The 144,179-nt window shown below is 39.4% G+C and overlaps 2 protein-coding genes and 1 pseudogene across 3 annotated transcripts; 2 read left to right on the top strand and 1 right to left on the bottom strand.

The window, feature by feature from the left end:
• The first annotated feature begins 23,605 nt into the window (after positions 1-23,605).
• LOC122732159 lies at positions 23,606-88,298 on the top strand (annotated as a pseudogene).
• A 4,115-nt stretch (positions 88,299-92,413) lies between these two features.
• On the top strand, positions 92,414-117,562 carry TMEM192 (transmembrane protein 192). 2 transcript variants are annotated; one of them, XM_043972905.1, is made up of 6 exons: positions 92,414-92,603; positions 95,060-95,206; positions 97,850-98,114; positions 102,187-102,321; positions 113,057-113,159; positions 115,711-117,562. In XM_043972905.1, exons 1-6 carry the CDS (start codon positions 92,577-92,579, stop codon positions 115,847-115,849), a joined length of 816 nt encoding a protein of 271 aa, XP_043828840.1. In that variant the 5' UTR covers positions 92,414-92,576; the 3' UTR covers positions 115,850-117,562. The 2 variants fall into 2 exon arrangements, with proteins under 2 accessions (XP_043828840.1, XP_043828841.1); XM_043972906.1 differs by lacking the exon at positions 102,187-102,321.
• Positions 117,563-129,695: 12,133 nt separating this feature from the next.
• Positions 129,696-131,302, bottom strand: LOC122732158 (E3 ubiquitin-protein ligase TRIM39-like). The gene has a single exon (XM_043972295.1). It carries the CDS (start codon positions 131,300-131,302, stop codon positions 129,896-129,898), a length of 1,407 nt encoding a protein of 468 aa, XP_043828230.1. The 3' UTR covers positions 129,696-129,895.
• Positions 131,303-144,179: the final 12,877 nt, after the last annotated feature.

Here is a 144,179-nt window from a genome sequence, read left to right as displayed (position 1 = left end):
CATTTCCTCTTTTTCTTTCTCAAGGAGGGGAGGGTGTGGGAAAGAGAGAAAATAAATATTCCTTAATTGAGATAAATATAATCTTTCAACTGATATTTGAAAATAGAAAGCCAATCATAACTTTCTGAGATCTTGTTAAAACTTTTTGGGGTCAAGCAAAGATGACAGAAAAATTACCCTTGCCAGATTTTTATCATACATTACAGAAACACAAATAAACATTTTATTCCTGATTTAAGGGGGGGGGGGAAGAACATAGGGTCATGGACTTAAGGTTAGAAGGGACCTTAGAGATCACTTAATTCAACCCTTTAATTTTACAAATGAAGAAATCAAATCCCAAAGGAAAATGACTTACCCAAGGACATATACATAGATTTGAATCTCAATCTTCTGACTGAAAAGCCAGCATTCAGATATTCAATCCTTCTTGATCCAATTTTTCCTTATTTCAATTTAGGGCCATGAAATCTGACCTATACTTTTTCTGAATTCTTTGAAACTTGCTCTCCTACAGGCTGGAGTCATCAAACTCTTCCCAACTTTCCCTTCCTTTACTACCATAAACTCTGAAATGTCATTCTCTTAATACATGTTGAAATTCAGTTATGTATCAAAATATTAAAAGAAAACAGGCCTTAAGTTAAGAACCCTTTAAGTTCAGTTATTCCAGCCATGTCTGACTCTTTATGAGCCCATTTCCTTCTCCAGCTCATTTTACAGATGAGAAAACCGAGGCAAACAGGGTGAAGTGACTTTCCCAGGGTCACACAGCTAGTAAGTGTCTGAGGCTGGATTTGAAGTCACAAAGAGAAGTCTACCTGACTCTAGTTCAGTTCTGGTACTCCATATATATTACACCATCTATCTGTTTAAGAACCCTTATTCTGATATAATAGTTCTCTTTTGAAGAAAAATGTAAACTAACCAATGGCTCTAAATTAGCTGACATAGCATGGTCCAATTATAAATAGATCAAAGAACAACAACAACAACAACTTGAATCCTAAAGAGCAGATGTTAAGATATGCCTTCCCATTTATGATGACTGAACTACTCAAAGGTTTGTGTGAGTGTAGCCCCAAAGCAAAGACACAATTAGCTTTTCTGACTGATTTTACTAGATTAAAAGGAGGAAGAGGAGGAGGAGGAGAAGGAGGAGGAGAAGAAGAAGAAGAAGAAGAAGAAGAAGAAGAAGAAGAAGAAGAAGAAGAAGAAGAAGAAGAAGAAGAAGAAGAAGAGTAACTTGCAAAGTTGTGATTATCAGCAGCAACATCAGGTCTTTGTCCCTTGGCATCCAAAACCCAAGAAAGTCACTGTCAGAAGCATGTGCTGCTCTGGGAAACTCGATACCTTTCTATGAGTTATATTACATGCATTCCTCTAAGGTCAAATCATCTTATTTGATTCTGGCAAAGTAGGAAAGCCTCCACAGCTAAGAATCTGCTGTCATTAGTAGAAAATAAATGGAATTTTATTTCCTGTTCAGTCCCCTTTCTGGTGCTTTCCTCCCCATTCCTGTAGTTGTTTTTATAGGCACAAGCACATTGACTGATGAAAAGTTTACTTCATCTTCTAGGTTATCATTTCATCTTCCCCCTCCCAATTTATTTTGTTTGTCTCCTTTGTTTGTTGTTGTTTTAATTCCTTCATTAAGACTGAAACCCGGGGCAGCTAGGTAGTGCAGTGGATAGAGCACCAGCCCTGGAGTCAGGAGGACCTGAGTTCAAATCCAGCCTCAGACACTTAACACTTACTAGCTGTGTGACCCTAGGCAAGTCACTTAACTCCAACTGCCTCACCAAAAAAAAACAAAACAAAAACAAGACTGAAACCCTCAAATCCTCCTTAAGTGTTCTGTTGCTCTTTGGATTATGAATGACTCATCAGTCCTGGGTTCCCAGAATATAGTCCTCACCTAGTTTTCCTCCTTCTTCTCTGACTGCTTCTACAGAAGCTGGAACAAATTAGCTCCCACTGAAAAAGTCATAAAAATTAGATGAATTAAAGGTAGAAGAGACCCTTGTGTTCCTATCACCTTTGATTTAAAAAAAAATCCTGCGAGGATTATTCTTACTCTGACTTTTACTTGACCTCAAAAGTTTTAATAGCATTATAAAAATATCATGTCTGGCCAATTTTCAAATGACAGTTGAGAGACTATATATTTTTTTCAATTAAAAAGGCTTTAGTCCAACCCCTCATTTGAACGACGAGGAAACTGAAATACAGATTAGGGAAGTTACTTGCTCTCGGTCACATTGGCAGCAAGAAGCAAAGCTAAATTATCTGATTCCAAATCCAGTGTTTTCCCAAATATGACATCGATGTAATAAATGATTGTGTCTTTGGCTACTTATTCTTTTGATAGCAGGGTCCTAACCACTCCCACTATTCCCATGATCACACACACACACACACACACACACACACACACACACACACACACACACACACACGATTTGTTATTCTTGTAGTCTACTTATCTGGACTTTGGCACTTGGTTCCAGGCCCATATAGCATTTTGTCTAGAAGGAATCTTGGATTGAATGTCCTATCCTCAACTCATACTGAACAACACAGCTGAAGCTCTTAGTCATCTTCCCTTTATGAGTTTTTTCCCAGCCCAACTTCAATATGGAGAGCTATAGTATCATTTCTCCAGCATCTCAAACAAGGGTCTGTATGGTTATCTTTGGAACATATTTGTCCTTTAGTTTTTATTTTCCATTAGTTAACAAGCTACACAATTTTTTAAACAATGTCAATCCTACCAGTCTTGTTTGGTCTCTGCCTCCTATGGGAAAGTACTTTTGGAGTAAGAGCCTGACCTATGCAGAGATATATGCCAATTAACAGGCCTGGAGAGAGAAGTCATGTTTTGGTTTTTTTGTTGTTTTTTAAAATTTATTTTTAATTTTTGGTGAGGCAATTGGGGTTAAGTGACTTGCCCAGGGTCACACAGCTAGTAAGTGTTAAGTGTCTAAGGCCGGATTTGAACTCAGGTCCTCATGACTCCGGGGCCAGTGCTCTATCCACTATGCCACCTAGCCGCCCCCAAGAAGTCATGTTTTAAGGGAATGGCTTAGACAAAGTTATAATTCTGAAAGTCAAAGATCTGAAGGAATAGGGTGGGGAGGTGGGGCTGAGGTAGGGGAGGATGAGAAACTTAGGAAGAAAGGTCAGGAAGACACAGGGTGGAAGAATGGGGATTAACCTGGGCCAGAGTGTGAGCTTTCATCACTGTACTTCCAGCATGGACACTCCTTCTACAATATGTGTCAATAGCTGGTCTGTAACATAAAGTATTGGAGAGTTCCTGATTCACTGAACTGTTAAATGATTTGCCAAAAACCACACACAGTCTGTGATGCACTCAGGACATGAATGCTAGTAATCCTAACTCTGGGACTGGTGCTATACCCAGTATGTCATATGACCTATCTGTTAATATAATATCTCCTCATTAGATTCTCTGCCTCCAGCATTGCTCTGCTCTAGCCAATTCTTATCCTTACTGCTGAATGTGTTTCATTCATCTATTCCTTTGAGTAACTATCCCCCGTGCCTCAAAACCTTAGAGTGGCATCCAATTACACTATAAAACAAATCATAGGTTTTCATCCTGTCCACTGGAATTCTTTACTAGTTTGCCCCCAGACAATACTATTTACCTCATTTCTTCCAGTGGTTCTAGTCGGACCCCCTCTGTTTGTTTATTCCACTTCTACAATCAAGTTGCTCTGAAATAGTCAGTTATTATAGGTTTCTATGTCTAGAGTTGGAAGAGACCTCAGAAACCATCAAGTCCAGTACCTTCATTTTGCAGATAAAGAAATTGATACTCAATTGCTCCAGAAAACATCCAAATAACACCATAGGAAAATGCCCAGAGCAGCAAAACTCACAGAAGAATGTGCTGAAATAATCTTCTAACCAAGAATGGCTTGGAAGGTCAGAGGAGGGAGCTGCTGTGCTGAGACAGGAGTTGAGCCCACAGTCACCCTGACACAGATCCAGTCCCAGGAAGGCCTCACCAAAGAAGCAGACCCCCAGAGCTTCTGAATCAGCTGAAGCACCAGTGTTGTCTGGAACTAAGCTCACAGTCTGGTGAGTGGGCTGAGCCCTGGGCAGGGGAGAGACTACAGGGGTCTATGCTGGTGCTAAGGCAGAACTTGGATTTTACACCCCTGCTGAGAACCAGGAGGTAGGCTCGAGTAGCAGTGGCCCAGGTCGGGGAGGGGCACAGGCTCATCGGAGCCCGACAACCACAACACACAAAGCTGGTTGATTAGCAAGTTGGTCTGGGGTCATCTAAGGACCAGGGAACAGGCCAGGCAAGTGAAGAACCTAATCCTCTTTAAATCATACCACCTGGGACTTCTTAAGCTTGGGATACTACAGCCTGGAAAAGTCAAGTAAAAAAAGGCAAGATGAGCAGACAGAGAAAGGTAAGGACCATAGAAAGTTTCTTCAGTAACAAGGAAGACCAAGGGGCACCCTCAGAGGAAGATGTTAACATCAGGGCCCCTACATCTAAAGTTTCCAAGAAAAATATGAATTGGTCTCACGCCATAGAGGTGCTCAAAAAGGACTTTGAAGATAAAGTTAGAGAGGTAGAGGAAAAAATGGAAAGAGAAATGAGGATGATGCAGGAAAGACATGAGAAAAAAGTCAACAGCTTGAAAAGTCAAATGGGCCAAATGGAAAAGGAGGTACAAAAGCTCTCTGATGAAAATAATTGCCTAAGAATTAGGATTGAACAAATGGAAGCCAGTGACTTTATGAGAAACCAAGACACAATAAAGCAAATCCAAATGAATAAAAAAATAGAGGGCAGGGGCAGCTAGGTGGTGCAGTGGATAAATCACCAGCCCTGGATTCAGGAAGACATGAGTTCAAAATCTGGCCTCAGACACTTGACACTTACTACCTGTGTGACCCTCGGCAAGTCACTTAACCCCAATTGCCTCACCAAAAAAACCCAAAAAAAACAAAACCAAACAAAAAATAGAGGGCAATGTGAAATACCCTCTGGAGAAAACTGCTGACCTGGAAAATAGGTCCAGGAGAGATACTTTGAAAATTATTAGTCTACCAGAAAACCATGATCAAGGAAAGAGCTTAGACACCATCTTCCAAGATATTCTCAGGGAAAATTACCCTGAAATTCTAGAAGAAGCTAAAATAGAAATTGAAAGAATACACCGATCACCTCCAGAAAGAGATCCCAAAAAGAAAACTCCTAGGAATATTATAGCCAAATTCCAGAGCTCTCAGGTCAAGGAGAAAATATTGCAAGCTGCCAAAAATACTGTGGAGCCCCAGTCAGGATGGCACAAGATCTAGCAGCTTCTACATTAAAGGACCGGAGGGCATGGAATATGATATTCCAAAGGGCAAAGGAAATGGGATTACAACCAAGAATCACCTACCCAGCAAAACTCAACATAATCTTTCAGAGGAAAAAATGGGACTTTAATGAAAAAGAAGACTTTAAGATATTTGTGATGAAAAGACCTGAACTGAATGGCAAATTTGATTTTCAAATACAAGACCCTAGAGAACCATAAAAAATTGGAGCTGGGGGACATACCTGGGGTCATACAGTGGGCAACTGTCTTGTGTCTGAGGCTGGGTTTTGGTTGGGATCCCCCTGGGTCCAGGGGTGATGCTTTGTCCACTGTGTCACTTAGCTAGGTGATGACATCTTTAGGGTTAAATTGAGGGGTGAAGGGAATTCACTGTAGGAGGGGGAAGGGCAGAGGTGAAATCCTACATGAAAGAAATAGGAAAAGACTTATGGAGTGGAGGAAAGAGATGGGAGAGGAACAGGGCAGTAAATGAATTTTACACTCATCAGAAAAGTCTCAAAGACCTTAAACTCATCAGAGCTGCCTCAAGGAGGGACTAACAGACACACCCAACTGGGTGGAGTAATCTATTTAATCTGGGCAGTAAATGAACCTAACACTCATAAGAATTGGCTCAAAGACCTCAATCTCATAAGAATTGGCCCGAGGAGGAAATAATGTACACACTCAATTGGGTAGAGTAATCTCTATAACTCTGCAGGAAAATAGGAGCGGAAGGGGATAAGGAGAGAGGGACAAAAGAAGGAAGGGCAGAGTGGGGGAGGGGACAGATAGAAGCAAATCCCTTTTGAAGAGTGATAGGATGAAAGAAGATGGATAACAGAATAAATATCATGGGGAATGGAATAGGATGGAAGGGGGAAAATTGTACAAAAAATATTTATAGCAACTCTTGGTGGAGGCTAAAAATTGAGAATCAAGGGAATGTCCATCAATTGAGGAATGATGGAAAAAGCTGTGCTATATTATTGTAGTGGAATGGTCTTGTGCTACAGGAAATGACAAACAGGAAGATCCCCGAAAAACCTGGAAAGACTAATGAACATCGATGTATAGTGAAGTGAGCAGAACTGGGAGGACATTGTATGTAATGACAGCAGTATTGTTCAAAGAGCAGTGCAATGATCCAAAACAATCCCAAGGAACTTACTATGCACCCCTATAGAAAGAACTGATAAAAAGAACACTTGTGGATTGTACATATATAACCTGGTTGCAATCTTGTGGAGGGGGGAGGAAAGGGAGGGAGGGAGGGAGAAAAATTTGGAACTCTAAATCTTATGAAAATGAATGTTGAAAACTACACTACCCTTACATGTAACTGGAAAATAAAATAAATGTTTGTTGCTAGAAAAAAAAAATTTTTAATTGATACTCAGTGACTTGTTCACTGAGGTCACAAAGGAAAAAGGCAACATTTGAACCCAGGTCCTGTGAATTGAGAGCCAAGGTTTTTTCCACCATAGTATGCTGCCTTCTCTGTACCACACTGATTCCCTGACCCCAAACAGGATAAGGCATTTGTGTACCTTAAATAGAACATGAAATTTGCACCCTCTGTTTTCTATTCTTCACTGGATGCTTTGAACATTCACTGTAATGAATGGGATTTGCCTTACCTACTTGCTATAAAAAGCAGAATTTTCTGGCATTAAAAAATGTATGTTTCTAAAAACTAATATTAAACTAATTAACTGATATTAAAAGTGTTCCTCAAAATGGTACATATATAAAAAGTTATATCAAAAGCAAATCAGGGGGGCAGCTAGGTGGTGCAGTAGATAAAGCACTGGCTCTGGATTTGGGAGGACCTGAGTTCAAATCCAGCCTCAGACACAATATTTACTAGCTGTGTGACCTTGGGCAAGTCACTTAACCCTCATTGCCCCACAAAAAAAAGAAACAAAAAATACTTCAAAAAGAAAAGCAGGGGCGGAGCCAAGATGACGGAGGAGAAGCTGTGACTCCCACAAGCTCCAGATAAACCCGTCCATTCACGCCCAAATAATGCGGTAAAAATCAAAACCCAGAACAGCCGAATGCACATAAGAACAGAGTGAGACTGTTTCTCCGCAAAAAAGGGCAATTCTGATCACCTACTGATCAGGCTGAACAGCTCAGCGCGGGGTCCGGACCCAGCCAGGGACACTGCTTCCAGCACATGTCAGAGTCTTCAGCACCAGCAGCTTCTGAGGCTCCGATCACAGACTGGTGAGGGGGTTCAGCGGTAGGCCGGGGTGAAGTGGAGGCAGTGTCTACTGGAGTTGGGGCAAAGAGCCCTGGGTCTGAACCAGTGGGCTGAATCGAGTAGTGGTGGCCCAGTGGGGGAAGGGTAAAAGCACGCCAAGCTTCCGACCATAGAGAATCAGAGTTCAATCAGACTTCTGTTTCCGGGTCAAAGAGAAAGCGGCTGTGATTACTCACAAGCCAGGCAGGCTGAGAAGAATCCCAATCAGCCCCTGGGCCACGCTGTAGCACGAACGGTGTGTCCTGGAAGCAGCGCTACACTTTAAGGAGTAAAAAGCCAAGAAACAGTAAGCCAGGATGAGTAGGCAGAGAAAGCAGAAGACCATCGAAAACTTCTTTGGGGGAAAGGTAGACCACAATACATCCTCAGAAGAAGAAGATAATAATAGGGTCAAAGCTCCAACATCCAAAGCTTCCAAGAAAAATATGAACTGGTCTCAGGCCATGGAAGCTCTCAAAAGGGGCTTTGAAGAGAAAGTAGGAGAGATAGAACGAAGATGTAGAGAAAGAGAGGAAGGAATGGAAAGAGAAATGAGAGCAATGCAGGAGAGTCATGAGAAAAAAGTCAACAGTTTGAAAAGCCAAATGGAAAAGGAGATTAAAAAACTGTCTGCTGAAAATAATTGCCTAAGAATTAGGATTGAACAAATGGAAGCTAGTGACCTTATGAGGAACCAAGACACAGTAAAGCAAATCCAATTGAATGAAAAAATAGAGGGCAATGTGAAATATCTCCTTGGAAAAACAGCTGACCTAGAAAATAAATCTAGGAGAGATAATTTGAAAATCATTGGACTACCTGAAAACCATGACCAAAGCAAGAGTTTAGACACCATCCTCCAAGAGATTGTGAGGGAAAATTGCCCTGATATTCTAGAAGCAGAAGCTAAAATAGAAATTGAAAGAATCCACCGATCACCTCCTGAAAGAGATCCCAAAAGGAAAACCTCCAGGAATATTATAGCCAAATTCCAGAACTCCCAGGTCAAGGAGAAAATATTGCAAGCAGCTAGAAAAAAGGAATTTAAATACTGTGGAGCTCCAATAAGGATAAAGCAAGATCCAGCAGCTTCTACATTAAAGGACCGGAGGGCATGGAATATGATATTCCAGAGGGCAAAGGAACTGGGACTACAGCCAAAAATCACGTACCCAGCAAAACTAAGCATCATCTTTCAGAGGCAAACATGGAACTTCAAGGAGAAAGAAGACTTTCAGGCATTTGTTATGAAAAGACCTGAACTGAATAGAAAATTTGACTTTCAAATACAAGACCCTGGAGAAGCATAAAAAGATAAACAGGAAAAAGACTTCATGAGGGATATTAAAAGATCAAACTATTTATATTCCTACATGGGAAGATAATACTTCAAACTCATAAGAACTATATCAGTAAGGATTTAATAGAGGACACAGGTCTGAACTGAATACGAAGGGATGTTATGTTTTGTTCTGTGTGGGGTGTCTTATGTCTGGGGCCAGATTTGGGCTTGGGGCCTCCTGGGTCCAGGACTGGTGCATTGTCCACTGTGCCACCTAACTAACCCATAATGACATCCTTAAAATAGGGTTGAGGTGTAGGAGAAATAGACTGGGGGAGGGGGAAGGGGAGAGATGGTCTGGGGAGAGGTTGTTCACATGAAGGAAACAAGAAAAAAGCTTATGGAGGGGAGGGGAAGAGGGGGAAGGAATTGGGGAGTGAGTGAACCTTAATATCATCAGAATTGACTCAAAGAAGGACTAACATACATACTCAAGTAGGTATAGTAATATATTTTTGCCCTGAGGGAGGGGAGGGAGAGGGGGCAGGGGAAGGAGGGAAGGGCAGATTCTGGGAGAGAGTAGTAAAAAGCAAAATACTTCCAAGGAAGGTGAAGATGTTCTGCATAACAGCACAAGTATGATATATTGAATTGCTTGATTTCATAGGGAGGGTTGAGGAGAGAGGGAGGAAGAAAATTTGGAACATAGAATTAGCTCAAAGACCTTAAACTCATCAGAGTTGGCTCATGGAGGGAATAACATTCACACCCAGTTGGGAGGAGTAATCTATTTAACCCTAAAGGAAAGTATGAGGGGAAGAGGATAAGGAAGGAAAGGTGAAAAAAAAGGGAGTGCAGAGTAGGGGAGGGGACAGTCAGAAGTAAAATACTTTTGAGGAGGAATAGTTTAAAAGAAGATAGAAAATAGAGTAAATATCATGGGAAGGGAATAGTATGGAGGGAAATAGTTATGATGACTTTGCTGGGCTAATATGAAGAAAATTCTTTGTCAAGTTTAAGGTACTTTATTCAGGTTATGATGAACAGGATACTATTAGAAAAACCTGGAAAGACCTACATGAACTGAAGCAGAGTGAAATGCACTATATACAAAATATGAGCAATAGTGTAAGATGATCTGCTGGGAAGCATGTGGTTATTTTCAGCAAGGCAATGGTCCAATATAACCCTGAAGGACTTATGAAAATGGCAACCCATCTACAGAGAAAGAAGTGATAGTATCTGAAAATAGATGGAAACACAAAAAAAAAAAAAAAAGAAAGAAAAGAAAAGCAAATCAGGGTAACATGGAAATAATTACTTGTCAGATCCATGAATAAGGGAAAAGTTCATGACCAAACAAGAGATGAAAAGGATCGTGGGAGATAAAATAGATAATTTTGATTTTGTTGTTCAGTTATGTCAGTTGTGTCTAACTCTTTGTGACCCCATTTGGAGTTTTCTTGGCAAAGATACTGAAGTGGTTTTACCATTTCCTTTTCCAACTTATTTTACCGATGAGGAAACTGAGGCAAATGGGATTAAGTGTCTTGATTAGGATCACACAGCTAGTAAGTGTCTGAGACCAGATTTGAACTCAAGAAGGTGAGTCTTCCTGACTTCAAGGCCAGAACTCTATTCAGTGTGCCACCTACTTGTCTTAATTTTGATTACATTAAATTACAAAGGTTTTATACATACATCAACAAAACCAATGCATTCAAAATTGAAAGGATAACAGAAAACTGGGGGAAATGTTTATAGCCATTTTTGCCTCCTTTCTCAAATATATAGAGAACAGAGCCAAATTTATAAAAATAAGAGCATTCCTTAATTGATAAATGGTCAAAGAATATGAACATAGTTTTCAGCAGAAAAAATCAAGCTACCGATAGACATATAAAAAATCCTCTAAATCACTAATAATTAGAGAAATATAAATTAAAACAACATTGAGATACTACCTCACACCCATCAGATTGGCTAACATGACAGAAAAGGAAAATGACTGATGTTGGAGGAGATTTGGGAAAAATAGGAAAATAACTTTTTGGTGAAGCTATGAAGTGGTCCAACCATCTTGGAGAGTAATTTGGAACTATGCCCAAAGGGCTATAAAACCATGTATTATCCTCTGACCCAGCAATACCACTACTAGGTCTGTTTCCCAAAGAGATCAAAGAAAAAGGAAAAGTACCAACAGGTATAAAAATATTTACAGCAGTAATGAATTGGAAGATGAGGAGATGCTCATTAGTTGTGGAATGGCTGAACAAGTTGTGTTACATGATTGTGATAGAATACTACTGTGCTATAAAAAATGATGAAGGAGAGCATTTCAGAAAAACCTGGGAAGACTTATATGAAGTGATGGAAAATGAGCAGAACTAAGAGAACATATACAGTAACAGCAATGTTGGAACAATAATCGACTGTGAGAGACTTAGCTACTCTGATCAGTACAATGATTCACAATTCCAAAGAATTCATGATGAAAAATGCTATCCATCTTCAGAGAGGACTGATGGACTATGAGTACAGATTGAAGCATGTTTTCCTTTTTAAAAGTGTTCCTCGGGGCAGCTAGGTGGTGCAGTGGATAAAGCAATGGCTCTGGATTTGGGAGGACCTGAGTTCAAATCTGGCCTCAGACATGATACATACTAGCTGTGTGACCTTGGGCTAGTCCCTTAACCCTCATTACCTCACCAAAAAAAAAAAAAAAAAGGAGAAACAAAAAATACTTCAAAAAATACAGGGCAGCTAGGTGGCACAGTGAATAAAGCACCGGCCCTGGATTCAGGAGGACCTGAGTTCAAATTCTACCTCAGACACTTAACACTTTCTAGCTGTGTGACCCTGGGCAAGTCACTTAACCCTCATTGCCCTACCATTAAAAAAAAAAAGTGTTCCTCATTCTGTTCCTCTCCATATTCACACACACTAATACCTATCTTGCTTACCCATTGTTCTGGCTCTGAAACAGAATATCCCCTTTCCCCCCAACCCCTTGTCCCCAACTATCAAATGTCCTTTCAACCATCATTTAAACAGCTTTAGAAACCCCACCTCCACAAAACTTCCTCTTCCCTTCCTGAGTTGTACAGGGAACTTGCCTTAATCTTCCCTAAATTATATAATTACATTTGCTTCCCATACCTAATATGTATTTCTTCTTGACCTGTATTTGACGAACATAATTATTATCTATTTATATCTTAGTTGAATGTTTTTATCTGTCTTTCTGTACCTATAAGTCATGTTCATTGGCATCACAGTTTTCCTTCTTAGAATGTAAACTCCTAGAAGTCAGGAGATAAAGCTAGGAAGCCCTTTCTGCAGAGAACTTACCATGTTAGGCCTGGTACTATATGACATTAACAAATGCTTTTGATGACAATAATGATGATGTCTTTTCCTGATGATACATAATATTTATTTTTAAAATTTGATTTAATTTTTATTACATTTTAAGTTTCTGATTGTCTCCTTCCCTCCCCAAACCACACTAGAGAAGGCAGCCATTTGACATAGACAGGTAGTGATATAGATACATATGTAAAACCATACTATGCATACTTCTATTTATCAGCTATTTTTCTGGAGGTGGCTAGCATCTTCCTTCATAGGTCCTTTGTAGTTGACTGAAATATTTATAATACTCAGAATGGCTTAGTCATTCACAGTTACTCTTCAAACAATATTACTATTACTGTATACAACATTCACTTGGTCCTGCTCATTTTACTCTTAATTATTTCCTGCAAGTCTTTTCATATTTTTCTAAAATCAACTGCTCATCATTTCTTATAGCACAGTAGTATTCCATCACAATCATATACCACAATTTGTTTAACTATTCCTCAATTGATGAGTATTCCTTCAATTTCCAGTTCTTTGTTACCACAAAGAGAGCTGCTATAAATATTTTAGAACATACAGGTTCTTTTCCTTTTTCCCTGATCACCTTGGGAAACAGACCTAATAGTGGTATTGATGGGTCAAAGAATATGCACAGTTTTTAACTCTTTGGGCATAATTCCAAATTGCTCTCCAAAATGGTTTGTTCAGTTCACAATTCCACCAACAGTGTACTAGTATTCCAATTTTTCCACATCCCCTCCCCTTCTATCATTTTAGCCAATCTGATAGATGCGAGATGGTATCTCAAAGTTGTTTTAATTTGCACTCCTCTAATCAATAATGATTTAGAGGGGGCAGCTAGGTGGTGCAGTGGATAGAGCACTGGCCCTGGATTCAGGAGGACCTGAGTTCAAACCCGGCCTCAGACACTTGATACTTATTAGCTGTGTGTCCCTGGGTAAGTCACTTAACCCTCATTGCCCTGCCCCCAAAAAAACAAAAACAAAACCTTTCCCTGGAGCCTTGAACTGGTCCAGCCATTCTGGAAAGAAATTTGGAATTTATGTCCCAAAAGCTATTAAACTGTGCATACCCTTTGACCCAAATGATACCATTATCAGATCTATAGCCCATAGATATCAGAGAAAGAGGAAATGACCCATATGTACAAAATGTTTATAGTAGCTCTTTTTCTTTTGGCTGCAAAGAATTAGAAACTGACGTCCATCGATTGGGGAATGGCTTAAAAGTTATGGTTTATGAATGTGATGGAATATTTTTGTGTGTTTCAGAGAACCCCAGGAACACTTATATGAACTGATACAGATTGAAGTGAGCAGATCCAAGAGAACAATTTGTGTAATAACAACAATATTGTAAAGACAAACAGCTTTGAAAAGAGTTGGGGGTTCTGATTAATTCAATGACCAACTATGATTCCAAAGGATTAATAATAAAATGTGCCTACCTCCTGACAAAGTTATGATGGACTCAGAGTACAACTTGGGACATATTGGGGGGGGGGGGACACATGGCCAATGTGGGAATGTTTGCTTTACTATACATGTTTGTAATAGTTTTTCTTTTCTTTCTTTCTCAGTGGTGGTGAAGGTAGGAGAGGGAGAAGACAGGAGAAAGCAATGACACATTTTAATTGATTGAAAAAACTGAATTTAATTTAATATTATTTAAAACGAAACTTCTCCTTAGAAGAGAAGCTGTGTGGTATAATGGATAGGGAATTGGCCTTAAAGCTGGGAAGACCTGGGTTCCAGTCCTGTCTCAGACACTTACAGGCTGTTTTAGGCAACTCTTTAAAACCTGCTGAGAAGGTGTCCATTTACATTGGTAGAGGGAGATTTCTCAAGCTTGAGTTCTCTTACCAATGGAATCAGTGCTACAGTTTCCAATCCTCCCAGAGCCAGAAACTAGCCATTTTTGCCCCCGGAGTAAAAATGAAAATTGCCTTAAAAAGGCATGTGCTCGGGGCAGCTAGATGGCACAGTGGATAAAGCATTGGCCCTGGATTCAGGAGGATCTGAGTTCAAAGCCAACCTCAGACACTTGACACTTACTAGCTGTGTGACCCTGGCAAGTCACTTAAGCCTCATTGCCCCGCAAAAAAAAAAAAAAAAGGCAGGTGCTCTCAATTCAGCTTAAAAAGGAGGAGGCAGCTAGGTGGTGCAGTGGATAAGGTACCTGCCCTGGATTCAGGAGGACCTAAGTTCAAATCTGGCCTCAGACAGCTGACACTTACTACGTGTGTGACTCTGGGCAAGTTGCTTAATCCTCACTGCCTCGAAAAAAAAAACAAAAACAAAACCCCACACACAACTTAAAAAGGAAAAACAAATAATGGTGGGTTAGGACACAAAGTGTGCTTGGGAGTGGGAGGGATGGAGCAGAGAGGCAAGGACCCTTGAACACTGTCCCCAAGAGTAAAAGCAGGGAAGGAGGGGAGCAGTACACCTGGTATATCATCTGGTAATCTCTTAGTTTAATTATTTCCTCTTGGCTAACTAGGTGCTAAATGCAACTGTTCTAAGCACCCTCTAAATTTTAGGCCCTGGGGCAAAGCCTAGTTCACCCACCCTAGTCCTGTCTCTTGATAATCAAACATCTCATGCTCACTATGGTCAGTAAAGACATTCTCCCTCTCACTTCCACTTCTCATGAAGAAAAGGGTGGTGAATAAATGTGGTTTAGTATGAATCAAAACTCTTTGGAATCCTGTTAAGTGTTGAAATGAATGTCCTAGAAACAGCTTAAATTCAACCAGAAGGAACTGCCACCTGGACTGTTTTCCACACAATTTATTCACATGACACAAATACCCTTTCAATATGATTAAAGTAAAGATGAGGCATACAGTAAAATCTCATTAATTCAGCCCCACTAATTGGCCATGTGGGATAATGCTGATGGGGTGGGACTGAAGTTTCTTTTTGTACTATCCAAGAAAGAAAGGGTTGGCTAAAGAAAATCATTAATGTGATTGGATTTCTGAGAGAATTTTTAGCCTACCTAAGAAAACTCTTTTAAAGCATTAAAAAAATTACTTTAGCGACATCTTAGAAAGCAGTTCCATACCTCAGAAGCAAGAGCAATGAACTTGTAGGGCTATAGTCAGAGTCACGGAACACCTGTGTGACTTTGGTCAACTCATTTAATTTCTCTGGAACTCAGTTTTCTCATCTATAAAACGAAAGGGTGGCATTGGATGATCTCTAAAGTTCCTTCCACTTCCCCCTAGCATCCTGTGTTCCCTTTTCATACCTGAGGCAGCAGAGTAGTGAAGAGAGATAATGACAGGAAGACCTGGGTTCTATGGGCAATCAATCAATAAACATACCTTCTACCTCTTAGAATCCCTAGTTTCCTTCAAAGCTGTATAAATGTTATTTTTTACACAATGCCTTTCCTGATCTCCCTCAGATCTGTCAGAGCCCACCCATCACTCCAAAAAGCACATTACTTTATATCTTTTTTGAACATAAGTAACCCCAATCCCAACGCCCACTGGTATGAGCCTCTCTCCTTACTGACGGAGATGAATGGCCTGCCCTGAGTAAGGATCTAGGAGGAGTTGGTAAGAGGGGGAGAGAGGACAGCTCTTCAATTTTCTTCCAATTTGTCAAGATCCAGAGTAGCTTTGGGTTCTGTAGTCACTTCCAGTGCTTTGGGCTTCCAGCCTGGAGAGAGAAGATGGATGGCACCAACCTCATGACAGGTTGCTGAAGGAAAGGACTCTGAGAAGACACAAGAATAGCTGGTGGTTTCCGTCATCTCCCTGTCCCGGCTTGCTACACTAGATACTGTGGGGAGTTTCCCCTTGGATGAGATCTAGGACAATCTCTCTTGGTTGAGTTGAGTTGTCTTGATTCCAGTGGGAAAGCCCCTTCATTCTGTAGCATCTGGTACTTACCTTCTCGGATTTCTGTTTTGCTCCTAATTTGGATAAATTGGTTTTTTTTGGCTAAGTGCTCTGTGTGTTCATTGTGGTATCTGGTGGGAAAGGGGTCAAGCCTTGGACATAAAACTTAAGGTCCTGCTTCCTCCCAATAATTATCAGAAGATATCTGTAATCAGAGATCCTGATCCCCTAGACCAACAATATTTAAGGGATAAGCAAACTATAATTCTAGCCCAGTACCTATTTCTCAGGAAGAAGAGTGGCAGACTCAGGCCCTTGTTCTCCTGACTTCCCCTCCTGGCAGAAAATAGTCTTTTCTGGGAGGGTAGGCAGGAGAAAACGCTAGCCAAATTGTTTCTGTATCCCTCCAAGCCACAAAAAAATACACCCCATACCATGTATGTGGGACAGCCCTCACCATGTTATATGCATACATATTATCTACCCAACAGAGTATAAGTTCCTTGAGGAAAGGGACTGTTTAATTTTTGTCTTTGTATTCCAGTGTACATAGTAGGCACTTATTAGAATTGTTGATAGATTGAAGACATTCATTTATTAAGTTTCTAGTATATGAGTTCTATACACTGTGATAGAAACTGGGGAGCAAGGCCTTTCCTGATTTGCTGTTGTTAGTTACATCATCATCATTGCCATTGTTGTAGTAATAGTAGTAACTAACATTTATGTAGAATTTACTATGTGCCAGGCACTGTGCTAAACACTATTTTCTCACTTGATCCAACAACCCTTGCAAGTAGGTGCTATTATTATCTGCATTTTATAGCAGAGGAAACTGAGGCAAAGAGGTTGGGTGAGTTGCCCAGGGCTGAATTTGAACTCAGGCCTTCCAGACTCCTGGCCTGATACTGTAACCACTGCGCCACCTAGCTGGCCTCATAACTTCATATTTATTTTGTGCGAGTGTGTATGTAAATACACAAATACACACTTTTAAAAAATTTACTTATCTGTGAACATATTGTAGAATCTCACTTGTGTTTTTGTATTCCTGCAAAGGGCATTAATAAATGCCTATTAATTAATTCACTGAGAATACAAATACAAAAGTGAGGCACCCCTGCTCTGACTTAAGTCATTGGAAATTAAATTTGAAACTCAACATTTTTATAAATAAATGTTAAAATTTGTCTTTACATGGAACTGGGGGGAAAATAAAATCTCATTTTTTGGAATTGTCAGAAATTGATATAGAGGCTTGAGTCGCAGCAAGATAAGATTAAGGTTTCACCTTTCAGAGGCAGAGGACAAAAGATTCTAGTGGGATTGGGTGGAGGCAGTATGATCTGGAAATGGCTGAAAATTGTATGTTCAACTTTATGGTAAGTTATTATTTGTAGTTCTAGGTTTTCTTTTTTCTTTTTTTCAGGGCAATGGGGGTTAAGTGGACTTACCCAGGGTCACACAGCTAGTAAGTGTCAAGTGTCTGAGGCTGGACCTGAACTCAGGTCCTCCTGAATCCAAGGCCAGTGCTTTATCCACTGCACCACCTAGCTGCCCTCTAGATTTTATTATAAAATTATAACCTAGAAAATATAATAAAATTTAATTTAAAATAAAAAGTAACAGAAGTGAAAAGTTCTCTTTCAGTCTTGCTCTGGCCCTCTCTCTCATTTTTGCTCTACATTCTCATCTACCTCTTCCCTTCTTTCCCTTCCTCAGCCCCCTGTCCCAGAAACTGAAAATTTTTGGAATTGCCCTTGGCAGTTTCCTTGTATTTATCTGGTTCAGAGCTGATTTGTGCAATGCCAGAGACATCAGCTCAAGTGGGCCCTTAATCATGCTAATCAAGGCACAGATGAAGCCATCCTGATGCAGAGTTTGCTTGGGAGCTGGAGGAGTGTGGGGAAGAGGGGGAGGAGGAAACAGAGATGTATCATAGCAGCAAATGTTTCAACATGGAGTCTTGGATAAGATTCGTGAGCTCTTGGGAGCAAGGACTGTGGTTTTTTCTTTCTTTGTATCCCTACTGCTTAGCACAAGACCTGACATACAGCAGGCACTTAATAAACGCTTTCTTTGTTTTTGTTTGTTTGTTTTATTCAATTTTATTTTATTTTCAGTTCCAAACTCTTTCCTTCCCCCTCTAGTTCCCCCATCTATTGAGAAAGCAATAAAAACAAACCTATTACCAATATGTACAATCATGCAAAACAAATTTCTACACCAGCCGCGTTAATAAATGCTTCCTGATGTAACTGACTTAGATAATGGATTCAAGACACAGGATGAGGCGAATTTTTGGACATGGCCAATATGGGAAATGGCAGCTAGGTGGTGCAATGGATAGAGTGCCAAGCATGGAGTCAGGAAGACATCTTGCTGATTTCAAATATGGCCTCAGATACTTACTAGATGTGTGACCCTAGGCATATCACTTAACCCTGTTTGCCTCAGTTTCCTCATTTGTAAAATGAGCTGGAGAAGGATATGACAAACTGTTCTAGTATCTTTTCCAAGAAAGCCCCAAATGGGGTCACAAAGCCTCAGACATGACTGGAAAATATGGGAATTTGTTTTTCTTGACTATTCATATTTGTTACAAAGGTTTTCTTTTTCCCTTTTTTTTCAATGAGGGGTGAAAGGTGGGAGAGAAAATAATTTCTTAATTTAAAAAAAATCAGAGTCTTGGGTCCTGAGTTCAAATCACAACTTTGCCATTTACTATTCATCTTTAAAATGAGGGGACCAGGCTACATGAAGCCTACACTTTTTAAAAAAATCTCTAAACTTGTGATTCTTTGATCATAGTACATTTGAGTTTTGCTCCAGACAATAACCAGAGATCCATGACAATGCCCGGCCTTCAAATCCTGTTCTAAGAATCTTTGGACAAGTATTATTTTGTTATAAATATGAATCTAGGTTTCTTATCATCCTTTTCAAAAAAAAAAAAAAAAGGTCTACCATCTCAGGTCAGCTTTGACATGAAATCAGCATCTGTTCTTTCCCCAAAACTGAAATGCAAAGGTTGGTGATTGACTAGTGGATAGGCCTGACAAGTATTTGGAGCTATGTGGTCTGTTTCCCTTCTGCTATTTCTTCAGCTTTTCTAAAAGACATTAGGCTTTTAATGCTTCCTTGTAGATAATGGACTTTACAACCATCCTATGAATATGAAATAGAACAAATAAAAACTATTTACATACCTGCTTTTTATTTATAATTCTATATTTTGCCTTGCAGATGAGGATAATACAGTCTGTACAAAGGGCCTCTCTCTCCCCTACCACACCCCCAAGTCAAAGCAAGCTATCAATAATATTTCATTAACCCTTACTGCCACCCTGTGGCAAAGTGTCAATTTTTCTTTTTATATAGAGAGCCCAAAGCCCAGGGACATAAAGCAATTGGTCTAGGTCACACATACATCAAGACTCAGACTGGAAATAGAATCCAGAGCTGAGATCTCGTTTTTCTCCAGCGAAGGTCTTTACCATGTCAGCAGCATATGTATTTGTGATTGGCCATATACAATCCCTGGGAAGCTGTTGTTTGTAAAAAAAAAAAAAAAAAGGTTCATTTTAGAAGCTGCCACATAAAGTATGCCTGAGAGAAAGACGATTGTCTCCTAAAGAAATAGCTGATGTACCCAAAGGCTTCAGGTCAGGAAAAGGAAGGCATTTCCACACCAGATGTATTCCTTTGAGAACAAAATACCCTCTTGAAATGTTCTTGGTCGTTCAATTACCAAGCATGATTTCGATGCCAGAAATATGTTGCTGGCTGGCACTGGTTTCCTGTGTTCTTGGCTGCAACTTGGAGAAGTCTTCTGTTTAAGACTACAAAATATGGCTCTGGGGAGGGGGGATGGCTAGGATGGTAGCTCACCCTGTGGAACCTCTCTAGGGGCGTGTGGTAGCAGTGTCCTTTGCTGTTCCAGGCTATGAAATTAAAAACATGAAGTGCCTGGGCCTTGAAAGGCTACCTATGATGTAGCTAGTCAACAAGCATTTAGTAAGCACTTACTGTGTGTCAGGTACTAAGCACGGTTTGTTAGAATAACGTGAGGCAGCACCATGTAGTGCATAGAGAAAAAAAGCTGAAACCATTTACTTTTTGTTCTGTGCAGTTTTCATTTTTGATTTCTTGAAATATATAAATCTCAAAAAACAGGCTTTTTTAAAAAAAAGCCCATTGTGTTTTAAATGGAGCTGCCTGACTACCCCCTTCAACTCCAAAACATTCTGGCTTTCACTGAATGGCTAACAAGAGGCCCAGTCCAAGCCTCTGTGACTTGTTTTTTTAGATTCTGATGGCTTAAAATGAGTGTAAATGGCAGGTTTTTTTCTGTCCTAACCAGAAACTCTGAGGATCTTCCTCTCCCAGACTGACATCTTTGTGATGGTAAATTGGGCCATCTTTTATCTCAATTCTTACTTAGTCCTTAGGCATTGAATGGGCATGGCCTCAGACAAACTGAGACCTGGGAAAAATAATAATTTATAAAAATCATATTCATAAAGACTAAGGTCACCCACTATATCCTGGGCCATGGCCAGTCATCATGACCTTGGTCTTGCCACTGGACTCCCATGACTCTAGAAGAGAGAGTGAGACTGAAGACTTTGCACTGCTCTGCCTCACTCAAATCCACTTCACTCACAGGTCAAGACAGTGTCCTGGTGATGTCATTGGTCCTCTTTGAGAACAAAAGAGGAACAATAACAACATGCGACTAAGGGCAACTCACTTTTCTAAGGCTTCATCAAATGGGGAAAGTATACTTAGCTCTCTCTGGGGGGTTTTGGGAGGGAACATATACACTTATAAGCGGTGCATAAATGTGAATTGCAAATGGAAAATGGTATGGTTTTAATGGAGATTGTTCTGGACTGGGAGTTGGGAAGACTTTTACCTCTTGGGAGGTCTTTAAGGAAAGAATGGAAGATCACTTATTGGATAAAGTAGGGATTCCTTTTGTTTATGGGTTGGACAAAGTGGCCACTGAAATATGTTCCAACTCTCAAAGTTTGTGATTCTGGTTCAAATACTGACTCTGACACTTATTAAATATGGGAACATGGGCAAGTCATTCAACCTCCAGATACCCCCCCCCCTCCAGGAAGATTTAAAATTGCAAATGAGTTGGCAATCTGCCTCTGGTGAAGGGACTTTGCACACAGAATGCTTACTAAGCTAATGAAATCAAAGGTCTAGACAAATAATAGCTGTAAAACCAGCCCCACAAGGTTACTCAAATGAGATAACGTAACTTTGAAAATTTCAAATTAGTGTATTCAGCATTTATTAAGCACCTCCTGTGTTCCAGGGACAAGTGATGTAAGGACAAAAATTAAATAGTCCCAGTTCTCAAGGATCTTACTCAGGGGAGATAATGCAGATAGATAGATAGATGACAGATAGATAGATCAATTGATGGATGGATGGATAGAGATATGGACATAGATAGAGATATATAGATATATGTATAGGGATGTGGAGATAGAGATAGAGATAGAGATAGAGATAGAGATAGAGATAGAGATGGAGATGGGAATGGAAATGAAGATAGAGATAGAGATTTACACACACATTTATGTGTATATGTATTATGTCTATTAAATAAATATAAGTTAATTTTGGGAGGGGAAGAAGGGCACTGGTAGCTGGGGGTAATAGGAAAGGCTCCATGCAAAAGGTAGCATTTGGGGGCAGCTAGGTGGCACAGTGGATAAAGCACCAGCCCTGGATTCAGGAGTAGCTGAGTGCAAATCCAGCCTCAAACACTTGACACTTACTAGCTGTGTGACCCTGGGCAAGTCACTCAACCCTCATTGCCCAGCAAAAAAAACCAAACAAACAAACAAAAAAAGGTAGCACTTGAGATGACATTTGAAAGGTACTGAGAAATCTGTGTGGAGCTAGTACATTCCAGGTACAAGGAATAGCCTGTTCAAAGTCACCTAAACTGGAGGTAGAGTGTCATGTGTGAGGAATGGCAAGAAAGCCAGTTTGTCTAATTTGCAGAATAGGTGAATGGGAGTAAAGGCTCAAAATGAAGACTAGAGGCAGATTGAGAAGAGCTTTGAATGCCAACAGAGGAGTTTGTATTTGATCCTAGAAGGAGCCACCTGTGCTTTGGGATTATCACTTCAGAATTGAACAGAGGACTGATTGAAGATGGGGAGAACTTAAAGCAGGGAGACCAGTTATAAAGAGATTGCAATGGTCCAGGTCAGCATTAATGAAGCACTGAATTAGGGTCGTGGCTCTGTGAGTAGAGAGAAGGGGAATAATAGGAAAGGTGTGGAGGTAACACTGACAACATTTGGCAAATGCCTGGATGTGTGGGGTGAAAAGCTGAAAAGGACGTCAAGGCAGTGAACGAGTGATTGGAGAGATGGCAGTGCCCCAGACAAAAATGACAAAGTATAGAAGAGGAGTGGGATTTGGGGGAAAGGTAAGTTCTGTTATAGATAAGCTGAATTTGAGATGTCTACGGGATATCAAGTATAAAAGTATGGGGATATCAGTAATTATTATGGTTAGGAAACAACCTCTATCTCCCTCAGAAGGGAGAAAGCCTCAAGAACTCTCCATCTACACTATTATCTCTCTGCCAGGAGAGAACAGAACAGCTGAGAGGACAAAGGAAAGAGAGATGGCTGGAGTCAACCAAGCCCTTTCCAATTGCCTCTACAACTGCAAAAATGGATACCTCGATTTGCTTGACCCACCCCCCCTCCAATTATCCAGGTAACCAGAAGAACTGTGAGGATTGGCTGTTAATGACTGACATACCAACAATCCTTTGCAGTGACCAAGAGTAAACCTAGCTAGTTGAATGTGCAGAAAATCAGCAACTCTGAAGCCACTTAAGCTCATACCAGCTTTGAAGCAGATCCTGAGCCATTTGGTGGTTTATGGACCTTCAAGAGACATCCCTATCTTCAAAGATTTTGGAAAACAACCTTCTCTCCAGAGACTCCCTTTGGTTAGGGGACTCTCAGAATTATCCTGTTTTTGGAGACAACTCCTTATCAAGCCTTGAACTATGAACTGTTTATCACCAAGGACGCCTTCTGATTTGTGTATCAAAGGCCACATCCTTAAGACCTGGAATTTACACCCTCTTCCCCTTGGGGCATGGGGCTCACTGATTCATTCCTTCCTAAGCCCACCTTTCCCCCAAATTCCTTAACTTCCTTTGTTCAAAAGATGTGTAAACTCTCCCCATTATTACTTGGTGGGCTGTCAACATAAGCTTTACTTCCCTGTTTAATAAAAACACCTTTCTTTAATTTCACAGGCATTGTCTTCTTCTGGTTTTCTTCCCATTTGGGAAAATGGGGAATTTAAATCTTGAGAACTTGCCTTTACATCCTCCAGTAATCTCCTTTTGAGGAAAGAGAGAACTAAATTCCCTCAAGAGCTTTGTTGCCTCAGTTTTACATTATCAACCAAAGAGCCTCCCAGTCACCATGGGGTTAGCCGACGAGAACCAGAGAATGTCTACTACGTGTGGGCCAGGGTCTCTTCGAAGCATGTCCAGATTCTCCTGGAGGTATGCTCCTCAGCATCTCCAGCAGCCATTTAGCCTTGTCATCCTATGTATTTTATTTTTTGCTTTTAAAGACATTAATCTGAGCAGGGGTCCATACACTCCACCAGGCTGCCAAAGGGGTCCATTACGCAAAAATCCTTAAAACTTACTATTGTGACAATGAACAAGTCATTGCCTCTATGTGCCAATCTGTAGATGAGTTTCCTTGCAACTTTGAAGACCAAAAAATGGCCCTTCCTGGCCACTAAATCCCTTTGTGTGTTGTCTCCCCTATTGCAACATAAGTTCCCTAAGGGCGCTGACTTTTGTACAAATGCACCCTCTGCAGGAGGTTTGGAACATAGTACAGACAATTCTCATTTTCAGTAAGTGGATCTTCCACAGACCTTTAGTAAAGACGTTTTTACTTAATGGGAATTTGCCCCTACCCATCCACTTTACATAGCCTATACAAAGGAATATACAAAATGATACCTTTACACAAGTCATGAAATGTACTAAAATGGAGATATATTGAGTACTTTACCCTGATAATAAACAGAATTATGAAAGGTAAAGTTAATGATAAAGCATGCATAGTACTATAAAGCAAAGTTAACATAGGTGTGCAGGATGTTACCGCTTCCCCACCCACTGCACCTAGCCTTTATCACTAATGGTTGGCTGCTAGACTTATTTTTCAATGAAACTATGAAGAGATGTTTGGACGGTGGCTTTCTTTTTCCTTCACATATCTGATTATAGCAAGCAATATTATCTTTTTTTCTTTTTTGGTGGGGCAATGAGGATTAAGTGACTTGCCCAGGTCACACAGCTAGTAAGTGTCAAATGTCTGAGGCCGGATTTGAACTCAGGTCCTCCTGAATCCAGGGCCAGTGCTTTATCCACTGCAAAGTAATATTATCTTTAACTAGTCTTTGAACTTGTAAAAATATTGAAGTATTTGGATCTATCTTTTTTTTTAAAGTGAGGCAATTGGGGTTAAGTGACTTGCCCAGGGTCACACAGCTAGTAAGTGTTAAGTGTCTGAGGCCAGATTTGAACTCAGGTACTCCTGACTCCAGGGCCGGTGCTCTATCCACTGTGCCACCTAGCTGCCCCTGGATCTGTCTTTTTAATACAAGAAAAAAAAATTCATTCAAATGATGAAATGCTTTTGCCAACTGTTTTCTTGTGAACATTTTTGTTTAAACCTTGGATTCTGAAGTTTCTCTCTCTTATTCTGCAATTTTTGCTGCTAGTAGCTCAATCGAATCCTCATTCAACAATTCTTCTCCATGAGACTCTATCAAATCCTTCACATCATTCTCATCTGCTTCTAGCTCCAATTCTCATGTTAAAATCTTGTTATGCTCTTCTTTGAACATTTCATCTTTGTCAAATGCATAAAAACTGGGAATGAATTGTGGGCAAGCTTTTCCCCCTGAGCTCTTTTCATACATGTTTCTGTTAAATCTTCCCATGTCTTTCAGAATTCTTTACATAAAGGAAAATTTGTATAATGTGAATTTACGTAAAACAAGAACTGTCTATAAATGCTCAGCAAATTTTTTAAAATTCATTCATTCTGCCCCACCCACTCCCAGCCCAATAATAATGATAATAATAGCTAACATTTCCATAGCGCCTACTATGTGCCAGTCACTAAGCTAAGCACATTACAATTATTATCTTACAACAAATCTGGGAGGTAGATGCTATCACTCTCACCATTTTATAGATGAAGAAGCTGAGGGAAGCAGCCCAAGCACTCCCTTACCGACTACCCTGATGTCTGGCATCCTCAGAGCAGTCCCTGAATTATTGAATCAAATGATAGGACCCTTACATCAAAAACTGACTCATCCTTCTGTTAGTGACATCTTGGTTCTGTTTTCTAACTCAATCAGAAGATGGCCTGGAAGTCTTTTAGGGAAATGCAATCTACTCTCTAATTAATACCTAATTCCCTATTCAGTACAGTGAGTTTAATCAAACCTGATTAATTTGGTAATTACAGTACTGTAGGGTGTAGTAGCGCTCAATTTAGTTCTCACACAAGCTGGGATGCTCCCAGATCCAGGCATGTTCTCACTTGCAGTCATTGTCTATATGGCCATATGCTTCAATGATGGGTGGAGTATAGCAATTATTACAGTAAAATTATGATAGCAAAACATGTATATATCAAAGATATAGATATATGTATAAAATGTTTGTTACCAACTTGTATGAAATGATGCAGTGAAATGAGCAGAACTAAGAGAATAATTTACACAATAACAACACTGCAAATGTAAACAACTTTGGAAGCTCTAAGAATATTGAATAATGCAATACCTAACCATGATTAAAGGACCCATAATGAAACACACTACCTTCCTCCTGACAGAGAAGTGATGGATTTAAGTGCAGAATGTAATATTCATATATATATATATGTATATATATTTATATTTATATTTCAATTTATACATATACTATACAATACACATATTTATATGTGTGCATACATATACACATATATGTGTGTATATATATGATACATATAAATGACACAGCCAAGTTGTTTTGCTTCGCTCTGCATTTTTGTTACAAGGGTTTTATTTTTATTTTTTTTCCCCAATGGTAGCAATCGGTGGGAGGAAAAGATAATAATTTTTTGTTCAGTGGGAAAAAAGTAATTTAATATTAAAATGTGTTGTTTCATTTTTACCATGTAGAAACATACCTCCTCCCACTCCTTTTCAGAAGTGAGGAAGGAGGGTTCCTAGATGTGGAACATTGCATATAATGTCACATTTCTTTTGATGTACTAATTGGTTTTGCTGATTTTTTTTTCCTTTCTCTTTTTCCTTAAAAAAAAAAAATCTTTGTAATGAGAGATGGCTCTCTGGGAAGAGGCACAGAGAAAAAAATTTAGGTGATATTTAAAAAAAAAGATGCCTATAGATGTATTAATTTTTCTTAAATTTAAAAAATGTTTGTCACCTGGTTTTCCTGAGTGTTACAACTTTATTGTTTTCAATACTATAACACACGGGGGAGCTACGTAAGATCCTTACAAAGGAAGAAGGAAAGGGAATAGATTTACTCCCATGTTGGTTTCCTACACTCTTTCAGTCTTGTATTCCCTTTAGTACTTGAAGGTGTGTAATTTAAAATTCTAAATGTGGGTTCTAATCCGTTCCCCCAGTTTTGGGGGAAACTGACTAAAATCACTGATAAAACAAGTTTAGATTTTTAAGGGTTTATTGAAATAAAGAAAGAGAAAGATCGAGAACAGAATTCTTACAACCTCACAGTCCTATCTTTCCTCAGCTCCTCTGTCTTTCCCTGCTGTCACCACCAAGTCAGAAACCAAAAAGATAGTGCTCTTCACACAGGCTCCCCTTTCCTCCTTCCTGTCCCCTCCCAGAATGGGGAGGTTCTTCAAGTTGGTTGGTTGATTGGGCAGGAAGTTCAAAGTTTTTTTAGATTCTGAGAACCATGCTTTCTTAAGTACTCTCAAGTACCAGCCAGATGTGCTTAGAATCTAGTCAACCACTAATCCAGTCAAATCAGCCAGTAATCCACTCAGGTGGGCTCCTGAGTATCTGCCAAATCTCATCTATCACATTCCATTATCTTGACAAAGGTAAACCTAGTGATCCTCAAGGTTTCTCAGAAAAAGCTCTGGCGGGGATCATCTATTTACATATTTTATCCCCACTGTAGAATGTAAGCTTCTTGAAGATGGACTGTTTTGTTTTTGTATTCATGGGGCTTTATGTATTTTTTTGGGGGGGGAATATATCTATGCATGTATATATGGATGTGTATACATTTATATGTGTATATATATACACATATATATGTATATGAGGGGAGAAGGGGAAGATGGGTTGAATGTGTAATTTCATTAGTAGAGAGATACTTCCTCTACCAATGCAAATTACACTTGTTCTGCAATTTATCATATTAGAGAATTGCCTGGGATACTGACCGGTTAAATGTTTTGACACAAGATGGAAATAGTCCATGTTAGAGGGGTTATGGAAAGATAGGCACACTAACATATTCATGGAGTTGCAAAATGTTCCAACCACTCTGGAAATGAAGTTGGAATTATGTGAAGAAAGTGACTAAAATATCCATAACTTTTGACTCAGAGATTCTACTGTTAGGCAGGAGGTTAAAATTTTAAAAAAGGAGATGGGGATAATATACACTAAAATCTCTAAAGCAGCTTTTTATGTGGTAGCAAAGTACTGGAAATAAAATATAAACCCTCAAAAAATGATTGCTATTTCTCTATGAAATCTAAGAGACAAAATCTAAGAGGGAATAACAAAGGGAAATTCCTATCCAAATAACTACAAAATTCATTAAATATCTGGGTACTTGTAAGATTCAGTTACAAAGAGCTTCTTAATTTAGGAACAACTTAAGTCACTGGAGGAATATTCAATGCTCATGATGGAGTTGTGACAACATAAAGTTAAGTTACAGTTTTAATGTTTTACCAATCAAACTATCAAAGGGATATCATAATTAACTCAATAAAAAATTCATTTAAAAAATAAAAAATAATCAAAGAATTAGACTATCAAAGGAAATCATAAATACCAATAAGAATTAAGGATAAAGAATTGGGCAGGTAGGTGGTGCAGTGGATAAAGCACTGACCTTGGAGTCAGGAGGACCTGAGTTCAAATCTCACCTCAGACACTTACTAGCTGTGTGACCCTGGGCAAGTCACTTAACTCCAACTTCCTTATACATATGGTGCCATCTCCAGTCATCCTCATATATATCTTGCCACTGGACCTAGATGGCTCTGGAGGAGAAACTGAGATTGGTGACCTTGCACAGCCCTCCCTCACTTAAATCCATTTCAGTGCAAGTCATGGCATCACCCCATGTCACGGTCCTCTTCAAAAACAGGACAAACAACAACAACAATGGTAAGTAATCGTGTTTCTAAACCTCAAACTATATGATAAAGCAGCATTCATCAAAATTATCTGATATTGGTTAAAAAACAGAGAGATAAATCAATGGAACATACTAGACAAGGGAAAGTAAGAAACAATGAAACCCAGTGTTGATAAACCAGAAAACATAAATTTCTTAGGAAAACTGCAAAGTACTATGGCAGAAATTAGACCAATATGTTACATCATATTCCACAATACATTCTTTTTTTTTTTTCTTTTTTTTTTTTTTAGTGAGGCAATTGGGGTTAAGTGACTTGCCCAGGGTCACACAGCTAGTAAGTGTTAAATGTCTGAGGCCGGATTTGAACTCAGGTACTCCTGACTCCAGGGCCGGTGCTCTATCCACTGCACCACCTAGTTGCCCCCACAATACATTCTAAATAGATATGTGACTTTAATAGTAAAGCTCATGCTATAAAAATATTAGAAGAGAAGTGAATAATATACCTCTTACAGTTATGAATAGGGGATTTATTCTTAACTAAACAAAGGTTAGAGTTGATTAGAGAAAGTAAAGTGTGTAACTTTGATTAAATGAAACTGAAAAGCTTCTGCACAAACAAAATTAATGCACCTAGGATAAGAAGGGAAGCCTTTGAATGAGGAAAATTTTTTCCCCATCAAATTTCTCTAATAAGGGTTTGGTATTCAAATTATATAAACAGTGAGCAGGAATCTATAAGACCAAAAGCCATTGCCCAATAGATATGTGTTCAAATGATATGAACAAACAATCCTTAAAAGAATTGCAAACTATTAACAACTAAATGAAAGAATGCTACAGATCATTAATAATAAGAGTGCAAATTTAAACAACCCTGAGATTTACCTCACACTTTGCAAATTAGAGAAGATGAGAATCTTAGAGGAATTATGGGAAGATAACCCACCCAATGCATGGTTGGTGGAGCTGCGAATCAGTACAACTATTCTGGAAAAGTTATGCAAATAAAGTGACAAAAATGCCCATAACTTTTGAGTTAGAAATCCAAAAAAAGAAAACATTATAAGAAAGACCCCATGTACACCCAAACATTTACAATAACATGTTTTTGTGATAGTAAAGAATTAAAAACAAAGTAGAGACCCATCTATTGGGGAAAGGGTAAAGAAAGTGGGGCATATGAATGTAATAGAATATTACTCTACTATAAGAATTGACAAATATGATGGAGAGAAGCATGGAAAAATCTATATGAATTGATACAGATTGAAGTAATCAGAACCAAGAAAACTACATGAAATGACCGAAACAATATAAACAGAAAGAATTATGGAAAAAAAGTAAATGTTGCAAAATTATATGAAAAAAAAGAAACATCAAGTATGGCTCAAAAGAAGAGCTATAACAAGATACCCCAACCCCATTCCTTTGCAGAGATGAGAGGTCCATGAGTTTTGTACATTGTACATATTTTTGTACTTTTTTGATGTATTGATCAGTTATGCCAATTTTTGTCTAGTTTTTTATTTTAAAAAATGGTATTGGTTATATGAGATATATATGATATCTAAAAGGGAAAGGGAGAAGGACATTTAGGAAAATTATGGTGATATGAAAAAAAGACAAAAATAAAAATGTCTAAAAAAGAAAAGCTGAATGCAATGAATACAGATATTTTAAAAGAAAAGCAAGCTGTACATAATAGTTTACAGTTTCATGTTTAGTCTTTTATATTTAGCTATGCATATTAAAATATTCATTGTATTTAGTATTTAAGTTCAGAATTTTAAAAGTAAATTTAATTTTAACATTAAAAAATATAGAGAAGCATAAAAAAGTCTATATGAACTAATACAAAGTAAAGTAAGTAGAACAATGAAAATAATATATACAATGAAGGGACAGAAGAGGATAAATATTTATGTACTGTCTATTATGGGCCAGGCAATGAACTAAGTGCTGTATAACTATGATCTCATTTGATCCTCTCAACAACCCTGCCAGATCAATATTGTTATTATCCCCATTTTTAAAGTTGAGGGAACTGAGTCTAATACAGGTTAAATGTCTTGCCCAAGGTCAGACAGCCAGAAAATGTCTGAGGCTGCATTTGAACACAGGTCTTCCCATCTTTAGGCTAGCCACTCCATCTATTGTACCACCGAGCCTCTAGGGACAATGACTATAACATCATAAATGGAAAGAACAAAACAATGAGAAATGGTGGGGCAAAATTATGACTAGCTTGGTCTTAAAGAAAAGATAGGAGAAAATGTCTCACCTTGCTTCTTTGAAGAGTTATTGGACTATGGGTGTGGAACACTGCATTATATGTCATACTTTTTGATATATTGGTTAGTTTTGCTGAAATTTCCTTCTTTTAAAAATTAAATAAATTCTATAAAATAAATACATTGAAATAAATAAATCCTTTTTGGGCTGGATTGAGAAGGTCTTTGAGGGAGAATATTAATAGTACCCAGCCCAGCACCTTATACATAGTACAAATGCTTATTGAGGGGCAGCTTGGTGGTACAGTGGATAAAGCACCGGCCCTGGAGTCAGGAGGACCTGAGTTCAAATCCGGCCTCGGACACTTGACACTTACTAGCTGTGTGACCCTGAGCAAGTCACTCAACCCTCACTGCCCTAAAAAAGAAAAATGCTTGTTGAATTAAGGACCAGGTCTTATTGTCTTTTGCCCTTTGGGTTCAAGATCATTGCCATAGCAAAATGTGGTCAAATATCTAAGGGAGGTTCCCTAGTCAATTAATTAAAGCAACAAAAAGGAATGAGGTAGATTTAATCATCTCTTTTCTAGAATCATTAGAATTGTACAACATTTAATGGAGGACTTTCTTCTCCACCCCCCTGCCCATTTCCCTTTCCATTGTTGCGATCACTGTGTATGGGTTCTCTTGGTGTGTGTTGTTTTCCTAGTTCTGCTTACTTCATTCGGTATCGGTTCATTGGAGTCTTCCCATGCTTCACTGAATTCTTCATATTCATCATTTCTTACTGTGCAACCATATTCTATCACATTCATGTCTCAATATCTTTAGACTTTGCCCATACCTTTTTATCTTATATTTTTTTCAGGCTCAAGGTACAGTAATTCTTTAAAATCCCTGAAAGAGCAAGAAGCTAAAAGAATAGTAATCGGGATAGAATCTATACTTTCAAATAATATAAAAAACTCCCAGATGAGAAAGCTCCCTCAACCAATGCAGATAGGCACTTCCTCTGCAAAGTTATTTTCTTATAGAGGTTAAATGACTTGCCTAAGGTCACACAGCTACATGTGTGTCGAAGGTGACACTTCATGGGATCACAGAATCATAGATTTCAAGCTAGAAGAAACTTTATTATTTTGATGTTTTTTGCAGCGATCAAACTTTAGAGGCCAGGGGGTTCAGTGGATGAAGTGCTGGGCCTGGACTCAGAAAGACTCATCTTCCTGAGTTCAAATCTGGTCTCAAACACTTGCTAGCTGTGTGATCCTAGGCAAGGTACTTTAACCCTGTTTGCCTCAGTTTCCTCATCTATAAAATGTTATGGAGAAGGAAATGGCAAATCATTCTAGTATCCCTGCCAAGAAAACTCCAGATGGGGTCACCAAGAGTCAGACACCACTGAGATGACTGAACAACAAAAATCCTTAGAAGATGAGGAAACTGAGAAACGCAGTTTAAGTGACTTAGCCAAAGTCACACTATAGTTACTTTCAACAACACTAATAAGATTAACACTTTGGGGGTAAATTTTCAAAATGTGCTAACTTTTTCTAGGATACTGTGCAGGTCATGGTTTTTAACTATTTTCTTGCTGATCCAAAAAAAAAGTGAACTTCAAGTGTTTTCTACACTGCAATCAATCTTTGCCATGAATATCTAATGTTCTCATTCATGCCAATCAAAAATCATTAAGATGGGAATTGAGAAGTTGAGAATATAATATTTCTGGGGAAGAAATTGCTACCGAACTTCCAGATTTGTTATATAACCAGTTGTTTGTTTTGTGGGCAAATATATTGAAGGATGGGGATCTATTAAATTTAAGTGGCACTGTGACCATGATCCGTGTGAGCTCCACTCACTTCTTCTGATGAATAAAATTGCTAGTATGGAAATGATCTGCAGAAATCATAGTAGAGGGTAATTAGATTTTGCAAACTGCAAGGTTCTGTTAATAACTTTAAACAGCTGCATACTGAAAGACTGAACAAGGAATAGAAGTTTTCCCCATTTGCCTTCATATGTGTGGTCTACCAATGAAAGAAAAGTGAAAAGTGAAAAGGAGAATGCAGAAGACGCCAAAGGAACTCAAACATAAATGTCTCATTCTTTCTTTCACATTTACTCAATCTGTGTAGAATAAACTAGCCTTGGACCCTCAGAAATCCTTCAAAATGGGAGGTATTTGAAATAACAAAATATGACTCAATTCAATCAACCAAATATTTATTGACTACCTGTCAAGTTTAGAGGCATAGACCTAGCACTGAAAGGATCCTTAGAAGTTATCATATCTGTATAGTGAAGTGAACAGAACCAAGAGAATGTTGTGCACAGTGACAGCAATATTGTTTGATAAAGAACTGTGAATGACTTAACTATTCTCAGCAATACAATGATCCAAGACAATCCCCAAATACTAATGATGAAGCATACTATTTACCTCCAAAGAAAGAACTGAAATTGTTTGAACATAGACTGAAGCATGCTATTTTTCACTTTCTTTCATTTTTTGCTTTTACTCAAGTTTTCTTATACAAAATGACTAATATGGCAATGTTTTACATGTATAACACATTTATAGCCCACATCTGATTGCTTGCCACCTTGGGGAAGAGGGAGGAGAGGGAGGGAAAAAGGTATAAAATTTGGAACTCAAAACTATAAATAAAAATGTCTATTATTTTTAAAAAAGAAGTTATCATATCCAACTACATCTTATAACTGAGGAAACAAGCAAACAGAGATTATGTATTTGTCTAAGGTTGCATAGATATTAGTGTCTGAGGTGGGATTTGAACTCAGGTCTTCTGACTTCAGGGCTTCTGCTCTTTCTATTGCCTTTTGTCTTTAATATACTTTCTCAGACATCTTAATTTAAAATCCAATTTCTCAGAATCAGAGAATCTTGGAGTTGAAAGAACACTCAGAGTCTGTCTAAAGTCCCATTTACGTCTACTTAAACCATGAATCTTTTTTTGCAACAACCCTAACCAACAACTTATGATCCAGGTTTTTCTTGAAGACCTCCAGTGACTGGCAGTTTTGAATAGCTTTCAATTTTCCACGAGTTAGTATCCGAATTATGCCCTATAAGTTTACAAAAAATAAGGACACCCCCTCTCTATTTGGCAGCCTGTCAAATATTGGGGGAACAATCTTTGTTGCAAATAAGTGTAGTCAAACAAAATGAATACATATGTATATATAAATATATATGTATGTGTGTGTGTATATATATGTATGTATGTGTATGTGTATATATATATATATATATATAACCTATGTCCCAAAATGTATTTCTCTGTACTTTGTGTCTATCACCTCTCTGTAAAGTACTGAGTAACATGTTTCATCATCAGTCTTCTTGAGATGTGGCTAGTCATTGCATTGTTTAGGGATAAAAAGTCTTTCAAAGTTGTTGGTTTTTTTATAATGTTGCTGTCTTTGCATTAAATTTTCTCAGGACTCTGCTCATTTTACTGTTTCAGTTCAAGCTAGCAAGATTCTCTAAAATCTTTCTTTCATCATTTCTTATAGCTCAGTAATATTTACATATATTATTATATTTATTCATATACCACAATTGGTTCAGGTATTTTCTAACTATCTAAGATGCAATCTAAGTCACCTCCTTAAATTATAGTTCTTTGATTTTCTTCTTTTTCCCCCTTTTAATTCCTTCTTCAGGATAAAAAAAAAATTGATTTGCTTACAAATATTTCCTTCCTCATAACACCCCTACTTCCATCACGCCCTGTACCCACTTATCTCCCTGTTGAGGTGGATGTATTTCTACATCAAACTGTTTAAATGGGTGTGTTCAACCTTCCTTTGTCTATTATGGGAAAAAGTGAGATTCATCTTTTCTTCACTTTTCTCTTTCCTTCATGTTTATATACTTTTTAAAAAAGACATCTTTGGTTACGAGAAACAGCAATTCCATCCTGCTTTTTTCTCCTTTCTATATTTCCTCTTACCCTCCTTTCTGTTTCTCCTCTTCAGACCCTCAGAATAAAACCAATTTCCACTCTCCTACCAAAAATATATATATTTTTTTCTTATTTAACTTCATCAATATCCTTTGAAGACATTACGGTCTTGAAAATGTTAGCACTACATCATCATAAAGCTCCTTTCAATTTCACAAACAAAGTTACCTTTTAGGATTCTCTGGACTCTTGTATTTGTACTTCAAAGTTCCTACTCAGCTCTGGTCTTTTCATCAGATGGGTTTGAAACTTCTCTTTCACTTAAGGTTCATGTTTTTCCCTATAGAATTTATGCTCAGCATTACAGGATAAATTATTCTCAGTTCTATATCCTTGTTTTGTTTTTTTTTACCTTTTGGAATAATGTACTCTTAGATCTTTTTTTCATTTATAGTAGAAACTGCCAGGTTTTATGCGATCCTGACTATGATTCGTGTTCTGGAAATGATTCTTTCTACATGCTTATAGAATTTTATCTTTGATGTGGGAATTTTAAATTTTGACTGTGATTTTCCTGGGCAGTTTCATTTTGGTGTTTCCTTCCGGAGGTGATCTTTCTAGTTCTATTTTGCTCTCTGGTTCTAATAGATCTGGGCAGTTTTCATTTATGCTTTCTTGAAATATGACATACAAGTTTTTTTATTGTAGTTTTCAGGAAATCCAACAATTCTTAAATTCTCTCTCCTTAGGTGGTGTTTTAGGTCAGTTGTTTTTTATATAAGCTATATTATGTTTTATCCTATTTTTTCAATCTTTTGATTTTGTTCTACTTTTTTGCTCTCTCATGAAGTCACTGGTTTCTGTTTGAGCAATAGTAGTTTTCAGGAAGTTCATTTCTTGGGTCAGTTTATCATTTTTTCTTCTAAGCCACTTATTCTTTTTTTTTTTTTTTTAGTGAGGCAATTGGGGTTAAGTGACTTGCCCAGGGTCACACAGCTAGTAAGTGTTAAGTGACTGAGGCCGGATTTGAACTCAGGTACTCCTGACTCCAGGGCTGGTGCTCTATCCCCTGCTCCACCTAGCTGCCCCTAAGCCACTTATTCTTTTTACTTTTTTCTCTCAGAACTTTTCTTTCTTAATTTCTTGTTTCATCTTTTTTGGTATTTTTTATTTAGTTATTTGTTTTTTGTAAATAGTATTTTATGTTTTCCAATTACATGTAAGGACCGTTTTTCGGAAAGTATTTTTATAGGCCTTGTAGAAATTCATTTTTCCTCTCTGAGTCTGCTTGTAATTGTTATAAAATTACTTTCTCCTTCTTTGGAAATATCTTTTAATCTACTGGTTGGTGGGTTTGGGGATTTGGGGTGTTTGTAATTTATTCAGGCAAGAAATCTTTTTCTGAATTCTTAATAGATTCCTACTTACTTATAGTGATTACCTCATTATTTTTGAATGCTCACAAACTATTCCTTTGATAATCTACCTGATTTTTTCAAGGATTAATCTCTGTCTCAACAGCTACTTCAGTATGGTCAATACTACTTAAGGTGTTGGAATCGACCCAAGGAAAATGCCACTACACTTAACCACTAACAGGTCAAATCTGACTGTTCTTTAGGCAAAAAATTTCTAGACAGGAATATGTGTACATGTTATCTCCCTGAAAGAATATAAATTACTTGGGGGTGAAGACTGCTCTGCAGTGTCTAGCACAGTGCCTGACATATAGTAGGTAGATAATAACTACTTGTTGATTGAATCATTTAATACATCAGCCACAGTCACCTCTAGACCACAGAATGCCTGAACTCAGATACATAACAACCCAGGTGTTATTAGCACATTCACCAACTCAGGGAAAAGGCTGGATTAGGACTCTGAGCGAGCTATCCAAAGCAAATGACTGACTGAGGGTACAGGATTTTTATAAATTTCAAGTAGCGTAAGTCAAAATAAATTCTCTACTGGTCGGTCCAAAGCTCCAAAGAATGGCCCAATGGAGATCAAATACGTGTGGAATGGCCAATAATGAGTAAACATTAAGTCTTAGCCAACCATGACAAGGGAATTCAGTACTATCTAGTTAAGACTGAATAGAGAACATCTGAGTTGAGGAAATATTTCTAGGGATACAAGGAGGGACAAACCACAAAAGACAGACAAGTTAGAGAAAATAAGCTACACAAACCTCAACATTCAGTGGGTGCCTGCTGGCTCACTGGCCTGCTACACTGATTGGAAGTATTTAATATCTTCCCATTTTTAAAAATTGGCATATCTGCCCATCTCTAGTCCTGGTTATTGAATAACCCCCAAAAGCTTTACAGATTCAATAATCACTCAAAAATGTAAAATACTTAATGTCAGTTTTTACTGAATTATGGACTCCATTCCTTTTAGATATTAAGAAAGTCAAACAGGTTTGACTAGCTATTTTCCCTCTGGTATTGATTCCTTCCTTATTATCATTGAAACTGTGCCTGAAACAGAAGGGCATTGATAACACTGCAAATAATAATCATAATAATAACATAAGTTGGGGCAGCTAGGTGGCACAGTGGATAAAGCACCGGCCCTGGATTTGGGAGGACCTGAGTTCAAATATGGCCTCAGACACTTAATACTTACTAGCTGTGTGACCCTGGGCAAGTCACTTAACCCCAACTGCCTCACCAAAAAAAAAAAAATAATAACATAAGTTATATTTCACCTGAGGAACACAACTCACAAGGAGCAGGTCCTCAAGATACAAGATACTCTGTAGGCCTAAAACCGTAGCTCAAAACTTTCCACCAGTATGGTTACCTGTAAAATAGTCAACCAAATGGAACAGTTAGTTCAAAGCAACAGCATTTAATTAAATATATCACAAGAAAAATAGCAAGCAAGTGCCTGAAAAACATTTCCCCCATAAACCTGAGACACATGCACAAATACATTCAACATCACTGAGACGAACAGACACACAAATGGAGGATACAAATGGAGAAGCATATGTGGAGGGCTCACAGTGAGAAAGGCAACTCAGGCCTCTGAAGCTGTAGGGTCGCTGATGTCTTGTAGGAAGAGCCAACGACAGTTTCTAGTGATACCATCTCATTGCTCCCACTGGACCTCTTCCCCGCCTCCACTGGTTTTGTACTCTCTGTTCTGCTCTAATCTGCCAGATGCCAGAGCATCAGATACTGCTTTGCTAAACATTGTTTCACTGTGCCTTCTACCAGACACCGCTCAGTTCCAGTGCCCATTGCCTCTATCTTCTGTCTCAGCCGAAATCCTTGGCAATCTCTAATTCTGAGAACAAGGTGCTGCCATACTTAATAACCAATAAGCATTTATTACATGCCTACTCTGTGCCAGATTGATCATATGCTTCATCTGTAAAATGAACTGAAGAAGGAAATGGCAAACCATGCCAGCATTTTTGCCAAGAAAACTCCAAATGGGGTTACAGAGAGTCAGACATGACTGAACAACAAACAACTCTATGCCAGGCACTGTGTTAAGTGGTAGGGATGTAAAGAAAGGCAAAACACAATCCCTTCCTCAAGTAGCTATCAATCTAATGAGGGAGACACCATGCAAACAAGTATGTATATGCAAAATATAGACATGCAAGATAAATTGGAGATAATCAACAGAGTGAAAATTTAAAAAGCAGAAAGTTCCCCAAGAACCTGCACAATACCTCCCCACCCCCCACCCCCACTCCGGATTTTCCTGTTTTAGCAACTGAGGACCTCAACATCCTCAACAAGACTTTTATCATCCCCATATACCAAGCTCTTTAGAGTGAAGAGCAGGGTCCTTCCAGATAATGCTATTGAAATAGTTTCAAAATATATTTAAACATTTTTACAGATATGAAGTTAAGAACCCTTCAAACAAAACACAGCTGTGTATAGAGTGTAGGTCAGTGATACAAATGCACGTTGGAGACCACTACCATCAACTCTTGTCCTAAAGGAAAAGGAAAATGCCAATGAAAGCATTCTCCCCGCTGTATGCTGATACCCTGGTCCATATGCTGCACACCTCTATAGTAGCTACATAACTGCTGACAAATCAGATTGAGTTGTTTGCTCACGGAAGAAAATTGTCTTTAGCCAGAAAAGAAACAAAATCAATGAGGAACTAGCCCAAGAGAAAACCAAAAGAAATTATAGTAACTTAGAAAATTGCAATGTTTTGCATGATTGCACATGTATAAACTATATCAAATTGCTTACTTTCTCAGAGAGGAGGGAGGGCGGAAGAGAATTTGGAACTCAAAATTTTAAAAAAATGAAATGTCAAAAATTGTTTCTACGTGTAATCAGGAAAAAATATAATTCTCAATTTAAAAAAAAAGAAAATTACATAGCTCCAAGTGGCCTTTCCTTGAGGTTCTCTTCAAACTCCAGGGGACTTTAATTTCCCTCTTGCACCATCCCATCATCTATAACAGAACCAACTGAAGGTTATCATTTGCAATGGGTCATTTCCCCCTCTCTCCCTTACCCTATCATCAGTGTCCTTTATGTCCTGAACCCTTTCAACAGAACACTGTAGATTTTTAGAGTTAGCAAGGATCTTAAGAGCCATGTAATCCAGATCTCTCATTTACCAGAGGAGGAGCTTAGGCCCAGAGTGGTTAGTGACTTATCTAGCTGTCTCACCCTCTCACCATTTTTGAAAAGGTAGCCCAAAACCAATTGGGTACTCACTGACTGGAGAATGGCTGAACAAACTGTGGCATATGAAAGAAATGAAGACTAAGATTTCAGAGAAACTTGGAAAGACCTATATGAACTGATGCATAACAAAGTAAGCAGAACCAGTAGAACAATTTACAGAATGACCAAAATAATGCTAAGGAAAACAACACTGAGCCATCCAAACCCTGACTGGAGAGTTAATATATTCTAGTATTGAGATGTTGAGATGGAGTCTAAAAGACCTGGGTTTGAATCATACCTCAGACTCTTTGAATTAACCTCTCATAGAAGGAGATAATACCTAATATGCAGGATTATTGTGGGGATTAAATGAGTAATACACTTTATAGCAAAATGATGAGAATCAAACAGTGATCAATCATCACTTCAAAGGAATGATGGTGAAGCATGGCTCCTTCCTCTGGACAGAGAGGTGGGTGACTACTGGTATAGAATGAGGCATACATTTGCAGTGCATAGTTTTGTTTTGCTTACTGTACTTGTTTGTTAGAAAGTATGGTTCTGTTGGTGGAGGAAAATAATTGGGAAGTGTCAGTCATTCTTAAAAGAAAGCAACAACAAAATAAAATAAAAACATTCCAATTTAGATGCAAACTCTTCATATTTTGAGACTCTAGTTCAGTATTCAGTGGAAAATAAATATTCTGTCTGGCTGCAAATGCAGTCAAATTGTACAGTACATGTTTCATATGGTGAATGTGGGATGCTATGAAATTCTCAGTGGTAGATGTTATTCTAGCCCTAACAGTATTATGTATAGTCTATTAAATATTTAGCTTCTGCTGTGCTACACTTTATCTTGATGCAGGTAAAAGAAGTGCTTTACAGACTGAACATGAAGAAACTACCGTGTTCCTGAGAATACAAAGAAAGGAACAAGGAAGTCATAGGATTACAAACCAGTAGATTTGGGTACAAATCAAAATTTGAAGCTGGTCAGTAGTGGGTAAATTTAGGAGGGTGTACCCTTGTCTCTATCAAAGCCCCAAATGAGTGTTTTCTCCCTTCAATTATTTTGGGGGAATGGGGGGAATTCTATGATTTATTTGACATAAAGTGTAGGGAATTTATAGTGTGGAAAATCTTACCAGTCATGTGGATTGGCAACAGCTAGTCTTAAAGAGTTTCCTGGGGCACTAAAAATCTAAGTTGCTCACTAGAAAGTGAGCACAAGCCAGATTGCTTTCTACTTTGCCCAGCTGCTTCTCTAGCTCCTGTAATAACACCTGAAATATCACAATGCTGTGTGATTATTAATGATCCTCCTCAATGTCCCTGTGGCAGCTGATTATGGAATCACACAGCTGAGAACTCATCTAGTTCCTCCTTTTGCCATCAATCCCTATTTAAACCAACATTTATCACCAACAGAATTCTACACAAGTGCGGGAAAGGTAAGCGACAGTTACTGAGCCAGCGTTCAGGAACAGAATAGAATTTAAGGAGCTCCTGGCTGTGTCTGTCTGCAGGAGATGAGTAATCCCAACAACACAGCCGATTAGGCTCTCTGGTCATGAGTAAAGACTGTGGGTATTGCTAGAATGAACACATCCAGTTCATCCTAAGCTACTGCTTCCATGTTTTCAAACCTAGTTTCTAACTCTCTGGCTTTTCCTTACACCTAGACACTGAACCTCCCTAGTTCTTGACAAGATAGCATGCAGAGTCAAAGTAATATATTATTAAAGCATATCAGATTTGCACTGGTATAAGAGAAAACTAGATGGCACAGTGGATAGATTGTTGTGCCTGGAATCAGGAAGAACTAAGTTCAAATCCGACCTCAAACATTTATTCACTGTGTGACCCTGAAGTCACTTAATCTCCGACTCGGTTTCCTTGGCTGTCAAATGGGGATCAGAATCGCACCTGCCTCTACCTTGGGGTTGTTGTGAGGATCAAATGAGAGAAAATTCATAAAAGCACTTGGCACATAGTAAAGACTCTATAAATGCTTATTCCCTTCCTCTACTTATATCTGCCATTCTTATTTTCTGGGACTTGAAACACAAGTGTGTTATCAATACTATTCTCAGAAATCATATAACAGCAGTAGGGTTTGTTCATCACACAATGGGAAAGAATAGTCCTTTAATGGATTAGTAATTTCAGTGAGATGTTTATTCTAATAATACTAATTCTGCTACCTATTACCTGTGTGACTTTGAGAATAATTTACCTCTCCACCTTATTTTTTCTAATCTATAAATGAAAAGTCTGTTCTAGCTCTAAGTCTGAGTCCATAGGACTCTGAGTTCAGGTCACGACTTATCCCCAATGTCTCTGCCTGTGGGATTTTTGTCCATTTCCTTCTTTAGCCCCCGATTAGAGGATCTACCCCATACCATACACCTTTCCCTAGGTCTTGCAATATTTTGTAGATGCCACTCAGTACATCATTGAGACTGGCCATATGATTTTCTTTGTTCTTGTTTTATAACCAGCCCACCTCCTCTTATGGTCATTCCTACTCTTAACGATCCCAAATATTTTTATATGGTGCTTTACTTTACCAATATTATCTCATTTGATATTCACAACAACCCTGGGAGATGGGTGCTATCCTCCATTTTACAGACAAGGAAACAGGTGAGGCAGAGAGAGGTTAATCCTAGAGGTTTTCCTCTGTTAATTTTTTTTTAATCCTGTATATAGTTTGCTATGGATATGCTTTATTGCATGTTGTCTCCCCCATTAGACTGTAAGCTCCTTGGGGACAGGTAAAGTCTTTTGCCTCTTTTTGTATCTCTAGTGCTTAGCATAGTTCCTGGCACATAGAAGGCACTTAATAAACATTGATTGATTAACTTGCCCAAAGTCACACAGGGGGTAACTGAGGTTATGATTGAACTCACGTCTTCTTGACTCCAGACTCAGCACTCTATTCACGATACCACCTAGCTGGTGGTATAATGATGCTACCTGGTTGTCCCAACTATATTCCTTTCCATTGCTCTGTGGATCACTTACAATTGTGATTCTTTCCGGATTATTGTGTTCCATGATTCTCAACTATATAGCATCACTAGTATTGGTGTTGAAAAGGGAAGCTTTGGTGTCAGGGAATAACTTAAGATCATGAAAAAAAACCAAGCAGTTTCCCAAAGGCAAATCAGTTGTTATCCTGTATCTACTCGATTCTGTACCCAGGTCAAAGCTCTTATAGCCTGGAAGAATTTTCTAGAGCCGATGCCCTTCTGGCTTAGACTTTCAGAGTCTTTAGGTCAGCTCTAAGTCACAGAGACTCAAGTGAGTTGATTTTTTGTGATGGGCCAAAGACTATTAGGTGAGAGGGCAGGTGAAAGATACTAATGAGGGCATAAAGAAAGCTGATACAACAGTTGTCTTAATGTCACTAACACAATATTGGACATATGTATGAATAGATGGTGTGTATGTACAAATGTGTTTATATATGTGTGAATATATGTGTAGGCATGTATTGTATAGATATAGACATAGACATAATGATATAGATAGATATGAAGGCAGCTGAATGGCATAGTGGTTAGAACAAGGAAGACCTGTGTTCATATCCAACCTTGGGGGTTTATTACCTGGGTAAACCCAAGTAATTCACTTAACCTCTCACGGACTTAGTTTTTTTAATCTGTAAAATGTGATGATAATAACACCTACCTCAAAGCAGTGAATATCAAATGAGACAACATATGCAAAATGCTTTGCAAACCTTAAAGGTATAAATAAATGCTAGCTGTTTGTTGTTATTATTATTATACATTTCTTGTAAGCAAGAGCACCTATGGAGTGGAGCAAAGAGAGCCCAACCAATATTGCTGAGCCTTTGGGAGCAACAACAAAGCTCTGAGTGCTCCATTAAGGTGTCTCTTTTTGTAGGGTTACCACAATACAGATCCACTCATTATGTCCAAGTGATTAATTTCCTTCTGTTATTATTGCTAGTATTATTTTAAAAGCATGAAACCTAAGCAGAGGCCCATGAATCAAAGCTATTATGTATGGTTTCCTTTCCTTTTAATCTGAACAAATCATACTAATTGCATGTGGTTTCACCCTTTACCTGACATTACTTTATATCTCCCCATTTTCATAAACTGCCAATACAGGCAGAATGGAGACTCAAGTCCATTATTCAGATGAACCAAGCTAAAAAAAAAACCCCAAAAAACAAAAAACAAAAACCTACCCTACCTAAACCTGAGCAAAAAAATACACTTTCCATAAAGGGCAGAAATACAAAATTACACAGCTTGGATTTCTATATAGATCATATTCACCTGATAATTGCTCATCCCTTTACTTCTTTTTGTCAGACAAATGACATTTACCAAGCGTTTGGTGTCTCCGTGACACTATTCCAGGCCTTTGAAGACAAAAACCATAGCTAGAAATACATGAGTAAGACTGAATCAGGCTGAAATGGAAAGATTTAGTCTTACTCATTAGGATTCATCCTAACAGCATTTGAGCAATGGAATCTAGCATTTCCTTCTACCTGCCTATCAAGTAAATATTATGGTTGGATATAAAAAAAATTGCAGCAAGACAAATATTTTCATTTTGATCGATTTGTCCCAGTTTTACAGATCCAAGTCTTGGGCCCATGGAATTAATGGGGGAACTGGAATGAAGCTGTAGAGAAAGTCAGCCTTAGCTAAAAACCTAAGAGCATAGGAGTAAGGCTTTGGAAAACTAGAAGAGGGAAAAAAAATCAAGACAACATTCTGAATTAAAAATTAATAATGGGGGGGCAGCTAGATGGCGCAGTGGTTAAAGCACCGGCCCTGGATTCGGGAGTACCTGAGTTCAAATCCGGCCTCAGATACTTGACACTTACTAGCTGTGTGACCCTGGGCAAGTCACTTAACCCCAATTGCCTCACTAAAAAAAAAAAAAAAAAATTAATAATGGGGCAGCTAGGTGGCACAATGGATAAAACACTGGCCCTGGATTCAGGAGAACCTGAATTCAAATCCGGCCTCAGAACACTTGACACTTACTAGCTGTGTGACCCTGGGCAAGTCACTTAACCCTCATTGCCCCCCCCAAAAAAATTAATACTAAGACAAAAAGGGACTAAAGTCTGGGGTGGCATGGGGTTGGGAGATGGGACAAAAGACTACCCCAGAGTCCAAGGGTTCTTTACCTTCTCACAATAATACTTTTAAATGCATAAAATAAAATACATAGAATTACAAAGGAAACCAATTATATTAAAATAAAGTTATAAAAAAATTAAGTTCAGGATTGCAGGTTAAGAAAACCTGATAGTATCCTCTCTAGATGAAAGAAGGAATTCCAATGAAAAAGTTAAAATGCTATTAATTAAAACAGATCATTACATAAATTATAAAGATTGTTTGGTCAGGAAAGAAGCCTTATGGGACTTTCTTATAGCTACATCCCAGAGTCTGGAAAGCTTTTTAGCACCCGAGAAGAAATTGTCTTAAGCCAAAAAGGATTTTTAAATCCTTAGAGACATGGGTTTGCTTGCCAGTTCTGGAAGAACCAAGATCTTCATGTCACGATGTACTGAAATACTGAGCCAAGAACAAGTTCACAAGAAAAAGAAAGAGATGGATTGCTTTAAGCCAGGCCTTTACACTACAGCCTACTCGTGATTTCTGGCCTGTCCTCATAGACTTGATGAGATGAAAGAGAAAAGCCCAAAAGTTCTTTTGATTAGCCAGCTGTCCATCTTACTGACATCCTTGAAGCCTTTTCCCAGGCAGAAATATAGAATTTTCAGCTATAATTGGTAAAATAATAAGTGAATATACCAAGTAAGGATTATCAACAAGTGGACTTGGCTTCCGTGGAGGGCTCTTGCTGGGGAATCATAAGAAATAAGGATGGAGGATAATGAAAGGGGAGTCTTTACTAGGCAGGCTTGCATCCTAGGGTTTTTGGTTTTTTGTGTTTTTTTATGATGGGCAATAAAGCCACCAAAGGAGCTTGAACAAGAAAGTAACACAAATACAATAATTGCTGACATGTAAATATCATATTAAGGTTTACATACATTTCCACATTTCATCTTCACAAAAATCCCATGTGGAAACTGAGGCTTAAAGAGTTAAGGGATTTGACCATGGTCACACAGATTGTAAGTGTTAATGGTAGGATTTGAAAACAGATCCCTCTTGAATAAAGTAAATACTCTTGCTACTATTATCATTCTGCCTTTACAATGAAAACTGTTGGAGAAAGATTATTCCAGGAATGAAACAGAGGACCAATTAGAATAGGGAGAGGCTAGCAACAGGGAGAACAACTATAATCATTGCGTTGAACTGGGTATGATGATAAAGATCTAGATGAAAGTAATGGCTATGGAAATGTCTAATAAATGAAGAATTCAAAAGGCTTCCAGGGAGGAGTAATCATAGATCTGGTGAACAATTGAATACTGGAGAATCAATTCAATTCATCAAAAAATGTTATTATGGGGGGCAGCTAGGTGGCAGAATGGATAAAGCACTGGCCCTGGATTCAGGAGGATCTGAGTTCAAATCCAGCCTCAGACACTTGACACTTACTAGCTGTGTGACCCTGGGCAAGTCACTTAACCCTCATTGCCCCGCAAAAAAAAAAAAAGTTATTATGACCCGTATAGTATACTTGTTGCTTCCTGCCCTCATGGAGCTTACAATCCAGTAAGGGAATGTAATATACAGATAACTATAATACACAATTATACATATGAGCTTATGTTTAATGTACTTAATTGCAAAAGATAGTACATAAACTAAACTATTTAAATTATGTCTGTAACCCAATAAGTCTACTCCTGGACATATGACTCCAAGAGGGAGTATGTGTATAACATGATATTCATGGGAGTTCTTTTCAGCAAAAACAAAAACAAAAACAAACCCCAGAATCAAAATGGGCATTGCTGACTTCTTTTTAAAAATGTATTCTTTTATTTTCTTGCAGGGCAATGAGGGTTAAGTGACTTGCCCAGGGTTGCGCAGCTAGCAAGTGTCAACTGCCTGAGGCTGAATTTGAACTCAGATCCTCCTGAATCCAGGGCCAGTGATTTATCCACTGCACCACCTAGCTGCCCCTTAAAATTTATTCTTATTTCAAACTCAACAAAAAACAAATTAAATAAGCATCTCCTAATAAAAGACTTAAACAGAAAAAAAGGATTGTACATAAAACTGTAGATCACTATTATGTACAACTTGCTTTAATCAATTCAACCCCTAGCTTGTCTGTGATTCTTTCTAACTTTAATTCTACTATATTCTCTTCATTTTTAAAAGAGATGCTTCTATTTTGCAGCATTTCTCTGATAAAAGTCTCATTTCCAAGATATATAAAGAAGTGATTCTAATTTATAATAATAAAAGCCATTTCCCAATTGATAAATGACCTAAGGATATGAACAGGCAGTTTTTAGGGGAAGAAACCCAAACAAAAACTATATTTTAAATGCTTGAAATAACTAATAATTAGAGAAATAAAAATCAAAGCAACTCTGAGGTTCTACCTCAAACCCATCAGACTGGTAAAGCTGATAAAGAAAGAAAGAAAAAGAAAGAAAGAAAGAAAGAAAGAAAGAAAGAAAGAAAGAAAGAAAGAAAGAAGAGAGAGAGAGAGAGAGAGAGAGAGAGAGAGAGAGAGAGAGAGAGAGAGAGAGAGAGAGAGAATGGCAAATGTTAGAGGGGCTCTGAGAAAATAGGTCCTTTGATGAACTGTTAGTGCATCTGTGAACTGGTCCAGTCAATCTGGAAAGCAATTTGGAATTATGTCCAAAAACGTTACTGAACTGTGCATAGCCTTTGACCTAACAATAATATTATTAGACTGATACCTTAAGGAGATCAAGCAAGGGGAGAAGGTTTTATAAATAGAAAAATATTTTAATAGCTCTTTTTGTAATAACAAAGAACAGAAAATTAAGTAGATGCCCATCAATTGGAGAATGGCTGAACAAATTATGGTATATAAATGTAACAGAATATTACTGTGCTATGAGAAATAAGGGAAGAAATATTTCAGAGAAAACTGGGAAGACATATAAACTAATTTAGAGTGAAATGAGGAGAATCAGGGGAATAGCATCAATATGGCAAAAATGATTCCGAAAGAATTAAGAATTCTGATCAATGAAGTAACTAACCATGATTCCAGAGGACTAATAAAAAAAATGTTGGCCATGTCATGATAGAGAGATGATGGACTAATAATATGCAGAATGTGAAATGCATTTTTGGACTTGGCCATTGTGGGAATTTGTTTTGCTTGATTAAACTTACACAACACAATCATTTCTTTTATCTTCTTTTTCTTTCTTTCTTCCTTTCTTTTTCTTTTCCTTTCTTTTTTTCATTTCATCCTTTTTTTTCTTTTTTCTTTTTATCCTTCTTTCTTTCATCACTGAAAAAAATTAATGTATCTTTTTTTTCCAGGACAATGAGAATTAAGTGACTTGCTCAGGGCCACACAGCTGGTAAGTGTCAAGTATCTGAAGCCAGATTTGAAGTCAGGTCCTCCTGAATCCAGGGCTGGTGCTTTATCCACCGCACCACCTAGCTGCCCACTGTATCTTTAAAATAAAAAGAGAGAGAGAGGCCTCAATGAAGAAACCTACTCTGTTGCAGAGTTTGGGAGTGCATGGGTATGGAATATTGCATATAATTTATTTTTTAATCTATTGATTGGATTTTCTTAAATTTTTTTCTCCTTTCTCTTTAAGTTCTTTGTTATAAGGGATGACTTTCTTGGAAATAGGAGAGAGAGATCTGGGGAAATTGTAGGGTTGTAAAACCAAAAGGTAACATTAAAAATTATTTTTAAAAAGACACTTTGGTGAATCAATGGAATAGAGTAGGTATATAATACATAATAGTAAATTACTATAGTAAGCTTGTGTTTTATAAGCGCAGAGATATGTAAGCTTTTGGTATAAGAACTCACTATTTGGTAAAAATTGCTGGGAAAGGGGCAGCTAGGTGGTGCAGTGGATAGAGCACCGGCCCTGGAGTCAGGAGGACCTGAGTTCAAATCCAGCCTCAGACACTTAACAGTTACTAGCTGTGTGACCCTGGGCAAGTCACTTAACTCCAATTGTCTCACTAAAAAAAAAAAAATTAAAATTGCTGGGAAAACTGAAATGCAGTCTGGGCAAACTAGGTATAAACCAATATCTTAAGTCAAAATGGATACATGACCTAGACACAAAGGGAGATATCATAAGTCAATTAGAATAATATAGAACATATTACCTATGGATAAGAGAATAATTTATGAATAAACAAGAAATAACATTGTAGGTCATAAAATGGATAATTCTGATTATATTAAAAAGGGGTTGTAAAAATAAAATCAAAGCCAAGATTAGAGGAAAAGCAGAAAATGGGTGGATTTCTCAGATAAAGACCTCATATCTCAAATATGTAGAGAATTGAATTAAATTTATAAGAATATGAGTCATTCCCCAATTGGTAAATGGTCAAAGGATAAGAACAGGCAGTTTTTGAAGGAAGAAATCAAATCTATCTATAGTCATATGAAAAAGTGCTCTAAATCACTTTTGATTAGAGAAGTGCAAATTAAAACAACTTTGAGGTACCATCTCACATCTATCAGATTGGCCAAAATAATAAAAGGGGGAATTACAAATGCTGGAGTATATGTAGTGTAACGATTGGAATGATGCCACCGGTGCTGGAGACTTACTGTAGAAAAGCTCCACCATGAAAGGAAGGTCTTTGAGGACAAGACCATGGGTCTTTTCTTTGGTGTCAGGAAGTGATGTTTGCTGGTGGGAGGAGGAAGGGGGAGCCGGGCACTCTGTCTCTCTCTCTTTTCCTGAGGACACTGGTGGAGAAGGGAGCTAGAAATGCACTCTCCCTTTAATAGATAGGAATCTAGGCCTTTCTCTCTTTACCAAATTCTTATTCTCCTTAATAAATGCTTAAAAGCCTAACTCTTGCTAAAGCTTATAATTTATTGGCGACCACTCATTAGATATTTTAGACAGACTAGCTAGAACTTTAGCCTTTAACAGATGGCTGACCACGAAGAGGAAAGCTGAACCTCACTCTTCTGATCTTCTGGTTGGGTAAGAAATTTCCCCTACCCTGTCCCTTTAAATCTGAAGTACTGCTGAATTGCCAGGTGTTTTCCCTTTAAATTTTATTAAATGGACCTTTTAAACTCCCTAATTACCCTATTTTTGAGTTTAGTTTGTTTAACCAGACAAATGGGAGATAATATCATGTTAATGCTTTGTTTTTGTGGATTTTCTATTTTTATTTTTGTTAGAAGAGCCAGCAAGGTGCTCACACAAGGGTGCTCCCCCTCTCCCAGCCATGCTTTTTCAGAGAAAACTCTGATTTCTGCAGCTTTTCCAAGTTCTAACACTAATTGTTGCTCTAATTTTGCATGTCTAGAGGCAAGAACCCAACCTCTGGAAGCTTTTATCCCCCAGTGCCTGGAGGCAAAGTGGGAGAAGAGGAAACCAGGCCTGAATTCAAAATCAAGTCTAATTCAAATTGCCCTGGTCCCTCCCCCTCCTCTCCAGACCCCACCTTCTACAACTCCCACGGCCAAGCCCGTGGATTCCCAGCCTGGGAAGTCCAGAGATTTAATGCGCATGCGCAGCTTTCTCTAACTACATTTGCAGCTTCAGGCTCAGCCCTTCCCCAGCCTGGCTGTGCTTCTGAGGCAACCTTAGAAAACCCTTTAAATTCCAGATATGCTTGTTTTGTTCATAATTTTGCTAATCTGCTTTTGTCTTTAATTAGTAACCTTATAAAGCATTTGTATTATGAAAGGACCGACAGACAATATAGAGGGGTTAAAGAAGACAAACTTAAGCTGAATAAAAGTGACAATCTTCATCATATTTCAAGACTCCACTTCTTTTGCCATGGAAGGGTACATATTTTATAGAAATGTAGAAGTAAGCAGCAAGGTATTGATATGAGTATTGGGGATTTTAGATATCGGAATCAAAAGTGTTCTAAATTCACTCAGAGTAATAGTATTAGTTCAGAGGTTACATAGGATTTCTATGCTATTACATCTACATTTTGAAATTAATGGTATGGGTTTATTTTCATAGAGATTTTCATGCTTCTGAGATTGTGTTTTATACTTAGTTTCTTTTAAAAAAAGAGAAAATATTTGTGAAAGCTTTTTATAGTCATGTGATCAAGTTTATGTTTTATAATACTCTTATTAATATTAAATTCATATTCATTTAGATTTCCTTAGTTTGAATTTCATTGTCTTTTATTGTTCCATGTGTATTTTCTTCTATTCATTCATCTATCTAATTTTGAAACATTGCAAGATGGTTTTGATTTCATAATACAATGTTAATTCTGGGAGTATTGTGCTCCCATATTCTGAGTTGTTTGTTTTTGTTATTTTTTTCTCTCAACTGATTATTTGATCAAACTCTTCAAAGAATTTCCCTGGCAAATTGGTTGCCATGGCAAGTGTAAATTGATTCTAGAAGTATTATTTTTGATAAGCATATTCCAAAAAACAAAAAAAGAGGGGAACATTTGTAAAAGTTTTCTTTTTTCAAAAAAAATAAGTTTTCTTTGAGATTGTGTTGTGCTTTAACTTGTATTTAAATATGTTCTGATTTTTCACAAAAGTAATTGTATACTTAGTAAAAAAAAGGTATTATTTTAAATTGTTACATAATTGTATATTATATTCTGAGTCAAGGTACATTCACATTTTTTGCAATCATTTATTATCTTCAATTTTTAAATCCATATGAGGCTTGGATTATGGGAACTTATAATTTAAGACGTTAATTGCTCTTATTCTGTTATCAGATGCCAGTTGGCCAAGATGCCATCCAATCACAGGAGGAATACATGTAAGAGCAGACATTGAACTGTCACATGAGGGGAGACATGCATGAAGTCAAGGTATGGCCGAGTGAACGGCTTTTGACAAATGTTGAGGTTGGATTCTCTTTGTTTAATATTTTATTTTTCCCCACAATACTGTAGAGATGGCTGGAAGTATTGATCCCACCCATCTCACTTCTACACCTGGCTTCTATGCTCCCTCCTATATGCCTGATGCCATGGACATCTCAATCCCATGCATCTGATTAAGTCTGACTCAGTTTCCTCCAATATGTTTGGTGACATGGACATATATTCCATCCACCTATTTTAAGCCTGGCATACTATATGGGCAGTACATATTGCTCAAGTGTGGGAATGCTCATATCCCATCATTTCTCTGTTTTTTTATGGTAACCCCCATAATTATCTCAGGTGTCATGATAATTAACAGTGTTGAATTTGGCCTTGACATCTGTTACCAATTATATTAGATTTTTTAAATTTCTCATAATGGTATGAGGATAATTAGGCAGATGATGCAAAAAGTGATGAAACAAAGATAAAAATTATTTTTAAAAATTAATATCGCAATTGTCTTCTCAATTTACCCTCCACGTGGGGGGACTATAGTAATATTAATTTTAAAGAATGTTTCAATTTCTGTTTTATTATATGTTTCATGTGTAACAACTAAGATTCTGAATTCCCTTATTCATGTTTTTGAGAACTTTCGTTATTTGATTTGATTATTGACAACGCTATTTTAAAGTTGTGTTAAGCTCAATTTTGTAGGAAATGTTCCTGGCTGATTACCAGCATCCACACATCAACCCCTGAAAAGACTTCCATTCCATGACTACACCTAGAGGACATCTGAGAAAAGACTTGCAGAGACTTTAAATGAACAGTTTTGTTTTGTTGTTGTTGTTGTTTTTTCTTTTTCTCTTTCTGTTATAATATATACCATCTGTAACATGTACTCTCTGCAGAGTCCCTCCCTTTGCAAGACCAATGTCAAAGCGCCGGTTCATGAGGACAAAAAACTGCCCCTCTGGACAAAACTTTCCTCTCTCCCTTTTCTATATTGTTATTAACATATTGTTAGTTAGCATAGGCTATTATATTCTGTTATTTTTGACTGTTTCATCAAGGAAACTCCGTGTTTTTTAAAGAAACAAAGTGGGGACTGTAATGATTGGAATGACGCCACCTGCTGGAGACTTACTGTAGAAAAGCTCCACCATGAAAGGAAGGTCTTTGAGGGCAAGACCATGCACCTTTTCTTTGGCGTCAGGAAGTAACATTTGCTGGTGGGAGGAGGAAGGGGGAGCCGGGCGCTCTGTCTCTCTCTCTTTTCCTGAGGATGCTGGTGGAGAAGGGAGCTAGAAATGTACTCTCCCTTTAATAGATAGGAATCTAGGCCTTTTCTTCTCTCTTTACCAAATTCTTATTCTCCTTAATAAATGCTTTAAAAGCCTAACTCTTGCTAAAGCTTATAATTTGTTGGTGACCACTCATTAGATATTTTAGACAGACTAGCTAGAATTTTAGCCTTTAACAGTAGGAAAATCAGGGTACTGATACACTGGTGATGGAACTGCGAACTGATCAATCATTTTGGAGAGCAATTTGGAAATATGCCCAAGGAGTTATAAAACTGTGTATATCCTGTGACTCAGCAATACCACTATTACGTCTGTTTCCTAAGGTGATTAGGGAAAAAGGAAAAGAACCTATATATTCTGAAATATTTAACTCAGCTCTCCTTGGAACTGGAAATTGAGAGGATGCCCATCAATTGGGGAATGGCTGAACAAGTTGTGGTACATGACTGTGATGGAATGCCACTGTCCTATAAGAAATGAAGAGCTCAGTGATTTTAGAAAAACATGGAAAGACTTGTATGAAATAATTAAGAGTGAAATGAGCAGAACCAAGAGAACATTCTGTACAGTAACAGCAATACTGTTTGAAGAGTAACTGTGAATGACTAAGCTATTCTGAGTAATAGGATCATTCCAATAAACTCCAAAGGACCTATGAAGGAAAATGCTATCCAGCTCCAGAAAAAGAACTGAAATATGAAAGTATGTATTGCACGGTTCCACATAAATATCTATATCAAATGTCTATCTTCTCTAATTCAGGGTTGGGAGAGAAGGAGGAAAGGAGACAACTTGGAATTCAAAATGTAACAAAACAAATTTTAAATAAAAAGACACTTTGATGACTCCTTTTTCTTTTCCTTTTTTTAAAACCACTTTCTCCTCGCTTGTCCTCCCAACCCCACCATTAGAAAAAGGGAAAGGAAAACAAAACCCTTGCAAAAAATAGTCATAGTTGACTGACTTCTCAACAGGGGATTCAGGCTTCCAGTCTTTCATTCCAACTCCACCTCAGTTCTTGAGGGGAAAAAAAATCATCACTGGCTCTGCTCTGGGGTCTGTTTCTCACCCCCAAAGCAGGGAAGTAAAGGAAGTACTCCATACAAACATGAATGGAGCATAGAATAAGCCCTTTTATTCCCACACAGAAACAATGATATCCATAGAGCTCACAGCACACATTACGGATGATTAGAACCTAATTCTGTAAACTAACTTATCCCTGCTAGTACAGTTAGCTGGGAGGCCATTACTTAAGCCTTTTTCTAACACAGTGTTTGGAAGGCAGCTAATTAATTCTTTTACATTTTGCTTCTGCATAGGCATTATCTAATCAGAGTGCCAAGCATGATCTCCTAGTGGTCTCTCCCTACTGGCAATTCTTTCCTTTGTGACCTATCTTCTTTTGCTGCTGTGATGCTACAACTGCCCAGTAGCTACCACCCCTGGCACCAGCTAATTCTTGTTGTTGCCAGATGGTTGGGTGCTCTGGAAGGGGAGGCAGACAGTAACTGCCTTTCAAGACCTTACAAGGCCCTCTTCAAAGGGGAAAAGAATGGGGAGGACTCCATCTCAGGCAGGACATGAGCTCATCTAATTAGAGGCAGATGGGGAATGAGAGGGAATTGCCCTCCCCTAAGAGATTCTCCAGTCATCCCAGACCTATGGAAATGATAATCCAGATGATAAACACAGAGGATTGTTGTGGTTGTTTGTCCTTCATTCATGACTTGCACTGAATTGGGTTGAAGTGAGGGAAGGCTATGCAAAGTCACCAACCTCACTCTCCTCCAGAGCCATCTGGATCCAGTGGCAAGATATATATCAGGACCACTGAAGATGGCCCTGGATGTTTAAGGCAATTGAGGTTAAGTGACTTGCCCAGGGTCACACAACTAGTAAGTGTCTGAGGTCATATTTGAACTCAGGTCCTCCCAACTTTAGGACCAGTGTGCCATCTAGCTGTCCTGATCACAAAGGAAGGAGAGCCATGGATGACAGACGCTGAGCTTCATCAGAAGTGGGAGGCCACCATTTGCAAAACTGTGGATCCAGGTTATCTTAGCATCAAAATGAGAAACTGACCATTTTCTTCTAAGATAAAGATCTCAGAATAGGAAGGAAAAAACCACACACAACCATGCCCTAAAGGGAATGGATGAGTATGCAATCAAAGTAGATCTGGAGAAGGGAGAAGATTAGATTTAGAGCACAGGGAATGGGTTTGCTTGAGGCTGAAGAACCTTTAAGACTGAAGGAAAGTGGGGCGGCTAAGTGGCGAAGTGGATAAAGCACAGGCCCTGGATTCAGGAGTTCCTGAGTTCAAATCCGACCTCAGACACTTGACACTTACTGGCTGTGTGACCCTGGGCAAGTCACTTAAACCTCATTGCCCTGCAAAAAAAAAAAAAAAAAAAAGACTGAAGGAAAGGAAGAAAGTTGCTTACAGGGGGCAGCTAGGTGGTGCAGTTGATAAAAGCACCCCCTAGATTCAGGAAGTACTGAGCTCAAATCTGACCTCACACACTTGGCACTTACTAGCTGTGTGACCCTGTGAAAGAAGGAAAGGAAGGAAGGAAGGAAGTCACTTACAGAGGTTGGGTGATGTAGAAGGGGAAATCCAGTTCAGATTTTGATATCAATGAAATAAGATGCAAAATTTGTCAACTGTATGGGAGGGAGAGGAGGGACAACAAGCTTTAGGATCAAGGAAAAAGTTCCAAAGAGCCATGAGCAAGAGGGTTGGAGGGAAGGAGAAAATTTGTAACCAAATATGAAAATTTAAAAACTAAAAAAAAAAAAAAAAAGGTATTTAATTTTAGAATCAATGAGTCTAGTAGCAGTTAGATCAAAGAAGTAGCTGAAAAAAAATAAATGTGTATATATGTCATTTTACAGCCAATACTTCTATGAACCAAGTTCTCTTTACTCATACAATTCAGTTGATTGAATCCATCCCTGCTGCTTCCTTTGAACTATGGAGATGCGGCAGAGAAAATCTTTGTTGTGACCTTGAAGCAAGAGAAAGCTACTAGATGAGAGTGATGGCTCATTAATGAGGTATATGCAATTTTGGGTTTTGACAGTAGCAAAAGCATTTAATTAAGGTATGAAACAGCATAAATAACAAGGAAGGGAAATAAATAGTAGAAACATCCTCTGTGCCCATAAGCAAATATGTATGATTTTCCTCTAGGGGAATTATAACCTATTTAAGTATATTTTTGCCAAACATTCTGCATGCAAACCTACGGCACAGGGCTTTATTTCTGGACATTAGAACATGTCCAATATGTGTCATCATAGCTCCCTTTTAAATGTTCTCTTCAAAGTCAGAAACAAAATATTGTCAGGATTAGAAACTAAATAATTCAGATCATTTCTGCTAGGCTAGTGTTTAGAAACCAAGTATTGAGGAAAGGCATAACAAAGTAATTTGTAAAGCTGTTCTTTTTGCTTGCGCACACAGAAATCAGGTTCATTTCTAAGATGTGCAGCAAATGTATGCCTTAATAACTGAGGGGAAAAAATTGTAGTCCTTAAAGTTAGATTTAGCTATAAGGGGCATGAGATAGAGATATCCACGCCAAAAAAATTGTCAGTTCAAAGCAAAAAAAAAACAACCCATTTCTTGTTGGAATTATCTGAATGATTACCACAATTATCTCTTTGATGTATTTTCCCCTTTTAACTCACATATACTCTTTCAATTTGCCTTGAAACTAAATCGCATAGACACACAAAGATGAGGTCATAGAATCATGGGATTTAGAACTTGTTGGGACACTGAGAATCATTTAGGCTTAACCCATCATTTTATAGATAAGGAAACTGAGGCCTCAGGGTTTAAATGACTTGTGGCAGGTTATACAACTGCTACATAGTAGAGTCAGGATTTAATTCCAAATTAGCTGATGCCAAACCAAAGACTCTATTCACTTCATACTCTTAGTGATCTTCATTGGGAAAAGGGATGAAAAGGTCACCCAACCTGCCTACCATCTAGGAGGAATACTTGTTGAAGATATTTTTATAACCTTTCTAATTTTCGGAGTCATTCAGGGATTTTGGTGGTGGTGGTGGTCCTTTGTACTCAGAGGACCAATGACATCACAATTTTGGGATTGAGGTCCAGTGCATTTGACTGTGTGATCAGACCAATGCAACTTCAGGAGGTCAGGCACAAATAATCCATTTGAACATTTGGGATGGTGATGTCTCTAGATTTGCACATCTCCTGTTTCCTTTGTGCTACTGCAATTCTGCTTTGCTCATAGACCACAGAGCCTTCTTTGATGAGGGCACACCATGCTGGCTGGTCCCCTGACAGTGCCTCCCACGTTTCACAATTGATACTAAAGTTCTTCAGAGCGACTTTGAGAGTGTCCTCATATGGTTTCTTTTGACCTTCATGTGAGTACTTGCTTTGTATGAGTTCTACATAAAATAGTCTTTCAGGCAAACAAACATTTGGCATTCTAACAACATGGCTAGCCCATCGGAGTTGTGCTCTCTGCAGCAGAGGTTGAAAGCTTAGCAGTTTAGCTTGAGAAAGGACCTCAATGTCTGATATCTTACCAGGTGATCCTCAGAATCTTCCTAAGATAACTCAAATAGAAGCAGTTCGATTTTCTGGCATGGCAGTGGTATACTGTCCAGGTTTCATGGGCATACAATGAAATTGGCACAACATCTCTATAGACCTTCAGTTTGGTAGACAGTCTAATACCTCCTCTCTCCAACACTTTCTTTTGGAGTCTCCTAAACACTGAGCTACTTCTGGCGATGCATGTGTCAACTTCATCATCTATGAGGACATTCTTAGAAAGTATATTGTCAAAGTGAACTTATTCACAGCATTCAAAATCTCTTCATTTGCTGTAACTGATTATTCCACATATGGATAGTATAGTGGGGGCTAGAGGAGAACCTCTGTTACTTGGTGTTGATTGTCAGGCCAAAATGTGCACAAGTGGCAGAGAATCAATCCATACTTTACTGCATCTCAACCTCAGAGGCTGCATTGAATGCACGATCATCTGTAAACAAAAAGTCACACATCGACTCTCCCTCCACTTTAGTCTTGGTTGGTTGCCTTTTCAAATTAAGTAGTTGACCATCAGTGTGGCAACTGACCTTGATACCATTTTCATCCTTGTTGAAGGCATCTGACAACATCACAGAAAACATCATTTTAGAGTTTGTTTTTGTTTTTGTATTTTGTAGGGCAATGAGGGTTAAGTGACTTGTCCAAGGTCACACAGCTAGTAAGTGTCAAGTGTCTGAGGCTGGATTTGAACTCAGGTCCTCCTGAATCCAAGGCCAGTGCTCTATCCACTGCGCCACCTAGCTGCCCCGGAAAACATCATTTTAAAAAGCACGAGGGGAGGAAGCATGGGAACAAGAACATGGCCCTGCTTCACTCCATTGGTGACTGGGAAAGATGGAAAGCATCATCCTTTATCCAGATCCCATGAAAGCATGCCATCATGAAAGTGACATATAATATCAACAAACTTCTCGGGGCAACCAAACTTCATTACGATCTTCCACAAGTCCTCATGACTAACAGTATCAAAGGTCTTGGTGAGGTGGATAGATGTTGTGCACAGATTTCTATTCTGCTCCTGGCATTTGGAATTGTTGGGCAACAAACACTGTGACAGCCATTCCTTGGGCCTTTCTGAAGCCACACCGGCTCTTGGGTAGATGACCATCTTTGAGGTGAAGGATCAGCCCATTAAAGAGGACTCTAGGAAGAGTTTCGCTGGCAATGACTAAAAGATTCCCCTGTGATTATCACAGGACAACCTGTTTTCTTTTCCTTTACGGAGCTGGATAGTGCAGGCATTCTTGATCTCCTGGGAGATAACCTCCCCTTGCCATATATTCCAGAAGATTTCGGTTAGCATCTGTATGAGCAGTGGACCCCCTTGCCTTGAAGATCTCTGCTAGGATGGAATCAGGTGCTTTGCCACAGGAGAGGAGCCTAATGGCATTCATAGCTTCTTCTTTAGTTGGAAGTTTGGCTGGAGAGGGATTAACTGAGGAAGAATACTTGTTAAAAACACTTTCATAAGCCTTCTAATTTTCTGTCTCATTCAGGACTTACATAAGTCAGGTAACAGAAGCATCTGGCTTCCCTCTTAACAGTGCTGCATTATTGAAAAGATGCGGATGGAAAACCCCAGCAAAGACACTGATGCATTTCAGTAACAGAATCTTTTGTTATCTTCATAGCACTGTTACCTCATCAGTACTCACCAGGAGTTCACCTAAGGGCTACCTCCTATGCTTTATATCAGTCTCCTACAGTTTGGGATAAAGCATTAATGCTCCCTCCCTATCTCTCTTCTAAAAACGTGAAAGAGGAAATAGGGAAGCATTCTTAGTGTTTATGAAGTGGGTTAATTTCCAAACAAAGCAATGAGAACAGTTCTATATCATCTGCTGGGAGTAAGGTTTGAGAATGTAGGAATTTAAACCAGGAATTCTCTTCAGTAGAGAAATGATGCTTTAATAGTCACCAAAAATTTGGGGGGGTTGCTTATTTGTTTTTTTACTCTGAATATCATCCTGCCAAGAAATTAGAAAGGACAGCTACCACATTCTGAACTGATGGGGAAATGGCTGGGGCTTCTCTTTTCTACCCTAGACCCTCCATCAGATACATTGTCCTATACTGAGCTGAGCTAAGAGACCTTGCAAATTATTTTCTTACTGATCTTCACTGTGTTCCTGTGACTTAACACTAGGCTTTTTAACTATTTAGTAGTATGTATGACCTTGGATAAGCCATTTTACTCAGAGGAGCTCTGGAGCTAGCTCTAACCATTTAGAGGTGAAATCAATAAACTCCACAAATTAGGGTTTGATTAATTTTTTTAATTGTTTAGACTTCAAAAAGTGTTAATAATGCAGGGAGTTTTGGGGAGGGAGGTAATTGGGGTTAAGTGACTTGCCCAAGGTCATACAGCTAGTAGGTGTCTGAGGCTGAATTTGAACTCGGGTCCTCCTGACTCCAGGGGTGGTGCTCTATCCACTGTGTCACTTAGCGGCAACCTAATGATGTAGATTAAACTTAAAAATGTGGCCCTATATTTCCCTCTCCCCAGCCTGCTTTAAAGATTTACTAGCACACCCTTGTAATGCTCTATAAACATTGCTTAAGCTTGGTTGGGGGCAGTAGAAGGCTCAGAGAAAGAGAACATCACTAGACAGGAGGCATGGTGGAAGTAAACTACTAATCATTATATTAACTGGCATTTGTATAGAGGTTTTGTGTGTGTGTGTGTGTGTGTGTGAGAGAGAGAGAGAGAGAGAGAGAGAGAGAGAGAGAGAGAGAGAGAGAGAGAGAGGCAATTGGGGTTAAGTGACTTGCCCAGGGTCACACAGCTAGTAAGTGTTAAGCATCTGAGGCCGAATTTGAACTCAGGTCCTCCTGAATCCAGGGCCAGTGCTCTATCCACTATGCCACCTAGCTGCCCCTGTATAGCGTTTTAAGATTTTTTTTTTTTTTTGCGGGGCAATGGGGGTTAAGTGACTTGCCCAGGGTCACACAACTAGCAAGTGTCAAGTGCCTGAGGTCAAATTCTGCACTCTATCCACTACATCACCCAGCTGCCCTTTGATAAAAGTTGGCCTATTATTAAACAAAAGGATTCTACATTTTCTTAGGAATGGCCCAACAAGTTCCTCCCATCTAGTTTGGTGCCCCTTTATTTTACTAATGAGGACATTTAAGAACAGAAAAGTGATAAGACTTTCCCAAGGACACCCAGGCAAACTATTAGGACAGTTCTTATTTGAACCCAGGTCCTCTGACTCAGAATCTCACTTCAAATTCCGTGTTCTTTCTATTGTACCATACTGATTAGATTCAGTCCCTTAATGGGGCTCTGAGGGAATAAAGCCTAGGAAAGACTGATTTAATTGGGGATAGGATGAGCAGGTGGGGCATTTAAATGGACAGAAATGAGGAAGAACAGCCGAAAATGTGAATTCCTGTATGGGGCAATAATCCCTATATGGAGTGGCCTTTGCTGGGATCTGAGCAGTTGGAGAATACTAATAGGTGTGGGGGTGACTGGAGGGAGTGGAGGTAAGCACCAAAATGTGGAAGGGGAGCTGGAAGGGAGAGTGAGAGGGCATCAAAGAGAAACTTCGCTTCCTTTGCAATTGCCCCACTGCCCTCATTGGCCATAACCCTTCATCCTAGAATCTGGATCCGGTCCTTTCTACCCATGAAAAGCAATGACAAAGCTTAGTAAACTGCTGAATTATTTATGGTCCCGAAAACAAAATGGACCTTCAGTCTCTCTGACAACGGACTAATTCTATTCAGCTCGTTAACTGCTTACATTTCACTGTGTTCTCTGAGGGATGGTGAGAAAGAACCTTCTGAATTTTTACCTCCTTACAGAATGGAAGGACCTTGTTTCTGAAATAGAGGCAAGAGAGATTTCTCTTTATTATGGACGTGACCTAACTCTAAAGTTTTCATGGAATCTACCCCTATTCTTCTTAACCCTCCTCTCCACAAAGGAGGATGTTAGTGATTATTTCTAATAGCCTGAGGCCCGGATTTAGGAAGGCCCGAGTTCAAATCCGACCTCCCAAACTTAATAGCTGACCTCACAAATTTAAATCACTAGGGCAGCTAGGTGGCACAGTGGATAGAGCACCAGGCCTGGATTCAGGAGGACCTGAGTGCAAATCCGGCCTCAGACACTTGACACTTACTAGCTGTGTGACCCTGGGCAAGTTATTTAACCATCATTTCCCTGCAAAAACAAAACAAACAAAAATAAATTTAAATCACTAACCCTCTCTGTGCCTCAGTTTCTTTACCTGTAAAAGGAGAGATGTGGAAATAATAGTGCCTACCTCCCAGGGCTGTTGTGAGGATAAAATGAGAAATATTTGTGAAGCTTTTTGCAAACCCTGAAGCACTATATAAATGTTAACTATTAGTATTCAAAATGAGAATGAGTCTACTCTCTCTGGCAAAGTAAAATAGAGGACCGAACAATGACATAAAATCAGATTAAAAATCTGGTTAATTTGGATGGAAAATCTTATTTTCTCAATTCAATTCAACAATTATTTATTAGTGCCTAATAGATGTCAGGCAATATGCTAGGTGCTAGAGAGATAGAGACAAAAATGAAAGCAATTCCTACCCCTGAGGCCCTAAGTAAATACAAAATAGACACTCAATCTACAAGTATTTATTAAGAGCCTAATACAGAGCAAATGATGTGACTGATAATGGACATTCTATTGAGGAGACAAAATAAAATGCAACACCATTTTGTAGCATTGGGGTGGGGAATGAGACCCAAACGAATTGGGGTGAGTTTGGGAGGGGGACTAATCACATCGGGAGAGGCCTCCGGTTAAAAAGTGACACAAGCTGCATGTTGAAGGAAAAGAGGGATTCTTAAAAGCAGAGGTTTGGAGGAAGTACTTTTTAGACAGGGACAACAGCCTGTGCACAGACAGTGGAAGGAGCACTATGCAGTAGGAACGGCAAGGCCAGTTTGTCTGAACTGTAGATTGCTGGAAAGGGATATGATAAGGTTGGAAAGATAAAAAGGTTTTAAATGCTAAACATTTGGAGTCTGGATTTAACCCCAGTGGTAATCAATAAAAGAGTATTTATTAAATCCTTATGTAATGGGGGGAAATGGGGTATGGGATTGGGGTTCTTAGGAATTCGTCTTTAAAGAATTATACCGGGGCAGCTAGATGGCACAGTGGATAGAGCACCGGCCCTGGAGTCAGGAGTACCCGAGTTCAAATCCGGCCTCAGACACTTAACACTTACTAGCTGTGTGACCCTGGGCAAGTCACTTAACCCCAACTGACTCACTAAAAAAAAAAAAAAAGAATTAGCACACAAAAGTAGTTAGAATAAGGTGGTAGTTTATTTAGGAGCAAGGGAAGAGAAGGGTAGGGGGAAGGGAAACCATGACAGAAATCCTTGGACTTCTCATGGGGAGATAGGCACAAAGAACATGGCTCAGACGTACCTATTTCCTCCAACAGGAGACTGGAAGGTACTTTTATAGTGGACTGATGGGGGTGGACCATCCCCCACTGGTGGTAGCTGGGGGAATTGGGTGAGGAGTTGAGGACCATCCCCCACTGGCAGTGGCTAGAGGAATTGGGTGAGGAGTGGCTACAGATCTCTCTTCAGGACACAAAGGCCACAGCCACACCCAAACTCATCTCCCCAGGGTAAGGGAGACTGGAATGAAGGGTGGGAATCCGAAGCTAGCTCAGTTAGATTTGGTTCTGCTTATCTCTCTAGGTGTTATCTGTCCTCTGGTTTAGTTTCTCGAGGAGAAGGTTCCTTGATGTGCCCCAGAGAACTTCTGGGGTGCTCTGCACCCCATGAAACTCAAGATGGGGGCAGCTAGGTGGCGCAGTGGATAGAGCACTGGCCCTGGAGTCAGGAGTACCTGAGTTCAAATCCGGTCTCAGACACTTAACACTTACTAGCTGTGTGACCCTAGGCAAGTCACTTAACCCCAGCTGCCTCACTAAAAAAAAAAAAAAAAATCCTTATGATGGGCTGGGGCAGCTTAGTGTCGAGGTGCATAGAGTGCTGGGCCTGGAGTGAGGAAAGGCATCTTCCTGAGTTCAAAAATGGTCTCAAACACTTACTAGCTGTGTGGCCCTGGGCAAGTCACTTAACACTTGTTGCCTCAGTTTCTTCATCTGTAAAATGAGTTGGAGAAGGAAATGGCAAACCACTCCAGTATCTTTGTGAAGAAAACCCCCAGTGGGGTTATAAAGAGAGTGACACAATTGAATGACAACAACAATCATGTGCTATGCACTGTGGGAACAAAGACAGAAGTGACATAATTCCTGCCCTCAAGAAGCTTACATTCTAACAGAGGATACATGTCTCCATACAAATTAATATAATTAATATGATATGATAGACCTATTTATATATTTAAAAATTTTAAAAATATAAAATATCTAATAAATACACAAAGGGGACCACAGGAGCTGTAGTAGAAGGTCACATGGTCAGACCGATGCTTTAGGGAGATCACTTTGACAACTCAGTGCAGTATGAACTGGAACGGGAAACTATTTGAGATAGGGAGACCAATCAGAAGGCTAATGTGATGGTCCAGGTGATGAGGGCCCACATCAGGATGGTGGCAGTGTTGGAAGAAAGGGGCATATATGAGAGATGTTACAAAGATAGAATTACCAGGACTTGGCAAAAGGTTGGGTATGAGGGGAAGAGGAAGAGAATCTATAGTATTTACTATGTCCCAAGTACTGTCCTAAACACTGTACAAATATCATCTCACAGGGGCAGCTAGGTGGTGCAGTGGATAGAGCACCGGACCTGGAGTCAGAAGTACCTGAGTTCAAATCTAGCCTCAGACACTTAGCACTTACTAGCTGTGTGACCCTGGGCAAGTCACTTAACCCCAATTGCCTCACCAAAATAGAGTAAAATTAAAACAAAACAAAACAAAAAAACCCACAAATATCATCTCACTTGATTATCACAAGGACCCTGAAAGGTAAGTGTTATTATTATCCTTTATTTTACAGTTGAGGAAATGGAGGCAAACAGAGGTTAAATAAATTGTTCAAGGTCACACAGTTAGGATGTGTGTGAAGCTAGGTTTGAACTCAGGTGTTCCTGACTCTAGGCAAGGAATTGCAGATGACACTTGGATTGTGAACCTGAATGAATGGGAGGATTATGATGTCCTTGATGGTAATAAGGAATTTAAGAAGAAGGGAGGGTTTGGGGAGAAAAATAATAATTTCAGTTTTAGACATCATGAGTTTAAGCTACCTATGAGATATCTTGTTCAAGGAGTCTATTGGCAGTTGGAAATAGGAGACTGGACATTAGGAATACTAGAAAAACTAGAAAAGATACTGGCAGAAAGTAGGTTTAAACCATCACTTATATCACATCACAAAAAGCGCTAATGGATTTATCTTAAATACAAAAAATCATGCCATTTAAAAAAAAAACAGATGAAAGAGGAAGAAGGTACCTTATACAACTATGGCTAGCCTGAATGAGAGAAAAGACCATATTTGGACTCTTCTCAGAGCAATGAGAATAGAAATTAAGTTTAGTTTCAAATCCCGACTTAAGTTTCTTTCTTGAAAGTTATGTAATGTATGCTAACAGAGCATTGTGATAAGGAGGAGAGACACTCTTTATTTTGTGCAATGTGATTGGTCGATACTGTATGTAAATAGAGGGATGATACATACTGGAATGTGATTAGTTGGGAAGAGACCCTTTTGTGTATAAATGGCTGTGTGGGTCTTCACTTTGGTGCACTCTCCACCACATTCAGGAGAGTGCCCACCTTCACGAAGATGCATTAAAGAAGCTTTCAACCACACTCTGCTGCCTACTTGGACTATTTGAGCTGCAACACTTGAGCTGTAACACTTATTTGAGCTGTTAGCTACGTGTCTAACACTTAGTGACTGGGAAGATGATGGTACCCTTGAAAATTATAGGAAAGCCAGTTTCACCACGGCCTTGCACAGCAATAGTCCAAATATTCAGGGTCTCAATGAAGAGGAGTAAAGAAGGCAGCATCAAAGGAATGGAGGAATCCAGGAGTGGAAAAGTACTTAGTACTTCTCCTTCCCTACAGTAAAAGAGAAAACTTTGCCTCATTCTGTGGTTACTGGTGAAGAGCTTCAGAGAAAGTAGAAACAACTATGAAATTGTAGTCGCAGATGATGGAAGTCCAGATGGACCAGCACAGGAAGTTGCTGACCAGTTGTAAAAGATTAATTTATGTAGCACAGATGAAATTCTTCTAAAGCCAAGAGGTAAAAAGCTAGGACTGAACCAGCAAATATATTCATAGAATGCAATATGTTATACAAAACTTTATTATTATTATGGATGCCAATTTCTCACACTATCCAAAATTTATTCCAGAGTTTATTAGTAAGCAAAAAGCAGGTAATTTTGACATTATTTCTGGATCTCACTACAAAGGAAACAGGTTTCTATAGCTAGGATTCAAGGAGAAAAATTAACAGCAAAAGAACCAATTTCCTAACAAATTTTTCTGAGGTCAGGAATATCAGACTTAACAGGATGTTTTAGGTTATATATATATAAAAGTTCTACCCAAAAAATGGGAAAATGTGTTTCTAAAGGATATGACTTCTGGATGGAGATCTAGGCAACTTAACTATACCACTATAGAGGTTTCTATCTCAAATGTGATTGTGTTTATGGAGAATCCAAGTTGGGAGTGAAAGAAATGCTAGGTGGCACAGTGGATAGAGCACCAGGCCTGGATTCAGTAGGACCTGAGTTCAAATCTGGCCTCAGACACTTGACACTTACTAGCTGTGTGACCCTGAGCAAGTCACTTAACCCCAATTACCTCACCAAAAAAAAAAAAGAGAAAAATAAGAAAAGGAAATGGTGTAGTATCCTTTTTGAAAGGGCTGTTGACTCTGCTACTACATAAGATGTTAATATGCATTTCATATGTTCATTTATTTTTAAACGTAAGACAAAAAATCTGGTTGCTGATTTTTAAATTATACTCTTAAACTATGAACAGTAAAATATATAATCATATAAATCTTAATATTTTCCTGAAGGTCTATGTATCCTAAAGTAGATTTCACATCCATGTAAAGAAACAAGGGATATTCTTTATATTTGTTTATAGTTGTAATAAGATGTATAAATAACTTTTATGAGACCTTTGGTTTAGAGAAAGCATTGTTGTTTATACTAAATTGAATTTTCTTGTGTGAGAAGTTTAGAAATAATATTTGTTAGTAAAGGCAAATTTTCTAGCCTTGGGTACCTATGGAATATGTACTTAAGAAAAAATATGTATGCACATAATTGAGATATATTCCTTAATGAGTTGAAATTATTCACAACCTACCCTTTGGTTTTAAAAAATCTTCTCTTAAATCAATAAAGTAAGCAACAAACCTATTTAAATGAACATTTTAGGTTCTTTGGGTCATTGAAGCTTGTAGGAGTATATCTAAATGCTGAATTTGTAAAATACTGCATTCTAATATGAAAAATCATAGTAACAGTTAAACCAATTTACAAATGAAATTATCAAATGTATGTTTTGAATGTGGATGAAAGTTGTATAGAGATAAATTATGCAGATATATTAAACAGTTGAGAGCTCAATAAAAAAATCCAGTTATATACTTGAACCAATTAACAACTTTAGCAAAGTTGCAGAATATAAAATAAACCCACATAAACCATCAGCATTTCTATATATGACCAACTAAGCTCAGCAGCAAGAGATAGAAAGAGAAATTCCATTTAAAGTAACTGTAGACAATATAAAATACTTGGGAGTCTATCTGTCAAGACAAACTCAGGAACTCTATGAACACAATTATAAAATACTTTTCGCACAAATAAAATCAGATCTAAATAATTGGAAAAATATCAATTGCTCATGGACAGGCCAATATAATATAATAAAAATGACAATTCTACTTAATTTACTTATTCAGTGCCATACCAAGCAGACTACCTAAAAATTGTTTTATAGAGCTAGAAAAAATAATAACAAAATTCATCTGGAAAAACAAAAGGTCAAGAATATCAAGGGAACTAATGAAAAAAATGCACAGAAAGGTGGGCTAGCCATGCCAAATCTGAAGCTATATACTATAAAACAGCAGTCATCATAACTATTTGGTACTGGCTAAGAAATACAGTGGTGGATCAATGGGATAGGATAGGCACAGGAGACACAATAGTAAATTACTACAGTAATATACTGTTTGATAAACCCAAAGACTCTAGCTTCTGGGATAGCAACTCAGTATTTGACAAAAACTTCTAGGAAAACTGGAAGATGGTATGGAAGAAACTAGGCATAGACCAACATCTTACACCATATACCAAAATAAGGTCAAAATGGGTATATGATTTAGACATAAAGGGTGATACCATAGGTAAATTAGGAGAGGAAGGAGTAGTTTGCCTCTCAGATCTATGGAGAAGAAAACAATTTATGTCCAAACAAGAGATAGAGAATATCATGAAATACAAAATGGATGATTTTGATTACATTAAATTAAAAAGGTTTTGTACAAACAGAAGCAATGCGGCCAAAATTAGAAGAGAGGCAGAAAGCTGGGAAACAATTTTTACAGTCACTCTTCAACTTGCCATGCACCCTCTCCTCTCTGTCTTGACCAAATATGCTGGGAAGGGGGCAGAGATGGTGGAGGAAAGGCTGTGACTCTTGGAGCTCCCAACAGATCTGTCCACATGCCTCCAAAAAAATGCCATAAGACAAATCCTGGAGCAGCAGAACCCACAAAAGAACAGACTGAGATTGTTTTCCAGTCAAAGATGGATTAGAAGTTTGGCAGGAGGGATCTGTTATACCAGGGTGAGAGAGGAGTTCAGCATGGGGTGCAGATCCACTCCAGGCAGGGCATGCTTCCAGAGCATCTCAATCTTCAGCGTCAGTGGCTTCTTCTGAATATTGGCTTATAGACCAGTGAGGTGGGGAAGGGGCACAGGCACGCCAAGCTTGCAGACCACAGAGAATCAGATCTCAATCAGATTTCTGCTTCTGAGTTAAAGAGCAAGCAGACCCATGGTTACTTACAGTCCAGGTAGGCTGAGAATGAGCTTCTCCTTAAATCATACTATCTGGGACCCCCTGGAACAGTGCATCCTAGAAGTGCTCAACAATTTTTACAGTGTTTCTGATAAAAGCCTCATTTCTAAAATATATAGAGAACTAAATCAAATTTACAAGAATACAAGTCATTCCCCAATTGAAAAATGGTCAAAGGATATGAACAGGCAGTTTTCAGATGAAGAAATCAAAGCAATCTATTGCCATATGAAAAAATGCTCTAAATCACTATTGATTAGAGAAATGCAAATTAAAACAACTCTGAGGTACCACTTCTCACCTATCAGATTGGCTAATATGACAAAAAAGGAAAATAATAAATGTTGGAGAACTTGTGGAAAAAATGGAACACTAATGCATTGTTGGTGGAGCTGTGAACTGATCCAGCCATTCTGGAGAGCAATTTGGAATTATGCCCAAAGGGCTATAAAGCTGTGCATACCCTTTGACCCAGCAATACCACTTTTGGGTCTTTTTTCCCAAAGAGATCATGGAAAAGGTAAAAGGACCCACATGTACAAAAAATATTTATAGCAGCTCTCTTTGTGGTGGCAAAGAATTAGAAATCAAGGGAATGCCCATCAATTGGGGAATGAATGGTTAAACAAGTTGTGGTATATGATTGTAATGTAATACTATTGTGCTGTAAGAAACAATGAGTAAGAGCATTTCAGAGAAACCTGGAAGGACTTACATGAACTGATGCTAAGTGAGATGAGCAGAACCAGGAGAACACTGTACACAGTAACAGCAACATTGTTTGATGATCAACTGTGATAGATTTGGCTCTTCTCAGCAGTGCAATGATCCAAAACAATTTCAAAGAACTCATGATGGAAAATGTTCTCCACATCCAGAAAAAAAGAACTGCAGATTCTGAATACAAATTGAACTATACTGTTTCTACTTTTTGAATTTTTTTTCTTTTTTGAGGTTTTTCTCTTCTGTTCTGATTCTTTCACAATATGACTAATGCAGAAATATGTTTAATGTGATTGTACATATACAACTTATGTCAGATTACTTTCTGTCTTGGGGAGAGGGGAGGGAAGGAAGGGTGGGAGAAAAATTTGTAACTAAAAATCCTATGAAAACAAATGTTGAAAACTATCTTTATATGTAACTGAAAAATAATAAAATACTTTAATGGTAAAAAATATAGTTATAGGGGATTCAAACTGTTATTGTAGATATTTTTAAATGATTTACTTAATCCCTTTTTTGAAGTTTTTTTTTAAAGAAAACAGATGCTTTAATAATTAATTTACATTTGTGCATTATTCCATTGTGCTCAAAAGTACATTAGAGGCACATTATGGCTAGTTATGTGGAAGTTATTTATCCATAATTCATAAATATAGAATAAAATTCTGTAATTTCATAAAAATGGAAAAAGTAATGTGTGTTGGAACCAAAAGGTTAGTTTAAGTTACTTGACAGAAGTAATGTGGCTGTTCTACATTTATCTTTCTTGTGTGTGTGAAGAAGTTTGATATTTTATAAAAGGCAGGTAAATTCCATATGTGGGACACTTTACTAAGAGTTTAGGTTGGGGCAGCTAGGTGGCGCAGTGAATAGAGCATTGGCCCTGGAGTCAGGAGGACCTGAGTTCAAATCTGGCCTCAGACACTTAACACAACTAGCTGTGTGGGCAAGTCACTTAACCCCAATTGCCTCACAAAAAAAAAAAAATTAAATAAATAAAAAAGAGTTTAGGTTGTGTCATTATGTATTTAGCCAAAAGTTATTTAAAATAATGATATTATAAAAAGTTTAAAAACAAAGCTACACACAAATTTCTAAGTAGTATTATTTTTTTTCCTCAAAAAAAAAATAGAGTTTTATATGATTCTCTATGAAAGTAAAAATGTTGTGGTTTTTTTTTTTTTTGTTTGGTGTATCTCTATGATTCCATCTTAGGCAGTTCTTAGTGAGGAAACTCTTTCTACCAAATGCCCATTAACCACAACAGTTTCACAACTTAGGTATCCTAAAATTGCTCAAGGTACTAAGAAGTTAATGACTTGCTCAGGAGCACACAGCCAGCTCTTAACTTGAGCATGAACCTTTTTTGAATAGGAAGCTGACTATCCACTACATCATTGTGCTTCTCAATTTCTGCATTCATGATTCTGTATAAGAATAGAAATGAACATTACTAAATAAAGACCCAATAAGCTGCACAGAGAATTAAATGTTACTCATATAGACACAGTAATGAAATGAAAAAAGCAATAAATCTTTTAAGTTTAAAAACTTGCACATAGCAAACTCATAGAAGTTGAGAACCTTGAAAGACTTTAAATGCACTCTAAATTTTTTCAAACATCTATGTATATTCATTTTTATTTTTGTTTTCAATATATGTAGTCAATAAATTAAGGTTAATTAAAGAATATTCTAAGACTAAGTTTAAATAAGATTCACTTTTAAAAATTCTTTTGTTGGTCAATTAAAATTTTTTAAAAAGTTGCTTGCAGTTTATTCAGTTTACCTAAATATGTTACCCTTAGTACTAAAATATTTCCCCTTTAGAACTTAACTAGTGAAAAACTTCAAAGTAATGATATTTCACATTGCCATTGCTTCTTAAACAAGTCAGATTAGAAATATATGCCAAATTTAATTTTAAAGAAAAGAACATGATTGAGGAAATTCAGAAAAGAGGAAGATTTGGGGGGAAAGATAATGAGTTATTTTGGACATATGAGTTTGAGATATCTAAAAGACATCCAGTTCAACATGGCCATAAGACAGTGATATGAGGTTAAGATTAGATAATTATATGAGAATCATCTATATATAAATTGATAACTGAACCCAGAGGAGGTGGTGAGATCACAAAGTGCACTAGTACATAGAGATAAGGGGCCCAGGATATAGTCTTGGCGGTAGGGGGGAGATACCTATCATTATCCAGCATGACCTGGAGAAAGATCCAGGAAAGAAGACTGAGAAGGTATGGTTGGGCAAGCAGGAAGAGAACCAGAAGAGAGCAGTGCTAGAGAAGAGAGGTATCTAAGAGAAGAAAGTGGTTGCAGAGATATCAAGGAGGATAATCATTGAGAAAAGGTCAATCAAGAGATAACTGGTAACTGGTTTTTTTTTGTTTTTTTTTTTTAGTGAGGCAATTGGGGTTAAGTGACTTGCCCAGGGTCACACAGCTAGTAAGTGTTAAGTGTCTGAGGCTGGATTTGAACTCAGGTACTCCTGAATCCAGGGCTGGTGCTCTATCCACTGCACCATCTAGCTGCCCTGATAATTGGTAACTTTGGAAAGTGATGTTTCCATTGAATGATGAGGTTGGAAGCCAAACTCTATTGCATTTAGAAGAGAGTAAAAAGGAAAGTGGAGACACTTATTGTAAACAACTTTGTCAAGGAATTTCATCATGAAAGGGAGGAGAGATACAGGATGATAGCTAGTAAAGATGGTAGGATCAAATGAGGATTTTTTTAAGGGTGGAGGAAACATGGGCATGTTTGTAGGAAGCAGAGAAGCAGCCAGTAAATAGAGATCGAAGATTAGTGAGAGGAGACAATAGAGAAGACAGTTTGCTGTAGAAGGGAAGATGGAATGGTTTCAAGGATGCATGTTAGAGGTATTTTTCTTGGTAAAGAAGTCACTTTCTTTCTTTTCTTTTCTTTTTCTTTCTTTTTTTTTTGGTGAGACAATTGGGGTTAAGTGACTCGCCCAGGGTCACACAGCTAGTGTCAAGTGTCTGAGGTTGGATTTGAACTCAGGTCCTCCTGACTCCAGGGCCAGTGCTCTATCTACTGTGTCACCTAGCTGCCCAAGAGGTCACTTTATATGATGCAATTTATGTAATGGGGGAAGGTGTCTAGGTGATGTGAGATAAGGAAGGGAGGAAGCTCTTTGTGAACTGCTTCGATTTTTTAAATGACTATGAGACAAAGGCTCTCAGCTGAGTCTCAGGGTGGAGGGAGGATACCATAGGATGTTAAAGGAGGGATGAAAAGGTTTAGAATAGCCACACTACAGTGGTGAGTGAAATAGTGACTTGATTAGAGAGATGTAAAAGGGTTGTCTTTCTGCAGTGAGGAAATAGTGGAGATTTTGTAATATAAATTTGTAGTGGATCAGGTCATCATGACTTCATGTTTTTTCTCTAACTCCCTTTAGCAACACATGGCCAGAAGCAAAGCCTGTGAGTGGATGGTGGGAGTCATCCAAGACTGGACAGTGGCAAGGCATGGTCAGTGATAGGATAAAGAACAAAGAGGCTCCAACATCGAGGGGAGTGTAGAACTGGACTGGCATACCAAGGGTGCAAGATAGTGAAGGAAAGAAAATATAGCTAGTGCAGGAGTAATATCCTGGGAAAGAACTGAGGGGTAGAAGAATCAGAGATCACCATGAAAACAAAGAACTTAATTAGGGGTAGTAAGGCAAAGAGAAGAATAAAAGATTGTGACCAGATAAAGGAATTTTGGAGTTCAGGAAGTGAAAAATTTGTGGATGATGGCAAGATCAAAGGAATGATCGTGATTAGGAGTCATATATGTATAGATAAGCATGTATGCATACACATTATATAGGTATACCTGCAAACAAATTTATATATGTGTATATGTGTATGTTATATTTATATATACACATAAAATATATGCACATATATTTTATGTAGCCATTGAAGGAATTTGTTTTGCCTGACTACACATACATATTTGTTATAAAAATTTTAGCTTTCTTTTCTTTGAAAAACAATAGGGTGAGGGTACGAGGAAGAAAAAGTACATTTCTGCTCATTTAAAAAATAGAGAGGTGATGGTGCTATATATGTGGAATTCTGTAAGTACTTTCAGATGAGATCATTGTACTAGTTTTATTTAACTGTTTTACTTTACTACAAGAGAGCTTGCAAGAAGTGGGAGTAATCAATAAATATTTGTAATGCAAAACCAAAATTTCAATAAAAGTTTAAAAAAATAAAAGCAATAACTTCAATGCAAAAAAAAATCCCAACTCTGGTACTTATTATCTATGTGATCATAAGCAAGTGTGTTTACAATGCTCTGTATGCTTATCAATAAAATGGGCACCCACTTTGTTTTCAGTTCTTTGCTGACCACAATGCTTGCCCTACCTCACTTGGTGGTTGTGAGAAACACCCTTATAATCCTAAAAGGAAGTCATGACCAAGTGTATATACACACATATGTATGTATGTATAGACTTAGAGAGTTATATAGAGAAACTAATACATATATTGTATGTATAGACACATGTAAGTCTAATGTGTGTCTCTCATTTCGAATTCTAAATCCATCACCTCTATTTAATGGATTGCAGTTTTCATCACTGGTCCTCTGGAATCCTGGATAATCATTGCATTGTTCATAGTTCATAATGATGTCAAAGATATTTGTTTTTACATTATTGTGATTGTAAGCCGTCTGACTCCAAGTGTAAGGCTCTTTTCACTATGTCATGGTACCTCTCAGTGTTGTAGAAATTCTCTACAGAAAGGCGATACCGAGCCCACACTTTAATCACAGCAACTACAGGCTAACTGCTGCCTCCTGGAGGTGCAGTACTAGACAGAGGAGAAAGATGCATGTGAAAAGCCGGCTAAGAAATTACAGTGGCTCCATCCATTTCTTCTCAGTATCTAGGAAAGAGTTTGGTAATTGCCCTCTTATAGGTAAAGGCAAAAATGGAGCCCACTAAACAATAGCATTTGGGAAAATACAATATTTGCTGAACTTAATTTTTTTAATGAAAGCATGGATATTAGAGTTCTATTTTTCGATTTATAAAAAGCATCCGTTATCTGCAGTTTCATTAAGATTTATCTACATACTGTGCCAAAACACAAATGCTTTATTTATTTTGCTAAGCGATAGATACCCATCTCCCCAAATTCAGCATCAAACAAAATATTTGGCTACTTCACAAAAGAATAATTTTCTAAGCATCCTATTGGTGGAGAATGATACCTAGCCAGGTATGTCCTTGAAATAGAGAAGCAGCACAACCTAGTGGACAAAAAGAAAACTGCAGCACTGAAATTGAAAAGCTGTTCTGTGGCTACCATTTACATAGACTCTTGGGTGAGTAGGTCCCTTTAGGCGTCCGGGTCTAATTTCTATTCCAGAGTAGCGTTCTGAAGAATAATTAACATATGAAAATAAATTATTTTCTAAAAATAAGCCATGCTAAATCAGAATGCAGTGAGTGATGGATTGTTAATGACAAAGTAATTGAGCAAGAGTTCTAGGGTGAGAAAAGACACTTAAATTCTACCAAAACAAAGTCAAAGAAAACTATTGCATCATAGACTTAGAGCTGGAAGGACCTCAGAGAGTTATCTCAGCCAACTCCTTCATTTTTCAGATAAAGAAACTGAGTCCCAGAGAGATTAAGTGGCCTGATGAATGTCTCACAGGCAATCAGTTGCAGACCTTTTATCACGTTAAATTCAAAAAGTTTTAATTACATACTTATGTTCTGAACGACCATGCTATGTGCTAGAAATGACAAATTCAGAGAAAACTGGAAAGATTTCTATGAAATGGTGAAGAGTGAAGTGAGCAGAACCAGATTTTATACAAGGACAATAACATTGTTTATTTTATTGGGTTTTTTTTTTCCGGGACAATGAGGGTTAAGTGACTTGTCTAGGGTCACACTGCTAGTAAGTGTCAAGTGTCTGAGGCCGGATTTGAACTCAGGTCCTCCTGAATCCAGGACCAGTACTCTATCCACTGCGCCACCTAGCTGCCCCTGGACAATAACAATTTAAAAACAAATAACTTTGAAAGACTTAAAGACTGATCAATACACTGACTAACCACAGTGCCAGAGGATGGATGATGAAGCACGCTAGCCATCTCCTAAGAGAGAGCTGACAGACTTAGAGTGCAAAATGAGACATCTACTCTTTGGAACTGGCCCATATGGGAATTTGTTTTGCTTGACTATGCATGTTTATTGTAAAGGTTTTGTTTTCTGCCCTTTTTTCCCAATGGGAAAAGATGAGAGAAAAAAATAGATTTTGTCAATTTTTAAATGTAATTTAAAATTTGTTTGATTAAGTATTCATTCCAACTATTCATGAAGATTTAAGTAACTAGGGATCTGGTCAATGGAATTTAATTTTAAAAACTAAAGTAAATGAAGGGGAGTAATGAGAAGTAAGGCTAGAAAGAAAGGTCAGAGACAGAATATGGAGGGCCTTAGATCCAAGACTTGTATTTTACCCTAGAACCAAAAGAAAGCTGCTTCGGTTTTTTTGAACAAGGGTGTGATGTGTTCATTCATGGGCCTCAGAAAGATTATTTGGCAGCAATACAGAAAACATATGAGAGAAGGAAGAGACTGGAATCAGGGAGACCAATTAGAAGGCAATTATACTTTTCCAGGCAGGTAGCAAAAGTGGTAGCAGTATTACTTTATTTTATTTATTGGGGGGGGTGAGGCAATTGGGGTTAAGAGACTTGCCCACAGCTAGTGTCAAGTGTCTGAGACTGAATTTGAACTTAGGTCCTCCTGACTCCTGAGCTAGTGCTCTATCCACTTCGCCACCTAGCTGTTCCCAGCAGTATTACTTTAGAGAAGGAATTGATTTGACATAGTCTAACAGTAGAATCAATAGAACTGGGCAAGTGATTTGATGTGGGGGTTAAGGAAAAGGCAAGAGTCAAAGACAAGAGTTTGTTTAAAGCCTGGGAACATAGGGGAGTTCTCTATAAGAATATAGAAATTTTTCGGGGCAGCTAGGTGGCACAGTGGATAGAGCACTGGCCCTGGATTCAGGAGGACCTGAGTTCAAATCCAGCCTCAGACACTTGACATTTACTAGCTGTGTGACCCTGGGCAAGTCACTTAACCCCAATTGCCTCACCCAAAAAAGAAAAAAGAATATAGAAATTTGGAAGAAAGGGATGATTTAGGAGAGATGATGAGTTCAGTTTTGAACATATTAAAAGTAAGAAAAAACATTAGGAATTGAACTAGGAAGTTTTGATCCCTTTAATCTTAGAATTTAGACTTTTGCTGCTAAAAATTCTAAATGCTAAAAAAGCATTCAGTATATACTGAAATATTAACATTTCAGTTATTGGTATTAATCAATTTATTAAGTAAATAAATTTCAACATTAATAATAGTTTCCTTATGCTGTATCTGTTTGTATATATATATATATATATATATATATATATATACATATACATATACACACCTATATATGCTGTAAATTGCTAGAGGCCAGGGACCAGGTATAATAATAATATTATGATAGCTAACATTTGCAAAGCACTTTAAGATGTGCTAAATGTTTTTTACATAAATTATCTTATTTGGTCCTTACCACAACCCTAAGAGTTATGGGTTCTTGCTATCATTCCCAATTTACAGATAAAGAAACTGAGTCTCAGAATGATTACCCACACAATGTTAGAGGAAGACATCCAACTGAGATCCCCCTGACTCCAGTTCTTTCCATCACACTCTGCTTCCTCTAACCAGGTAAGCATCATTCTCGATGCCTGGTATGTAGAACACAATCACATGCAATTAGCTTCTGAATAAACGCATTTAGATTGAGATCAATGACCACCACGACATCAGGAGAAACCACTGTTGCTAAATATCCCTGGTTAGATACTTTTCCTTGGAAGGAGATCAAATGGCACTAACTGTTGGCAACTGCATAAGCTTTCATTTTTTTCTCCTCTGCAAGGTGGGATAATAGTCCTTGACACCTGTCTCACAGCTATCCTACCATCCTATAAAACGGTCATTCCGCTAGAATTCGGGGGCTCGCTGCTTGAGTCCTTCATATGTTTACCCAGTTATTGATACAAAAAGGTTGAGAAGGTGGGTATAGGCCAGAGACTGCAAGGATAGTCTAAGAAGAGGAGACTGGAGAGAATTTCTTGTTAAAGCTCTGGCTACCATTTTTCTTTCTCTTCTGACTATAGTTACCACCACCACCACAGCAGCAGTTCCCAACAATGGGAGTATTCTTTTTTTTTTTTTGCACAGGGCAATGAGGAGGTTAAGTGACTTGCCCAAGGTCACACAGCTAGTAAGTGTCAAGTGTCTGAGGCTGGGTTTGAACTCAGGTCCTCCTGAATCCAGGGCCAGTGCTTTATTCACTGTGCCACCTAGCTGCCCCAATGGGAGTATTCTTGAATGTCAATTAATAATTCCTTCTGCAAGTCAACTGTAAGAAGTCCTGCTCTGAATCTTGGAAAGGAAGTATTTTAGCAATGCTGGGATCACTCAGGATGATGGAGTGGCCCACTGCCATCAGCAGTACCATCTGCACTGGTAGTTGTATTATTCTGACCTGATTGACAGGGTCCTCCAAAGTCTAGAGAAACACTGTAGGTGGACTTATAGAACAATGACAAGAAACATAGCAAGCTGAGAGAAGATGCTGTTGTCTAGAGATTGGTTGGCTATGCCCACTCAAAGTTTCTCTATTAGATTACTTTTCAGAGCAACATTCCATTCGCCTTTAGCATGAAGGTGTTCAGCTACAAGCCTGCATTTAGATAAAATGGTGAAGTAGATACCTGCCCTGCCCCACCACCATAGAGAATAAAAAGCCATCCTTTTTTTTAGTTAAAATTAATACCACAATTTAAAAAATTAATACTAAAAATTTGTATCACGTAGAATATTAAGTTTACACTACTAAAACCTGAAATTTATACAGACCAATTATAAAGATGTCAGAGAAAGTGAGTGAGCAAAATTGCCAGGGAAAGCAAGCACAAATGAAATGTGTACGCTGCCTTTACTCTAGACCCCAACCCCATTCATGATAATAGGTCTTCCCTTGATGATATTGTGAGCTTGTTTATGCAGAGATTTCACTGAACTACTGTTAAAAGGGACACACCTCAGCATGAAGTATTGTACCTGTAACCATTCCTTTGATAACTTGGACTTAGAAATGAGTCTTGTTTCTGCATTGTAGGTTTATGATAAAAGTTTTGTTAAAGGGGTAGCTAGGTGGTGTAGTGGATAAAACACCAGCCCTGGATTTAGGAGAACCTGAGTTCAAATCCGACCTCAGAAACTTGACACTAGCTATGTGACCCTGGGCAAGTCACTTAACCCTCTCTGCTCCCCCCCAAAAAGAGGGGGTTGTTAAAAAGAAAATAAAATTAGGGTTAATGGTATCCTTTATATAGTACATATTTATAAAATAATGAAAATTAAACACTTTTTTCATTTTTATATATTTTCATTTTTATAATTTCTATAGTTTATTTATATCTATGTAACTCTGCTGCCCAAACGACCCAAATTCTGTGTTTGATCCAAGAGCATTCTCAAAATTTACTCTGTGGCTTTAGTGGTCTTCTCAGTTTCTCCTATAAATATAGATGTTATGGTGGATGCAAAAGAAGCACATGATGAAATTTTTGTCCTGAAGGGTCATAAGCTCTAAGTGAGGACATGACACGGACATATCACCAGTAGGCTGGCCTCTTAAATTTTATCAGAGAAAACATTGTGCAAGTCATTGCAACTGCTTCTGCATCTGAAAAAATGGGAATAATAGATGTCCTTCCTACTGTAATTCACAGGATTGCAGTGTACATCAAATGAAGAAATGAATATTAAAGCGCTTTGTAAACTCCCTACGTGTAAGGTATTATTATCATGACTAAACACAAGGGCCAGTACTAGACCTGATTTCACTGATGTGGGAATTCCCTGGTAAGCAAATTCCTTCTATTATTGAAGTTCAGCACTCTCTCTGCAATTAGCCCCCTCCTATCTTTCCAGTCTTCTTACTCCCCAACTTGAACTCTTCCGTTCAGTGACACTGGACTCTTGGCTGTTTCACAAATAAGAAGTCTCATCACTCAGCCTGGGGCATTCTCTCTGGCTCTCCTCCATGCCTGAAATGTTCTCTCCTCTACTTCCCCCATCCTGGCATCCTTCATATCCAACTAAAATCCTACCTTCTACAGGAAGCCTTCCCAACCCCCCTTAATTTCAGTGCTTTCCCTCTGTTATTTCCTATTTGTTCTATATAGAGCTTGCTTTGTATGTTTGTTTGCATGTTGTCTCTGTAATTAGATTGTAAGCTCCTTTAAGGCAAGGAGTGTCTTTTGCTTCTTTTTGTATCCTCAGTGTCTAGCATCTTGCCCCTTCCCCCCATCCCCCACAGCACTTAATAAATGCTTATTGAATTGAACTTAGAGTTGCCCAGCCCCTTCCTACCATCATTAGCCCATTGCTGCCCAGTTCCTCTAGAGTCTTCCTCTTTCCATCTCTCTAGGTTCAGGGTATAGCTCCTATACCAGGCTGAGCATCCAAAATCCTATACCCAATCAATCAAGGATTCCCTTCCCACTCCTTTCTCCCACTGGGTCAGAAAGGCAGCATCACGGTGGGCCAGGAAACTGTCGAGAGTAGTACACTGTGTGTTTAGCACCTCAAGCTACTATATTTAAAGTATCTTTCAAATCCTAAGGACAACATGACTACATATTTAGCCAAAGAGATTCAGTCTTGGGCAGAATAATAATTCTGCAGGGCTTCTCTGAGAGTCTTCTCTGAAAATTATTTCATAAGTATTCAGAACTGTTGACTACTTAAATACAGGAAGGGACAAAAGTCACAAATATTTAACAACTCCTTTAGTTTTTGTTTTCAATTTACAATACCAAGGCATCACATACAGTATATATAGGAAATTAATTTACATTACATGTGAAAAATCAAATCTTGTAAATGGAAAAAAATAAGAAAAAAAATGTTCAAAAAGTTATTAAAACATCAGACCCCTTTATGACTTTTGGCCCACCCCGTATATGTTCTGAGAAGCAGCTTAGCATAGTGGATTGAGAGCTGCCTTTAGTGTTAGGAAGACCTGTATTCAAATCCCACTTCTGATACACACTGGCTGTGTGACCTCAGGCAAGTCACTTCACCTGCCTCCAAGAAGCTTTTCAAGACTGGAAATAAGTTCCTTCTCTCCTACCTCCCATATCCCATCTATCTAGTAAGCCATACACCTTGGCCATCTCTCCATGTCCACATTTTCCTATCACTCACCTCAATAAAATTCCCTGGGTGTGTTGTAGTCCCCTATTAAATGTAAGCCCCTCAGTAGCAGAGTTGTTTCTTTGTCAAAAGATTTGTATCCCTAGTACTTAGCACAATATGTGGTACATATTAAGTGCTTAATAAATTTGTGTTCACTAATGCATTGTTGGTAGAGTTGTGAACTGATCCAACCATTCTGGAGAGCAGTTTGAAACTATGCCCAAGGGCTATAGGACTGTACATACCCTTTGACCCAGTAATACCACTATTAGGTCTATATCCCAAAGAGATCATAAAAAAGGACAAAGGATCCACATGTACAGAAATATTTATAGCAGCTCTCTTTGTGGTGGCAAAGAATTAGAAATCAAGGGAATGTCCATCAATTGGGGAATGGCTGAACAAGTTGTGGTATATGAATGTAATGGAATACTATTGTGCTGTAAGAAATGATGAGCAAGGGGGCAGCTAGGTGGTGCAGTGGATAGAGCACCAGCCCTGGAGTCAGGAGGACCTGAGTTCAAATCCGGCCTCAGACACTTAACACTTACTAGCTGTGTGACCTTGGGCAAGTCACTTAACCCCAAATGCCTCACCAGAAAGAAAGAAAGAAAGGAAGGAAGGAAGGAAGGAAGGAAGGAAGGAAGGAAGGAAGGAAGGAAGGAAGGAAGGAAGGAAGGAAGGAAGGAAGGAAGGAAGGAAGGAAGGAAGGAAGGAAGGAAGAAATGAATGATGACCAGGCAGATTTCAGAAAAACCTGGAAAGACTTAAGTGGACTGATGCTGAGTGAAGTGAATAGAACCAGGAGAATATTGTACACATTAAGAGCAACATTGTGTGATGATCAACTGTGATAGATTTAGCTCATCTCAGCAATACAATGATGCAAGACAATTCCAAAGAACTCATGATGAAAAATGTTCTCCACATCCAGAAAAAAAAAAGAACTGTGGATTCTGAATGCATATTGAACCATACTGTTTCTATTTTTGTTTTTGTTTTTTGAGGTTTTTCCCTTTTGTTCTGATTCTTCTTTCACAACAGACTAATGCAGAAATATGTTTAATGTGATTGTACATATATAACCTATATCAGATTGCTTTCTGTCTTGGGGAGGGGGAGGAAAGGGAGGGAGGGAGAAAAATTTGAAACTAAAAATCTTATGAAAACAAATGTTGAAAACTATCTTTATATGTAACTGAAAAATAAAAAAATACTTTTATGATTTAAAAATAAAATAAATTTTTGTTCATTTATTAAACAGAAGAAATCAAATCTGTCTTCCAGGTGATATTCTCCTCAAGACTGGAAGATAGGGGGCAGCTAGGTGGCACAGTGGATAAAGCACCGGCCCTGGATATAGGAGTACCTGAGGTCAAATCCGGCCTCAGACACGTGACACTTACTAGCTGTGTGACCCTGGGCAAGTCACTTAACCCTCATTGCCCTGCCCAGCAAAAAAAAAAAAAAAAAGACTGGAAAATAGTTACTGTTCTCCATTTGTGAAGGATGTTTCCTCAGATTTCTGGTTCACAATGAAATAATAGGCCCAATTTTTTAAAAAAGTATTTCTAATTTTTTTTTCATTCAAGATGATCAGAGTTAAGAAATTTTCCATTAATTCTTCACTTTTCAGTGGAAACTGAAGGAAACCTCTCAGCTTCCATTCTGTGAAGGTGATTAAACTACATCCTTTGAGTTCTTTGATTATTTTCTGAGGTAAGCTTTCAGTAAACTAAATGAACCTTCCTCCTCTCCAAATAATTCATGAAAGTTTTATTTATTTATATGTTATGTTCTGTTTCTATGAAGCATGGGGGGGGGGTTATATAGCCTATGGGAAGAAGCATGTATCTGAAGACAGATGGCCCTTTTCACCACAAGGCATAAGTGCCTCTACTCTTGCTCCATTGTACAGAAAGGATTCTGTGCTCTCTATTTAAAATGACTGTAATATATACCCCAGCATCCTGCCTCCTGATGCTTCAGAGTATTTCCACCAATTCATTCAGCAAAAAGTTTAAGATATAGAGTTCCTCTTTATGATCAAGACTGTACTTGAATCATTACTGGGCATATCTGCCCAAGGAGACCACTGTCAACAAGAAAGGCTTATCAAGGTACACCCTCAGAAGAGGATAACAGGGGCAGCTAGGTGGTGTAGTGGATAAAGCACCGGCCCTGGATTGAGGAGGAGGAGGGGGAGGAGGAAGAGGAGGAGGAGGAGAAGGGGGAGGAGGAGGAGGAGGAGGAAGAGGAGGAGGAGGAGAAGGAGGAGGAGGAGGAGGAGGAGGAGGAGGAGGAGGAGGAGAAGGAGGAGGAGGAGGAGGAGAAGGAGGAAGAGGAGGAGGAGGAGGAGGAGGAGAAGGAGGAGGAGGAGGAGGAGAAGGAGGAAGAGGAGGAGGAGGAGGAGGAGGAGAAGGAGGAGGAGGAGGAGGAGAAGGGGGAGGAGGAGGAGGAGAAGGAGGAGGAGGAGGAGGGGGAGGAGGAGGGGGAGGAGAAGGGGGAGGAGAAGGGGGAGGAGGAGGAGGAGGAGGAGGAGGAGGAGGAGGAGGAGGAGAAGGGGGAGGAGGAGGGGGAGGAGGAGGAGGAGGAAGAGGAGGAGGAGGAGGAGAAGGGGGAGGAGGAGGGGGAGGAGGAGGAGGAGGAGGAGAAGGGGGAGGAGGAGGGGGAGGAGGAGGAGGAGGAGGAGGAGGAGGAAGAGGAGGAGGAGGAGGAGGAGGAGGAGGAAGAGGAGGAGGAGGAGGAGGAGGAGGAGGAGGAGAAGGGGGAGGAGGAGGAGGAGAAGGGGGAGGAGGAGGAGGAGGAGAAGGAGGAGAAGAAGAAGAAGAAGAAGAAGAAGAAGAAGAAGAAGAAGAAGAAGAAGAAGAAGGAGAAGGAGAAGAAGAAGAAGAAGAAGAAGAAGAAGAAGAAGAAGAAGAAGGAGAAGGAGAAGAAGAAGAAGAAGAAGAAGAAGAAGAAGAAGAAGAAGAAGAAGGAGAAGGAGAAGAAGAAGAAGAAGAAGAAGAAGAAGAAGGAGAAGGAGAAGGAGAAGAAGAAGAAGAAGAAGAAGAAGAAGAAGAAGAAGAAGAAGAAGAAGAAGAAGAAGAAGAAAGGCTTCATTGACAGCAAAATATTTGTAGCAGTTTTCTGTGGTAGCAAAACTAGAAACCTACCTAGTGGGTGTCCATCAACTGGGGAATGACCAAGCAAATTGTAGCAACTACATGTAATAGAATAATGCTCCACTATAATGGGAAAAAACCATCATTACTAAAGAAATACATGGAAAGACTTGTATGTTCCAGGGTAAAGTGAAGTAAACAGAGTTCCTGAAGAATATATACAATTCTAATAATGTAAATGGAAAGAACAACCACTACAGAACTGAAAGTCAATCTCCCTCTTTAAATTTCTTTATACACACTCTGCATTTATATTCTTTGTGTATGTATTTTATCACCATACCTTCCTTCAGTAGACTATAAATCTCTTGAGGGGTAGAGAAGGTTCCAGTTTTATGTTTGTTTCCTCAGTGTCTAACCCTGTACTTTGTACATAATAGGTGCTTAATATTTGGTGAAGTGAAATGAAATAAAGATAGATGAATCAATAAATCAACAATAAGGACCAACCATAATCACAGAGGACTTGTCATTAAACATACTACCCACCCAAGGAGTGCCACTGAAATGATCAAGTGGTATATTGGCTAGAGTTGGCTCTGAGATAGAAAGGAGATTGCGCCTTCCTCCCTTTTTTGCAAAAATGGAGTACTACAGATGTAGCATATTGCATGCATTGTTGGCTTGATTGATGCCAGTTAATTTTGATGAACTACTTTTTTTTCCTCTGTTATTCTTTTGGGGTTTTTTTTGTTTTTTGTTTTTTTTTTTTAGTGAGGCATTTGGGGTTAAGTGACTTGCCCAGGGTCACACGGCTAGTAAGTGTTAAGTGTCTGAGGCTGGATTTGAACTCAGGTACTCCTGACTCCAGGGCCGATGCTGTATCCACTATCCACTGTGCCACCTAGCCGCCCCTCCTCTGTTATTCTTAATTATAAAGGGATAGACCCTCAAGCAGGGAAGGGGGGAGGCCATATTGGGAAATAAATGATTTAGAAGCAAAATATGCCAATAAATATTTTTAAAAAATAAAAAAGATCCACTTTTTGGAGTCTTTTTATGTGATATATTTGTTACATTGTTAGCTACCAGGCATTAGGACCTTTGGAGCTATTCTATGATGCTCTGTGGCTGCTCTGGGACCTGGAGGACACTTTGAAAGTTTCAAGATTTCCTATCTCCTGACAGAGAGGTGATAGACTCAGGGGGCAGAATAAGACACACTTTTTGGTCATGGATAAGGGGGGAATTTGTTTTGCTCAACTAGATCAATGTTTATTAGGAGGGTTTTGTTTTTCTTTTCTTTTTTTCCCCCAATTTGGAAGAGGGAAGAAATGAGAGAAAAATATATTTTTGTTAGCTGAAAAAAAACAATTAAATTTTAGAAGATACTTTTCAAGAAATTGTTTGGGGGCAGCTAGGTGGCGCAGTGGATAGAGCACCGGCCCTGGAGTCAGTAGTACCTGAGTTCAAATCTGGCCTCAGACACTTAACAGTTACTAGCTGTGTGACCCTGGGCAAGTCACTTAACCCCAATTGCCTCACTAAAAAAAAGAAAAAAAGAAAAAAAAGAAATTGTATGTTATGCTTACTAGCTGTGTAGTCCTAGGCAAATCATTTAACCTGTGTTTGCTTCAGTTTCCTCAACTATAAAAGCGGGTGATAAGAGCATCTTCCTAGAAGGATTGTGGTGAGAATTAATAAAACGTTATTTGTAAAAAGTGCTTAGCGCAGTGCCCTGCACATAGTAGACATTATACAAATGCTCATTCTCTCCCCTTAGGACAATAGGATAAGCTTTGGGGGAAATTCCCAGATGACTGGTTGGGGAAGGGAGAGGAGAGAAACCAGCTGAGGAGCTAGAGAAGTAGGAAGAAATAAGGGAACTTGAAGAAGGAATGGTAGCAGAAGATAAGGGATTAAGGAAATTTCAAAACAGGAAGAAAACAGACCTTCGAATCTGATTAGAAAGAGCCCAATGGCAGGCAACCTTAGACACATATGTTGGTGGGGAATGTGGGGAGCAGAAGTTCTTTGGCTGGGGTGTCAAAGGCTGAGTGGGTGGTGAGACTATGAAAGCATTAGTCTACTTGTCTGAGACTCAAGTTGTTTGATCATGATAAGGACAAACAATTTTGAAAGGCTTGAGAACTCTGATGAAGCAAACCAGCCACAATTCTGAAGGACTGATCAATAAGAATGTCACTTACCTCCTGAAAAGGAGGTGACGGACTACAAATATTTTGGTATATTTGTTGACTTATCAGTGGCCTACTTGGTAATATGGATAAAAAGGTATGAACATTTTAGTCACTTTATTTACATAATTCCAAACTGTTTTCCAAAATGATTGTGCTGATTTAAAATATTTTTTTCCAATGGGGAGGAGAGAAAATTGTTTTTTGTTCATTTAAAAAAATTTTTTTAAGGCAGAAAAGTGTTGTTTGGAAGGGAAGTTGGAGCCAGGATAGTAATTGTAAAGGAGCAGCAGGGTCACATGAAGAATTTTTCTATATACTTAAGCAAGGAGGGGATAACTAGGGAATCCAAATAAATCAGGTGTGGAGAAACACAGAGCATCTCAGAAGAGAAGGGGAGATGACTCTGAAAATCACATATAATCTACAAAACTCAGCCAACTTTCTTATGAAGAAGCTGAACTTCCCCATGACAATTACTTTACCTCCTCTCGCAGACACTTGGACTCATCCATTCAGTCTTCCTGACTCCAAGCCCAGCATTCTTCAATCCATGGAAGAACAAGGGAATTAACTAGGGGGTCTTAAACTGCTTAAACTCTCTATGACACTGGTGAGTCCATCTTCATTGTATGTGTGTGTGTGTGTGTGTGTGTGTGTGTGTATACACACATAGTATATACATTAAGGCAACACCTGAATCATGGCAGCCCAGGTTTTGTACAGGGAGGAGTGGGGCCCTTGTCAGAGAGGTCTCAATGGTTTCCCACTTCTGAGGTCACAAGTAGGGAAGTTTCAATCGGCTAAGAAACGAAAAGTTTCTAGCCCAGAAGCATCCCAGCATAGGAGATTCCAGATGTGAGGAGTTCCTGAAAAGAAGCAAAGTGGAAAACAGGCTTGTGATAGAAAGACTAGATGCCCCAAGTTGTTTTTTTTTCCTCAACTACAAGACTCCCCCCTCCCCTTCTTCCTGATTGCTATTCTGCAGCTGAATCGGTGGATGAGAAGTGTGCTGAGAGCCACAAAGAGCATGTGATGGTGGAGAAATTAAGTATTTTATTAATCTACAATATGTAAATTGCTCTGTGACTCCACTGTATCTTACCTGTACTGACCAAACATAAAGTGGTGTTTTTTTTAATCTACACTATGTAGGTGTTCCAAAAATATTTGTGCAGTTGTAGGCTATTAAGACTTAAAGTTGCACTAAGACTTTTGGGACTGCCTGTATAGTTTGGGTTAAGGAATACAAATAGGGAAATAGGGAAGTGTTCTGCCTCCACAGAGAGAGGTGGGGAACAAAAGGTGTTGCATTCTCAAACATGGCCAAAGTGTTGAGTGGTTTTGTTAGACTATTTGTCATCAGGGGTGTAGGTTATATTCGGGGAAGATCTGTACTTCTGGTATGAGGGTTGCCAAGGCTTTTTCAAGGCTGCTTTCTACCTTTGGTGCCCTGATTCATCCAACTCTCACCAGTGGCTCCAAGAAGCTGTAGTTCACAAAATGGCCACATCCCAGTAAACCAGGTTGAGAGTAACCAAGGTCTCAAACTGTGGTAAAAAGTTTTAACAGTCGGTTAGATAATGGAGAGACGCCAGTTTTTTTTTTAGGACCACCCTTTTGGGGAGGAGACCAACAGCATGAGCTACACACACCAGTCTGCCTGTGACGCATGCCAGATTGCCTGCTGAGCACTCGACTTCCAGGGTGCGAGCTTAAAAGGCAAGGAGAGAACAGAAGTGGGGCTTTTTTCCTGCTCCGCTGGTCTCCTGGCTGCGCTGCACAGACAGACGCGGACTGGAGTTTGACTCGGCCTGGCTCTTGGTTAACAGCACACGCTTGACTCGGTCTCTCTCCCCAAAAGTGGCCTTGGGTTTTGGTGAGTTTTATACAGAATATAGACTAAGCCTAGACTTAAGACGATTTGTATTGTATTTCTACTTTCCTATCCTTCTAATCAACATCACCTTGTGACTACCATACAATAAAGGCTCTATCTAGAAAACCAGAAGCTTCTTCCATTTACTAGTCTGGGAGATAAGTTAAGGGAAAGGTTAAGTAGGGGAGATTTATGATCTAATATTCAATTTTAATCTCACAAACCCCTTCTGTGAGTTAGGCGGGTGTCTACCCCAAGCACGGGGAATAAGAACAATCCATCACAATAGTTGACACAAGCACTTATGAGCACTTAGAGCTTGGTCAGACATCCAAGCCACCAAGGTCATCCACTGCATACCAAGCTATCGCCGGTCACCTTGACTTTGTCTACCACTGGTCTTTAATGATCGCGCGAGAGAGAGGCCTAACAAGTTTAACTCTGCCTCACTTAAATCCAATTTATGCTTGAATCAAAAGACATCCCCCATTCCATTTTACCATTTTTACCTACCTCAAAGTCCTGCAAGTGACGAAGCAGCAGGTGTGGATGTACGCTGGGAGGTATAGGCACACTGACAGCTCAGGCGAAAGGGTTCTTCTCACCTGGCTGAAGCAGCAGTGGGATTCAGCAGCCCCCTGGTGTCTGAACCAAATGTTCACATATGCTATTTGTGTCCAACTTTTGGTCGAGACTTCTGAGTTTATATTGGTCTGACCAGCCTCTGTTGGACACAGTACTAGACTTCAACATGGTGATGTCATTTTGGTACTCTTTGAGAATGAAGAACCACCACCACCATCCAGGTGCTTAAGGAAGGGTTTCTACTGGAGTAGGGAGCAAAAATCACTATAAAGTAGCAAGAACAGCTAGATTTTTAAAAATCAAAGAATCAATAAAACCCTTGTCAAAGTACTATCAGACACCCTATATTCCAGAGCTAAGGCCCAACAAGCAAGCTGTGCCCTGAGCTTGGGATAACAACAATCCTTTGCACTCACCCCACTGGATGAACACTGCTGCAACCAAATCACAGAACTGTTGGTCCCCAAGCTTGGGCAAGAACCAACAGGCCCAGAAATGAAGCCCTGCTATGAATGGACTTTTTGTCACTAGACAACCTTGCCTTACTGTTACTATTGTGCCTCATTGTTGCTGATGTGTCTCACCACTGTTGCTATACTACACTGTTTGATTCTTTGTCTAGCCACAAGTATACAAATCAAGGTTTGTCCACTAATGGGGCTCCCCCCCCCCCATTAGGGGTAGGGCCCTGGCATATGTGACCTCTTTGTTTGCAAGCCCTTTCCTTCACTTTGAAATTAAACTTCTGTTTAATTCCTGACTCTGCTGTTTCTAGCTTGCTCTGTTCTACTTGGCCATCCACAGGTTAGAGGTCAGTTCTGTTCTGTTGACACTCTTTTTAAAAAAAAAGGAAATAGGGTGGGGACTACAGTAGAAAGCCAATAACAATTTTTTGTAGGACTAAAAACCATATGCCATCTTGTTTCGAAGAAAACACGGCCTGTCTCTTTGTTTTTCCCCTTTAATACCAATGCATTGACAAAACATATTACCCACTTCCTGATGGGGTGATAGACTCTGGGTAGAGACAGACAAACATTTTTTGGATATGGCCAGTGCTGGAATTTGTTTTACTTATCTATACATGGTTTTGTTTTCTTTTTCATTTAGAGATGGTTGTCACTGGGTGGTGGGAGGGAGGGAGAGAGAGAAATTTTTGTTAATTGAGAAAAGTAAAATTAAATCTATTTTACATCACTTTTACATTGTTATGAGTTAAAATTTCCCTCATATTAATCATCATTATATTTCCACATCTTCATAACTATCCTTTCATTCTAATCAGCATGGATATTTAATTCCTTAGACCAAGGCCATTGATTTCTATTTACATTGGTCATTCAATATGTCCGACTCTTTGCAACCCCATTTAGAGTCTTCTTGGCATAGATACTGGAGTAGTTTACCATCTCCTTTTCCTGCTCATTTTACAGATGAGGAACTAAGGCAAATTGGGGTTAAAGTCATTCACCCAGGATGACATAGTTAGTGTCTGAGGTCAGATTGGAACTCAGGTCTTCCTGACTCCAAGCTCAATGCTCAATCCACTGAGCCACCTACCTGCCTTCTATTTACTTATTTACCTTTAAGCCTTATTACTTAAATATTACCTTCGACTGGCATATAAGGTAATCAACTTAAGATAAAATTGTTCAGAAAAGTTTCTTGTCACTGTCCTGGAGCACCCCCTTCATTTTTACTTTTCAGAGAACTGCTTGGTCCCACCTAGTTTTCTTATACTGTACCTTGAATATCAGACTCCCTCCAAGGTCACCCCCTGCCCAGGCTGAATAGCCTCCTATATTCTGGATGTCATTACTATTAATCACATGCTCTTTATAATCAAACCTAATTCCTCAGAGCTCTGCTCTCTTCTAGGTGATACTGGGTAATGATGGCTTCATCACAGAGAAACTGATCATTCTGTTACCAGTCAGCTAATCCAATCACCACAACCTTGACCCAAGGGCTGGACTTGGAATCAGGACAACCTGAGTGCAAATCCTGTTTTAGAGAATCACTCACTTGGGCATGTGACTATATCTCTCAGCTTCCCTTTCTTTATCTGTAAAATGGGGATAATAATGGTGCCCACTCTACATAGTCATTGATCAAATGAGATAATATGTGTAAAGAGTTACATAAATGTTATTCTTAATGTTATAAGCCAGTTAAAAAGCACATTTCTCCACAAGTTTATTAAGAAATCCCAGCTGAGGGGCAGCTAGGTGGCACAGTGGATAAAGTATTGGCCCTGGATTCAGGAGGACCTGAGTTCAAATCCAGCCTGACACTTGACACATTAGCTGTGTGACTCTGGGCAAGTCACTTAACCCTCATTGCCCTGCAAAAAAACCCCAAAACACCCCCCCAAAAAAAGAAATTCCAGCTGAGGGAATTTCTAGGACAATGGCTGGCCTCTGGAATCCCAACAGGTAAGATTTCATCTACTTATGAAGGCTAGAAAGTGTGATCTCTTGAAAAGAGTTTGTGGCTGTAGTGTCACTATGAGTGTCATTTTCTCTCACTAGTCATGAGAAAAGTGAGACTAATAATACCTGGAGAAGACTTCTTAGGACTGATGGTCAGAAAACACTTAGTAAACCTTTTATTTACTGTTAGGTTGCTCAGGACTGGCCCTACATTCAGGTATTAAGTGCTTTGTTCTGTAACCTGTGAGAGGGAGATTTGCAAAATCACCAACCTCACTCTCTCCTCCAGAACCATCTGGGTCCAGTGGCAAGATACATATCAGCATGACTGGAGATGGTCCTGGGTGTTTAAGGCAATTGGGGTTAAGTGACTTGCCTAGGGTCACACACCTAGTAAATGTCTGAGGTAAGATTTAAACTCAGGTCCTCTCAACTTCAGGGACAGTACTCTAGCCACCTAGCTGACCTTATATAGGCCTTTAATATATTATCTCATTTGATCCTCACAACAACACTGTAAAGTAAGTATTATTATCACCCCTATTTTCCAGATGAGGAAGATGAGATTGAGGTGACTTTCCCAAGGTCACATGGATAGTAAAATATCTGAAGCAAAATTAGAATTGTTTTTCTGGACTCTAAGTTCCACATTCAATCTACTTTGCTTCACATTTTCCCTATAACTGAACCAGATGTTCTGAGGTCCTTTCCAATTCCTGATCTATCATCCTATGATTGTGTGTAGAATGGTTATTTATTATTATCCTTATTTAAAAGGTGATGAAACAGGCTCAGAGATTAGTGGGATAGTTATTGCAGTTGTTATCTTTTTTTAACAGGTGATAAAACTGAAGCTCAGTGATTAAGCTCAGAGCTTGTCCAACTTTTCATAGCTGAGTACTAGTGTTTGAACTCAGATTTCCTGACTCGGAGTGTACCCACACTTCATCTTCTAGAAGGGACATTTGGGGGTTCTTAACTTTTTTGTGTCTTGCACCTCTTGGCAGTCTGATGAAGCCTATATGCCCCTTCTCGGAATAATGTAATGTTTTTCGATGCTTAAAACAAAACACCTGGGATTACAAAGGAAATCAATTATATTGAAATGGTTACCAAAACACTAAAAAATTGATTAATGGAACGCCAGGTTAACAACCTCTAATCTAGACTAAACCACTCATGTTACCCATGACAGCACCGAGGCCCCGAAATATTTATGTAATTAAATAAAAATCACCCAGGTGGACCTTGTCAGGTGCAGTGTAAACATCTGAAATCAATGAAGCTAGGTCCAAACTCCAGGTCTGATGCTTCCGCCGGTCCGACCTTGGGCGATTCCCTTAACCTCCCTGGGCCTCGGTTTCCACATATGTAAAATGAGAGGGCTGGGAGAGCTGACCCCCGATGCTCAGCTCTCTATCTGGCATCCTCAAGCTCTCCCAGCTAGGATGCACACAGCCAGGGCTTGGAGACACAGGAAATCACGCCCAAACAGAACATCTCCGAAAAACACATAAATAACAGGTGTGACGGCTTGGACGTCAGGCCACCGAAGGCTTGGGAATGCAGCCTACGATGCCTTAGCCTTTCGGGGTCCTGAACCTTAGAAAGGAGAAAGCAGGGTGCCAAAGCAATGGGTCAAGGTAGGAGAGAAGGGAGACCCGCAGCAGCTCCGCTGCGAACGTCCCCCCCCTCCCTCCGGGGGCCGGCAGCGTCGGGGGGAAGCCTCTCGGGCTCCACCAATGAGGGCCTTGGAGGAGGAGCCAAAAGCCTCCCACGGAGGCGGGGCCTGCGCTCACGTGGGCGTGCCCAAAGGCAGGCTGAGCTTGCTCCGGAAGGCGGGCAGGGGGCGGGGCACAAAAGGGTTTTTTTTTTTTTTCCTCCTCCCCTCCCCCCCACCTTCCTGGAGCTGCCGCGGAGACGCGCAGGTGGAGACAGCGCTCCCCGGAGGGGGGCTTCGGCCTCGGGGGCCCAGGAGATGGCTGCGGGGACCCGCCTGGAGGACGTGAGTGCGCGCGGGGCGGGCGCGGCCGGGGGATCCCGGCGAAGTGGGGCGGGGCCTGGAGTAGCAGAGCTGCCTTCCTCCCCACCCCCCCACCGCCTCCGAGCGCCCCACCTTGCGCGGGTACCCCGGAATGGGGAAGGACTGCGAGCTGCAGACTGAAGGGGGAGAGGAACCTCCTCAGGGAAGGCCCACCTGCAGAGTCCGCTGGAGGGCTGCACCCTGGCAAGGCGGCATGGGGGGAAGGGGATGCGCCCGGGGAGGACACACCTGCTGGGGCTTTGCGCCCTCGGAAGGGCACACCTGCAGGGGCTGTGCGCCCTGCACTGGGAGCCGCTGGAAGAGCTGTGCGCGCCGGGGAGGGGACGCCGCGGGGCTGTGCGGGCTGGGGAGGAGACGCCGCGGGGCCCGGCGCCGGCGCGTGCGCCGCCCCAGGTGCGCAGCTGGCCCCAGTTCCTCGTTTTTGCTGGGGAAGCCGCTTTGCTGCGAGTCCCGGAACTCGGCTTCTTCACGTGACTGCGCGCCTGGCCTGCCTTGCGCCGCCGGCCTCCGGCTCCGGCTCCGGATCGCCCGGAGCCCGGACTGGGGCGCGAGGAACGGAACTGGGGGGTTGGAGCGCAGCCCCTGCTGGTGGGGGGCCTCGGCCCAGCCCTCCAGCTGTGGCCCGAGCCGCGGCAATGACGGGCGCCCAAGCGCGTGAAGCCTGGTCATTGTCAGCACCGGGAAGCGCAGTTTCCAAAATGGACCGGCGGTGCCCCTGTCTTTGCAGCAATAAGCAGCGTTGAGAGGGAAGTGAGGAGAATAACACCGGCCAGGGTCCGACCAGATGCCTGCAGAACTCAGAGGCTGAGTTGCTTTATATGGGATGACCCCAAAGTCATAGTACAACAGAAATAGTAAAGTTTAAAACTGCAGCAAGACTGGGGGGGGGGGCATGCTGTATATGGTCAGTTAGTCAAGAAACATTTATTAAATGATCACTGTCAGTAATAGAGAGCTAAACCGAAGGCTTTCACATCCGTTATCTCTGTTGAGCTTCATATCAACCCTTTGAGATAAGTATTATCGGAGTCACGTGGAAATCGAGCAACAGAAGTTGAGTGCTCATACTAATAAGCGTCAGGGTGGAATTTGAACCCTGGTTTTCCTGATTATACACCTAGCCCTCTGTCCAGCCCACCCTTTCAGTTTATAGCTATAAGGTTGGGAGGGTATTGGGTTGTTTTTTTTTTTTTGGTTTGGTTTTTGGGTTTTTTTTGCAATGTATAAAGAATCTCAGAGGGATAATACTGTTTTTGCCTGTTTTACTTGAAAAATTGTCTTTGTCATTTAACATTTTCAAAAATAACATTTCATTTCCCCCGATTACATGTAAAACAATTTCAAACGATTTTTTATATAGTTTTGAGTTCCAAATTCTATCCCATTTGTAGGGAATGTCTAGATCTGTGATTTCATCACCACTGGGAACTAGCTTCTATCCTTCTTACACAGATTCAAATAAGCACATCATCTGTAACTTAGAGTCTTAGAAAGTTGCCTTGGGCCCTGAGAAATAAAGGAACTTTGCTCATGGGGGCAGCTAGGTGGTGCAGTGGATAGAGCACCGGCCCTGGAGTCAGGAGGACCTGATTTCAAATCTGTCCTCAAACACTTGACACTAGCTGTGTGACCCTGGGCAAGTCACTTAACCCCAATTGCCTAAAAAAAAAAAATTTTTTTTTAAAGTTAGACTTGAACCCAGTTTTTACTGAGTCCATGGCCTGCCTTTCCTTAAACCACACTACTTCTGTATTGAATTCTTAACCATTCTTGAACTTTTCATTTGCTTATCCCTTGCCTGACAGTTAGATGGTAAGCCCTTTGAGGGTAGGAGAAAATTCTATCTATTTCTTAATATGCATCCAGTAGTTGAAACTAAATGGTTTCTCAGAAAAAAAAATGCTCTTAGAGTGGAGTAAGGCCTCTCAATGTATGAAACACCTTTTCAGAATTCATGTTATGTAACCATTTTTGCGAATATTGTCCAAGATTGTACTCATTTTCTTTTAAAATAATTTTTAAATTTAAAAAATAATTTATTTTAATAATTTTTATTTAAAGTTTTGAGTTCCAAATTCTATCCCTCCTTCCCTCCCTCTCCTCTCCCCCCTCCCTGAAGTAGTAAGCAGTCAGATTTAGGTTATACATGTGCAATTTTGTAAAACATTACCATATTAGTCATTTTGTATAAGAAAATTTGAATAAAAAATGAAAGTAAAAAAGAGCATGTTTCAGTCTGTGTTCAATCAATATCAGCTCCTTCTTTGGAGGTGGGTAGTATGCTTCATCATTAGACCTTTAGGATTGTCTTAGATCGTTGTATTGTTAAGAATAGTCATCATGTACAGTTCTTCATCAAACAATATTGCTGTCACTGTGAAAAATGTACTTATTTTCGATTTCCCCCCCTCCTTTAGGGTTCATTGGATCTCACCCAGAGTATAGAAGATGAACCCCTTCTAGATGCTCAACTTCTGCCACAACATCCATTGCATGTTCATTTCAGACCTAGATTCCACGCCCTTCCTACTGTCATCATAGCAAATCTCCTCTTGTTAATACATGTAAGTTTGTGGGGACTTTTTTTATTTTCGGGGTTTGACAGGGGAAAGAGGGTGCCAGGCTCACCAAGGAGCGTGTCAGAGACAAAGCAGTAACTTTTCTTGCTTCAGCTTGCATATATATTATTTCTGCTGCAAAGTAGAAGTACTATAGAAAGAAACATAGCCTAGTGGATAGAGAGGCGCTTTAGAGACAAGACCTTGGTTTGAGTGCCACCTTTGATGACTATTGACTGTGATCCTAGGCAAGTCTGAGGACCTCAGGAAACTGCTGAAGAATAGGCAGAAAGGTACCTCCCTGGAAGTTATCTATAGCAGTGAAATCACAAGTCTGGAAAAATCGTACACTCATGCATATACACATGTGAATATGCATATGTGTGTGTGTGTGTGTGTGCACGCGCGCATACGCACATAGCCCCTTAAAAGTTATGTCCAGTAGATAGAGCACCGGCCCTGGATTCAGGAGGACCTGAGTTCAAATCTGGCCTCAGACTCTTGATACTTACTAGCTGTGTGACCCTGGACAAGTCACTTAACCCCAATTGCCTCACCAAAAAAAAAAAAGTTATGTCCTTCTCCAGATGGGGTAACCTTTGCCTGGGCCATAGGGTCTGAATGAAAGCACTGAATGGTAACACTTGCCACAGTAGAGCCAAAAATTATCATACTTCTGTGGTGCTTGTTGCAATGATAGTGGTCAGAAGAGTAACAGTGGCCTACCTGGACTGTTGGCTATTTCAAGTGTATTCCAAGGAGGGATCCGATTACATTGATTTTTCAAAATGTTATTTTCTTGTATAGACTAGATTAGGGAATCTTATCCTTTTGTCTGTGTGTCATGGACCCCATTGGCAGTCTGAAACCCTTCTCGGGATCATGTTTTTAAAATAAAATGCAGGGGCAACTAGGTGGCGAAGAGAATAAATCACTGGCCCTGAATTCAGGAGGACCCGAGTTCAAATTCAGCCTGAGACGCTTGACACTTACTAGCTGTGTGACCATGGGCAAGTCACTTAACCCTCATTGCCCCACAAAAATAAAAATAAAATAAAATACAAAGGATTACAAAAGGAAGTCAGTTATGCTGAACAACATCATCATCAGACTATTTTAAAATAGGTTAAGAAGCCTGGGACTAGGTGATGAGAGTATTAGTCTAGTTGCTACTAGAGAAGCAGGTATGTGGGTGGCAGAATTATGAAACTGGGAAGAATCTTGAACATCATATGGTCCAAATTTCTCCTTTTAAGCTTTTGAGTTAAACTACTCAACCATAATCACACTCAGGGAGGGAGTTGCAGAGCCATGCAGTAACTCTCTCAAACTGTGCAGCTTCTCAAGTAGGATGATTTTTTTCCCCTTTTATGAATTTAATCTCTATGAGCCTCAGTTTCCTCAACTGTAAAATGAAGGGTTTGGATTAGATGGCCTCTAAAGGGCCTTCCACTTATAAATTTGTGATCCTATAAATTCATGAAGGAAAGCACTTTATAATGTACCTCTTAATTTAAAAAAGTTAAAATTTTAAGCCCATCTGTATTAACATTATTTCTTGAGAATTGATCATTTGAACTCGATGTCTTACAGATGTTTTTAGGGGGCCTGAATAGCTAGTATTTTCACTTAAATATTCCTGTAGATCTTTGATCTCATCAAAGTGGGCATTCCTTCCAGTGCTGTATTTCCCCAACTCATCCTGTATAACCACAGTCCCTGCCCTCTCATAGATTCACCCCTGCAGGCTCATCCAGCGTGCCGAGGGCCTTCCTTGATGAATTCTGTTAATAGTGGAGGGTTAAAAAAAGTTAATTAATTAAATTTTAAAAAAAATAGTGGAGGGTTGTATGGCTCATCTCTGGCTCTCAGTACCGATCTTCCTTTTTCTTTTTCTTTTTCTTGCCAGACATTTTTCTGATGGCATCTTTTAATACCACCTTTCTTGCCCAAGTCCTTATTTGTAGTGTGTTACAGCTTCTTCATGACCACTGTGTATCCTCTCCATTGCCCTTTCTTTGGGTGATCATAGATTTAGAGCTAAACCCCTAGGGTCCCTTTTAGCTCTAAATCTGTGCTCATCCCCCTTATTTTACAAATATGAAAACGAATGGCCCCCATATGATAGAGTCTGAGACAAGATTTGAACCCTGGTCTTCCTCAGTTTGAGTTCTTTGGAGACCACTGACTTTATTGTAGAGTATAAAGTTATTTTAATCATCACCATTTGGGAATAAGCTTTCCTACCTAGATGACTTAGAGTGCTCCCACCTCTTAAGTGCATAGCAGCAAGCCACTACAGTTCTAGAATGATAGTGCATTTATTTAATAGTCCTGTGACCAAAATCGTATGAATATGGGAATGTACAATTCAGTTCAATCCTACATCTCCTATTCTGGCTTTATAAAAATTGAAGAATAAAGCCCTGGATTCAGGAGTACCCGAGTTTAAATCCGGCCTCAGACACTTGACACTTGCTAGCTGTGTGACCCTGGGCAAGTCACTTAACCCCCATTGCCCTGCAAAAAAAAACCAAACAAACAAACAAAAAATTGAAAACAACAATTAAATGTAGGACAAGAAAAATGATGTGTGTTTAACCTCAAAATGCTAAAATCTAATCTTGGTCTTTTTTTTCCCCCTTCTAGGTTATATTTGTTGTTTTAGCATTTTTAACAGGTTTGCTTTGTTCTTATCCTAATCCAAATGAGGACAAATGCCCAGGAAACTACATCAACCCATTTAAAGTTCAGACTGTGGTCATCCTTGGAAAAGTGATTTTATGGGTCCTTCATGTGTTTCTTGAACGTTACATCCAGTATCACCATAGCCAAGTGAGAAACCGAGGCTACATCATCATCTACAGATCCACAAGACATCTGAAAAGATTGTCATTAATGATACACTCTACTGGTGAGCCCACCTGCCTGCCTCTCTCAGCTTTGTGTATTTTTTAAAAAATATAGTTTTGATGCCTTAGGATTTTTAATGCGCTATTCTTTCCCAGTATATTCTCCTTTGTCCTTTGTTAGTGAAAAAGAAAAAAGAACTACAAGATTTGCAATGTTTTGCATCTGGAATGTCTCAGTTCTCTTCTGGCAAATGTTTCAGCACCTGTCCTTTGGAGCCAAGGTTATTTTTTTTAATCTGAGTTCACTCACTTTTTCATATTCTTTTTACTTCTGTTATAATCACTCTGTCTTAGTTCTGGGTTGTTTTTTTTTTCCTGCTCAGCATTAGTTCATGCAAATCCTCCTATGTCTCTGCATTTTCATATCCATCATCCCCTTAGGGTGTAGTAGTGTTCCACTATAGTCAAAACAGTTTTTTCATTATATCTTACTTTGGGTTTTTGTTTTGTTTGTTTTGTTTTTGCTATCTTTTCAAAAGTCCACCTCCTAACTTGGGTAGGATGGATGTGAGGATCTCAAGCTTGAAATTAGGTTTGTTTATTCAAACCCTACCAGAATCTAACGTCTTCGCCTCAGTGAATGCTGGAAATGTCAGATAATTGTGAAAGACAGAACAACAGAGGGCAACAAACCCTTTTGTTTCTGTAAAGTTCTGGTAGAACCTGGAAAAATTACATCAGATTACTGGAATGCTTTACCCAATAACTAATAACCTTAAGCGCATTCGAATACCTCCAGAGCCATGTATGTATTCCTATCATTCAGTATTCATTCATTCATTTCATTCACCTTATATAAGGTGCCTACTATATATCAGGCATAGTGCTAATTTTTGGAGGTTGGACAATCCCACTCTACAAAAGTGGAGCTTGGAAAATCTGTCCCTGAATAAGCAGCAAAACCTAATAAATGCTTTTTCTAGTCAGTGCTGTGCCTTCCATTGAAGAAGAGATGCGAGTTGGAGGAAATAAAGTACTGCTTTTTGACTATTCCTTGAGAGTGAAAAAAGCTTTTTTTTTTTTTTTTTAAACAATCTGCTTCAGGAAGCAACTGCCTCGAGGCAAATCTGATCAGCTATTCCTGTGCAGTGAAGGCTAGAATAGACTCTCAGGAAGTGAGAATGGGGGAGAATAGGTGGTGATCAACCTTTTTTGTATCCTGGATCCCTTTGGCAATCTAATGAAGCTTTTGAACTTACTGTTTTAAAACAAAGGAAGAAAATAGCTACATTTCCATTAGAAGTTAGTGAAAAAGAAGGTAATATGTTTTTTTTTTCTCTCTACAAGTTTACAAACTCTGAAAGGTTTATTCTAAATCCTTCTAAAGGGAGGTGGTTGAAGCTGTCCCTATGCACTCCTTCCTTATATCCAATACTTAGAATTCCTACTTTCTATGAAAACTCAGCTCAAAAACTACCCCATACACCAAGCCTTTCCTGATTTCTTATCCCCTCCCTTCCGAATTTGTCTTGAAGTGTGTGTGTGTGTGTGTGTGCGCGTGCCTACGCACATGCACACACCCACATGGGTGCCTGTGATCACTTCTGATAAATTATGAGCTCTTTGAAGCCAGGGACTATTTTTCTTCCTTTTTTGTTTGTTTATTTGTTTTTGTGGGGCAATGAGGATTAAGTGACTTGCCCAGGGTCACACAGCTAGTAAATGTCAAGTGTCTGTGCCAGATTTGAACACATGTGCTCCTGAATCCAGGCTGGTGCTTTATCCACTGCGCCACCTAGGTGCCCCCGTGGTTGGTTCTTAATAGATGCTTGTTTATTGACATTTCTTTGGGCCTATATTTTGGATCTCAGGATCTTAACAGAGAGAGGGTTTCATGTGGATGAGAGCCAGCCTTTCTTCAGTGAACTACATTGATGAGTTTTGGGGGTTCCTAGTTGCTGGGTGTAGAAGGTAGTAATTTTGGCTTAATACCTGGATGCCTACCATGAAATGATCCTGTAAGGTTTGTTGTTATTGTTTTTTTAAGTACCCCCCCTTTTTTTAAAGTATGTTTTCATCTCTTAAGCAACATTTCAGTTAGTCAAATGGAATAAAACCATACACTTCTATGAATTAGCTGGAGAGCTTATGGAAATGGCCACTAGGTAGAGCTGTGTGATCTTATGTCATTTTGAAATACATTGCATCTTCTATCCAGGTCTCTTTGGTCTGGAGTCATACTATATAGGCTTGTGCAGTAAAATTGAATTTGTTATAGAATATCTTTTATTCTTTTTCACATCTTGTTCTTTTTTTAAAAATCCCCTTAATTTGTAAATAAATCTCTCCCCACTAACTTACCCAATGAGCTAACCTTTCTAACAGATTTTGAAAAGAGGAAAAAGGTAGGTTAGCAAAGCCCATTCAATATATTCACCACATCTAATAGTATATGTAATATTCTACAATCACAGTTATCCATCTCTTCAGAGGAGAGAGAGGGGTGCATTTTCTCAACTCTATTCTGAGGCTAAGCCTGGTCATTATAATGACACAATGTTTTTTGTACTTTCTATTGTTCTAGTCATTGTATATATTGCTTTATAGGTCATGCTTATTGTACTCTTCATCAGTTCACAGAAATCTTCCTTGCTTCTCTAAATTCTTTCAATTCATTGTTTCTTCCATTCTTCCAATATTCCATTACACTCATGTACCATAATTGCTTAGTATTTCCCCAATTGATGACCACCATCTTTGTTACCGTAAAAAGGGCTTCTGTTATAGAACATCTTAAAAAATTAAAATTCCTTTGAAAATCACATGTGGTCTAGCATCTGTAATAGTATTGCCACATTGTCTATGCAGAACAGCTTCTCTCATTTTTTAAAGCTTTCTTCCCCTAAATTTTATAGGTATAATTGTTTTGAGACCAAGTGCCAATTAGGTCTCCCCAAAGCTGATTTACTAGCAGCATGACTGCATGCTAATATGATTTTGGGGGGGAGTGAGACTTGTTAGAACAGAACTAAAGTGCAAAGTGACTTTCATATGTAATTTAAACTTGGCTCACTGGTTCATCGTCATTCTGCATGCATCAACAAGTAGGAGATCCCTTCTCTTCCTTGGACGAAGCAAACATTTTTTCAGACCTAGAAAAACATTAGTGAAAAAATACTAAGAAAAGAAGGGACTTGGAAATCATTTCCTCTTTGTGTGCTTCCTGCGTTTGCCAAATTAGCAACGCAAAAATTAAGTTTAAAAAAAAAAACAGTGAGAAATAATGCCCCAGGCTTACTGGGAGAGTGTCACCATAGAGAGATGATTAAGTAGGAAATGGCATCCACCTGAAGGAGCTGAATGAGCCATTACCATCCTGGATATGTCTGCCTTGTACAAACATAGCTCTCTTTGTGAAATGGGTACTGCTAAAAAATTAATTGAAATCGTTTTAAATGTATAAAGGGATCTTACTGTTTATGGAAATCCCATTTTGAGACCTTTTTTAAAACAATCACTCTAACTTCTTTTATGTTTAAATTTATACAAATTGGATTTCCTTCCATTATGATACATTGTACAGAGCAGTATGAGGGGTTTTTTTGTCTTTAATTAATATCTTTAAACTTCTAGTAATAATAGCTGACCTTTATATGGCTATCATTTAAAGGTTATAAAGCACTTTCTCTCCATTATCTTATGTGGTTCTCACCACCACGTTGTGAGGTAAGGTGGTGTTGCCTTCATTCAGGTGTCTTGCCTGGGGTCACACAGCTAGCATCCCAGCGGGAGATTGAACTAGGTTACTCCTGACCCCACATCCAGCATTCCCTGCCTCTCCTATTTTAGGTTTTCTCAGAATGTCACTGGCCTTGATCAGATGGCCTAAGCAAGTGCACTTACACAATTTTGCTTGTGGCTATAACTTGTAACTACAATGCTGAAATGTCTCTGGGGCTTTCATCAAATGTTAAGAAACTTGTTCTGCCTTTTACCCCAAATGGTTGGTGTGACTCGCTTTGGTTTTTTCCTTCAGTTTCCTTCTATGCTGCCATTTTGACTAGGCTGTTGCTTCCTCTTTTGAAAGCAAGTATAATGCTTTGGCTAACTGTGGGCTTGTGTTCCTTTTGTCAGGCAATGCAGCCCTACTCCTCATCCTGTGTATCCAGCACTCCTTCCCTGATCATGGTCCCCTCTATCTCTACTTCATCCTGGCAGTTCTGGCCTTGGAGCTGATTTGTTCCCTGATATGTCTAGTCATTTACACAGGTGAGAATTACCCATTTTATTTTGTGCCTCAGTCAGTGGCCTGTAGGTACTGTGTTTCCCCAGCTCGGGATGTAAAGCCCATTGCTTTTCCATTATAGTAAAATCTTAAACCTTATTATATGCCAGAGAATTCATACTAGAAAGAAGCTGAAAAAATGTAAAGAATGTCAGCAAGCATTCCTTCATAACTTAGACCTTCAACATCAGAAGATTCATATTAGAAAGAGACCCTATAGATGAAACACATGTGATACTGTTCAAACAACACTGAATCCTTGTTAAACATCTGAGAATTCATATTGGAGGGAATTCAGAGAAATGGAATAAGTATGAGAAATATTTTCATGCATGGTACCAATCTCACCGAATATCTGAAAATGCATACTAAAGGAAAAATAGCTATATATAGTTTGCTGTAGCTATTACTTATTGAATTAAATGTATTACTTAAAATATTGTAATCATTTTTGTTTTGTTTATCCCTCCTATAATTTTTTTTTGTTTAACAGGGGAATTCAGACCATTCAAACTAATTGTTATAAGTAATAAATTTAATTCATGTTCTGAAAAAAATTACAACATACAAACAGCAAAAAAAAAATACAACCTACAACAAGTAATTATTTCTCTGCAGCTGTGACCTTGAATTGGTTCTTAGTGCTAGCTTCTTTGGTGTTCTCATTTTGAAATCAATAGGAAAGGGGCAGCTGGGTGGCACAGTGGATAGAGCACCAGCCCAGGAGTCAGGAGTACCTGAGTTCAAATGTGGCCTCAGACACTTAACACTTACTAGCTGTGTGACCCTGGGCAAGTCACTTAACCCCAATTTCCTCACTTAAAAAAAAAAGAAAAAGAAATCAACAGGAAAGTGTTACATGACCATTGGCCATGTTTTTGAACTAACTGTAAACATAGGCTTTTGTTGACTTAAAGAAACTTTTCATGAAATCGGATATGTTTACCAGATGTTTAAGTAAAAAAAAGATAAAGTGAAATGGTTTCACATACAAATTTGTGTTTAATATGAATTTACTATTGGGTGAGATATTTGGCAATTTGCTGTTAATTAAATTTTGGGTTTTGTCTTCTTCTTGAATCAGTCTGGAAAAAGGAAGTTTTGTATATTTACACTACTTGTGTAGTAGGTGGTATTAATTTACAGATAAAGAAACTGAGACACAGGTTAAGGACTTGCCCAGGGTCACATAACATGACTGAGGCAGGATTTGATCTGTCAAGTCTTGCTGACTCCAAACCTGACACTGTATCCAGTATGCCACCTAGCTTCCCCTAAAAAGTCCTTTTTTTCCCATATAAATATTTTATTATTTTCCAGTTTCATTTAGAGATAGTTTTCAACATTTGGTGTTTTTTGTTTGTTTGGTTGGTTTTTGGGGTTTTTTTGGTCAGGCAATTGGGGCTAAGTGACTTGCCCCAGGGTCACACAGCTAGTAAGTGTCAAGGGTCTGAGGCTGGATTTGAACTCAGGTCCTCCTGACTCCAGGGCCAGTGCTCTATCCACTGTGCCACCTAGCTGCCCCTCAACATTTGTTTCTATAAGATTTCTAGTTTCATATTTTTCTCCCTTCCTCTCCTCCCTCCCCCCTCCCCAAGACAGCAAGTAATCTGATATAGGTTATATATGTACAATCACATTAAACCTATTTCTGCATTAGTTGTAATAAGTCCTTTATGATGTAGATGATGATAATGTAAGGAAAAATATACCACATATGTTCTGACGATTATTAAATTTTAAAAATATGCTATGAAGGGGTAGCTAGGTGGCTCAGTGAATAGGGCACTGGCCCTGGATTCAGGAGGACCTGAGTTCAAATCCGGCCTCAGATACTTAACACTTACTAGCTGTGTGACCCTGGGCAAGTCACTTAACCCCCATTGCCCCCACAAAATTAAATAAATAAATAACAAAAAATCCCCACTTACTAGCTGTGTGACCCTAGGCAAGTCACTTAACCCCAATTGCCTCACCAAAAAAAAAAATGGTATGAAGAACTTCAGTTTTGAGTTTAAAATTAATTGGACACTGGCTTACATGGGTAAGAATAGCAATTATTTTTGTACTTTGCTTTTATAAAACAACTAAGTGCAGTCTTCTTATAAATCACAAATTCCTATGTGCAAATGAAATTTTATTTGAAAAATATTCTCTTTACATAAACCTTCAGCATTATGCCTGTGGTGTATATCACAGTGTACCTTTAAATTGATCTAATTTCCAAAAGGAGAGTTATGAGTGAGAGGGACATTCAGCAGATCTGCAGACATTCCTACTCTGTGGTGATGACTCTGCTGAACACTGGGGAGTGGACAGAGGAGTAAAAATATTATCTGTCCTCATAGAGTGTATAATCTAGTTGGGGAGGACATGTTACAGACAAATGACCTGTATGCAAAATAAATCGAGGGAAGATGTAGTGAAAGGACAGAATTCTACCTGAACTCCAAGAGAGATCACTTCCAATTAAAGGGGAAAAGGGAAGTGTCTTGTTAGTTTCTTGCTGTGGTTTGTGGTAATTTGGCAATCAGTGTGGAATCCCTGTTAGAATCCGTTTATAATGCAGTGTACTGCTCTTGGAGTATAGTCTTTGATTTCATAATAATAGAGCGCTTTCAATTCTGCAGAGCATTTTACTTACATTCATCACAATCCTGTTAGGTTCCACAGGTATCAGTCCCATTTTACAGACGAGGAAGCTGAGGTTCAGAGAAGTTCAGTGATTTGTCCATGGTTGCGTAGCTAGTAAGCAGCAGAGGAGTCAGACTTTAGATAGAAGTTTTCCTGACCCCCAATTCCAGCATTCTATCCATTATGCTACACTGCCACTCTCAGTGATGTAAGTTCCTTTTTGTGGAATATTATCCAGTTAGGATGGCCCAATACTAATGAAAGTAATAGATGATAGTCTTAATTTATACTCATAAAAGGCACTAGTTACTATGTACTAAAAAAAACCCAAAAAATATGTATATAATGCCAAATTTATATCTTATTGGCTCTTGGGAAAAAGTTAGGAAGGGAAAACTGGACTATCCTGGGGGCAGCAAGGTGGAGCAATGGATAGAGCCACTGGGCCTGGAGTTTGACCTGAGTTTATAGCTTGCCTCAGAGACTTACTAGCTGTGTGATCCTGGGCAAGTCACTTAGCCTCTGTCTGACTCAGTTTTCTCATATGTAAAATGGGGATAATGATAGCATTTCCCTCCCTCCCAGGGTTATCGTGAGCACCATATGAGATAATAATAATGCTTAGCACAGTGTCTGGCATGGAGTAAGTGCATAATAAGTATAATTTATTAATCCATCATTCAAATTACCAAGTCTCCTTAGTGAAGTGATCCAGATCTCTGGGGTAGATACTTAATTCACTTCTTGCTTGGATCACTTCTCTTCCATATCTTCCCTGTTACCTGAAGTGACTGAAGGTTATGGTCTGAGCTTGTCTACAGAGTCATTTAGTTGGGCATCTGGCACTTTTAGTTGGCTCTTGGGTACTTTTCATCTCTACATAGGTGAGTGTCCACAGTTATACTGAGAAACAGGGGGGAAGATTTAAGCCCAAGCAGAACATTTTAATTTTACATCAGCTTTCTGAGCAGCCTTCTTCATTGGTGAAGTCAGTAACAGCTTTCCCGGTTTATCACTTCCTAATTAGGAAAGTCATTTTGGAATAGTCACGTTTTAACTACAGTTGGGTCTACCCAGCTTAACTCTTGGTGGTGGATGGGAGATTAAGGAGGTTCTGTCCAGATTTCAGTGCCTCTGCCGCTATTAGGATCACTACCATGAATGAGACTGTTTAAACTACGAGATGTTTCCCTCATCATACCCAATTTGATCAGTGCCCCGTGAGGTCTTAAAATCAAATCTCCCTAGTTTCTGCATCCAGTAAAATTGCTTTGTAGTCATCATAGTTCTCTAATGAAATGGAAGATTTACATGGCATGGAAGGCCACCCAACTCTTCAGAGGGCTAATGCTTTTGAACACACTCCTTTTGGCTAATGATCTGAAAGAATAGTGGGAAACACATTGTGGGTGGTCTAATTTGACACGAGTATCGTTGTAATTACACAGTGTCTTTGAATTACAAAACTCTGAATCCATATGAGATTTGTATTAGAAACTCTAGTGCAGGTGTGTCTTAACCTTTTTTGTGTGTGTAATGGCAGTCTGGGAAAGCCCTTGGACCCCTTTTCAGAATAATGCTTTCAAGTGTGTGAAGGAAATTTCAATTAGAGGTTAAAAAAACTAAAGGTGTTATTCTCCACCCCACTCCCAATCCAAGTTCATGGACCCTCTGAAATCTTAAGCCCAGGTTAACAACTTTTGAAGGTAGTTGAAGGTAGGTCATTTGCACAGGGCAAGCTTGACTACCTAAGGAAGTATCTTTTTTTTTTTTTTAACTGACACGAATCAGATTGTTGCTGCTCACAGAAGGATTTTGTACTATATTAAAATGTTGCTGTCCTAAAATGTAGCACTCTTACAGGAGAGACTCCAGGGATAAACATCCTTCTGCCTGGTTATCATTTTGCTTTTTTTTTCCTCAAACTCTTCAGCTGGGAGTCTAATTTAGAAATCAGTTCTTTCTCCACTTAGAAAACATATATGAGTCACTTAACCCTCATTGTCCCACAAAAATAAAATAAAATAAAATAAAACAGGGGCAGCTAGGTGGCGCAGTGAATAAAGCACCAGCCCTGGATTCAGGAGGACCTGAGATCAAATCTGGCCTCAGACACTTGACACTTACTAGCTGTGTGACCCTGGGCAAGTCACTTAACCCTCATTGCCCTGCAAAAAAAAATTTAAAAAAAAAATAGAAAACATATATGCCCTGTTGTTTGTCTCCTAAAGATAAGTTTGAGCTTTGTTGAAACAACTTTAATAAGCCCTCCAGAATCAGCAAATTGAGAACCTGCTTGTAGTTCTTAGTTACCTTGTACCCTATATTTCACTTAGGAATATTTAAAATGAATAGCGAGTACATCAAGTTCCTTTTTTGTTTGGCCTCTTAATTTTAGCTGGGCTAACAGCCAATGGAAAGTCATGTTGTCTTTGAAGCTGAGATTCATCCTCTCCATTCGGCTGACTAAATGCAAGTTTTCCATTCTTTAATTGCAAAACTATACACCTGTTCAGAGCAGGAACACTTTGTAAGGTACCTTACAAATCCATCAGGTTTAGGTTTGGACCCACTGACCAACTGGTCAAAAAGATAAAGAAAAGTCTTAGAAATCAAATTCAGGAACACAGTGGGGTGCCTTTTCTAAAGCATTATGCAAATTTGGAGGCCAAACTAAATAACTCATGGGCAATCAGAAGCAACAATGCTGATTTCCCACAAATCTAAGGCATAAAAAAAAAAAACTGGGTTGTGGCAGACTGAGCTGTCTCAAAGAACAGCTTTCTTCTTCTAAATGCAGGCTTGCTGTCAGCACATCAGACCTTAACATCGTCCTGGTCTCTTTCTGGACCCCTCTCTCAGTCCACCCTATTTCTGCTCATCTTCCATCTTAACTTTTTTGTTTTTGTTTTTGTTTTTTGTTTTTTGTTTCTTTGCGGGGCAATGGGGGTTAAGTGACTTGCCCAGGGTCACACAGCTAGTAAGTGTCAAGTGTCTGAGGCCGGATTTGAACTCAGGTCCTCCTGAATCCAGGGCCAGTGCTTTATCCACTGTGCTATCTAGCTGCCCCCATCTTAACTTTTTATAGATGAGATTGCTATGCTTTAGGAATATAAAAATGAAATGGGGGGACAGCTAGGTGGTGCAGTGGATAGAGCACCTGCCCTGAATTCAGGAGGATCTGAGTTCAAATCTGACCTCAGACACTTAACACTTACTAGCTGTGTGACCCTGGGCAAGTCATTTAACCCCAGTTGCCTCACCAAAAAAAAAAGAAAGAAAGAAATGGGGGGCAGCTAGGTGGCACAATGGATAAAGCATTGACCCTGGATTCAGGAGGACCTGAGTTCAAATCTGGCCTCCGACGCTTGACACTTACTAGCTGTGTGACCCTGGGCAAGTCACTTAACCCTCAATGCCCTGCCCCCTCCCCCAAAAAAGTATCATTATATAAGTGAAAAATGAAATGGGCATTTATTGCTGCATATATTCTCAGATTGCTTTAAAACTTTCTATAAAGACAAAAGAAGAGAACTTCTGAGGAGTTTTCTTTGGAGAATTATTTGGAACACATCCCTCTCATCCTTTTACATTATTCCTGTCTTTTTTATTTAAACGGTAACTTAGTAAACAGTTACTTTTCACATAGCAGGAACGTAATCTAATATTGCCCTTCTAAAGTAGTTTTCCTAAGTACTAGACTTCCAACTAAATGACAGAAGAGGCGTTTTAATACAAAATTCTGGATTTTTTTTTGAGGCAGTTGGAGTGTCTGAGGCTGAATTTGAACTCAGATCCCCCTGACTCTAGGGCCAGTGCTCTATCCACTGTACCACTTAATTGCCCCTAAAAAACCCAAAACTGGATTTTTTTTTAAACTTAGTGTTACCTATGATCCCTGTACCCCAGACCAACAACATGATTGAATAAGAGAGAACAGTCCTAAAGAGGTTTTGATCTCTCGTTTGGTATCTTAGAAGTTTACTCTTTGTTTTTCCTCATCTTTGGTCCCCCAGTGACAAAGACCCAGGGCCTCCTAACTCCCCTTCTCTTCTTGCTCTTGCCATAGGAATATCTAGAAACCTGATTCTTAGACTGAAGTCTAGGAAGCCAGTTAGGGTTCTGTGCTTCAGAATGTTCCATACATCTCTCTTCAGAAGGAACAGTTGTGATGGATTCTGCCTAGAAAATGCCCTGATTTTACTGCAAACACTGAACATTCTCAGTTCTATCTTTTAATTTCTTCAGGGATTCCATTGGCCCTAACATGCCTATTTATTCTAGTCACAGACTGCTAAAAGTCGGGGCTGTTTATCATAATGAAGAATGAAAACAGCCCTTCTGGCAGGTTTGCCGCTCTTCCTGGGGAGATGAGGCCTAATTGATCCTCTTGTCTTTGGCTGTCTAAAACTTACTGCCGGCATGGAGTATGCAAACTCTCAAAGGTGGAAATACACTTGTTAGTTGTCAGGTGTGAAAGCTGTATCTATCTTTACCCTTCTCTTTGTTTTTCTGTCAGTCACTGTTGGCAAGAAATACAGTAGGGTTTTTTTCTCCCTCTATGCCTCCAGGACAAACACTAGTTACTGTCTTTTCTGGTCTTTCTAGGTTCTTACTCTGCAGTGCATTGGGTCTGTAGATAGATTTTTTTAAGTTACTTTGGCATTCAACAACTTTGTAATCACTTCTGTGTCTTATATTCCACCACCTAGGGCCCTGAGAGCTTGTGACTTGCACAGGGTCACACATAGCCAGCATGTAACAGAGGCAGGATTTGAACCCAGGATATCCTTACTGAGACTGGCCCTCCATCTACTTAACATTCAGTTGAATAATTCACAGTAATTTAGTTTGCAAGAGCTGGTGATGAAGGATAATTACATATTCATTTCTAATAGTCACATGTATTTAAAATAAGTATGACAGTCTTTTGGTTTGTTTTCCCCAAAATACAATAATATAAAGGGTGGTTGTTGAAGCTTTATGCTATTTTTTAGAAAATGATACTATTGGGGGGGCAGCTAGATGGCAAAGTGGATAAAGCACCAGCCCTGGATTCAGGAGGACCTGAGTTCAAATCTGGCCTCAGACACTTAACACTTAATAGCTGTGTGACCCTGGGCAAGTCACTTAACCCCAATTGCCTCACCAAAAAAAAAAAAAAAAGAAAATGATACTATCAGGACAGCTAGGTGGTGCAGTGGATAAAGCACTGGCTCTGGATTCAGGAGGACCTGAGTTCAAATTCGGCCTTAGACACTTGACACGTGCTAGCTGTGTGACCCTGGGCAAGTCACTTAACCCCCATTGCCCTGCAAGAAAAAAAAGAAAGAAAGAAAGAAAATAATACAATCTAGTGACATTATAAAAATATCTTAGAAGTATGGCACCAGAAGAAACTATCAGCATCCTTTTAATCATATACTTCTGCTTCTGCCTGATTTCAGACTTCCATAGCATTGTAAAGGTTACAGAATGCTTCGATGCAGTACAAATATGATTGTTCCCATTTTACAGATGAAGAAAATAAAGTCGAAAGTGGTTAAATGATTTGCTCCATCACAACACACTAGGACCTGAGACCAGAACTCAGGCTTTTCGACTCCTAGCCAATCCTTTGCTATTTCACTTGGATTTGCTTCCTAACACCACACTTTCCCGACCATGACTCATTCTTCATACTTTGAAGGCATAAATCATGACCTCAGGTTGTTAAATGCATAGTGGTGTTAGCACTTCTTCTGTGTAATGTGTCTTGGTTGGAGGGACAGTGCAGACAGTCCTGTATGATCTTATTTTTCAAATGTTCAGAAGAAGAAAGCCTAGCGTTTCCTTGGAAATTAACCAAAATAGAGAACCATTTACTAGAAGGGAGAGCTCTGCCTCGATTCAGAACCCCACAGCAAACGAAGGCAAGCAGCCTCCACTTTGAGCAGGATCATTGATGACTGCCTGGCAGAAGGCATCATATTCGTACCATGAGCTCTGAAAAGATGTAAGAGTAGTTAATTTCCACAGAATAACAGCAAGTCGGCGTGACCATCACCACCTGCTTAAAACATCCAAGCTCCTGAGCTTAACATTCAAAACTTTTCTGCCAAGGTCAGAAGAGAGCCCAGAGGCCATGTAGCTAATCAAGCATCCTCAATTTTTGGTTAAGGATACTGAGACCTCGGGAGATTGACTTTTCCAGTGGGGTCACAAAGGTAGCAAGTATCAGGATCTGAACCGAGGTCCTCTAGGCTAAGATTCAGGCCTCCTTCCATTGTACTACACTGCCTCCATTCTGACCCCAACCTCATTTTCTCTTTTGCTTAAGAGAGTGGGTGTCCCTATCTTGCCCAAGCTAGAGGGGCCAGAAGTATTCACAGGCTCAAACCCAGTTCTGAATGGCACAGGATCCTTGACTTGCTCTGTTTACAAGCCATTGCCCCTCCTTAGACAACCTGGTCTTTCTCCCAGTTCTCCTAACTCATTACATCTCAGAACTCTGGTGTTCAGGAGACCTGCCAACCTCTGCCTCCCTGGTAGCTGGGATGACTGGCATTCTCCTCCAGTCCTACTGCCCTCAACTTAATTTTTCAACCTAATCTCTGGGCCGGGGGGGCCCCAAGAATCTCTTTTTCAGCCATCTCAGCTTTCTCATGATCGATGTGGCCCATGTGATTTCCCACCTCTGCTTTTTCTGCCTATGTGAAATGCCCTCCTTTGTTTCTGCCCATCCAAATCCTTTGCTTCACAGTTCTCTGTGAAGCTTTTCCTTCCCTGATTTTACCCAATTATCCAAGCCAGAAACTCTTGTTCCTCCTCTTCCTCCTTCTCCTCCTTTGCTGACTTTTGTATGTAATGTTTTTCCTACAACACACATTCTAAACCATTTCTATATTCCTCTTCCTCCTTATAATAGTTAACATTTACATAGTGCTTTAAGGTTTGCAACATGCTTTACAAATATATCACTGAACCAAAAAAAACCCAAAAAACAAAAGAAAACCAAATATATCATTGGATCCCCTCGACAATCCTGGGAGGTAGGTGCTGTTACCACCCCCATTTTATGGATGAGGAAACTCAGGCATACAGAGATTAAGTGACTTACCTAGGACCACACAGCTAGTAAGTGTCTGAGCCTGGATATGAATTCAGTTCTAACTGATTTCAGGTGCAGCATTATCTACTGTGTTGCCTAGCTACCTATAACCCTGTTCTCAACCCTTTTAGTCTTGGCTAATGACTTTCTTCCTATATTTTGATTTGATTTTTAAATTTTTATTTATTTTATTCAGAACTTAAGAAATAAAACAAGGATTTCCATAACATAGTAGAATAGAAAAAAGATGATTGCACAGGAAACTGCAAATCTATTATGTAAAACTTGCCATTCCTTTAAAATATATAATAAAGTTATCTTTATAGTAAAGTTAAATTTACTTTTTTCCTTCCCTCTTCCCCCTCCTACCCCCTACCCCATCCTAGAGATGGCTACCATTAGACACAAATATGTATATAGATGTGTGTATGCATATAGACATATACATGCACATATATGTGTGTGTGTGTATAAATGTAAAATAATTCTGTACATATTTCTATTTATCAATTCTTTCTCTGAATGTAGATAGTATTATGTATCTCATTTCCCCATTAGACTATAAACTTCTTCGGGACGGGCTGAGTTGTCTTACTTATCTTTGTACCTAGAGCTGTTAAAATTTTCTGTAAGAGGCACTCAAATGATTTTTTGTTTGTTTCTTTGTGAGGCCATTGGGGTTAAGTGACTTGCCCAGGGTCACACAGCTTGTGTCAAGTGTCTGAGGCCGGGTTTGAACTTGGGTCCTTCTGAATCCAGGGCCAGTGCTTTATCCACTGTGCCACCTAGCTGTCCCCAGATGACTTTTTTTAATCAAAAGGTCATGTGTTCTGTATCTTTTAAATTTTAAAAAAGGCAAATTGCTTGGTTATAAGAAGGGAGAGGAGGAAGGATATAGAAATGATAAAAAAGAAAGATAGTGATAAATGGATGTTTAAAAAATGCACATTCTTCTCATATAGACAATAATAACTATGATTACTTTGTCGTTTTAGTGAAAGTAAGAAGATTTAATAAAGCCAAACCAAGACCTGATATAATTGAAGAAGAGAAGATGTATTCATATGCCAACAATAGTACCTCAGAGACTGGATTCAGGTAATAATGAAGGGGAAAACAGGAGAAAATGGCGTGAGTATTCAGGAGGGGAAGACGTATTTTCTTTAGGAGTTAGAACTCTTCTTAAAAGCGAAGAAAAAACACTTGAACACTTAAGTATTATGAATGTTTGCATAGCTGTATTTCTGAGATCTGGTCTAACACCATCATTTTACAGAGGAGAAAAATCATTTCCCCAACAATCATAGATTTAGAACTGGAAGAGAGCACCGGCCCTGGAATCAGGAGTACCCGAGTTCAAATCTGGCTTCAGACACTTAACACTTACTAGCTGTGTGACCTTGGGCAAGTCACAACCCCAATTGCCTCACTTGAAAAAAAAAAAGAACTGGAAGAGAGATCCAGTTTCCAAGATTCTAATCCAGCCTCCTCAACCTGATCTAATACAACCTCCTTGTTTTGTAGAGGAAACTAAGGGACTTTTAAGTGGTCAAGGCAGGAGACAGAGGCAGGATAACGAGTTGGGTTCAGAATAGATTTAAAGCATGGCATTCTACCAGTAATTCTTTGACAGATTGGGAGCCAGAACAACCCTTGACTGAAGTTCTATGTGTGCTTGCAGACATTCCTTTGGGATGATGCTTTGACAACGCATTGGACAGACTTTATTGTGTTTGGTCTCAGGGGAATCAGGTATTTAGATGAAGCCAAGCTATAGGATGGGTAGAGGAGTTTGCAAACTTATTCTTGGACTTCTTACTTTCAAATTTCCTTCTCTGTTACCCAGTTCAAAAACAGAACACATCCCTTCATATAAAGTAGTCTTTAACGAATCCTTTGTGTCATTGCATTTCTTCAAAGGTAATTCCTACATGATGCATCTCTTTGGGTTACATGGTTTCTCAATTGAGACTAGAGGGAGAAACTTAATGTGACAAGGCTAGTTCCATGTTGAAGGAGATGGTCCGAGCTTGTGCCGTTTCATTGAGATGGATGTGAATATGTAATAAATTCTGTAGAAAGAGAAATTCATTGTAATGTTTGATGTGTTATTGTATATTTAGTAACCCAATGACTACTTTTAGTCTAATGTTTATGTCCCATATTATTTAACTTAGTAAAACTTGGCATGTTCAAATGATTGCATTAGTGATGATTTTAGGGGATTTTGTGTGTGTGTACATTGTGGTTTGGGGTGCTGGAATGTGGTTAGAACTAAGCCATAGACAAACTGTTAAGGATTTATAGCTTATTCTCAATTATTGTATCACAACTTTGGCATGGTGTGTTTTATAGAGAAAAATGAACTCTTTAGTCCTTTTTAATACCCTCTTGATACCTGGTACTTATGAAATTTACAGCCATTTGGCATCTTTCCCTTCAGTCTTAGAACATTGTTTTTCATTACAATGTTTTTGTTTTCTTGTGTGTGAATTGTACTCCAGGTTCTGCTCACTTCACTCTGCATCAGTTCATGTCAGTCTTCCTAGGTTTCCCTGAAACTGACTCCTTTCCACCATTTCTTACGCACAATAATATTCCATTACATTAGTATACCAAACTTTGCTTAGCCATTCCCCAGATGATGGGAACCCCTTAATTTCCAGTTCTTTGCCAGTACAGAAAGAACTATTACAAAAATGCTGCAAATAACTAATTAGAAAAATGAGAATTAAAGCAAATGTTCCGTTTCTCCTCACACCTTACAGATGGACAAAGTTAACCTTCCCCCCCCCCCAAAAAAAAAGAAAGAAAGAAGAAAAGAAAATAACAGCAGTAGGGAAAAAGGCATGTTAAAGTACTGTTGGTAGTAGAGTTATGAATTGATCCAGCCATACTGGAAAGCAATTTATAACTGTGCCCCAAAAGTTACTGAACTTTGCATACCATTTGACACAGTGATACAACTAGTTCCTATACCCCAAAGACATCATACTGCTATAATTGCTAAATAAGACCAGAATCTTCATTTGTATTTTTAGACGATCTTTCTAAGAGTTTAAGCTACCTTTTTGTTATTTTATTCATAATTAACCCCAGGTATCCTTTATCTGTAGGGTATTCTGATAGTACCATTTAAGTGAAGCAATAGCAGACTTTATTTCAAAGGATTACAGGATTTTTGTTCATTTTATTTCTAAGTTAATACAATGAGCTCACATTAATTGGGAGAGTGGGGGCAGCTATGTGGCACAGTGAATAAAGCACTGGCCCTGGAGTCAGGAGGACCTGAGTTCAAATATGACCTCAGACACTTACTAGCTGTGTGATCCTGGGAAAGTCACTTAACCCCAATTGCCTCACCAAAAAGAAGAAGAAGAAAAGACATTACATTAAATGGGAGAGTGCATGATTTAGAGCTTCTGAAATGGGCTTCTTAACAAGCCTATGTACTTCTGGAAATTATCACCTAGAGAACTTCTAGTTCTTAACCATATAGAGCTTAGTAGATTAAGAGAAACTTATTCCAGGGGAGAAAAAAGTATTCTGCCCAATGGAGACTGCTGAGAGGTTGTTAGTAAGCACCTTGTTGTCAGGTGGGCTTTCCTTCTGTGTGCTTTATAACCTGTTATGCCTTATTTATTTACAGGACTAGTTCCAGTCTAGAAGAAGTAGTTGAAAAGCAAGGAGATATAATAGAATACCTGAAACGACACAATGCTCTGTTAAGTAGGCGACTACTGGCCTTCACATCCCCTGATTCAGCTTCTCAGCCAAGTAGAGAGTGAAGGCTCTCAAATCTGCAGCATTTCTAGAATAATCCAAAATAAAACCGTTCATATTGGACCTCCGGACAAGCTGCTAGAATTCAATTAGAGCTTTTGCTGGCTAGCTTTTTAAAAAATAATTTATATTGGAAACTTGAATTTTGTTTTTAGGTATGCTGGACTTTTCTTCTGTTGCTACAGATATAAGACTTCTTCTGTATCTGAAAAAAACATTTCTATGATCAGTACTTAAATGTATAGGCTTATGGGGCAGCTAGGTGGTGCAGTGGATAAAGCACCGACCCTGGATTCAGGAGGACCTGAGTTCAAATTGGGCCTCAGACACTTAACACTTACTAGCTGTGTGACCCTAGGCAAGTCACTTAACCCCAGTTGCCTCACCAAAAAAAAAAAGAGAAAAAAATGTATAGGCTTACAGATACCCATTTAACTATTTTGTTTCCTTAAAGGTGTAGTTTCAACTGCTCCCCTGTTAACACATCCATATTAACTTAAAGCTTCTGTTTCTTTTCTCTTTATAGAGGTGTAGTTAATCATTCCAGAGAAGTTTTTAAATAGAAGAACTCAATCTAAGTTTCTTAAGGTTACCAAAGCCACCATGATTGTGTAAGACAAAAAAAAATCCCCTCAGATCATTTCTATATGCTTGCCTTGTGGTGCTGGGCAGAAACTCAGTTCACTCACACTAAGGCTGGCATTAGAAAGTTTACATTGTTGAATTGATTTTTATGAAAGGAACCTTGTCCAGTTGACAAAAAGTAAACTGAATTTGTTTCTCCATTCTCATCTTAATTGTAAATTTAGAGATAAGGCCAAATTGGCAACCTGACATATTCAGTTAACCATATATCTTTAATGGTTCAAATAATCTCTGAAAGATGGTGATTAGTCAAATACATTATTTCCCCTCTGCCAGATTTCATTTTAGTCCACACATTTGCATTAAATTCTTCTTTAGGAAAATCTGGTTTGTTTAGGTTGTTTTTTTTGAAACAGAGGTTAGTCCTGTGGGTAGGAAGAATGGGTTTCTTCAGTGTGTCAATATATTTATAGAAACTTGTGTATATAATATATTATGTATACATTTATATTTATCTTTGAAGACTCAATAGTTTAATTATACATCACTTGCAAGATGTGCAGTATTAAGCTTATCACTTTTATTACTACTTCTTAATTAGTGAATGAAGTGATGTATCCTTTTAAGGTGATTGTGGCACCTGCAAACAAACAGTTCTCTGTGTGTGTGTGTGTGTGTGTGTGTGTGTGTGTGTGTGTGTTAGGATGGAAAAATATGCTCTATGTAGCTTCTGACTTGTGTGAGTATGTCTGGGTCCTTTTTTAAACTCTAGATTTTATCTGGGTTTCCTACTTTGTATTTGTTGATTTGTATCTTAATGCCATGCCATTCCTAAGGAAGCCTCTTTCTCTTGCATTCTAACAAAAGTTATTATGCTCTGCCATCAACTTTCCCACCATTCTTTAAGGTGTGGAGGAGGAGAGATTATTTGGCAACTCCATTTGGTGTCTATAATTCCATTTTAGTCATTTTGTAAGAATTATGGAATGTGTTTTGGTTTAAATGACAGGTATGTTGTGGAGATTTTTTTTAGGATACTCAGGTTTTGACATGTGTGTGTATGGCCCATCTGTACTTAGTTTCTAAACTGAATAATAAATACTTTGAATTGTTCAAACAATAAATACTGCTGAAAAAAAAGTTGACAGCCTTTGTTTTTATTACAAATTGGTTGTGTTGTAATGTTTGTAATTCAGTATTTTTTAAAGGATGGTGCCCGAGTAATAGACAGGTGTAACAAGATGTCCTGTAAGGACTCAGAAGGAAGCATTGAATTACTGTTCAGTTAGAATGTGAGTAATGAAACCTTCAGCACAAAATATCTCTAATACTGTCAAATTTATCTTTCCCACCTCTATGCTAATCCCAACCATCTACAACCCACCTGAGTCCTCACATAAGCCATTCTTCCCACCTCTGACATCCTCTATATTTTTCTACCTCTTCTATGCTTAAGTACCTCCCTCTAATTTTTATGATCCTTAAAATGAACCTCTTTCCTGACCATTGCCACCTGGTTCTGACAATCTCTTAGCGCTACCACATCTGTAACATTAATAATCTTTGAGAGGGCTTTTGTATCTGTTTCACTTTATCCCAACAATCCTGGGAGTATCTAATTTTACAGGTCAGTAAATCGAGGCACAAAGGAGTTACATGACATTTTGAAGGTTATACAGCTCATTAGTGACATACCCATCATTAAACACTGAGCTAGGTGCTGGACCATATAATTTGCAGTGCATGAAGTGGAGTGAAAGCTGTTCCTTAATTAAGAAGTCCTGATGAGGCAGAGTAGTTCAGTGGAAAAACTAGATTTGGGATCCTAGCACTCTGGCTCTGTTAGCTACTACCTGAAAGTGGTAGTAACTTAACCTTTCTCGGGCTCAGTTTCCTCATCTGAAAAATGAGGGGATTAGAGTAGATGACCCAAAAAAGTCATTCAACTCTGTACCCTTTGACCCAGCAGCACCACCACTGGGCCTAGATCCCAAAAAGATCAAGGAAAGAGGAAAGGAGCCTCATGTTTGGGGGAAAAAATTAATTAAATAAACAAATAAATAAATAAATACACACACACATATATGTGTGTGTGTGTACATATATATACACACATGCATACATATATATAAAATACAACAGTTTTTTGTATACATAGTATATACATATGTGTATATATATTTACAAATACATGTGCATATATGTATATAAGCAAATTCTGGTATGTGAATAATGTGTTCAAAGACATGAAAGGGACAGTTGTAGGGCAATGTGGGAAGACTTATATGAATTGACAAATGATAGAAAAAGGACAATTTAGACATAACTCTAATTGCTGCAGTGGTCAAGTATGGCTCCAGAGGACTGATGATGTCATCATCTGGCGGAAAGTCAGATGTCTAGAAGCTGTAGAATGAGACATTTTGGGATGTAGTCAGGGGGAAATTAGTTTTGCTTGTCTTATGCATATTTCATTAGGGTTTTGTCTTTTTTTTTTTTTTTTTGCCCAGGGTCACACAGCTAGTAAGTGTCAAGTGTCTGAGGCCGGATTAGAACTCAGGTCCTCCTGAATCCAAGGCTGGTGCTCTATCCACTTCGCCACCTAGCTGCCCCATGCATATTTGTTACAAGTTTTTTTTTCCCCCTTTCATTTGAGAGAAGGGAAAATGAAAAAGAAAATAAATGCTTGAATTAAAAAATAAAAACAACCTCTTAAGATTTCTTCAGCTCCCACTTTTAGAGACATTTCTGTAATACTGTTCCTTGGACAGAACCAATTTCAGCCCTCCTGATGCTATGCTTACCTGCCTTACTGTAGGACTTTTTTTCTAGGATCTACTCTCTCCAGATTTCAGTTAGTTACAGTATACACTGACACTAATGTCCTCTGACTCCACTGTCTGATCCCGCATTGTCCTGGGCTTTGCTAGTACAGGCTTACTGCTGTTGAATGGCTGTCATCCTGGCTAAAGCTAGAGATGCTATAGGGTGATAAGTTGAATTGTTTTTATCTTGTTTTGCCTCAACAAGATAGGAAGCATCTATTAAGGCACGGGAAAGCCTCCTTGGTATGCTCTTTGCCCTTAACTCTTCCCCCCCCCCCCCCAGGCAGTGAGGGTTAAGTGACTTGAGTTTTGCTGGGTAGGTTATTCTTGGTTGTAATCCCATTTCCTTTGCCCTCTGGAATATCATATTCCATGCCCTCCGGTCCTTTAATGTAGAAGCTGCTAGATCTTGTGTTATCCTGACTGGGGTTCCACAGTACTTGAATTATTTCTTTTTGGCAGCTTGCAATATTTTCTCCTTGATCTGAGAGCTCTGGAATTTGGCTATAATATTCCTAGGAGTTTTCCTTTTGGGATCTCTTTGTAGGGGTGATCAGTAGATTCTTTCAATTTATATTTTAGCTTCTTCTTCTAGAATTTCAGGGTAATTTTCCCTGAGAATATCTTGGAAGATGATGTCTAAGCTCTTTTCTTGATCATGGTTTTCAGGTAGACCAATAATTTTCAAATTATCTCTCCTGGACCTATTTTACAGGTCAGCAGTTTTTCCCAGAAGATATTTCACATTGCCCTCCATTTTTTTGGATTTGTTTTATTGTGTCTTAGTTTCTCATAAAGTCACTGGCTTCCATTTGTTCAATCCTCATTCTTAGGCAATTATTTTCATCAGAGAGCTTTTGTAACTCCTTTTCCATTTGGCCAATTTAACTTTTCAAGCTGTTGACTTTTTTCCTCAGGTCTTTCCTGCATCACCCTCATTTCTCTTTCCATTTTTTCCTCTACCTCTCTAACTTTATCTTCAAAGTCTTTTTTGAGTACCTCTATGGCCTGAGACCAATTCATATTTTTCTTGGAAGCTTTAGACATAGGGGCCCTGATGTTGGCCAGTCATTATTTTCATCACTACCCCAAGTCTTATGGCACTTCTTAGCCAACAAACCTCTCATACTCTGACAAATAGAATTTAATCTACAATCAAAATAAAAGCATTCATTTAGGCTGTAATATTTAGCCATACAAGGGTCTTATCTGTGGCTTGTCAAGAAACAACAGAACCCTTTGACAAACTCTGCACTGAATAGAAATGCCTCCTTTCATCCCATTCTTGGTCCCGTTATCTATGCAGATAATGTTTTTACATGTCATGTAGGTAATGGACTTCTGTCTGTCCTCCACAAAAGTCCTACTTTGATCCCTCATTATGGCACTGTGGTAACTCTGGGTTCTTAAAGGCTATACCAGTAAATCAGACACTGTGTCAGGTTCTACTACGATAGAAAGTCTCTATATGAGGACTAGTCCCGAGTTAAGTACAGACAAGCTCACCACCATAAGCAGGTCACTTTGACAATGGCAACTAAGGAAACAAAAAATATGTAAAATGGTTGGTTCTTAGTTTCCACCTCTAGTAATCATGGCAAATGGTGAAAAGAAGTTGGAGGGCAATAAGAATGACTTTTTTATTGGTTTATTGGTCCTCCCTGTGAAATACCTATGACTGAGGGAAAAAATCCTATTGAAGAAATAATCATATTGGACATTTTCATTATAAATGAAATGGAAGATAGAAATTACAGGTAAACAGATAGCTCAGAGCAGGGATTATTAACTTTTTTTTTGTTATCGGTCCTTTGGAAGTCTAGTGAGGCTTTTGGACCCCTTTTTAGAAATTTTTTTTATAACCATAATAGAAGGAAATGCTAAATTTCAGTTAGAAGATAATGATAATAAACACCTAATTTTTCCCATCCAAGTTCACAGATCCCTTGAAATCTAAGAACCCCTTGTTTGGAGGCTCTCCTTGGAGAGGAGAACAAAGGAATTGGCGGTTGGTATCATGTTGTGCCCAAGAGAAACCAAAATATTTTTTTTCTGAAGTTTCAATGCCATATTTTTTGTTATATCACTGTCATTTCCCAGTAACACAATCTTCCTTCCCCTCCCACAAGACTATAACAAAGAGAGTTGAGCAAAACAAATAATTCACCCTTGTGTCTGTCCTCTTTTGAGGGAGCTTAGATGTCAAAGCCATGAGTGCTGGGCCTGGAGTCCTGAAGACTGAAAGTTCAAATTCAGCCTCAGACATTTACTAGCCATGTGACCCTGATCATGTCACTTCACTTCTGTCTACCTCAATTTCCCCATCTGTAAGATGAGCCAGAGAAGGAAATGGCAAACCACTCCAGTATCTTTGCCCGAATGGGGTCACAAAGAGTTGGACATGACTGAAACAACTGAAGGACAAAAAAATGCGGATAATAATCGTACCTACCTCTGAGGGCTTTCTAAACCCTAAATTATTATATAAATGCCAGCTATTAGCTTTGATTATTATGAAGAGACAAATATGGAAGAAACAGTATTTTGTGGGATATTTAATCATCCCATTTTTGTTCATGATAAGCATAAGCAAAAAAGATGATCAGGAACAAAGTTGCTGCCCATGAGCCAATATCTATTGCAGAGGATGATGAAATAGAGTTCGATAAAGAATTTCATAAGGTAATCCAAATTAAATTAATATATACTTTAATACTGACTAGTGTTATGGTTGTGAGAGTTGAATTATTTGTTTTTGTTTTTGTTTTTTGGTGAGGCAATTGGAGTTAAGTGACTTGCCCAGGGTCACACAGCTAGTCAGTGTTAAGTGTCTGAGGCCGGACTCTAACTCAGGTCCTCCTGACTCCAGGGCCGGTGCTCTATCCACTGCGCCACCTAGCTGCCCCGAGAGTTGAATTGGGGTCCTGAAGAAGGCTTTTGAGAGTCCCCTGGACAGCAAGGAGATCAAATCAGTCAATACTTAAAGAAATTTATTCAGGCTATTCACTGCAGGGTCAAATACTGAAGCTTAAATACTTTGGCCACATAATGAGAAGACAAGACTCATTAGAAAACACCCTGATGTTGGGAAAGATTGAAGGAAAAAGGAGAAGGGGACAGCAGAAGATGAGATGTATAGATAGTGTCATAGAAGCCAAGAATATGAGCTTGGATGGACTCCAAGAGATAACAGAGGATGGAAGGGCTTGGGGGTGCTTTGGTCCACAGGGTCACAAAGAATCAGACATGACTAACTTGACTGAACAACAACAAAACTTTAAAGCAAAGGGAAGAACAGTGATAAATGTTGGAAAACAAGACTCAAAGTCAGTAAGCGAAGGGGGCTTCGTTGTCCTGTAGTTTAATCAGAATCACCTATATATTCTTTTTTATTTTATTATTTTTTTTTTAGTGAGGCAATTGGGGTTAAGTGACTTGCCCAGGGTCACTCAGCTAGTAAGTGTCAAGAGTCTGAGGCTGGATTTGAACTCAGGTCCTCCTGAATCCAGGGCCGGTGCTCTATCCAATGTGCCACCTAGCTGCCCCTCTATATATTCTTTATGTTTTGTGTAAAATGAGAGCCAGGAGGAGAACAGCATGTAAAAAATGGAATCAACTAAATCTTAGACCAGGACATAATTGATGGAGATGCTACACATTAAGGTTCCACAGTACTTTACAGATGTCTCATTGGAGCTTCATCACAACCTCATGGGGCGGATATCATAGGTAGTGTTATCTCTATTTTACAGGTAAGGAATTTGAAGCCTTGGAAGATTGTGAGTCATCCATGGTCACATAGCCAAGTAAGCTGGAGATGGGTTGGGAACCCAGGCCTTCCCTGTCCAGCATTCTTTGCACTGCGCACAACTGGACCTTTCCCCACCTCTAAACATTGCAAATACCATTTTTTTACTTTGAAATATCAATCCTGTTCATTTTCTTCAAAACTAACCTCATTCATAAATTATCTGCAGATTTGCTTCACCTAGGCCAAATACCTCCTTTAGGTACTCCCATGGGCATTTCAGGGCAGCTAGGTGGTGCAGTGGATAAAGCACTGAGTCCAAATATTAACTCGGACACTAGCTGTATGACCCTGGGCAAGTAAGTCACTTAATCCCAATTGCCTTAAAAGACCAGAGGCTGGGGCAGCTAGGTAGTGCAGTAGATAGAGCACTGGCCCTGGAGTCAGAAGAACCTGACACTTGACACTTTCTAGCTGTGTGACCATGAGCAATTCACTTAACCCCAATTGCCTCACAAAAAAAAAAAAAAAGTGTCTGAGGTCACATTTGAATTCAGGTCCTCCTAAATCCAGGGCTAGTGCTTTATCCATTGCGCCACCTAGCTGCCTCCCTGATACTTGACCACTGGACTCAGATGGCTCTGGAGGAAAAAGTGACTTTACACAGCCCTTCCTCACTTAAATCCAATTCACTGTGAGTCACGACATCACCCCGATGTCATGGTCCTCTTCGAGAATGAAAGACAACAAACAACAGCAGGCGTCTGAAACTCAACAGTTAAAAACTGAATTATCTCCCCTCATACCCAACTTACCTTCCTCAGAATTTCCCTATTGCTAGAGAGGGAACCACCATCAATCCAGTGATGCTGGTTGACAACCTCATGCCATTTTTGACTCCTCCCCTTCTTGCACACCCAATATAAACCATCAATCACCAAATCTTATATCTTTCTTCCTTTATACCAGGGGTGTCAAACTCAAATAGAAACAAATCCCTCCTTTGCATATCGACCTAGAAAACTACAATTAACATTATCTTATATTGCATTTTTATTTTGTAAAATATTTTAAATATTTCCCAATTATTATTTTTTTTTAGTGAGGCAATTGGGGTTAAGTGACTTGCTCAGGGTCACACAGCTAGTAAGTGTCAACGGTCTGAGGCCGGATTTGAACTCAGGGACTCCTGACTCCAGGGCAGGTGCTCTATCCACTTCGCCACCTAGCTGACCCTCCCAATTACATTTTAATCTAGTTCAGGCTGCATCCGGGAGTATTATAGGCTGCAAGTTTGACGCCTCCGCTTTCCACTTCTCAAATATGCCTCCTTCTTTCCACTTATAAAACTACCATCCTAGTTAAAAGCCTCATTGCCTCTTCTGTAGATCACTATAATAGCCTTCTAATTGAACTCTGCCTCAAGTATCTCCCCACTCTAATTAATCCTACATCGGCCAATCTTCACAATCAGACCAAATCTTCTCCCTTGCTCATTAAAGGCCAATGACTTCCTGCTACCTCTAAGATCAAAAATAGACATGTTTGGCATTTAAAACTTGTAAAAACCTGACCTCTTTCTATCTTTCCTGTCTTTTAACATATCACTCCCTTCTAACCACTGAACAGTCCAACCAGCTCATGTGCTGTTCCTCACACAAGGCTCCTTTGACAATACTTTTGTCTTTGGTTGTCCATTATCCCTGGAAAGCTTTCCCTCATTAACCCTCTGCCTCTTAGAATTTCTGACTTCAGAAAATGAGGGTCATTGAGGCATCTGGGGTCGGGGCAGGGCAATGAGGGTTAAGTGACTTACCCAAGGTCACACAGCTAGTAAGTGGCTGCGGCCGAATTTGAACTCAGATACTCCTGACTCTGGGGTTGGTGCTCTATCCACTGCGCCACCTAGCTGCCCTGGCATTTCTTTTTTAAATGAAGAGAACAGGGGCAGCTAGGTGGCGCAGTGGATAGAGCACCAGCCATGGAGTCAGGAGTACCTGAGTTCAAATCTGGCCTCAGACACTTAACACTTACTAGCTGTGTGACCCTGGGCAAGTCACTTAACCCCAATTGCCTCACTAAAAAAAAAAAAAAATAAATGAAGAGAACAGGATGGCCAGAAAGCAGTGCAGGCAAGCAGGAAAGCTTTGAAACCTACAAGCTAAACCTAATACATTTTTTTTCCCCCAAAAAAAGCACGACATGTTTTCAGTTTCACTTACAATCACTCCCATATCCCATCAGTTATATAGGTTTGGGATTTCTTTTGATCTCTCCATCATGCCTTCCTTCACCAAGAAATTCTTTATTGGGAAATCTTGTTTCCATTCTTCTAGACAGAACGTCTGATCCTCATATCTTATTGGTACCATTTGCCCCTTCTGACTGGACCCTCTACATGGAGGGGAGGGCCACGGGCTCCAGGGCATCAGCAGTTTTTCCTCTACATTTTTCACCAGCTGTTGACACTGCTTTTTGGAACTCTCCATCGTCCCATGACATTTCCTTCCCCCTTTCTTCTCTCCTCCCTCCCTCCCTTTTCATGTAAGCTCCTTGAGAGCTTAAACAGGGTGACTAGCATAATAGGCACTCAATGTTTATTGACTGACAATCCAATCCCTCGTGTCCTGTACATATAGAAATGCCCACTTTATTTTATATTTCAGTTCAAAACCATTTCTCTCACCTCCTAAGACTCAACTTCAGTACCACCTCCCAGAGAGCTTCTGCTACTACTGCCTTCCCATCTAAACCCACTTTCTATCTACTCCGTATTCATCTTTATCATGTATTCATCTGCTTCATGTTTATTACTTGCTCTCTTCCCCTACAGAAGGGTCCATACTATCACTAGTAAACAAGTCTACCATAACTGAACGTCAATTAAAAGTCGGTATGCTTCCCGTCCTCTGCTTCCCTAAATCAATGCTATTGAAATTGTGAGACCCCTAAAAGCTGGGACTGTTTTGCTTCCTTTTTTATTCCCATTGTTTAACAGAGTACCTGGCACATAGTAGATGCCTAATGTTCATTTGGCTGAAATTCCTATTAAGTCAATATACTATAAGTAAATTTATAGTGAGTCCAGTAGAAACCATGCGTTTGGGATGTCATTTTATTATCTACATTAGTCAGTGGAAATCAAATGAAATGACCTTTTTCTTCTCACGTCCTCATCATTTCACTAATCTTAAAAAGAGGAAAAAACACTTTAAATACATTCTGAAGTTTTAACTCAAAAGGAAAAAGTGACTTTTAAACCTTTTTTTTACCTTATTCTCAGACAATTGCTTTAAAATATTTTTAATTTAGATAAAATTCTTAAAGTTGAAATTAATACCATTTTTTTTACCATGGCATTTACTTCTGTTAAGGAATAACAACTGACAAAAATCATATTATATATATATATATAATATAAATATATTTATATATACACACAAGACCAATAAATATATGTAAAAGGCATGTATATATATGCCACACATATATTAATATACTACCTCTATATAAAAAGAGCCCAGTACCAAGAACTAAGTCCTAGTAATAATGAGCAATTTGTTCTTTTAAACCAATTGATTTAGATTTCTAGGAAACGCTAAATATTTGCAGCAGTCCTTATGTACTGCATTGATGGAAGCTAAATACAAACACTTCAAACTCTAGTGTTAAATTGTATTCCAAAGTTACAACCATATCTAAAATATGACCTTATGTATTACAACTCTCGATATACTATATTGATATACTTCAATCCAAGGAGTTTTAATCAACTGGACTTGTCATAGCTTTTCCCTTTTGTAGGTTTTCAATCTGCCCCTCTCCCAGACTTGCTTACAGAAATAAAGTAGTGAAAGAAGAGTTGGTCTGGGGTGCAGACCTCCTAGCCGCACTTACTATCGAGAGAGTCCTGGGCAGCTGGGTGGTGTCATAGTGAATAGGTGCTGGGCCTGGAGTCAGAAGACTCATCTTCCTGAATTCAAATGCAGCCTAGGACACTTACTAGCTGGCTAAGTCACTTAACTTTATTTGCCTCAGTTTCCTCATATGCAAAATGGCAAACCACTCCTGTATCTCTGCTAAGAAAACCCCAAATAGGGTCATGAAGAGTCAGACACTTAAAAAAACCAACTGAACAAAATAATCCTGAGGGTCCTGTGGCAATTAATCCTCCCTTCTCAGGAGTCCATTTATCTACTTGTAAAATAAAAGTTGGACTAAACCCTTCCAGTTTTAAATCTGTGATCCCATAACAAGTTGTGATTAGTAATTATAGTTTAGAAAAAGTTTATCATCTACCAAACTTTTCATTTTAGGGATATTTAAACTACCATAATAATTAATACACATATATTTAAATAATTAATGCACATGTATCTACAGATCTTTAAATTTTACATAGCACTTTCTTCACAGCTCAGTGAGGTAGGTAGGATATTATCATTTTACAAGCACTTGCCTAACGTCACACACACAGCTAGTGTCAGAATGAAGTCAAATGCTCTCTACTGACACTATCCTGTGCTGCACATCACCTTTATTGTTTGTTGTTCCTGACCCCAGCTGGGGTTTTCTTGGCCAAGATATTGGAATGGTTTGTCTTTCCTCGGCCAGCTCATTTTACAGATGGGGAAACGGAGGCAAACATAGTTAATTGATTTGCCCAGAGTGGCACAGCTGGTGTCTTTGAGGCTGGATTTGAACTCAGGAAGTCTGACTCTAGGCCTGGCACTCCAACCACAGAACCGCCTAACCCTCTACCATTCTAATTCAGTTCATATACTGAATAGCCAACACAATTCCAATTCCTTTAGTCTAGAACTAAGAAGTAATTCCCAAATCATCATCTCTGCATGGTACTTTGATATTATGAATACATACAGTAGAAAAGGCTTTTTTACAATTCAGTATAATAAAACAGCAAAATAAGAAACAATGGAAAAAATGGATCAATATCACTGGTGAGTTTACTATCCAAATTCACATAGAAGAAATGACATGCAGATCTCAAAATGTTAGACATGAGAAAAGAGTAAATAAGATGGAAGAATGAAGCTCCATGGTAACAATGAAAAGAAATATTCATGAATGAAAACTAAGGCACAATTACTCAGCTATTAGAATGAGCAATGATAAAGACCCAATGTTAGTATGAGGCAGGAGGGGGAACGCTGCGAGTGGAACTATAACTTGGTCCCATCTTTTTTAGAGAGCAAATCGAGCTAGAACTGTACCCTCTAATCCATGGCTTCTTAAACTTTTCTACTCTCAACCCCTTTTTGCCTTGGAAATTTTCCATGTGACCCCAGGTATATAAGATGTATACATAAACTGTTACTGTTGCCAAATTTTTCACAACCCCCCACATTCAGTTACACGACCCCATATAGAGTCTTGACCCACAGTTTAAGAAACTTTGCTCTAATTCACTTCTGGGAATGCACCCTATCACACAGAAAAAAAAAGAAAAAAATTAATAACAAAACAGATGAAATGAAAGACTTGGAAGTAACTTTAATGCTTAACAGGATGACTAACCAAATGATAGTATCAAGATAGAATAGTGCACAGGCATTAAAAATTATGATAGTTGTTTATACAGAAAAATATTTATATGAAGAAAAAATCAGAATATGTGCAGATCACAACTAAAACATAAAGAATATAAATGATGTTAATAATTTGTTATTTTTGTGTCATATTGCTTTAGTTCCTAGTTTTAAAGTAAGAGAATACCCTTACAACTTTGTGAGGTAGGTAAGTATCCTTTTCATAGATAAGGAAAACAAGCTCCAAGTTAACTAGCCTACATCCATTCAACTGAGTGTCAAGAACTATCTATATGCTTATAACCTAGGTCACTCAGGATCTTCTGTCAAAGCTTTTTCCCCAACATGAAAATTCATTTTAATCTGCCTCATATCTTCTTACAATTATTTAAAGTATTGCATTTCAAAGCTGAGAAGTGAGACCAAGGATAACATTTTGATTTCTGCTGACAATGCTTCTATTAAAAAATTTCAACAGTTTAGACATGAGATCAGACCAAAGAATGCACAGGCGTGCTAGCAATTAAATATATGGAAAATAAAACTTTATGGTATAATCATACAGTTACAAACAGCAGCGATAAATGTATTAAGCTGTAGTTCCTATTGCCAGTTTTAAAAATTGTGTGTATGTTGCAAGGAGTGGGAGGGAGCTCTAAGGGAAGGTTCCAAGAGTAAAATTCCTCCCAGAAAGAGACACTTGGCTCTGAACCACAAAATTTTATAATTTTCTCTCTGACTGTCAAGAGAAGGGATGGGGAAAACACCATTACTAATTTTTAGTGACAAAACGTATTGAAACAATGTATAAGCCGATAAACTGTGTGACATCGGTCACAAACCTTAAGAGTTCAGAATTTTGCAGGGAAATGGGAAGGAAAGAGAAGGTTGTTGCTAATCTATAAATGAAGAGCACAAGCCAAACGAGCTTCCTTTTCAGAACCATGACAATTATTACCGAGAGATAAGGTAGCATGCTGGAATGCCAACTTTAAAAACCCAGTTCTGATGTTTCTTAGTGTGTGGTAAAAACAAATCACATCTAGTTTCTCAGTTTCTCAAACTGTAAATTAGGGATATTTTCCCCACCTACCTGGAAAAAAGCATTTAGGTGTTTTCTATCAAAGCCTCTCTCTCTCTCCTCTCCAAACCTGTTTTCAAAAGCATCCAGGTAGGTAGGCAGATGATGACTACTGAAAATGGAGAGGGAGAAATGACTTGGTTGGTAGTAAAACTATGAAAAGAACCCCGAAATGCTGGCATTAGATCTTGTCAATTCTAAAAACTAAAAGGAGAAAAAAGAAAACGAAACGCAGAAATCATAAGTTTTCCAGGTTCCGTTCATCACTCCCAGTCTGTCGCTGGCCGTATGAGAAGAGGTGATGAATGGGTCCCGGGGTAGAAAAAAGGCCGAAGTTTTTCTGTAAAAGTCTCAGTGAAGGTATAAATGTGAGACCTGTCATTCAGATTGTAAAAGGAGACCTCCCCCAGATCATAGTCCAGGAAAATCCCAATTCTCTTGGGTTTTATTTTGAGGAGGAGGGGAATCGGGGTCCTGGTCAGAGCGGTATACTCATTCTTATACCACCTCAGTCTCCAGTAGCCGTCCTGGGGTGACACCTGAATCTTGCCCTTCCTGGTAACGGTGTCTTTGCACACCCCCAGAGTCCACTGAGTCTTGTCCCCGACCTCCACCTCCCAATAATGCCTGCCCGACGAAAAGCCCTGCGAGCCCAGGACGAAAGGGTAAAAGGTGAATCTCTCCGGGACGTCCGGGAGGTCTTGCTTGGTCTCCACGAACCTGACGCTTTTCCGGTCGTCCGAGACGACCAGGTTGGGGTGGGCCGTCGCGGGGTCCAGCGTGATGTCCACCTTGAACTTCTTGATCATCTTCTTGAGCGCAAAGTGCTGCAGCGGGAAGCTGCAGGTGTCCTTCTTGAGCTCCAGGGAGACGGCGGCCGGGATCTTGGCGTTTTCGCACCTGCTGATGATGTGCTTGATGCCCCGGAGGGCCTCCACGGCGGGCCGCTGGCAGCGCTCCTGGATCTCGCTGATGAGCTTGTGCAGCGTGCTGCCGTGGTCCGAGAGCTTGGCCACGTTCTCGCTCAGCTTCTGCAGGATCTCCTTCTCCTCGTCCTCCAGCCGCCGCAGCACGCCCTGGTGCTCCTCGTCCAGGAACTGGTGCAGTTTCTCGAACTCCGCGTGGAGCTTCTGCCGCCGGCTCTCCACCTTCTCCCGCAGCTCGCCGGGTTTCCTCTGCTCGCCGGCCACCAAGTGGCGCAGGTCCTCCAACTGCCGCCTCAGCGGGCCCAGGTAGGAGCGCAGCTTCTCCTTGTGCGAGGCGGCCGCCCGCTCGACGGGGCCCACGCGGTGGTCGCGGTGCTCGCACGAGATGCAGCACACCAGGCACACCACCTCGCGCTCCTTCTCGCAGAAGAGGCTCAGCACCTGCTGATGCTTCTCGCACACCGCCTCTTCGTGCCGTCGGCGCTTGCTGCGCTTGGGGCTCAGCTTCCGCGCGATCTCCGCCACGTTGCCCAGCTGCCGGTTGGTGCGGAAGGTGCGCAGCGGGAAGTGGCGGCGGCACACCGGACAAGGGAAGCGCTCCTCCAGCTCCTCCCAGCAGCGCAGGATGCACGTACGGCAGAAGTTGTGGCCGCAGTCGATGGTCACCGGGTCGTTCAGGTAATCCAGGCAGATGGAACAGCTCGCTTCCACCTGGAGGCTCTCCAGGGCGCTGGCCTTGGCCATGACCTTGAGGGAGGCAGGAGTAGCTTGGAGAGGAGAGGCCGGCCTGACCCCAGAGCCCCTTCCCAAGTTCAGTAACAGCCGCCGCAGCAGCCGCCGCCTCCTTCCTCCCGGGACGCCGACCTTAACTCCTCGTTCAAGTGCACGGCGTTGGCGCGAGCCCGCACCGTTCGGCCAATCACAAAGCACTGGGGCACCGGGGCTCCCCGCCGCTTCTTCGCGGACCACAGAGCTGGAAGCAGCAGAACCTCCGACGGGCGCACGAGCATGCCTCTCCCGGGCAGCCCAGCGACCAGCCAATCGTTAACGAACACCCCCCACAGCCAATCACCGCGCAGACGTCCCTAGTATGCCTAGGCTAAATTCCTAGGACGCCGCCGCAACCGCTCCTCCGACGTTAGAGGGCGGGGCAGGCTCCAGTCCTCGCTGGGTGGGGGAGGGGGGCGAGGGGCGCTGGGAGACGGCTGCAGCCTAATGCTTTTTAGTGGAGCGGGTCGAGGGCGGGGCTCCTTCGCGGAGAATCCCTGGGAGCGTTGGGATTGGCGGTTCTGCTCTGGGAACTCCGCTCCCTCCCCCTCTCCCACGCTTTCTGCCGGTGGGTGGGGAGGGGGTTGGTTGTTTGGGTAACTCTTGGTGCAACTGACTAACTGCTCCCCGCTCTAGGGCTTGCTCCCGGTGACAGAGGGGCAGCAAATGATACCAAGAGTAGTAGTAAGAATAACAACTGGCATTTAAATAGTGTTTTAAGCGCTTTGCTTTTCGTTAGTAGTCGCTCCACGCCGACCCAGGGCATTTTTACTGCCCTCACCCCCCCCCCCGCTCCCCCCCCCCCAGCAATCTTTCCCGCCGGTCTCATCTTCACCTTCTAGTTTCCTTCGGCTAAAAAGTCCCACCATCTACAGGAACCCTTTCCCAATTCCCCTGATAATGGTAGTGCCTTCCTTCTCTTGATTATATGTAATTGATCCTTGTTTGTACTCATACATTTATTTTATCCGACTCTTCATTTCAGGTTTTCTTGACAAAGATGCTGGTTTGCCATTTCCTTCTCCAGCTCATTTGACCGAGGCAAACAAGGTGAAGTGACTCGCCCAGGGTCACAAAGCTAGTAAGTAGTGTCTGAGGCCATATTTGAATTCGGGTCTTCCTGAGTCCAGGCGAGGTGCTCCAGCCCCTCTGCCCACACGTAGTTTATTTGTACATAATTGTTAAAATGTCTTCTCCCTAGTTAGACTTGTGAGCAGGCCCTGTTGTTTGCCTTTCTTTGTATCCTTGGGACTTAGCATACTGCCTGGCACATAGTAGGTGCTTCAAGCTTGACTAAGTTTATGGGAGCATTTATACCTGCTCCACTCAAATGACCAAAATAGTATGGTAGATTTAGGGCTGGGAAGGACCTTTCAAGGTCATCTAGCTCAACCCCTACATTTTACCAGTAAGGAAATTGAATTCTGGAATGGTCCTGCCTCAATGTCAAACAGGTAGAGTGGGATTCAAACCTACATCCTCATATTTCAGATCCAAAAGGATCTCTATCTAGTCCAAAGCTTAAACTGTGGTTCCCGACTGAATGTGGGGCTCCTGAAAAAGTTTATGTATATCTGTTTATATATCTATATACCCAGGTCAAGGAAAAATTTCTTTGACGAAAAAGGGTGGAGAATGGGAAAAGTTTGAGACACTGCCCTAGTCCAGCCCTCTCGTTTAACATGTGGAAAAACTGAGGCCCAGAGGAGTCACACAGTGAGGACTTGCAGAGCCTTTTCTGGAAGCTACTATAGGGCCCTCCAAGGCACGTAGAGAGGGCTGAGCATGGACCCAAAGTTTGTTCTACGGACCCAAAAGGCTTTATTTCTCTTTATCATTTGTGCCCCCAAACCTAAAGTTTGTAGGACCTGGTAGTGAAGGGTGGGAAGAATTTGAAACAAAAAACACCACTCGGGTCTCACCCCTCCCCCCCACCCCCAGTTCTGAGAGGCCCAGATCTCTAGAAGTGCCTGCAGGCAGTACCACCTGGGGAGGACTGATGCCCTTAAGGCATCTTCTTAACTTTGTGTGTGGGGTGGGTGGGGCTCTGCTAAGGATCAAAGCACTAGCCTAAGGTGATGTGTGAAGGCAGCTCGGGTTGAAGTGGATAGAATGCTGAGCCTGCAGTTACGAAGAGTCCTCTTTTTCTTTTTTTCTTTTTTCTTTTTTGCAGGGCAATGAGGGTTAAGCGACTTGCCCAGGGTCACACAGCTAGTTAAGTGTCAAGTGTCTGAGGCTGAATTTGAACTCAGGTACTCCTAAATCCAGGGCTGGTGCTTTATCCAGTGTACCAACTAGCTGCCCCAGAACTCTTTCTGAGTTCAAATCTAGCCTCAGATACTTGCTTAGTAACTCTGGGCCTCAGTTTGCCTCAGTTTCCTCATCTGTACAATGAACTGGAAAGGGAAATGGCAAATGACTTCAATATCTTTGCCAAGAATACCTCAAAAGGGGTCACAAAGAGTCAGGCACAACTGAACAGCAACAACAACAGAGGTCATGTGTCCTTGGAACCTCTGCTCTTCTTGAGAGCAGAACTCTCTGGTAAAGGGAAGCTTCATGTCTTCTGGTCTCCAGAGGAACCGGTTATGGGCTTCTGACCTCTCTTAAGTTACAAACACAGCAAGTGTACTGTGGACCAAGCACAGTAGGAGGCACTGGAGGAAGTACAAACTTTTGAAAACACAGGCCCTTAGCTTAAACAGGCTTCCTTACTGTCTGGCGGGAGGTTGACAACAACACCCAGACAGCTATGATACACACCATTACCTGATAAGAAGTTCATTAGAGAGGTACAAAACACAGGGCCATGGAAGGCCTGAGGGGGAGATGGTTAGCAGGCTCTGAATTAGGGAAATTGTTTGGAGGAGATGGCGTTTGAGGTGGGTTCTAAAGGGTGGGTAGAAATTCCACAATTATTAGGTGGTGAGGACATCCCAGGCAGAAGGAACTGTCCAAAAAAACCGCAAACCAAAAAACCTGGAGACTAATAGGGTCATGCTGTGAGCTCTCAGGGGTCTAAATTGGAGGGAATGTAGTTTGTAGAAAGGGATCCAAGGGGTTCCAAGAGCCAGAGGTAAGGAAAGAGCATTCCAGGTATGCGGACAACATATCCCAGCCAACAGCCTAGAAACAAAGACTGAAGCTGGATTAGGAAGGACTCTAAATGCCAGAGATTATATTTTAACCTAAAAGCAAGGGGGAGCCACTGAGCCTTTTTGTTGTTGTTTTTGGTTTTTGGAGAGGCAATTGGGGTTAAGTGACTTGTCCAGGGTCACACAGCTAGTAAGTGTCAAGTGTCTGAGGCCAGATTTGAACTCAGGTCCTCCTGACTCCAGGGCTGGTGCTATATCCACTGCACCACCTAGCTGCCCCCCAGAAATGGCTTTTAAAGCTCTTGGTAACATGGGCCCTTCCACATACTCTGCAATCCAGTGACACCTTGCTGTTCCTCTCATAAGATACTCCATCCTGACTCCATGTATTTTGACTGACTGTCCCAAATCAAGGCAACAGACATTCATTCATTAAATAATTACTGAGCGCTGGCACAGGAGGTACAAATGTAAAAGATCTTGGTTATCAGAGAGCTTACATTATAATAGGGGAAGATGAGCTAAAAAGGGATTGGGGGGGAGGGCACAGCTAGGTGGCACTGTGGATAAAGCACCAGCCCTGTATTCAGGAGGACCTGAATTCAAATTCGGCCTCAGACACTTGACACTACCTGTGTGACCTTGGGCAAGTCACTTAACCCTCATTGCCCCACAAAAAACAAAGGGGTTTTTTTGTTTTGTTTTTTTAGTGAGGCAATGGGGGTTAAGTGACTTGCCCAGGGTCACACAGCTAGTAAGTGTTAAGTGTCTGAGGCCGGATTTGAACTCAGGTACTCCTGACTCCAGGGCCAGTGCTCTATCCACTGCGCCACCTAGCTGCCCCCAAAACAAAGTTTAAAATACCAACTTATTTTAAAAAAAAATGAATTGGGGGGGCCTGGATCCTGGCCTGATTTGATAGAGACAGAGAAAGTCTGATGCAACCTGGAGAGGAATGAAGACTTTGCTGGCCTGGGCATCCTCTTCTTAAAATGGAGTTTTGGGGAGGAACCAGCATACCAGAGGGAGAGTCGGAATGGCTAGGGTGCTTCCAGTGTGAGAAGTAAGTCTGGAAGTAGAGTAAACTTCTAGGCATAGTCAACAAAGTCCTCCAGAGGAGAACATTTTACATAGTATCAACAACATTGTGTGTTGATCAACTGTGATAGACTTGACTCTTCTCAGAAATACAATGGTCCAACATTATTCCAAAGGACACTTGATGGAAAATGCTCTCCACATCCAGAAAAAAAAGAACTGTGGAATCTAGATGCAGATTGAACCATACTAATTCTCTTTTTTTGTTTTTGTTTTTTGAGTTTTTTCTCTTTTGCTCTGATTCTTCTTTCATAGTATGACTATTGTAGAAATATGTTTAATGTGATTGTACATATATAACCTATATCACATTGCTTCCTGTCTTGGGGAGGGGGGAGGAAGAGGAGGGAAAGAGAAAAATTTGAAACTAGAAATCTTAGGAAAACAAATGTTGAAAACTATCTCTACATGTAACTAGAAAATAATAAAATACTTTTATGATATTAAAACAAAAAACTATGCCCAAATGGCTATGGGACTGTTCATAACCTTTGACCCACTGGCACCACTGCTAGGTCTGTATCCCAAGGAGACCATAGAAAAGGGAAAAGGACCCACATGTACAAAAATATTTATAGGAGCTCTCTTTGTGGTGGCAAAGAATTGGAAATTGAGGGAATGTCCATCAATAGGGGAATGGCTAAACATGTTGTGGTATATGAATGTAATGGAATACTATTGTGCTGTAAGAAACGATGAGTAGGAGGAGTTCAGAGAAACCTGGAAGGACTTACATGAACTGATGCTGACTGAGAGGAGCAGAACCAGGAGAACATTGTACACGGTAACAGCAACATTGTGTGATGAACAATGGGGATAGACTTGGCTCTTCTCAGCAGTGCAGTGATCCAAAACAGTTTCAAAGAACTCATGATAGAAAATGTTCTCAACATCCAAAAAAAAGAACTGTGAATTATGAATGCAGATTGAACCATACTGTTTCTACTTTTGGACTGTTTTTTTTTCCTTCTTGTTTGAGGTTTTTGCTTTGTGCTCTGATTTTTCTTTCACAAGAAGACTAATGTAGAAATATGTTTAATGTAATTGTACATATATAACCTATATCAGACTGCTTTCCATCTTGAGGAGGAGGGAGGAAAGGGGGTGGAGAAAAAAAAATTTGGAACTAAAAATACGGTGAAAACAAATGTTGAAAAACTATCCTTATATGTAATATGTAATTGGAAAATAACCTTTATAAATTAAAATATAAATAAATAAATAAATAAAGACATTTGCAAGAAAGAAAGAAAGTCCTGCAGAGATGTATCAACAGGACATCATGGAGAGTAAAAAGACATCTTTGCTTCCTGACCACCCTGGATTCCTTCAAGTCTCAGCTAAAACGCTAACTTCTGCAAGAAACCTTTCCTGATCTCTCATATTAATAATACTGATGATGATAATAACAGCTAACATATAACATCTACTATGTGCCAGGCACTGTGTTAAGCGCTTTGCAATTATAATTTCATTTGGTCTTCACAAAAACCCTGGAGTTAGGGGCTATTATTATCTTCCAAGTTTTATAGAAGCTTATAAGAAACTGAGGCAGAAGTTAAATGATTTGCCCAAAGTAAATAAAGGTTTGAAGTCATATTTGAACTCAAGTCTTCCTTTGCAGATTGCTTGATGTTTGGGGGAGGGGGAAGAGAAGAAAGGGAGGGAGAAAAATGTGGAATTCAAAATCTTACAAAAATGAATGTTGAAAACTATCTTTACATATAATTTGGAAAAAATAAATGTAAAACAAACAAATAAAAAACTTCTCAGCTTTGTACCTCAGAGTAAGTCCCCTAAACCCTGGGAACCTCAGTTTTCTCCTTAGTATAATCAGGCTGATGAGAGACTTCTACTACCTACTTACCTCATAGCTTCCACATCAAGAAAACACTTTGTAAAATAAACTGTAAAGTCCTCTATTATTAGTTAATGTGAAGTATTAGTTTTTGAAATGGAGAACAAGATGTAAGTTACCAGTAAATTAAAATTAGTATATAGGAAGAGACTGATATAGCTTTAGCAATGGTTGCCTAGATCTTTTGTGAGCAAGGGGCATAACCTGAGTGGATCCTATGTCCACTGGACATTGCCCTATCAATACCTACAAACATTTATTGACTCCCTTCAATAGCTTTGGCACTATGCTGGGCCCTGGAGGATGGATATAGAGGAAAAAAAAAAAGGAAGAGATATTGTCCTCAAGGAATTTACATTCTATTGGGGGCATGGAGCTTGGGAAGGAGGAGGTATATTATATATGTAAATATAGCTACATAATAAAGTAATGGGGGTGGGGCGGGGAGAGGCATTGGCAACTGGGTAGATCAGGAAAGGATTTACACAGGAGGTGGTCTTTGAGTTGAGATTTCAACAAGCCAGGGATTCTAATTTTTGTTATTCTCTTTTGTTTTTATTCATCTGCCTTGAACCTGGGTATATCCCTTCTCTTCCCTACCCCTCCAACCATCCCTTTTAACAAAACCCAAAAAAGCAAGAGAAAGAAGAAATCAGTTCAGCAAAATTAATCAATATATGAATTGAATTTGATAATATTCCTCATCTATAGTCCCCCAACTCACTATATCAGGTAGGAAGGCACATTTTCTCAACTCTTCTGGGACAAGCTTTCCAACTTCTTTCTAAATAGATTCTGATTCTGATTTTTTTTTTTTTACAGGACTTTGGGAAAAGGTTCCTCCTCTAATACCCATTTTGCTTTTTAAAAAAGTCATTGCAGGGGCAGCTAGGTGGAGCAATGGATAGAGCACCAGCCTTGAAGTCAGGAGTACCTGAGTTCAAATACAACCTCAGACACTTAACACGTACTAGCTGTGTGACCCTGGGCAAGTCACTTAACCCCAATTGCCTCACTTAAAAAAACAAAAAGTGATAACCCCCTTGGGGCAGCTAGGTGGCACAGTGGATAAAGCACTAGCCCTGGATTCAGAAGGACCTGAGTTCAAATTTGACCTCAGACACTTGACACTTAATAGCTGTGTGACCCTGGGCAAGTCACTTAACCCTTACTGGCCCTCAAAAAAAAATCAGAAAAAGCTCTCTGAATGTTAAAAAGTCATTGCAGATTACCTGCTGTCTAGGGGAGGGGGGAGGGAGGGGAGGGAGGGAGAAAAATCTGAAATTGTAAAGCTTGTATAAACAAAAGTTGAGAACTATCTTTACATGTAACGGAAAAAAATAAAATACCTTATACAAAAAAAAAAGTCATTGATATCTTTTTCTCTAACTTTGCCTAAATTTCCCATCACTCTCCTCCCCTTCAAAGACAGCTATTCAGCTATCCAGCTCTTTCTTTGAGGTGGCAAAGAATTGGAAATCGAGGGAATGCCTATCAATTGGGGAATGGCTGAACAAGTTGTGGTATATGAATGTAATGGAATACTATTGTGCTGTAAGAAATGATGAGCAGACAGATTTCAGAAAATCCTGGAAAGACTTAAGTGGACTTGTAGTAGGGATGGATTTAATTGATCAAATTGATCCTGGAGCATCCCAAAGAATTACAAGACTCAGTGACTCAGTTTCCTAAGTTTTATTAGAATACTTTGAGGCCCCAGGGAGACACCAAGAAGAAAAGTGTCTCGACTAGGGAGAGGGAAAATGGTTTTTTTATAGTAAGAAAAATAGGTTATCAGGGGCAGCTAAGTGGCACAGTGGATAAAGCACTGGCCCTGGATTCAGGAGTACCTGAGTTCAAATCCAGCCTCAGACACTTGACACTTACTAGCTGTGTGACCATGGGCAAGTCACTTAACCCTCACTGCCCTGCCCATCCCCCAAATAATGATTGTTAATATGAATATATGGATCACCTGGATTTGATGGAGGTACTTTAAAATCCAAAAGGAGTTTTATGAAAGCCTGGATTAATAGGATTAATAGGAGCAAAATGTCCTTCAATTGAACTTCAAATTTAACCCAGATAACTAGCAGATAAAAGACTCTACCTAGAGACTTCTTTTCCCTCAGGATAGTAAGTCCCTATCTTATGGCAACATCTGAGATTCCTCATCCTTGCCAAACCCTTTTTTGGAATCCTGTAGTTTTATCATGATGCTTCTGTATTTCCTCTATACTTGTTATAACTGAAATTGTTAAACTACTTTTTGCTTCTGGGTTGATTTCTGTATCATACTATTGAAACTGACAGCACCTTGTAATCAGTGGACTAAAACCATATATACCTTCAGAAATGGGGAGTCCCCCGAGCTTCTCTCTTAGGAGGGAAGTCTCCACATAATCATGTGCCATGTTATGTGTTTTGTTAACTTTCTTCTTGGGACAATAAAATATTAAATTGATATTATGTTTTTTCTGCCTGTCTCTGATTTGTAGGAGAAATTAAACATTATTTCTCTGATCTGTCTGTAGGAGACAGGCAAATACAAAAGGTATATTTTAATATTCGACATGATTTAAAAAAATAGGTTATCTCTTCATTATCTTCGTCTCCTCCTTAAGGAGGCACATGGGAGGTCTTATCCTAATTTGGACTTCCTGGGGTCCTAAGGCGTCCTCTAAGGTGGGGTACCTTTTCTCCTAGGGGTGTGTTTTGGAGGTTTAAATGTCATATGGTGAACTTAAGGACACATTTGGTCTTTTCTGCGCATGTTCATAAAGACATGCTTAGACTTGTCAGAGCCAGAGGGTCTCTCTATTTATGGTATCTCTACTTTAAGATCTGGTTTCTAGGTGTCCTGTTTTCTAGAAATATTAATGGCTATTAATGGTTAATAGTCCCTGGTTGCTGTCTAAGCTTCTGTTGATAGTCCTGGTTGATAGGGACTCTTGGTTACAATACTGTTGATAAGAACACAAACCTTAGTTTCTCTGTTAACCCTTTTAGGTACTATTGATCTTAGGTTATCTGTTAACTCCTTTTAGAGCTTGGGTCTTAGAGCTCTGATCTTAGAGCTCAGATCTTAGGTTGTCTGTAGACTGATGCTGAGTGAAGTGAACAGAACCAGGAGAACATTGTACACAGTAACAGCAACATTATGTGATGATCAACTGTGATAGACTTGGCTTTACTCAAAAACACAATGATCCAAGACAACTCCAAAGGACTCATGATGGAAAATGTTCTCCACATCCAGAAAAAAGAACTGTGGATTCTGAATGCAGATTGAACCATACTGTTTCTACTTTTTTTTTTTTGAGGTTTTTCCCTTTTTTTCTGATTCTTCTTTTACAACACGACTAATGCAGAAATATGTTTAATGTGATTGTACATATATAACCTATATCAGATTGCTTTCTGTCTTGGGGAGGGTGGAGGGAAGGGAGGGAGGGAGAAAAATTTGAAATTAAAAATCTTATGAAAACAAATGTTGAAGACTATCTTTACATGTAACTGGAAAATAATAAAATACTTTTATGTTTTAAGGGAAAAAACAGAGAGCTATCCCTATAATAATGAATTTTTTAAAAAACTTGCAAACATGATCAGTAAATAGACAAATTTGACACTATATACAGTGTTTCATATTCCATAGATCCTGTACCTCTGCAAAGGGGTACCTCTTCTCTTCTTTGAGGCCCAGTTTATTCTCTGTAATCTTGCAAGATTCATTTCTGATGGTTTTGTGTTCTTTCAATTTACATTGTTATAGTCATATAAGTTGTTTTCTTGTCTCTGCTTACATTACATCAGTTCATGCATGTCTTTTCATGCTTGTTTGTCCCATTTGTCAATTTTTTTTTTGGTGGGGCAATGGGGGTTAAGTGACTTGCCCAGGGTCACACAGCTAGTAAGTGTCAAGTGTCTGAGCCTGGATTTGAACTCAGGTACTCCTGAATCCAGGGCCAGTGCTTTATCCACTGCGCCACCTAGCTGCCCCTGTCAATTTTTATAGCACAGTATGTCATAATTTGCTTACCCATTCCCCCATTGATGAGTTTCTACTTTGTTTCCCATTCTTTTCTATCACAAAAAGTGCTGCTATGAATATTTTCACTCTCACACCTATTCTGATTAATCTGGAACACCTGCCAGGGGAGGAAAAACAAAAGAGAAGGATTGAGAAACAGGTGGAGAGAGTCTTGCTATTTATGAACATACCAGACCATAAATTTGTGGAATGAAAATGATGCAAGAAGATAGATTTTAGTCAAATGTAGGGTGGAGTAGAAAGCTTAAATATTAATTCATATGGGGGCAGCTAAGTGGCACAGTGGATAAAGCACCGGCCCTGGATTCAGGAGGAACTGAGTTCAGATGCTAGACACTAGACATGTACAAGCTGTTTGACCCTGGACAAGTCACTTAATCCTCATTGCCCTGCAAAGCAAAACAAAACAAAAATAAATATGTATGGCCTCGGGAAGGGAGTGGGAAGGGAGGGTGAGAGAAAAATTCGGAACTCAAAAAAAATTTACATGTAATTGGGAAAAAATTTAAAAAAAAATAAATGTTTATAAAAAAAATGAATGTTTATCATTTTTATAGTTGTTCATTTTAAGCTTTTGCCAACCTGCATTAGTAACCTGGGAGTTCCCTATGCTAATAAAAATAACAGGTTCAATCTCAATCTCAATTCCACAGTTTATTGTTTATTTTTGTGCTACTGAATTCTTACCAGAGGGAGGAGGATCTTTGGTGACAGAGAAGAACTGAGAAATGCAGAATGCTCAGGAAGTACTCTTCCAGCAAGAAAAGATCACTACTCCCAAAAAGGAATATGGGGGATTATTTTCCTTTGCCTTTAATACCTTATTCTTAGAGAAATGTCTCGGCTCTGTAAAAAGAAAATTAAAATTCATTACATGTAACTACAGAGCACAAAATTGAGACTAAGTTAATTTGTTAATTTTATCTTTGGTGAACTTGTGTTCAGGGCAGGTAGAAGCACCCTTTCTGCCCCCCCCCCCCCCCCGTTGGCCATCGGGAAGAAATGCATAGATCTTTTCATTTTCAGCTAAAGTTCTAAGACTATGAATAGTTATGAATGGGGACATATAAAGAAATGAAGAGTGATACAGGAAAGAGTGGAAAGAAGGAAGCTGAGTGATGTTACTAAATGTACATCATAGGAATAATGCTTAGCATGCAGAACACTTTCATCTTCAAAGCTCTGTATCTGTGCATCTTGGTCCAAGGTGCCCACCTGTCCTGTACTCAGAGACAATTCTTACTCTTTACTAGTCTTATTATATTTTAATCTAAGAGATAATAGCTTATTTCTTCTATTCTGCCCACTGGTGGGGTGTTTTTCATGAAGATTTTTGTTTGTTTTGTATTATTTTGTTCTGGAGAAGGCAGGGAAAGGGAGGCAGGGAAAAACCTACTCCTTGACTCTCCTGTTCAAGGTAAGGATGGGCTTGGGAAAATACCTTCTCGTTAATTAATCCTCACAACACCTCTGTGAAGTAGGTAACTATTAATCTTATTTTAGAGATGGGGAAATGAAGGCAAGGGTTAAATAACTTGCCTAAGGTCACTTAGGCAATCAACATCAGAGCCAGGATTAAAATAAAAATACTTTATATAGCACTATTTCCCCAAGAGCTCAAGGCACTTGGCATTCACAAGATTTGTATTTTTCTCCCTTTACTTAGTCCCATGCTTAGACTAAATGTTTTAATTATTTTCAAAAGGTCCATTTTTAATTATAGGACATTTCTCTTGGCACTAGTTAAAATAGGATTAATATCCTAGATGTGGCATTGAATCCTTAAACATACAGATACACAAATAAATAATTCTTATTATGTGCTTTTATTTTTTAAAAAACCGTCTCTGAGTCTTTCAGATGAACTTGGAATTAATTTTTATCTTTTTCTAGTAGATACTGAATTTCACTTGATATATGTGAAACTTTCTGTTAAGCTTTCCTAAATTCTACACTTATTTTTTTTCCTAAGGAGCCACAGGTCTTAGATGGGATGTTGTTATTGGGGAGCAATGTTATATGACAAGGGAGTTTGGGTTGTTTATGTTAAGGGGCTGATAATAACAAAGGAGTAGAAAATTGAAATTGAAACATTTATTAGTGTTATTGATAAATAGGACCTGCAGATGGTTGGTTTTTCTGTTTCTTAGCTATCCTTTTTTTGGCTGAATGTAGGTAGTCATAGCAAATTTATAAATGACTCAAGATGAGATAATAAAGTGGATAATAGAATTCAGATTTGTAAAGAAATCCCTAGGCTGGAACGAGAGACCAAAAAGAGAGAGAGAGAGAGAGAGAGAGACAGAGAGACAGAGAGACAGAGACAGAGAGACAGAGACAAAGACAGAGAGATAGAGAGACAGAGACAGAGACACAGAGTCAGAGACACAGAGTCAGAGACAGACAGAAACAGAGACAGAAAGAGACAGACAGGGTGAGGGAGAGAGACAGAAACAGGAACAGAGAGAAAGAGAGACACAGAGGAGAGAGAGAGGAGAAAGGGGAGAGGGAGAGGTGGGGGGGGGGGCAGGATTTAAAAGTCTTTTTAATGTCTCCTGGACTCCTCTGCACTTGCTGCCATCCTAGCTTAGAATTTCACCTCCTTTTACCTGAACCGTTGTGCTATCCCCTTTCCGATTCCTGGCTCCTTTCTCCAGTACACCCTCCATATTGATATTCCTCAAAGTCTGACCATACCGTTTCCCTGCTTAAAAAAAAAAAAAATCTAACGTGACTTCCTATTTCCTT

The sequence above is a fragment of the Dromiciops gliroides genome, chromosome 6 (genome assembly GCF_019393635.1).
Source record: "Dromiciops gliroides isolate mDroGli1 chromosome 6, mDroGli1.pri, whole genome shotgun sequence".
In the NCBI taxonomy this organism is placed as follows: Eukaryota; Metazoa; Chordata; class Mammalia; order Microbiotheria; family Microbiotheriidae; genus Dromiciops; species Dromiciops gliroides.
This window is presented reverse-complemented; position numbering and strand designations above follow the sequence as displayed.

What these genes read in the sequence shown, in the direction of transcription:
- TMEM192 (XM_043972905.1), top strand. Translation starts at nt 92,577, where the DNA reads ATGGCTGCGGGGACCCGCCTGGAGGAC. An exon ending in ATGTCTAGTCATTTACACAG is followed by an intron (nt 102,322 to 113,056) that starts GTGAGAATTACC and finishes TTGTCGTTTTAG; the next exon opens with TGAAAGTAAGAAGATTTAAT. An exon ending in ACCTCAGAGACTGGATTCAG is followed by an intron (nt 113,160 to 115,710) that starts GTAATAATGAAG and finishes ATTTATTTACAG; the next exon opens with GACTAGTTCCAGTCTAGAAG.
- LOC122732158 (XM_043972295.1), bottom strand. Translation starts at nt 131,302, where the DNA reads ATGGCCAAGGCCAGCGCCCTGGAGAGCCTCCAGGTGGAAGCGAGCTGT.